We start from the raw sequence: 144,179 nt of genomic DNA on the forward strand, positions 1-144,179 counted from the left end.
TGGGTTCCGCTCCGTACTAACACTATGGAAGGAAAGGCTAAGTGGGCGACCTTGAGGCATCTGTTTTTTTTTTTTTTTTCTTTTTTTGGTTTGCCATGATCCTCTCTAGTTTGGTGTTATCCAAGTAGTACGTTGCTCTAGGATTATGGATACCAAGAATGCAAGTTGCCTTCTTTAGTTATACCTGAGCTGCAATAATTTCAGCTCGTTTAAATTTCTCATATTGAATTAGGATGCTCTAATATTATGAATATGGCTGAAACAAAAGTAATGATGAACAAGTATGCCACAGAAAGGGAAATAATGACCGAAGGAGCAGTAATTGAAAAGGTGGAGTCGTATACTTATCTGGGACAAGTTATTAGCTGTAATAATGATAAATGGCTGGAAGTCAAGAGAAGAATAAATTTTGGATGGATAGCATTCAGGAAATATAGTCACATACTGAAGAGCAATATCCCAGTTTGTCTGAAACGTAAAATAATGAACCAATGTATACTCCCCACCATGACTTATGGAAGTGAAACTTGGGCACTCACCAAAAGAATGGAAGAGAAGCTGAGAACTACACAGCGAAGAATGGAACGAATCATATTGAGAATCAGACTGTTAGATAAGAAGAGAAACACATGGATTAGGCAGCAAACTCAAGTAAAGGACATTCTTATCAAAACTAAAGAACTAAAATGGTCTTGGGCAGGATACATAGCTCGAAGACATGACAGATGGACTAAAAAAATAACAGAATGGTATCCAAGAGGAGCTAGAAGAAAACCTGGAAGACAAAGACGGAGATGGATAGATGAAATTCACGAGTTTATGGGTAGTAAATGGATGGCCAGTGCTCAAAACAGAAGGAACTGGAAAGTTGCTGGAGAGGCCTTCATCCTTCAGTGGATTGAAAATGGCTGATGATGATGATGATGAATATTAACCACTATACCCACCTTTGTATCATCAATAAATTAAATATTATCTTGAAATGCCTATGCCATTCTGTATAATTGTCAAACAACAGAAATAACAAAGGAGCCAACACCAAATTTCGGGGATTTCACACGTGACATAGTATTAGAAAGCTACAATGAACATGGATGGGGATTCCACCTTCGAGTTAAAGACTGCCTTTTGTTTTATGGCAAAGAGCTCACTATTCTCTACAACAAGTTCATCCAACAATCTGAAATACACTGGTGTTCAAAACTTAAGGACCAATTTCTAAAGGTTATTTCTAAAGTGTTCAATAGCCTTTAGAAATAGTGTTCAATTTCAACACTATTTCTAAAGGTTACAACCACAAAATCAAACGAAACAGCAGCCTGTGGCGATTTGCATAACTGTGGCCGCTCAGTAGAAAGCTGGTGTACATGCAAAAATTTGAATCGTGATGAGAGGGCTCACATAAACAGATAAAAGCAGCAGTTTAGCAGTTACGTGCAAATTACCGAATGGTGAGCACGAGGAGTGTGGCTGCAGAGTTCGGTATCGCCCGTAGCATCGTCTCACGTGCGTGGTCGGCCTTCACAACAACAGGTGCAGCTGTTCGAAGGACCCGTGGTGGTCGTCCACGAAAAACAACGCCCAATTATGACCGCTATATACTTCTACAGGCCAAGGGGGACCGACACCAGACAGCGGGATCCATTGCAAACCAGCTGCACAGGAAGCAGGATAACGCGGTTTACTGTGGCCAGGCAACTCCACAATGGTGGATTGTTTCCACGACGGCCATTACGCTGGCCCCTTTAACAACTGCCCATCGGAGACACCGTTTACAGTGGTGCATCGAACACAAGGACTGGACAGCAGTTAATCTGGCGAGAGATTGGCACAAGGTATCACCCCGCAAACATCACTGAAAGGGATCGATATGGCGGTCGAGGTGTTCTCGTCTGGGGGAGGCGTTATCTCGGACGGACGTACACAACTCCAGATACTGGAAGGCGGTACTGTAACTGGTACACGCTACTGTACTGAGGTAATCCTTCCTCATGTGCGTCTGTTTCGAGGTGCCATTGGCCCCGAGTTCGTGTTTATGGACGATAACGCTACACCCCATCGCACCAGCTGAAGATGGCGCGCTGACAGAGGAATGGACGATGTTACCGCAAGAACTTATCAACAACATTGTTCTAAGTATGGACAAGCGGTGCAAAGCCTGCATCGACATTAGGGGTGGCCATATTTCCTACTGAGGACCACCTCTTCCCTTTGTTCCATCTTTGGCAGTGATGCATCTGTATCATGGCAGCCAGTTCTATGTTGCCATTTTTGAATAAAGTCCCTCTGTACCGTTTTTTCCGTTGTTGTGTCGGTGTTGTTTCCTGCATCATTTTTGTACCACACGTGGTTCCTCTGGTATGCTTTTCCCATGTCCAGGCCACTCCTATGAGAAGCTACAGGTGTAAACCTAACTGGTCCTTAAGTTTTGCACATTACTGTATCTTCTAGCTGACCTTGTAATCACTTGACACCAGTTGTTAAAGAACTAGCCTTGACTTTCGGCCAATTTCGATTGCGTCCTCGTTTTTAAAATGCCTAGAAAATTTTTTTTTTCAGGACGTTGCCAGATAAATTTTAGCTCACAGCTGTGGGAATGATTAATTCCAATTCTATGACGAAGAGAGAATGTACAACTACCTCTCTTCAAGCTCTTACCTAAAAACATCTGCATCCGTGTTACTTAGAGTTCTACACACTGTATTCTCATTGACTGAAGGTAGCTTTTGATTCAGTCCAAACTGATCCTCTGCTCCTATCATGGAAGAGATTTTACCTTTTCTAAGGAAATTTTTGAAATTACACGAATCTGCTAACACAGAGATTTTTCTTCATCAAAACAGGTAAAAATCATCATCAACGAATCCGTTGATGTTAGTATACTTCAATAAGGCTCGCTGTCAGCTTTACTCTTCACGGATACTGTCCATATTTTTCTTGCCTATTTGGGGATAACATATGTATGGTCAAGAAAAAATCACAAATCACTCTAATGGTTGAAATATTGACACCTTAAACTTGCATCTTGTCTACTTATGGAAGTATGTTAATTTCTTTAGGTTCTTACAAATCCAAACAACTCCAACTATCTCATATTCCTTCCAGCAGGATTGGGTGATGGATTCTTTAAATCCATGCGAGGCTGTGCACCCCAGCCCGGCATGGATTTAAAGAATCAACTTTTGAATTGACTTGAAGAATCCACCTTGATCTACTGCAAATCGGTCAAATTCCCGAGACTGCTGCTTGACTCCAGCCTTTCGTGCAAAGAATATTCCGGTGCCTAAATTCCAAGAACTTTTTGGTGTTCAAAACAAGGCCTGTGTAGAACTCATAACAAGCAGCTTATCATGAAGTACAAATATCCCTTTTTCTCAGTGCTCATATATATGCTATCTAACCTCGCGGGTAGTATAGTAGAAATATTCGCCGTCCTCATCCCACTGGGTGGGTTGAAAAGACTTGAGTTCAAATCCAGTCGATGATTTGAGGAATGCTTGGGATTTTTCCACAACGTGGCTAAGTTAGTTGGTCTCAGGCGAGAGTATCATGGTTTTTCTTCCGGAAACTCTGGGTTTTTGTCCAGCAAACAGGTTAATCAACCACAGAACATCAGCAATTAAAAGGCATAATATATATACATATGTATGAGGCGCAATATCGTCTCGGTCTCTGATGCGCCTAAACAACAATTGTATGCAATATGAATATGGTCTGCAGCTCCACAGAGCTGTGTAAAGAAAATATGGGGATTAGAATTCTGAGTCTTGAAATGGACAAACGGTGGTCTTCTTTCTATACATCACCTCTAAAAACAGGCGCTTTCTGTGCACAAAATCAAAAAAAAAAACTTAAAATGGTAGATATACCATCGAGCTCTGGAATACGGTAGATTTCTGCAAGAGACTTAGATGCCAGAGGTTTACTACAGTAAGTCGTCCAGAGATTTTATTTAAAAGACACTTTCTTAATTCAGTTCTTCACACTATTAATGAGATACAAAGAGACCTAACATGATGCCTAAAGAGACCTAAAGAGACAAAGAGACCTAATATGATGCTATGTACTAACTTGTTCAATTAGGAATATAATAATTAATTCTCTGCAAAATGGTGGTCAAGACTGTTACTGTAGTTTTAACTGTTAATGTTAGAGTTTCTTAGTTGTCATCTTAGACTGCAAATATATCCTTTGCGAAGTTATGTGTGTGTTAGGGAATCCAATAAAGTTCCGTTATGTGTATTATACTAATTTTAATTCACTTGTAATTAGTTTGTGAGATTCCTCTGGATGTGTTGTAATAGGAATCATGTATTTTATGTCTGCCTTTGTTTCATAATAGAATATTCTTGGGCTTGTAACAATACTTTTCGAGAAATTTGAACAAATATAAAGTGGTATCGTTTAAGGACTCCGGTAAAAGTATAATTTTATATGATTATAATATTTAAAACCAACTCGTAGCCAGAATAAATTCTGTTTTGTCTTTCAGAAACAGTAAATTCTGTTTCTGATTTAGGCGATACTTTTATAAATCGTTCGTCATTCATGTTGATATTATATTAAATTGATCATGTAAGAAAATTGAATTCATAAAACAATTGTAATCTGACCTAAATTTTATTTATCACGGTAATGTTACCCCATTTGGAATTCTCTTTCCCTGTTTGATTCTTACGCTCACATATTGTAAAGAACAAATCAGAAAAGACAGATAATTTAAATACTTATTGAGAGCAGGTGACATAACTGAACTAAAAAGCAATAGTAATATTATTTACTAGATAAAACTGGAAAACTCTATGCATCAGAAGGTTTAAAGTTAATTTATAAAATTATAAGTAAAAATCAGTGAACTTAAATTGTATATTGTCAAATTTATTCTTGTACATTTTGTATTACTAAAATTCTTTTATTTATACACCGATGAACCAAAATATTATGACCGGTGAGTCGTTATGAAAAATGGAGCAACTGCAGGTGAACTACAGCGCGTGCGCGAGTCGGGACAGTATAAAAAACACCTGATACTGAGCTCCGTTAATCAGATTAGATCCGTTAATCCGTTAATCAGATCAGTTAAGCGAGTTTGACAAAGGCCAAATTGTAATGGGCTAACATCTGATGCGTATGTGCTTGGCACACCCAGGGTTCTAAGCTGGATATCATCGTTCTTCTCTTTTTTTTTTTTTTTTTTTGGCTGGTGCAGCATAAGCCTCAGGCTTTATTGCGCCATATGGCTAATAATAATAATAATAATAATGGCCAGACGACTGGGCCAGAGCATCTCCCCCCCCAAAAACCAAACTAATATTTTTAGGCCACCCGAATAATGAAATTTATCTGCCGTGTTGTGTATCTTATATCTGTTAATTGCGTGTGTTCTATGGTCGATTTGTTTGTTTTGCTGGACGAAAAAATCACAGTTTCTGGGGGAAAAAACCTTGCCATCTATACCTGAGACCGACTAACTCAGCCACGGAGTGAAAAAAGTCCATTAAAGTTCCTCGCGTCATCGACGGGATTTGAACCCGGGCCTTTTCCACCCGGTGTGGGGAGGACGGTGACGGTATCAATCTAATATCATAATTTGTTTTTTATTTTATTTTTTTTTTTTACCTAAACACAATTGCTGACCATGTACACACTTTCATGGCAACGGTTTTCCTCCCCTGGAGGTGCCGTCTTTCAGCAGGATAATGCACCATGTCACACTGCCCAGATTGTTCGAGACTGGTTCGCGGAACATGAGGAAGACTTCCAGTATTGCCCTGGCCTCCAAATTCCCCAGACATCAATCCTATCGAGCATCTGTGGTTTGTATTGGAACAGCAACTCCGATCTCAACCACGGACCTTACAGGAGTTAAGGGATCTGCTGGTTACGTGTTGGTACCAGATACCACAAGACACCTTTAGAAATCTTGTAGCGTCCATGCCTCGCCGGGTACGAGCTTTTTGGCTTCACGTGAAGGACCAACATCATATTAGGTAGGTGGTCATAATGTTTTGGCTCATCGGTGTATGTATTTTTCTTTATTATTATTTTATTATCAAACGCGTTTCTGCAAAAGTATTTTCTTTCAGAGTTTGAGTGAATTTATCTACTGCGTGATTCTGAAAATTTTATATAGTAAATAGTGGCATCTGTATCTATATGTAAGACATTTGTTTAAATAAGGTTGTACTCTGTAAAGTGGTTGGCTAATATAGTGCATGAAAATTATTATTATTGCAATGTGATTGAAGTTACGATTGTTAGCAGGATACGCGGAATATGGAGCATTACGTTATTGCAAAAAATCTTTGAGGTGCAAAAATCATTCGTGTATCATATTGCCAGAAATGAAAGAAATATAAATTCAGTGAATGCATTTTAATAACTTATAATTTTTGCGCATTAACTTTGTGCAGAAGGATCTTGAAAAATGCAGTATTAACTTGATGGTAGTGATCCGCCTAGCTGAAACGTGGATATATTTATGACACCTATATTCTTTGATCTATTGCAAAGTAAAGTTCTTTTCCCGCCGCATACAGACCCATTATGTGCTTCACTTCGTATAATTTCTTAATTTATATTTTCTGCAGCTCTCACTCTAGCTAACACCTTGAACACAGTATGGAAATTGTTAGGATTCGAATCCTGCAAACAGGAAAAATTTTATCGCCTTTCTTAAATCGTGGCCTAGCTAGTCGGTCTCCGGTAAGGGCTGCGTATTTTTATCTCGCGAGACAAGACCGATTTTTCCGTCCAGGCAAATCGACCAAAGAATATTCCCTATTACAGTCACAATATCAATGATGACAGTAGATAATCATTCACAGATGGCTGCTGAACTAAAAGTATTTTGCATCTACATTCACACATGAGGAGTTATTCAAGGGGGAGAGGGCTCATTAAACGAGGGCAGATGTTTATTAAACTCTAACAGGAAGTTAAATGATATTGTAATGACTGAGAGCAAAGTGGAGGAGAAATTGTTGAAGTTAAACATGAGAAAGGCACCTGGGGTGGATGGAAACTATCCAGTTACATTAAAGGATGCAGCAAAGGAGTAAGCAAACCCTTAGCCATAATTATGAGAGCATCCTTGGACTCGGGGGAAGCCCCCACGAACTGGAGATTTGCAAATGTATCTCTAATTTACAAAGGGGGATTAAAGGGTGACACAAGTAATTATAGACCTGATAGTTTGCTTCCGTTCCAGGAAAAATAATAGAGTCAGTGGTTAAAGAAGCATTGCAGGATCATTTAGACAAGGTTGCAGCAATAATTCAGACACAGCATGGGTTTGTCAAGGGGGAAAGTCTTGTCTGACCAATTTGATTCGATACTATGATGTGGTCACAAAGGAAGTGGATGCAAAAAATTATTTTGATATCATATACTTGGATTTCAGGAAAGCTTTTGATACTGTTGCACATGTAAGACTACTGCACAAATTGGAGCAGTATGGCATTAAAGGCAGGTTGCTACAATGGATAAAAGGATGGTTGAAGACAGAGAGTGGTGATCAATGGGTACTGCTCTACGTGGACTAATGTTATTAGTTGTGTCCTCAGGGATCGGTGTTGAACCCATTGTTGTTTTGTATATTTATCAATGATATTGATGAAGGTATATCAAGTTTAATGTCAAAGTTTGCTGATGATGCAGAGGTTGGCAGGGTTGTTAATAACAGTAATGATAGTATGCTGCTGCAACAGGATCTGCAAAAGTTAGGTAGATGGGCTGAGAAGTGGCAGCTGAAGTTTAACATTGACAAATGAAATGTACAGCATGTGGGTAGCAGTAACCCCAGAGAAATGTACCAAATATGTGCTGTTACACTCAGGGTAGTGGAGAATGAAGAGATCTGGGGATAATTGTGCAGACAGATATGAAGTTTTCTGAACAGTGCAGACAGGCTGCAGAGTAAGTCATTGGGTCTTGTTAATGATATACAGGAATTTTGCAAGCAGGGATAAGGAGCTGATTATCCCTTGTATAAGGCAATGGTGAGGCCACACCTTGAGTACTGCGTGCAGGTCTAGAAGTCTCATTTTAGGAAGGATGTAGAGTTGCTAGAACGAGTATCGAGAAGGCAACAAGGCTGGTGAAGGGAACAAAGGGGTGCTCTTATGAAGAAAGGCTTAAGTCCTGCAAATTGCAGCTTCTGGAGACTAGGCACCTGCGAGCCAATCTGATTGAGGTGTATAAGGCCTTGAATGGATCGAGCTGGCTTAATGCTGATGGGATTCTTCCTCTTGCTCATATTACAAACCTGAGTTGGCATAAACTGAAATTGAGGAAAGACAGTTGTGGAATAGGATGTGCGGAAATTTGCCTTTAGCCAGTGGGTAGTTGATTGCTGGAACAAACTTCCATCTGTCGTTGTCGAAGTTGTTAACTTAAATAAATTCAATGCAGAACTAGACAAACGTTTGGAATGAATGGATCAGTGAAATTTGGAGGTTTTTTTTTTTCTTAGCTGATGCTGTAGGAGCCTGCTTTATTTCATCGTGTGCCTCTACTAATACTAATGTTCAACATAACGCTAATATACTGTCTGCTCACGGCCTCAATTACCTTGACAAAAATACTAAATCCGAACCCCAATCTATATGCTTTTATATATTTAATAAATGTACATCAACAAAGTTCATAATAATATGTTATTGTAATTTTACTGCAAAAATGAACGTCACCCATTTGTTCATTATTTATTGAGGAAACCAGGATAAAATTTCCTGAAGGAGAATTTCCTGGAAAAAACCTTTTGGGACTTTTTTCGTGATGATTTCCCGAAATATTAAATTATTATTAAATACTAGATAATAATAAATAATTACTGTTATTAAATTTATATAATACCGTGAATAAATGATGGACATTTTTCTTTACGAACTTGAAGCAGTTTAACATTTTCCTTGAAAAACAATCTGTGAGATTTAATTAAAAACGTGACCCCATATTTTAGTTAATCGAAAAATGATTTGCCGTATCTAAAGCGATAATGCTTGAATATTTTATTTTATTTTAAAATTTATAAATGCAGTCGATAAGCCTCTTTGTAAAATGTCCATCTCAAGATTATCATGTTGATATCCAACAGTTAATTAAAATATTGACAAATATTAAAATATATTTGTCAATATTTTAATAAACGAAATGTAATGTATTATGATCCATAAGAAATATGCCTAATATTATATGTTCTTGGTGAACAGGAATTCGATTTTTTTTATCCTGCACACAGACATGGCAGCGCAGAATGGAAGTGTCATTAGTACCACATATCTAATAACTTCAGCTGCCAATTCTCGATTATACCCAAGGTTTAAATTAAGGTGTGTATGACTTAATTATTTATTTTCTTCTGCTATATTATATGTCAAGGTTGTCTAATAGAAGTACGCAGTTTGCACGGAAAATCAGGTGCTCCAGGTTTATACCGCAATATTCCAGAACTGTTTGGTTGAGAAAAAATAAACAAACAAACAAACAAACAAAAATTTCCTTTGCACTGGGCGGTGACAAACTTCACGAAGGTCGTCAAAAAGAAACACAAACAAGACGAATGAGAAAAGTAAACTAAAAGGACTGATCTGTGATAGGCAGGCAGTAGATTGTTACCACAGTGTACTTTGTCCTTTAGTTAGTTTAATAATTAGCGTGTTGATAATTGGTTTATTAGGAATTACCCATCCCAGAACATGCTCAAAGATTTAAATAAATTATTTAAAATTACGAAATACAAGCCTGTGTTACATTTATAAGCTACAGATTGTCACTTACACTGAGCCAGCATTAAAATATGACCACTTACCTAACAAGTCTCCCTCCTTCCCTTAGGAAGATCATGATTTGAACGTGGTGTAGATATTAGCAGAGTTTAGAAATGAATTCCCACTGAGTTATTATCTTCCATGCTACCGACAGAACACCCCACAATTGCACCAGAATGTTCTATGGCAGAGCTACGCTTCATGCTGTCCATTTGATATCATTCTCCAGTTTTTCGACGGGCTGAGATTAGAAGATGAGGTATTCTGCATGTTCTGAAAACCCTATCTATACTTGTGTGACCCTGTGACTCCATGAATTGTCCCGTGAAGGATATCATCGTCCATAGAAAACCCGAACACGGACTGGTATGCTTGATCAGGGGGCTACTTGTAAAGAAGGGTGTGCGGAACCTCTTATGATTAGAAACACATATTTAATAGAAATTCTATTAGAATTTTTTAAAAAAATTCAAACTTATAACATTCATTTATAATAGAAGTGATATCGAGCTAGGGTGTCCCAGGGATGCAGTGTCACTCCGGTATTTTTTTAGAGAGCCAGTGGGCAAGCAAGATGTGGCACTTTTTTAAGATATCAACATCATCATCATCATCAGTCATTTTCAGTCCACTGCAGGATGAAGGTTTCTCTAACTACTTTCCAGTTTCTTCTGTTTTGTGCAATGGCCATCTATTTACTGTCCAAAAACTCATGAATTTCATCTATCCATCTCCGCCGTTGTATTCCAGGTTTATTTCTAGCTCCTCTTGGGTACCATTCTGTTATTTTCTTAGTCCATCTGTCATCATGTCTTCGAACTATGTATCCTGCCCAAGACCATTTTAGTTCTTTAGTTTTGATAAGAATGTCCTTTACTTGAGTTTGCTGCCTAATCCATGTATTTCTCTTCTTATCTAACAGTCTGATTCCCAATATAATTCGTTCCATTCTTCGCTGTGTAGTTCTCAGCTTCTCTTCCATTCTTTTGGTGAGTGCCCAAGTTTCACTTCCATAAGTCATGGTGGGGAGTATACATTGGTTCATTATTTTACGTTTCAGACAAACTGGACAAACTATTGCTCTTCAGTATGTGACTATATTTCCTGAATGCTATCCATCCAAAATTTATTCTTCTCTTGACTTCCAGCAATTTATCATTATTACAGATGATGACTTATCCCAGATAAGTATATGACTCCACCTTTTCAATTACTGCTCCTTCAACCATGATGTCCCTTTCTGTGGCATACTTGTTCATCATTACCTTTGTTTTAGCCATATTCATCTTTAGTCCAAAATCCGTACTAACTGTGCATAATTGATTAAGATTTTCCTCTAATTCTTTGGGATCGTGGCTTATGACCACAATGGTTTAGGTACTCTCCATTCACATTGAGTTCTTTCTGCGACCAGTTTAATCTTTTGAAAGCTTCCTCAAGGGCATCAGTAAACAACTTCGGAGATATTGTGTCTCCTTGTCGAACTCCTTTCTCGATTTTAAATTTCCTACTGTCTTTGTCTAGTCTAATAAAGGAGGTAGCGTTCTCGTATATTTTCTTCAAAATCATAATATATGGGGTATCAATGCCTTGTCTTTCCAGTGCCCGAAACATTGCCTTATGCTGTATGGAGTCAAATGCCTTTTCATAATACACAAATGCTAGGCATAATGGTGTTTTATATTCATTTGCTTTCTCCATTAGCTGTGATATTACGTGAAGGTGATCCATAGTTGAGAATCCTGTCCTAAAGCCAGCTTGCTCTTTCGGTTGATTCTCATCAAGTATTCTTTCTAATCTGTTAGTAACGACCCTTGTGAACAACTTGTAGATGTGGGATAACAAGCTAATTGGTCTATAATTTCCAATTTCTGATTTAACTCCTTTCTTATGCAGCAAAACTATGATTGCATTATTCCACTCCTTAGGCGTCACACCTTTTATAATGCATTTTGTGAAGAGCCTTGCCAGTTTTTGTGTCATATCTCTTCCTCCCAATTTTAACAACTGTACAGTAACTTCATAACCCCCTGGGGCTTTCTGATTCTTCATTTTCTTCAACGCATGTTCTACCTCATCAGTAAGGATATCGGGTATGTCGTATGTGTTAATAATTTGCGATCCATCTTCCCCACTGCTGGCACCATTCCCTCGCTCCTTGTATAATTCTCTATAGTAGTCTTCTGCTATTTGAATTATGCCTTCTCTGCTGTTTATAAGTACACCATCGCTATTCTTCAGTTTCAGTATCATTTGTCTTTCTGTATTACTGCTCATGGCTGCTGATTTAAATACTTTGTTTTCCTTTAATGCTTGTTCTACTTTTCTTGTGTTACATCTTCTTATGTCCTCTCTGAGTCTCTTTCTAATTGCTTTGAATAACTCAGTATACTCAATTTTCTCCTTGTTAGTGTTTAACTTGCTCTCCATTTGTTGTGTTCGGTTCATCATGACAAGTGTTTCTTGACTAATTTTTTCTTCTTTGGATTTCTTTTTCCCTATAGGTTTCTTGGGCTTTATCACTTTCATAAAGTTGTAATGTTCCTCTTCGATACCTTGGTCCTGAGCAGTCTGCAGAAGCTCAAACTTGTTCTTAAGTTCCAGTACATACCGCTATTTTAAGATATAGCGGATAACATGACTCGTTTTCTTATTAAGTTTCCTTATGCAGATTTAAAAGAAAAGGGCTGCTTAGGATTTCCTTTCATTATCAAATGAATTTTTAGTTGATTTATCGAAACTTTACTACACATAAAGGTCAGAAAAATACATATTTATCAGAACGTAAGATCATTATCCAATGAGGAAAACCAACATTACCGAGTACTATTAATCCTTCCTGGATGCAATGCAACTCGTAATGCATATTGGCACTGATTCAAAAAGCGCCTCAGACCCTCTTAAGGAACATCCTTTCATGCCTCAGTTAACTATTTTCTTAAAAAACTAATACCTTGTATACCTTGTTTGGACAGGTCAAGAAATGACTTTAAGTTGTTCCAGGCAAACTCAAGAGGAGATTAGTCAGGATACCTAGCAGTTCATGGAAACATACCGTCATTGCAGAAAAACTATCTGACAACCATAGCGGCATGGGGCTGGGCATTGTCGTGTTGGAACAAAAGGTTATTTCTGTTTTGGAGAAATAAAAAAAAAATTGTGTGTGTGACGAGCACGCATATGGGAAGTTAAGTGAAACTTCTTTAGGAGAACATTATCACTTAACTTCCCTATGAGGAGAAGTTTCACTCCAAAAAATACAGGTCTAAGTACAGTTTAAACGTAACATCGATCTGTGAGATTACCTTGAACATAAACCAGTGGTGGTCGGCTCGTCACGCTACAAACTGCTACGATGGCCAAAGATACTTCGAGGTCTGTTCTAAATAGGACTTTTTTTACTGTTAACTTGCATATTTAATAGCCACTTAAGTATTACCCCCCTGATGCGGTTTGCGTATCCTACCAAATATCATGGAACTCATGCACATATTTATTCAATGAAATCAAGTCTGACCCACCTTTGGCTGTAATGAATGCTTCTATACATTGTGGAAGACTTTCTAGTAATTTCTGGTAGTAATCTGATGATATTGTGCCTCGTTCTTCCTCTACGGCATTGATGAGCTCAGTCAACTAAGAGAACCGTCTTGGCCTTGCCCTAATTCTGCATCGCGTTCTATTTCATCTCAAAAATATTCAGTTGGGTTGAGGTCGGTTTCTGCGCTGGCCACTGCAATATTCCGATGTTATTCTCTTCAAACGACGACTTCACAATGCACGCACAGCGACTAGTGAATCTAGCCCATACCACGAGGAAAAAATCTCCATATCTCCCCTCGTCTTCCTCCGGTTTCCACAGATACACAGTCCAGATTAGGCATGCCTTACAACATGGCATTCGACGCACTGTCGAACGTCGTGGTGCAAAACTATTTTGAAATACAGGAATACGTAGAATGATGAAGAATTTTGTCACTTTAAAAGTTTTGTGGATAAACGTAACTGCTGTTACTGGTAAAAGAGAATCCAAGCCCGTGTAGAAAAAGCTGTCCTTCATATGAAACAGTTTATTCAGTCGTCTCTCACTGGGACAGCATTGAATCTTCTCATTACGCATGACGTGGCATCGCCTTCAGTTTACCAATGTTTTACAAGAGTGACTGCACTAATATTTTCCTTGCAGTGCATGATAGCGCAGCTCTGACTTATGAGAGACATCTTCCTCATCCTCACGAGACATCTTCCTGTAATGGCGGTTAAGAGAAGCTTATCGTACAAAGAGCGTGGATGACATGGAAGATATTATGAAACCAATATTTTAAGAACGTTTTTCAAAATATGTTACGAGCAGTGATAGCGAACATGGCAATCAAAAATGCTGGAAGGTATCTTAAGGTTTAAAATTGGTCGCATAAATCTTTATTAAATACCCCATCTCTCAGAGTTTTCTTAAAGAATTTTGCAAAGATTAAAATATTTATAAGCATTTGAAAATAATTATCGACTTATAATAAATCCTGTACAACTTAATGTCTTAAAGGTACAGATGTTCTTCTCTAAAATGGGGAGGGGAAGTCAACCGACCAGTTCTTTTCACTAGACAACGCATTTATTGATACCTTGCAACACTGTTATTGCACCAGACCTGCTGAAGGAAATGTTAAACAAAACAGCGAGGACGGTTTCGCATTGTGATTTAATGAAGGAAATGATGATGATCAGACTGAGTGAGCAGAATAACACACTTATCTTTGAAAGAGGGGATTTCAACCGTCGTAAGTATGGCATATAAAGAGTTTTTGGTTCTTGAGTGTTGTTTAATATGCTACGTTGAGACAAGTACTTTATTCGTGCTATCTCGTGGAATTCACCTGAGGGCTTACGGTAAAGTATCTAACAATTCTCAGTACAAGTGTCACGGGGATAAATGCTGCCAGGGAACTTTCGATAGTTTCAAGTGCCTTTTCCTGGTTTACTATTGCGTGTCCTCGAATTTGCTAGCTGGAAAAACCAGCTAGAAGAGTGACAGCTACTGATCTGAGGGCAGCCGTTTCTGAACATTAGTTGCAACTGTGTGACATTTGAATGCATTTCTGTTACCTATTGAGATGAATAAAATTCCGGAATACCTTTCATTTAGAAGAAGGCGTCTTATTACGTGTATCATTATTTCCGCAAAAGTACTAGCCTCATGGGTAACGAAGTGCGTGGCGTCGTCGCTCTTCTACGATATGGTAAAAGCCCAGTTCGATTCCCATTACCAACCCAAATTGTCTCTCATTCCATCCCGAATGTGGCGCAATGCGCCTACAGCAACAACCAACAACTATACACTATTCAATCGCCAGCGCAGGTTATATGAAACATTCGTCTTGTTCATTGCTCTACTTCAATGCAGATTATTGAAAATTTGAAATAGGTTTATAAAATAACGCTATGCTGCGTTATGTTTTACCATCGACAGTCTGGAAACGACGTGGTCCCTCCAGTGATAGTGACAGCACTCGAGCTTACGCTCTTTAGAAACTATCGGATAAAGTAATTGGATAATATTACCCGTTAGGCGAATCCGACGTCCATTAAAAACTCAAACGCGCCTCTATGACCAGTTCCCAAACTATTTAGTTCCATCATCAGAGAGCAGCTGGCTTTCATTAGCGTCATCGTGTAGATCGGTAAACGAATGTATTGAATCTAAACGGACAGCCAAACAGCTGGCCTGAAGAAGACTTCCAATTAGAAATGTATCTTACGTCACGGATATATTAAAGTCCAAGCATTCTCACTGTCATTGGAGGGAAAACAGTGTCCCCAGATGGTTGTGGGTAAACCATGATGCAGAGTAGCATTGATTTATGAAACTATTTCAATTCAACCTCCTATGTTTCTTGTTTTTTCGCTACTCGCACTTCTTTTGACTCTACGATGGCTTAACTCGTCTTGTGTTGTTCTTGATGTTATTCGGTTTGAGGAGCAACATGGCGACTAAGGCCATGTTGCTCCGTGTATATTGTCTGTGAATTGCGTTTGTCTTGAGGTCGATTTTCTGTTTGTTCGATGAAAACTCAAGTTTCCCGGAAAAAAAACCATGCTACCCTCGCCTGAGACCAACTAACTTAGCCACATTGTGAAAAATACTCATAAAAATTTCTCCCGTTATCGATAGGATTCGAACTCAGGTCTTTTCTACCCGGTGTGGAGAGGACAGCAATCCTACAAACTGTGCTACCCACGAGGACAGCTCGCCATTTATTACGCTGGACGTACATTCTCCACTCTTCTGGTCGTATTTCAATTTCCACCTATACCAATTCTTAATTTTACTTAAATAAGAAAGAAAATAAAAATACAGAAACCCTAAATTTTCGGATGTCGATTTAACAATCTTCCGATTTAAAAGACGAAAAAACATTGACAGGCACCACAGCGTATTTCGAGTGTGCTCAAAACTTTCAATTTAAAGGAAATTCGATAATAATGGACACACCCTTCCTCCCATCAGTCCACAAAATAGAGGGGGTTTGCTCTAATGAAAATTACAATCCAAATATAAGAATAAAATCACATCCAGCTTTTTGCAGTAATTTAAAATTGGAATCCACTCAGTCAAATGAAAATTTATAAAATTTAAAACATACTACATACGTAGAACTAATCTGAATATTCTATAATCACAATCAAGCTTAATAATAAATTTTTCAAAAACATTTCTTTCTCATTCAATCTCTTTTCAGTCAACTCACTAATTTTGAAATGCATGCGTAGGTCGCGTTTGACCAAAGTTTCGTACCAGCTGTTGCTTGTCTTCTAATGATTCTTATCTCCTCGTATGTTGAGCAATTTCATAAGGGCCTGAGTTCGTCAACTAGCAGAGAAAATTGCAGAAAGTTTCATAACAGTGTTCTTGTAAAACACGTGTTAATCACACAGACGTGCTAACCTTGCTGAAAATGGGCTCATTTTGCGGCTTTTGGAGTAAATTATTTTCCATATATTTTTCTTTCTTTCTTTTATAAGATTCTTATTTTTAAAGGATACTGTTTGATGCGGATTATTGTATATCATTGGATAATTATGAACGTATAAAAGGAATGAGAAGCATAAAAATATAGTTTTTTGAATCGAAATAAAACGGACTAAACTGTTTTTAAAATATGTTTATGTATGTTCTAAATATACACTAACACTGAAAGGACAGTAGTAAAGTGCATAAAGCGAACTTTAGAACTAGTCTTGTAGCCGCTTGATGTGCTTGTCCAAGGACAATTTATACGCATGGGCTGAAGTTGTGAAACTTGGCTGAATCACGTGTAAGATTTAAAAAGAAAAAAAAAAAACACAAAACATAACAAAGACGCAAAGATTATCGTGCTTAGGTATGATGAAGTAAACATTCATTTTACCTAATATATACCCTTAAAATTTTGATTGTCATAACAGTTAAAGCACAACAATTTTCGATCAATTTATAAAAAGAAAAAAATATCTAAACTGTCATCACTGATTGCCAATCTACAGAGTGTGACCAAAATAATCGAAACGCCTGATATGAAAGTAGCAATTTTTGTAATGGCTGTAGTCATACAGCCATTACACTGCTCGACGACAGAATTAATAGAACACGTGGTGTAACTCGTGCATCTTGTGTTGTTGTAGTAGCGTTTTAGGAGCATCAGCGACTAAAGACATGTTGCAGACAAGACAGAAGAAGTGGAGGAGTTATGCTCTTAGTTAAGAAGAATATTAAACCTTAGGCAGTAGATCTAGTTGACTTGGGTGACGAGTGCAATGCTGAGCAGTTTGTGTGATATAAACACTGGAAAAACAAAATTGAGAGTAGAGGTATGTTTATAGGCCTAATGACTTTGATGAGTATACCAAACAAGCAAGGAACTAGAGTTGGACAACAAATAAGAATGTCTCATAATGGGGGATTTTAACTTTCCAGACATTGACTGTAATTTGTGGGTTGGTCACTCAAACACTAGCAAGACTTTTCTGGATTTCTTGGTTGACTTTTCTCTCCAGCAGCATTTTAGAGAGGCAACAAGAAGAAGCAATATTCTTGATCTAGTTATCAGTAGTGATTCTTCATGAAGCATGAACCTGTAAGTAAAAGACACACTGGGTGGCAGTGTATACAGTGTAGTAATGTGGAATTTAATTAAAGACATAACTACTGTCAATAGTAAAGGAAAAGGTTTTTTATTTCGTAAGGGTGATCACAGAGGCCTCAGACAGTTTTTAAATTGTGTGCAGTGGGACCAACTGATGACGTTAACAGCAAATTCTGAATGGGAGGTATTCAGAGAAGTAATCAAGGAAGCTACTAGCTTTTCATACCAACAAAGAAGTACTGTTCAAGGCTCAGACCTAAATGAATGTTAGGTGAATTATTGGGACATGTGGAAGAGAAGAAAAATGCATGGGATGCATATAAATTATCAGGTGACACAGAAGCCTACGGTAGATATAAGCTAGTCTGTAATCAAGTCACAAAGGAGGTTAGGCAAGCTAAGGCAGATTATGAGAAGTCTCTGGCAAAGGAAACAGCAAAGACTTCTATGGTTATATTAACAGTAGGAGGAAGGGTTGAATCACATTGAGTCACTTCATGTCTATAGTGTTACTATTGATGATCCTGCTCAGGTTGCGGACAAATTGAATTGGTATTTTGTATCTACATTCACACTTTAGGAATTTTTTAGGGAAGGGGATGCCAGAAGTTTATCAAATTCTGACGAGGAGCTAAATGACTTTGTGATAACTGAAAAGAAAGTAGAGAAGAAATTGTTGACGACAGACGTAAAAAAGGCAGTTGGGACTGATACTGATGTAATCTACTAATTATATTAAGGGAGGCAGCGGAGGAGGTATGTTTTTTTTTTTTTTTTTTTTTTGCTTTTAATAGGGTTTTAGGAGCATCAGCGACTAGGGCAATATTACTCCGTGTATATTGTCTGTAAATTGCGTGTGTTGTATGGTCGATTTTCTGTTTGCTGGACGTAAACCTGAGTTTTCGGGAGAAAAAACCGTGCTACCCTCACCTGATACCGACTAACTCTGTCATGTTGTGATAAAGGCCAATAAAAATTCCTGTCGTCATCAACGGGACTAGAACCCCGTTCTTTTCCACCCGGTGTGGGGGAGTACAGCGATTCTACCAACTGTCCTACCCACGTTAAATGAGAGAAGATAGGATGTAGTTAAATAACCATTTCTCTTCATGGGCTACTAGTGAGGCGCCATAGGGTTTAGTATTAGATCCCTTAGTGTTTCTGATATTTATTAATAACATTGATGATAGTATGACAAATATGAATGCGAACTTTGCTGATGAAAGCGAAATGAAAGTGAACAACGTGGTTATTGACAAGATGAATCAATAACATGGTTCTGCTACTTCAACCAGTTATACATTAGTTCGATGGTCAAAAAATAGGGCAGTTTTTTTGAACAGTGAATTTTGCATTACCAGTTGAGGAACAATATTGGTAATGCAAAGCCTACAATTTGGGCAGTGATAATGCTAGGATAATTTATTGCTTTTATTACTGTGGGCTTTAATAATAGGGGATTTCATGGGATTCTGTCAATGATATATAGGACTCATTATATGTATATAATGAATCCTACATTCAATTTTTTCGCCCTCGTGGGTAGCACATTTGGTATAATCGCCGTCCTCCACACACACACTAGGTGGAAAAGACCCGAGTTCGAGTCCCCTCAATGAACTGAAAATTTTTTATGAGCCTTTTTCACAACGTAGCTGAGTTAGTCGGTCTCAGACGTGGGAATCATGTTTTTTTCTCCCGGAAACTCGGGTTTTTCGTCCAGCAAACAGATAATCGACCACAGAACACACGTAATTTACAGACAGTATACACTGAACAATATGGCCTTAGTCGCTGATGCCTCTAAAACCCTACAAAAAGATACCATTTTGCCACCCGTTATATATATACAGTATAAGCGAGTGACAACAACTGATTGCGGAATTTGAGGCTTTAAAAGGGCTAAGTAAACTAAGCATGAAGAAAAGTAGCTAGAGTGCCATTTCTCTAACAAACACACAAGAGAACTAAATTTAAATTAAGAAAGGACAGTTTCAGGCTCGGTGTAAAAAACAATTCGTATAGCTAAAGAGTAATTAGTAGAAACAAATATCCAACTAATGTGTGGAACGGAAAAGCTTATGTAGTTAAATATAGATTCAATGAATAGTTAGATGAAACATAAAAGAAATAAACACTATATGGTTTTCAGTTACAAATTTATTAAAAATTAGCAGGTAGATCACAGGAAGAGGACCTCTATAATTAGTTACTGTACATTTGTATCCTTCGTCTTCATTTGTGACTCTAAATTGCCTGTATTCTTATGTTCGGTTGTTCTAACTGGCGGATGAAAAACCAGACTTTATGAATAGCAAACCACGTTTGAACCAAACTAGTACTCACTCCAAACCTCTCAAAATAAAGAATGTTATGAGATTCAGATATAACTTCTGTTATGATCCCTAACTGTGGTGCTTTTGGTCTTTACTCCTTCTGAAAGCACTCTTCGCTACAAGATTTTCTAAAATGATATGTTTAAAACTACTACACCTACTTTCTCTTCTCAGACTTGTCTGATGAAGGTCTGAGTGCTTTTGGGTAATGGTTGGAGCCTTGCCAGAAGCGTACTGGACTTTACAGGAAAAAAAACAGATATTGTCCACGAATCTTTCATTATTTCCATTGTATTCTGAAAGCGTTTGTCGGGTAAGGTGTGTTGCAGCATTAAAGACAAGATTAAAATACGATGATACGGGAGAAAGATAAAAACTGTAGATATGAACGAAAAACGTGTTTCAGAGGTAAGGGGAAAAAATGAAATTATTGTTCAGAAACCGGGCGGTGGCTGTTACTTCTTGGGGCAATTTCCATTCGCGAAGGCCATCTGCTAACGTTGACCCCTGATTACGCTGTGTGTAGCTTACGACCAATTCCAAAGTTAGCCTTCGTATCCGACGAAAGTTCTCGCTGCCGAGACGACTACAGTAAGACAATAAACCCCTTGGGTACAAGGTCGATATTAAGTTGGCAAGACGAAAAGCCCGCGATACATAGCTATTAAATCTTAGAATTTTTTCCACTTCACGTAGTGCTGGCCAACTGGACTAATTTAATAGCTGTTTGAGCGACCTACATTGACGCCCGTTAGCACACATGAGTGAGGGTAAAAAATTCTCTATCTTCAACGGCCTTTCTCTTTCACTAACTGCAAACGTCACCGTATCAGCTTTGAGCAGAACTTCAGGGGGTTTCCTGCTTACCAGAGATTAGTCACGAATATAAGGTCAGCATCAGGAGTCCCATTTTTGCCGTCTCTGTTACTATGGTAACGATCGGGTATGTTATCCTCTTAAAATTAATCTCCTCCGAAGTTCAGAATAAATTTGATTTTTATTTATTAATTGTATTAATACATGTTTTTCATTGTAAGGAATTTATAGAAAAAGAGAGACAAGGCTTGATTTAGAAAACAGGATTTTAGAGAATGATCACTTTACAGGGATTGAACTGAGATAACCAAGATTGTTTTCCACATTAATTAGACGTCGGTTGCTCCTCGCAGAATGACCTAGGCATTTTCTGGGTCTTTTTCCTGAAATAATAAAACAAAAAGATATTTATTGTCAATGAAATAAAGTTTAAATTAAAGAGAAACTTCCCCACTAGTCATTAAAAAAAAAACACGTTAACACGAAACAGAATTTTTGGAATGTTATCATAATTAGAATGACACTAATTAGTTAAAAGCTTCATAAATAATTCTTTTAATTGCATCGCTGTTTTAAGTACTTTTTCTAAGTTAAAATATAAGTCGTTGGAAAGGTATAATCGGATAATTATGAACGTGTAATGGTACGTGAGCGGTTGAAAACAATTACAAGTCGTTATATACGCTTGTGTGCCATGTTACGAAACTTGTGTGGAGTCTTCAAGACGTGTATGAAAATTTAGGGCAAGTAACAGGTGTTCTGTCAAGGAACAAATTCTAAACGGTTTGCTCTTTTAATATTGTACTCATGCGCATTAATAAATGTATTATCTATCGATGCCCTTGTTTTGACGTACTTGAGGAAATCCTCTATCTTCTGAATCGAGTTATTTTCAACATACTGTTATGAAAATGGATGGGTGCTGCTTTTTTGATGAAAATAGTGCAAGTTATAGATTTAGTTTCGTACTATATCCGTGACAAATGCACTAACAGTTGACCTCTTTCCAGAGGGGTCGACTGTTAAAATAGTGAAGACATAAGTAGTGATTTGAGATTATTTTATTATTTTTGTTTACATTCCAGACTGAATACGTGTTATAATTACTATCATTATACGTTATTTGACTTCGTTAAATATTACTGTATATTATATTAGTTATTGTGTTGTTATTCAAGTTTCTTAAGACGTTTTGTTTTAAAGTGATGATAGTAATAGTCAAAATAAACATTTTATTTACAATAATATACAATAGTTTTAGTATAATTTTTAAAATTATTTCGGTAACTCCCTGTCTAATTAAAGCATCTTTATTTTAAAACGATACTTTTTTTTAGGCGCGTTGCATGTATACATAATGCATCTGTTGTCTTCACCATGTTCGTCCGTCTGTCCATTCGCATGTAACAACATGATTCCTAATGGGCGGATTGTCATGAAATTTTATATTTGGGTCTCTTAAAAAGATTTGTCGAGTCAATCCGAATTTCATTAAAACTGGCTCATTAGAAATCCGGTAATTATTACTTCTTTATTTTATTTTATATTCTCCTCCTTGTGTAATTACTCGACTCGTAGTGGATGGATTTTTTTCAATTTTTTTTATTTCAGCCTTTTAGAAATATTTGTCCATCCTTTCCAAATTTCATTAAATTGGATTAATAGAAATCCGGAAATTATTATTTTTAATTATTAGTTTGCATAAGTAAAGACTTCTTTAATGAAGTAATTAATGAATTCAATAAATGAAGTAATTCAGAATCATCTAGACAAGGCTGAAATTATACTTCAGATAGAGCATGGGTTGTTTACGGGGAGATATTGTCTGACCAATTTGATTAGATGCTACGACGTGGTCACAAAGGAACTGGATACATAAAATAATTTTAATATCATATAGAGTACTTGAATTTCACGAAGCTTTTGATACTGTTGTACATAAAAGACTGCTGTACAAATAGGAGCAGTGGGGGATTAACGGCCAGTTGCTGCTGTGGATAAAGGGATGGTTCAGTGGGAGAAGAAAGAGAGTAGTAATCAATGAACATTGCTCTTCATGGAGTAATGTTATTAGTGGAGTCCCCCAGGGCTCGGTGTTGGGTCCATTGTTGTTTTCTGTATTTATCAATGTTATTGATGAAGGCATATCAGGCTTAATGTCCAAGTTTGCAGATAATACAAAGGTTGGCATGGTGGTTAATGACAAGAATGATGGTAGGCTACTACAATAGGATCTAGAAAAGTAAGGTAGATGGGCTGAGAAATGGCAACTGGATTTTAACGTTGACAAATGCAAGGCAAAAGACCTGGGGGTAATTGTACAGTTGGATATGAAGTTCCCTGAGCGATGTAGGCAGGTTTTCAAAACAGCTCATGGGGTTTTATCAATGATATACAGAAACCTTGCTAGCAGGGATAAGGAGATGATATGCGGTTGTATAAGCAATTGTCATGCCACAACTTGAGTACTGGATACAGCTTTGGAGGCCTCATTTTAGGAAGGATATTGACTGATGGAATGGTACAGAGAAGGGCAACAAGATTGGTGAGGGGAAGAAAAGGGTGCTCCTACCAAGAAAGGCTTCAGCTCTGAAATTTGCAGGATTTGGAGACTAGGCATCCGTGAGGTGACCTGACTAAGGGATTTATTGCTTTGAATGGATTGAGTAAGCACGATGCTGATGGTATCCTTCCCCTTGCTGAGACTACACACATGAGGGGACACAAATTCAAATTGAAGAAGGACAGTTGCTGAATTGATGTGCGGAAGTTTGCTTTTAGCTAGCAGGTATTTAATTGCTTTAACAAATTTGATTTGTTGTTGTGGAAGTTGATAGCTTAAATAAATTCGCAGAAGAACTAAACAAACTATTGGAGGGAATAAATGAGATGGGAAGTGGCGGATTTTTTTTTTTTTTTTTTTGGCTGATGTCATATAAAGTTGTTTTCTTGCATCATTTGCCTCTACTAATGCTAATGCGAATATTGTTTGTTGCCATGCGTTGATTGGAGGAATGAACGGGCAATATGGCGGATGAGCAGAAGCCAAATATTCTGAATTCGCACGTAAAAGTCGGTTGTTGCTTTTGGCAATTTTTTGTTATAAATTATGTAATGAAAAGTGTGTAATGTAATGAAAATGCAATACAATAAATAAAATCTTCTGAATGACGATAAGTTAACAGAATATTCATTTTAAAGAATTGGTGATTCTAAATTTCACTGGGAAAGAAAATATGTTTTTTTTTTTTTTGTTTTCTGAAATTTTGACTTTTCAAAATAATCGATTCAATTGGCACCGCATTGTGCAAACACAAATAATAGCATTAAAAAAAAAGTCTGTACCACGTACATGTGTCCTGCTACTAGCATCTTTATCGTATTTTACATTTAAGAGTCATCAGCACGACGTTTTAATTTTCAGATATTAATAAAATTCATGGATAATAATACAGTATTTTTGTTAGGGAATCGGCTTCTGTGGCCATAATGTACCTCCAAAAGCTTTTGCATTTTCTACTCTGATCCAAGGCGTAGGCGGGATTCGAACCCACAACTGTTGGGTTCTTAGGTAGGCACTTTACCCACCTGGCTAGCCCGGTCGGCATAATAGAGTATAACAATGTTTTTATCTTATTAATAACAATTACATATCGGTTACTAAAAGTATTGGTCTGTGATGACTAAAGGTGGAATAGGACCAGGGTATGTCTGCCAGGGGCAAAGGTTGATGACGTTGTAGAGCAGATATCATCTTTTAAGGGCACAAAAGGTGATATCATTGTACACGTTGGTGCTAATGACATTAAGAGTAGGAGATCTGCGGATTTACTACGCAAGTACGGGTTAATGTTGAAAAAAAGTAGCGAGTTAGAGTTAAATTTGAAAGTCTGCAATCCTCCCCAGACACGATAGGAGGGAGCAGATGATGAGAGCCTTGTCAATCAGTTCAGCCCTGGAGAGATTGTGCAGGGCTCATGGGGTAGAATTTTTCTCAGCCTGGTCTGTACTTCTTAACAGGAGAGACTGCTTCTACAGGGATGGGATACCCTTAAATAGAAAGGGTGCAAGAATATTTGCTCATGCTATCAAGGCAATGTTAGATGGGTCTGAAAACTGCTAGCTTGGAGGGATTCACAGACTAATAGATTAAAAGCAGCCCGGAAAGCCAGTTGCTGGAGATTTCAGGAACTGCTGGGGTCATGAAACAAGTAAATACACAGGCTGTATAAGGGTAACTAAGAGTAAATACAGGTGCTTGTATACTTGAATGTACACCAATAGTTACTAAATTTGATGAATTTGAAGTGTTGGTCAAGACATACAAGGCGGATATTGTTGGGATATCAGAGACATGGTGTCACACAGATATAAGGGATGCAGAATTGGGATTTGGGGAGTACAATGTGTACAGAAAGGATAGACAGGGTAGGACGAGGAGGAGGAGGGATTATGCTGTTAGTTAAGAAACACATAAAATCTAAGGAAGTGCAATTTTGAGTCTGTTTCGTGTAACATAAGCACTGAGAAAGCAAAAATGAGGGTAGGAGTTTGTTATAGGCTCAATGACTCTGATGAGTACAATGAACAATTATACAAAGAAATAGAGTGGGCCAGTAAATCAGAGTGTCTTATAATGGAGGAGTTTAACTTCCCAGATATAGACTGGAACTTGTGGGTTGGTCACTCGCACACTAGTCAGACTTTTGTGGATTTATTGGATGATTGTTTTCTGCAGCAGCATGTTCGAGAGGCAACAAGAGGAAGTAACTCTCTTGACCTGATTATAGCAGTGATAATTCATGCACTAAGAATTTACAGATAAAGGAACCAATAGGTGGCAGTGATCACAGTGTACTAATTTGGGATTTACTTAAAGATGTAACTACCATTAGGGGTAAAGAAAAGGGTTTTTGCTTTCGTAAAGGCGACTACAGTAGTCTCGGATAGTTTTTTAGGTTCTATACAGTGGGACCAACTGATGATGTTACCAACAGCAAATTCTAAATGGGAAGCATTCAAGGAAGCAATTTGGAAGTCACTAGACTTTTTGTTCCAACTAAGAAATACTGTTCAATGTTTAGGCCAAAATGGATGTCAGATGAATTAAAGAGACTTGTGGCAAAGAAGAAAAATGCATGGGATGCACATAAATTGTCAGGCGACACAGAAGCCTATGGCAGATATAAGGTAGGTAGTCTGTAATCAAGTCCCAAAGGAGGTTAGGCGAGCGAAGGCAGATTATGAAAAATCTTTGGCAAAGGATGCAAAGAAAAACAGCAAACACTTCTTTACTTGTGTAAACTCTAAAAGGAAGGGGATGAATCAGATTAGTCCACTTGATATCAATAGTTTGACTGTAGATGATCATTCTCAGATACCTGCCGAACTAAATGAGTATTTTGCATCTACCTTTGTATTATCACATGAGGAGTTATTCAAGGAGGAGAGGGCCAGATGTTCATCAAACTCTAACAGGGAGTTAAATGATTTTGTAATGACGGAGAGCAAAGTGGAGGAGAAATTGTTGAAGATAAACATAAGAAAGGCACTTGGGGGTGGATGGGATCTATCCGGTTATATTAAAGGAGGTGGCAAAGGAAGTAAGAAAACCCTTAGCCATAATTATTAGAGCACCCTTGGACTCAGGGGAAGTCCCCACGGACTGGAATGTGCAAATGTATGACCAATGCACAAAGGGTGACACGAGTAATTACAGACCTGTTAGTTTGCTTCTGTTCCAGGGAAAATAATGGAGTCATTGGTTAAAGAAGCATTGCAGGATCATCTAGACAAGACAGCAGTAATAATTCAGACACAGCATGATTTTGTCAAGGGGAAGTCTTGTCTGGACAATTTGATTGGATAGTATGATGTGGAACTAGATGCAAAAAATAATTTTGATATCATATATTTGGATTTCAGGAAAGCTTTTGATATTGTTGTACAGGGAAGACTACTGTACAAATTGCAGCAGTATGGCATTAAAGGCAGGCTGCTACAATGGATAAAAGGATGGTTGAGTGGGAGAAGACAGAGGGTGGTAATCAATGGGTGCTGCTCTTCGTGGACTAATGTTATTTGTGGAGTTCCACAGGGTTCGGTGTTGGGTCCAATGTTGTTTTGTATATTTATCAATGATATTGATGAAGGTATATCAGGCTTAGTGTCGAAGTTTGCAGATGATGCAGAGGTTGGCAGGGTTGTTAATAACAGTAATAACAGTATGCTGCTGCAACAGAATCTGGAAAAGTTGGGTAGCTGGGCTGAGAATTGGCAACTGAAGCTTAACCTTGACACATGAAAAGTACTGCATATGGGTAGAAGTAACCCCAGAGAAACGTACCAACTGTGTGGTACTACATTTAGGGGGTGGTAGAAAATGAAACAGACCTGGGGGTAATTGTGCAGTCAGATATGAAGTTTTCTGAGCAATGCAGACAGGCTGCCAGGGCAGGTCATGGGGTTTTGTCAATGATATACAGGAACTTTGCTAGCAGGGAGAAGGAGGTGATTATTCCTCTGTATAAGGCAATGGTCAGGCCACGCCTTGAATACTGCGTACAGGTCTGGAGGCCTCATTTTAGGAAGGATGTAGATTTCTTTGAGCGTGTACAGAGAAAGGCAACAAGATTGGTGAGGGGAATGAAGGGATCCTCTTACCAAGAGAGGCTTAAGTTCTGCAAAATGCAGTGGCTACAGACGGCACCTGCTGGGTGATCTGATTGAGGTGTATAAGGCCTTGAATGGGTTGTGCACGCTGAATTCTGATGGGATCCTTCCACTTGTTCGGATTACGAACCTAAGGGGGCATAAATTCAAATTAAGAAAGCACAAATGTGGAATAGATGTGCGGAAATTTACGTTTAGCCAGCGGGTGGTTAATTGCTGGAACAAACTTCCATCTGTCGTTGTGGAAGTTGATAGGTTAAATAAATTTAAGGAGGAATTGGACAGGCATTTGGAGGGAATGGTGTGATTTTTTTTTTTTTTTTTTTGGCTGATGCTGCATAAGCTCATACACTTGCTTTCTTGCATCACATGCCACTACCACTACTACTACTTGAAACCAGATGCGTTTTCGAATTAACGCATTTCCAAGTTTCCGAAATATCTTAAAACTTTAATATTTCTGTTTGTTTCCAAATTATTACGCAAGATAATTTTCCTCGATCAGTTGCGTTCGTATTTTCCAATATCCTGAAAAAACTATTGCGATTATCAGAGGTTTGAAAGTTTTTCCTCTATTATAGAGGTAAGATGAAGCTCTGTTCAAAATTTCATTAAATTTGGTCTAGTAGAAGATAAATTATTGTTGCCATCATGATTCCAACAATACAAATTACAACAATTTGCCTCTGGCGGAAGATGACGTCACTTCCGTATGACGGTTTTTTTTACAAAAAGTTTGGAATAATGACAGTAAAAACGTTTTTAACGTCAATAACGTACATCAATATTAAAATAAATACGGCAGTGTGAGCAAGGAAAGGTAAAGGTCTTCTGCTACATTACTTTAGTTTAGCATTCGAATACTATAACTGAAACCTTTACAAAAATTATATGCAGCGCCGTACCACAAGTGAAGATAATTTTATCGAAATTCAGGTTCTATTAAATAGTAATAATCTGGTTTGAGAGATTCTTAACGATGCTCGAATGCATTAAGTACTGCGAATAAAACAACCTGGGGAGGGGGGAAATTCTCATAAGATATTTCTAAGAAGAATGTGCGTCTTACAACACTCACCGTAGGCGACTCTTCCCGGTAACTGATGTCGCCACTTCTTAATGGGCCGAAGCTGATAGAAAGCTAATTCGGAGATATTTTCATGGTCACTACGAGCGTTAATTGTATATCAATTGATTTTGTGGAAGGGGGAAGAAGTAGGTGTTGGTAATAAGTTTTCCTGATGAGAAACGACTTTCGTCATCCAGTTAGGCAGGTGCACCAATAAAGTGCTTTCGTAAACTCAACTGACTTGTGATCTGGTTGTCCTTCGTCTTTTTCTTTCCTTTCCACAGTTAGCTTCGAACATTAGTTTTGCACAGTATTGGCATGCGTAGTCTTATGTTTGCTTAGGCCAGTTAGCATATATGTGCCTGTTGTCTTCGTTCTGTTCACGTGTAATAACTCAGCTGCCAGTAGATAGACTTTAATGAAATTTTATATTTGGTTCTTTTAGAAATATCTGTCGAGCCATGATAAACTTCATTAAAATCAGACCAATAGAAATGTGACAATAATTATTTCTTTGTGCGTCCGTCCGTCCGTCCGCCTGTAATAAGTCCCTTTTATAACGATTTCCCGAGATGTCCCAAATTCCATTAAAATCGGAACAATAGAAATCCGGCAATTGCAGGTGAAGTACTGCATGTCGTTTGTTGCTGGTGCGCTGATTGGAAAATTGAGTAATATGGCGGATGAGCAGAAAAGAAATGTTTTGGATTGGCGCATAAACGTCGTTTTTTTTTGTTGTTCTAAATCATGAATTATTACTAGTTACTAACGCGCCATAAATGTAATTCGCAGTGGACATTAACTAACTTGTTTCACTATATACAGTATCTGATTTTTATTTTTGATCAGTTTCTTGAAATATCTGAAGCGCTTATATTACTAAGATAGCGGGACACCATTCAACACTAATACTATTTTAAAAGTTTTTCCTAATGCCTTAGTAGTAACTTCATCTTAGTAGTAACATGGACCCAATTTCAGCGAAGTCCGGACGGTCTGTGTCAGCCAAATCCTCTGCTTGCACCTTCACGATGGTGGAACTTTTAGTAATCCTGGGTATAACCTCCATGCACGAGCACACGTTGGGTGACCACCCAGGTGTGAACCAACGTAAGCAGGGGTCGAGGTGTGGCGCCCACGCCACATGGAAGAATGCCGCCCCTCTGTGTTACCAGGCAATACTAGGTGGTAGATGACTCTCATCAACCGGTGCAATACCACCACTTTGCTTATTGGAGGCTTGAAGTGGTGGAACCCATGTTTAGTCTCCACAGCTAAGTTCCGGTCAACCCTCCCCCATCTCTTCCATCATGCAGTATGACCGAAGACTTTTGAGGTTATGATGAACATCGTGGCGAGATCCAATATTCCTTACATTTCGAGGGTGCAGCTCTAAAACGGTGTTCGCAGGCCGGCCGCTAGTTAGTACACCGGACCGAACCTATTGGTAACTCTCTAGGAGGCTTCCGGATCAGCTAGTGTATAATCTTGCTACCTCTACCCTGCCAGATAGTGACTGGAGGGAGTCCGAGTAGTGTTTATACGGGGGCATTGTCGAGGCCACATTATGTCAAGGATCTCGGTACATTCTTACCATGTGTACGCCATATCCAAAAATTTCATTACTTCATACAGCATGTCCCACCCACTTTTTCTTACTATTGAATACACCATGAATTGTCAAACTAATAGAGCAAGCTCATCTGCGAAAAGATATAAACCTCCCAAGCACTTCCTAATTCATTTCACAAATATACGTGGTCTCAATTCTAATCTCAACGATGTCCATTTCCACTTGCAGCCTGACAAACCCCATGTACCTTTTCTGACAGAATCTCAGTTATCGGTTGATTCAACTACTGCTCATCTTAGTTGCCCAAACTATTTTCTGTATGATTCCTTTCGCCTCAAAGGTGGTACTTGTGCATGTGTCCGTTCCGATATTTCCTGTCAGAGACTTGATAATTTGGAACCTTCTCTAGCTTAAAATCTCTCTCTACCTCATTGTGTCAAATTCATCTGTTGTCTCCACCGTTCTCCCAACTCCATTAATCACTTTGAGCTCTTTGACTTCCTTTCTTTGCTACTTGACTTTCTCCAGTCCAACTTTCCTAGCAGTGAGGTAATGTTCCTTGGTGATTTTAATATTCACAACTCCAGCTGGCTTCCGTTTTCTAGTCACACCGACCCAGCTGGTCGATATGCTGAGGCTTTTGCAATTACCAATGACCTTGCACAGATTGTTCATTTACCTACAAAAATACCGGATAATCCTAACCATACAGCCAACACGCTTGATCTTTTTCTCACAAACAACCCTTCTAAGTACATGGGCGAAGTGAGAGGTCCTTTAAGCACCTCAAATCACTACTTGGTGATTATCTCTTCTCCAATGGAGCCTTTATCTCATGGCTATTCCCAACCTAGCATTGTTTGGCATTACAAGAATGCAAAATGGGATGACCTACGAGATTTCTTTTCTTCTTTTCCTTGGTCGGATTACTGTTTCAAAACTCCCGATGTCAACGTTTGCTCAGATCGTGTCAGTAAAATTATTCTTGCAGGAATGGAATCCTTTATCCCACACTGCACTTTAAAATCTCGTCCTTTATCTAAACCTTGGTTTTTGCAATAAATGTGCTAAGGCTGTTCAAGGGAAGAACATATCCTAATTAGCTCGTTTCTAATTTTTCAGTTTCATTTTCTGCCTACACCAAAGCTCGCAACAATTGTAAAGCAATCATTAATCAGTCCAAACTAGATTTTGAACAGGCTAAGAGTAGAAAACTTGCTTGTTGCCCTAATTAGCCAAGCATTCTAGTTCCTTGCCAAAGCTATTGGCCGCAACTTTTGCCCATCTCTGCTCCCACCTCTGTTCAAACCAGGTGGTTCTGTTGTCACTTCAGCCAAGGATAAAGCTGACCTGCTAGCATCCCATTTTTCTTCCAACTCATGTATTAATGATATTGGTAAAACACCTCCCACCATTCCCAACACCCTCCATTCAGTGCCTCCTGTGGTCTTCCGTCAAAAGGATGTCAGAAGGATTTTGACGAATCTTGTGCTAAGAAAGTTCCAGTTCCCGATGGCATTTCTCCACTTGTTCTCAAAACCTGTGCTCCTGAACTTACTCCTGCTTTGCCGCCTTTTTTTATTCCAAAGATGTTTTTCCTTGTGCTTAGAAATTTGCTCATATACAGCCAGTTCCTAAACAGGGTGACAAATCCCTCCCATCCAATTATCGTCCCATTGTAATTACTTCTACTCTTTCTAAAGTAATGGAGAAATCAATTAACCGCCAACTCTTAAACTACCTTGAAACCTTCGGTCTGATCATCGATCGCGAGTATGGATTCCGTCAGTGTCGATCCACTGGTGATATTCTGGCTTATGTTACCCATTTATGGACAAATTCAATTGAAATGCTAGTGAAACTCAAGCAGTTGCTCTTGACATTTCAAAGGCTTTCGATCGTGTTTGGCATATAGGTCTTCTAAACAAGCTTCCATCTTATGGTTTGCCAACTGTTTTTAGTAATTGGTTATCCAGTTTTCTCTCTGATCGCTCACTGAGGGTGATGGTAGATGGCTCTCTGTCTTCTAACTTCTCCACTAATGCCGGTGTCCCCCAAGGTTCAGTTCTTTCCCCCACTCTTTTCCTCTTGTATATTAATGACCTTCTTCCATTGACTGGAAATCCTATCCATAGTTTTGCCGATGATAGCACATTGCATTGAACTTTCCATTTTGAGAAACCTTGCCCTGCTCAATCAGCTTCAACTTCTCGAAAATCTGCTACCAATTCCTTAAATGCCGATCTTCAGGTAATTCTCCAGTGGGACAAAAACAACTTAGTTGATTTCAACCCTTGTAAAACTCAGTCTTGTCTTATATCTCGCAAAAAGGATTCTTCTGCTCCTATGCTTATCTTTAGTGACACTCCGATTTCTAGGCAAAATGATATATCTCTTTTGGGGATTACCCTGACTTCTAATCTCTCTTGGCACAAGCACATTACAAATATTGCTTCCTCTGCATCTAAAAAACTTGGTTTTCTCTTTTGCTCTCGGCGTTACTTTTCTTCCAAACAGCTGCTCACTCTGTGTAAATCGCAAATCCACCCTGCCATGGAATATTGTTCCCACATCTGTGGTGGTGTCCCCAAAACCTCTCTCACGCTTCTTGATTCCAGAAGAGGGCAGTTAGATTGATTCATCTCTAACAGAGTCTCTCCACTCGCTGTCTCAGAGACGTACTGTTTCTGCTGCATGCCCCTTCTACAGATTCTTCCATGGGCACTGTTCTTCTGAATTGGTTTCTATAATTCCCGCTCTCTCTTTCAAAACAGTCCGAACACGTGCCGCCAACATCCATTTACTGTACAACTTCAAACCCACAGAACCAACTTTTCATCTTCCTCATTTATTCATTCAACTGCCGTTTTCTGGAACAACCTTCCTTCTTACGTATTTCCGGAAAATTACAATCTACAGAAGTTCAAGTCCAATGTCAACAAATATCTTCTTTCGTCTTCTCAACCTCCAACCCAAGCACGGTACTAAGTACTATAGGTTCTAATACCTCTCGTGTCTGGGGTTTACAAAAAAAAAAAAAAAAAAAAAAAAAAAACAGCTTAAATAACACGGCAAGTAACTGATTTATTTTGCCTGATTGCAAATGGACTAATTTTCTGTAGAGAAATGAACAAAAATCTCAATTGATAACTGAATTGAAAACTGGAAAACGAAAAATAAAACTTTGTTTCCAATATATTTTAATTTGTTCCTCGCTTACCCGCAATTTGATTGAGTAAAACGACAATAGTTGAGATAGATGCGCCTATCGGAGCCACAGACAGGATCGTATATCGAGGTGCACGTGGAAGGACATTCAGGAGCTTCAACACATTTCTCCATTGGTACTACAGAAACTTCTCTCCTACAGTATTAAAAATCAGACAAAGAAAAGTGCATTAATAAATAATGAATGCGTATGGAATTATTGAAAAGAGCATTAAAAATACAGTACTCTTCTCTTTTAAGCTTTAAATAAAGGACTGCGCTTAAAAAATAACCCTTCACTAGTGAATATTTTTCTAGAAAAATTATTATTCATAACGTTAAAAAACTATCATTGCAGGTCCTAATGGAATACCAGTCATGCTGTTTAAATTCTTAGACCATGACAAAGCTTTTAAATCTGTTTATCCCCTTCTAAATTACTGTCATATGGAGTTCTACCACTTTTACGTAACTGTACATTCAGTTATTGAACAACAGGTCAGCAAAAGTTGTTCTCCAAAGGGCTTCATCCCTCACTGTTTTATCTTCTTGCGGAATGCTACAAAGCTCGCATCTGAGTCCTCCACTGCGCCTTATATTTCAATGACATCGCAACAGCGCCTCAAACTTCGATGCGTATGTTTTTCAGTCTTGTCTCAAATTCATCTCATTTATTTGAATTGTTCACTGTGCTACAGTGAACAATTCAAATAAATCTCAAACAAAAACAATGTCCTTAAATACAAGTAAGTGCAAGTTATGCCAGTTTTATTCCAGAAGTTCTATCCCAGTTTTATGCCATTCAGGAAGAGGTCGAGTTGTTAATCACTTCAAGGATCTTGGTGTTACCATGCGACATGTTCTTTATCCATCGGCCCATATAAATATCCTTATTCCCAAAGCTTTTGGGCGTCTTATGTCTCATTAAATACATTACTCTGCATTCAGTAGTGAGGCTGCTATTGTGAACATTTTCAAGCAACAAATTTTATTTATCGTTGTCTATTGTGCAATTATTTGGTCTCCTTCTCCGAAATGTTTAGGATCTACTAGTACGTATTCAAATAAAATTGATTCGTTTCTTCTCTTTCAAGAAACACATCCAGTTCCATCTCAGAGATGCTCTGTGAAAGAGGTTTCGTTTAATTCCTTCTAATTTATCACGTAATCTTGATGTGAAAAAAATCTTGCTATCCATGTCCGAGCCCGACTAACTGATCCACGGAGTGAAAAGAGACCATATAATTCCTAATGTCATTGCTATGATTCGAACCCGGGTCTTTTCCATTCGGTGTCGGGAGGACGGTGATTAAACCACTGTGCTACCGCGAACAAAGTCCATGGTTAGCCGTTTCATCGTTTTCCATCTATCGACTCGCACAAGGCGGGAGATAGTCTAGGTTCACCATGAGCACAGATGAGCCCACCACTGGCCCAGCGATTGCTGCTCTGTCCACTCTAGAAACACCGTCCGAACACTATCCGTCCACTGTGGGAACAGCTTTCTTACAACACTCTGCGAACAGCACACAAGATTCGCAGTTTCTGCAATACCGCTACCCTCCAACTGGTGCCCGAAAAGTATTCCTTTTTCAAAGTCTGCCAGATCACGTCCCTGGTCTAGGTTGATCAAGTACTTAGTATGGTCCACATGCAAAGTGTAGTATCACAGTCGAATTGCCGTCCTCTCCACATTGGGTGGAAAAGACCTGAGTTCGAGTCCCGTCGATGACAAGGAATTTTTACGGGCCTTTTTCCACAACGTGCCTGAGTTAGTCGGCCTCAGGCGAGGACCGCATGGCTTTTTCTCCCGGAAACTCGGCTTTTTGTCCAGCAAACAGAAAAATCGACCACAGAACACACGCAATTTACAGACAGTATACACAGAGCACTATGGTCTTAGTCGTTGATGCTCCTAAACCCCACAACAACACCAAGTAATTAGCCTATCTATTCGAATATTTGCATTTTTTTCATCTCCTGCACAGAAGTCGTTTTACTGTTTACCATTCATGATCAAGCGACTCGTTAAAGGATTATTCAACTTTGATTTTTTCCACCTTTTGTATATATTTCCTTTTTTGTTTCTTTTCAGGAGCTGATGCGTAGATAAATTCTAGTTTCGTTTTTTTTAAAAAAAAGATGTGAACAATTGAATTTGGTTGGGAGGTGGGGGAAAGGTGTGGTTTCACCAGTTCAAAGCGAATGCAGATAGCCTTCGGTGTTTTGTCCTTAATTTAAGTACCGGTTTTCCTCAAAGACCAGAAACTAAATGAAGAGATGGGAGTATTCTCTACGTGAACGTAAACGTCACGCACCTAGAAGGAAATCGTAAACACCGTCAAGGTTTTAATATATATATTTCTCCCTCTTGTTTTATTTTATTATTACTATTATTTTTTAATATTTGATTTGACCTTCTTGAACATAAAGCCATATACATTTGAACATGGCCGAATCTGGTAGGCAGCAACTATCCATCTGTTTTTTTTTTTTTCCCTTTGGTTTAATAACCTACCGATGACCTTGAGAGGGATTAAACTCGATTATCTAGCAAATTACAGCAAAGTAGGTCACTTAATATACCCCTTAGTAAAACAGATGGCCAATTTTAATCGACTTTCAGATCTTTACCGAATAAATCTTATTTCATATTAACAACGCCAAAATTTAAAAGAAAGAAGTTCGGATTAATCTTTGGGACTAAAATTTCTTCCCATCCTTATAGCTGTCTGTTTACACCGCATGTAAAATGTCATGTTACATTGAATTGTAACACCTAAGTCTTTTTCACCTTTAACCACTTTTAGCTCCTCTCCCCACTAGCTTACATGTGACTCCACGATTTCTGTTCCTAAATATATAATTTTACATTTAGAATTATTAAACTTTAATTGCCAGTTTACGGACTACGTATGCAATTGATTGAAGTCTTTTTGAAGCAGCGTAACCTGGCTCTAATTGCCCACCTTCAAATCATCAAGAAACTTGAACATCTTTCCTTGGATGTCCTCACGAATATCATTTATGAAAATAAACATTTATTATTTTAATGCAGAATAATCAATTTGTTATTATATGCTTTGTTATTATATAACAAAGCAAAACCTGTATATTAACAAACAAAAATTAAAAGAAAACAAACATGTGTGTGGGCATCAACCATTTTTGTTTTAAAATGGCTTTATTGGCTTTGGTGTTAATTCTGGAATATAAACAGAAAATTTATAACGGTCAGCTGTTGCTTGCTCTTGTTAAAAGTAGTAGTAGTAGTAATAGTGGCATGTGATGCAAGAAAGAAAGCGTATGAACTTATGCAGCATCAGCCAAAAAAAAATTACACAACCATTCCCTCTAAATGTTTGTCCAGTTCCTCCTTAAATTTATTTAACCTGTCAACTTCCACAACGACAGATGGAAGTTTGTTCCAGCAATTAACCACCCACTGGCTAAACGTAAATTTCCGCACATCTATTCTACATCTGTCTTTTCTTAATTTGAATTAATGCCCCCTTAGGTTCGTAATCTGAACAAGTGGGAGAATCCCACCAGAATTCAGCGCGCTCAATCCATTCAAGGCCTTATACACCTCGATCAGATCACCTCCCAGGTGCCTAGTCTCCAGCCGCTGCAATTTACAGAACTTAAGCCTCTCTTGGTAAGAGGATCCCTTCATTCCCCTCACCAATCTTGTTGCCCTTCTCTGTACACACTCAAGCAAATCCACATCCTTCCTAAAATGAGGCCTCCAGACCTGTACGCAGTACTCAATGTGTGGCCTGACAAGTGCCTTATACAAAGGTATAATCACTTCCTTGTCTCTTCTAGCAAAATTCCTATATATCATTGACAAGATTCCACGACCTGCCGTGGCAACCCGTCTGCACTGCTCAGCGAACTCCATATTTGACTGCACAATTACCACACAGCTGGTACGTTTCTCTTGGGTTATTGCTACCCATATGCAGTACTTTGCATTTGTCAATGTTAAACTTCAGTTGCCACTTCTCAGCCCATCTACCCAACTTTTCCAGATCCTGTTGTAGTGGCACACTGCCATTAACATCATTAATAACCCTGCCAACCTTTGTATCATCTGCAAACTTTGATACTAAGCCCGATATACCTTCATCAATATCATTGATAAATATACAAAACAACAGTGGACCCAACACCGAACCCTGTGGGAATCCACTAATAACATTAGTCCACGAAGAGCAGCACCCATTGATTACCACCCTCTGTCTTCTCCCACTTAACCATCCTTTTATCCATTGTAGCAACTTATCCTTAATACCATTCTGCTCCAATTTGTACAACAGTCTTCCATGCGCAACAGTATCAAAAGCTTTCCTGAAATCCAAATATATGATATCAAAATACTTTTTTGCATCCAGTTCCTTTGTAACCACATCATAATATCCTCTCAAATTGGCCAGACCAGACTTCTCCTTAACAAACCCATGCTGTGTCTGAATTATTGCTGCAGTCTTGTCTAGATGATCCTGCAATGCATCTTTAACCAGTGACTCCATTATTTTACCCGGAACAGAAGTTAAACTAACTGGTCTGTAATTACTCGTGTCACCCTTCGATCCCCCTTTGTAAATTGGGGATACATTTGCACATCTCCAGTCCGTCGGAACCTCCCCTGAGTCCAAGGATGCTCTCATAATTATGGCTAAGGGTTTGCTTAGTTGCTTTGCCGCCTCCTTTAATATAACTGGATAGATCCCATCCACCCCAGGTGCCTTTCTTATGTTTAACTTCAACAATTTCTCGTCCACTTTGCTCTCAGTTATTACAAAATCATCAAGCACCCTGCTACAATTTGATAACCTTCTGCCATTTGCAAACCCTAATAATTCCTCATGTGTGAATGTAGATGCAAAATACTCATTCAGTTTGTATGCTATCTGAGCAGGATCATCAACAGTCGAACCATCGATGTCAAGTGGACCAATCAGATTCATCCCCTTCCTTTTAGAGTTTATATAAGTAAAGAAATCCTTGCTGTTTTTTCTTAGCATCTTTTGCCAAAGATTTCTCGTAATCTACCTTCGCCTGCCTAACCTCCTTTGTGACTTGATTACAGACTAGCTTATATCTGCCATAGGCTTCTGTGTCGCCTGATTCTTTATATGCATCCCATACATTTTTCTTCTCTGCCACGAGTCTCATTAGTTCATTTGAAAAATATTTGAACAATATTTCTTAATAGGTATGAAATTTTTAGTAGCATTCACGATTAATTCCCGGAATGCTTCCCACATAAAATTTACTGTTGGTAACATCGTCAGTTGATCGACTGTGCAGAATTTAAAAACTGTCTGAGACCACTGTAGTCACCTTTACGGAAGCAAAAATCCTTCCCTTTACCCTTGATGTTAGTTACATCTCTAAGTAATTTCCTTATCAGTACAATGTGATCACTGCCACCTAGTGGTTCCTTTATCTGCCAATTCGTAATACACGAATGATCACTGCTGATAACCAGATCAAGAGTATTACTTTCTCTGGTTGCCTCTCGAACATGCTGCTGCAGAAAACAATCATCCAATAAATCCACAAAAGTCTGACTAGTGTGTGAGTGACCGACCCACAAGTTTCAGTCAATATCTGGGAAGTTAAAATCCCCCATTATAAGACATTCCGATTTACTAGCTCGCTCTATTTCTCTGTACTCATCAGAGTCATTAGGCCTATAACACACTCCCACTCTTATTTTTCCTTTCTAAGTGCTTATGTCACACTAAACTGACTGAACAGTGCACTGTTCATCTATATCAACTGGATGCACTTCTTTTTATTTTATGTTTTTATTAATTAACAGCATAATCCATCTTTCCTTCCTATCTTGTCTATCCTTTCTGTACACATTGTACTCCCCATATTCTAATTCTGCATTCCTAATATCTATGTGACACCACCTCTGTGATATCCCAACAATATCCCCCTTTGATGTCTTAACCAACACGTCAAATTCGTCAAATTTATTTACTATACTTCTAGAATTGGTATACATGCACCTATTCCTATTCCTAGTTACCCTGACACATCCCATATACCCACATGTTTCACGATGACTGCCACCAGTCCCTGAAATCCTCAGCACCCCTCGCTCCAGGTCGCTGCTTATTCTAATAGAAGCAATGCAAGAATCACCTTCACCTCTGTCTGCAGCTACTTTTAACCTTTTAGTCTGTGAATCCCCCCCCCCCAGCTAGCAGAATTTTTTCGACCCACCTAACACTGCCTCGATAGCATCAGCAAATATTTTTGCACCCTTTCTATTTAAGTGTATCCCATCCCAATAGAAGCAGTCTCTCCTGTTAACAAGTACAGTCCAGGCTGAAAAAAATTCTACCCCTTGAGCCTTGCACAGTCTTTCCAGGGCCGAATTGATCGACAAGGTTCTCATCATATACTCCCTCCTATCGTGTCTGGGCAGAATTGCAGACACTTTCAAATTCAACCCTAATTCACTGCTTTTTTTCAACATTAACCTGTACTTTTTAAGTAAATCTGCAGATCTCCTACTCTTTAGGGACAGGATAATTTGGAATACTATTAGTAGTAGCAATTGGTAATGAATTTTGATTAAAAGGTGGTGATTAATATAAATATCAGTATAAAGTTTTGCGAACAGCGAGTTTACGCTTAAATTTAACAGTATTGATTTCATTAAAGGAGCAGTTCATATGTGGCATCTCTCGTTAAACTGTAGGAGAAACGCCACATATCACTACGTGGTCTAATACATCCCACATAAATTTAAACGTTATTTACACACTTAATTCATCGTTAATATCAATACTTAAAAAAAAGTTAAAACTAAATAATTTAAGCAAAACATTATAGCAATCGATTTATATGAATACAAATTAAAATATTAAAAATTTCCACATTAAAACTTACCTACTTATCTAGAAATCGACTGTCTGAAAAGCAACACTTCTTGAAGACGGAAATAAAGTTTATAATACTGTAATATACTTTTCAAGGTCTAACTGAAACAATGGGACAACTAATACCACGTCCTGGCTTAAATCAGAGGTAAAATTCCTGTGGAATTATATCTGTACAGGAATCATAAATATAATGCCTGCGACATCCTTCTGCATGTATCTTAAACATTATATTTACAGGGCTGGACAAAATAATGGAACACCAATGATAAGAGTACAGATATCTGCAAATATAGTGTTGGGTCACCATTTACTTTTAAAATAACTTGTGTTCTACGTAGAATAGATTCAAATAAATCTTGAACCGTCTTAAGAGGCATATTGGCCCATTTTTTATGGAGAAACGTTTCAAGGTAATTTAATGTTGAAAGTGGAGGAAATCTGCATCTCATTCTCCTCTTGGAATATTCAAACAGTGACTGACACTTAAGTCTAGCGATTGTGTAGACCACGGAATATGCTTAGTCCTATTTTCATGCTCCTCAAACGAAGATTGGACAAGTCTGGCAGTATGTATTGAAGCATTATCATCCGTCGCTCAGAATTTCAAGGAAATCGGTGAAAATAATTCGCCAATTCAGGGTGATGATAAGACCTAATGCATATCAAGATATTGCTGTCCAAACCATCGTTGATCGTCATCCTCCTCCTCCTCCATGTTTGATGGTTGGCACAAGACAGTGTGAATGATTCGTTTCCTTTGGCATTCGCCAAACGTGCACGCTCCCTGACATGGAAAAAGTGTAAATGATGATTCGACTGAAAATATGACGTGTTTCCAATCATGAAGTGTCCAGTTTTTTGCTCCATACACCATTGTATCCTCTTTCTAGCATTACTATCAGTAACGAGTGGCTTGGCAGTAGTGGATCTACCATAAATTTCAGCTTTATGAAGTTATCACCGAACTGTTTTGATAGAAACGGGAATGGTGAGACTCACATTAAGTTCTGCAGTTATTTTTCAGGTGGGATTCAATTCTTTTCAGTGTGCGTGGAGGTCTCTTTCAGTCAGCTTCGATTTTCAGCCACAATTTGTCCCATCAGATTTTGTTTTTTCGTACTTGGTGAGATTCGGCTTCGCTTTTGATACAGTTTGCTGTTGATACATCAAACAAATCAACAGTTTTAGTCACCCATGCCCCTACTAAACGTGCACCAACAATTTGATCTCTTTAGAATTCAGATATGTCGCTAATTTTCTTCGAGTACCTTTTTTTTTCACCTCTAAAGAAACATTATTAGCTTTTATCGTCTTTCCTTTACAGTATTACCTTCAAGATATAAAAGAAAATCATCACTATGTATTCATAAATACATTATACAGCCATTACCAAAACTACTACTTTCATATCAGGTATTCCCATTATTTTGTTAACCCCCTGTATTTCGCCAGTGAAATGTTTCAGAGGCTCTAACTTGTTCAATCAGCTGTTATAGATCTCAGTTCTCGCGGGCAGCATAGTAATTAAAATCACCGTTTTTCCCACACGTTATGGATAGGTCCGGGTTCAAATACTTTCATTGGGCATAGTGCGTTTGTGGACATTTTCACTCCATGGCTGAGTTAGTCGTGTCAGGCAAGGATGGAAAAGTAAATTCCTTCCAGAAACTCGGATTTTTCTGTCCAGAAAAACAGGAAAACCGGCCAGAGAACACACGCAATTTGGGTAACACATGGTAGATGAGGTTGTTCTCTGCTGATACTAATACGACAAATCTCTTTTACAAAATGGGAATTGTTTCGAAATAATTTTTCGATTTTTAGCCACCAATAATTCATTTTGGTAAAAAAAACCAAAACCCCCCCAAAAATAAATACATAACAGCATCCATTAAAGACCAGTACTTCTCAAAGATGGTAACATAGAAACAAAAAAAGTCTTGTAAGCAACGTACTGCAAACTGAAATTTAACTAAATATCATAAATATTTTTTTTCTTGGTTAGTGGGCCAGTCCTGGTTTCATTCGCTTTCAGGATACACAGTTTTAAAAATGATTGATACAGCGCCGTAGGGTATTTGTATGATAACTCTCATGACATGTGTAATGATGGCCAAAGACTTCGAGAAACCTTGCGTTCTATAAGGAGATGTCCTCACTTCCATACTTTTTATTCCTTTTCCTTTTAGCTGTATGCTGGTTTAACTAAGTTCGTGTTTCCTTTAAAAAGCATAAGGAGGAAAAGCGTTCAGAGTAATCCTTGACAATTTTAAAACCTTGTGAAGATAGATATCCCATGTCTTCTACGTTCGCAGTGGGCAGATCTTAAATTCTTTCCAATACCTCGACCCAAATTATGACAGTGGAAACTATGTTTACTAGCAAGGATTATCTATCTTTTTTTGTACATATTTACAATGCAAATAAAAAACTGATTAAAGAAATATATATTTTTAAAAAAGGTGAAGATACTCTAATATTTTATTAGACGTATTAGACTTTTTCAACACCAGGTATTCTTCAACGTCTTTAATAATCGCTGCTCTTTGGATTAGTTTTAAGAATCTTGGGGGATCGTGCTTTACAAAGGGTAACAAATATTCGTCTCCTTAAAAATTCACCTTTAGGTAATGCTGTGCTTTAAACCAGGCTGTTTTTATCTCTTTTAGATCATATATTTCATCTGTACTGTTACTTACACAGTAATATCGTAAGAAACCTTCTTCTTCTTTGTCTTCGCCTTTTCCCACGTTATATAAATAAATAAATAAATTTTCTGTTTATACTCCGGCACGACAACCAAGTCAGTAGAGTTTACAATAAATCGTCAATACAAATATTTATCGTATTTAGTAGTCACGGGCTTGAATCCCGGTCCACTCAAGGAACGCGTGCTATGCACTCTCGCTCCTGACCACTGGGCTACGTCAGGCCTTCATGGGGTCGGCATTCAATGTTCCCATTTTAACACTTACATTCTCTTCTTCTCCTATAGCTGGACTAACTTCTTTAACCGGAACACATCTATTCTTTGGTTTTGGCATAGTTTTTACGACCGGATGCCCTTCCTAACGTCAACCCTCACCATTTATCCGGGTTTGGGATTTAAGCTGCCGATCTACTAAACTTGATGCAGCCATATAAATGGAGTAGCGCTTAATCAGTGGTGAAGCTTCCTCGTGATGTCACAATTTAATAATTTTACGCATTTATGCCGAATTTCTAGTCACCATTGAACAAGCAGGTGGCACTGCTGTATTTCTTTTATCTCCTGGATACATCCAAATAGCTGGCTCGGTAGAATTACTGTGACCTTGAAAATACCAATAATGTATAACTCAGCAACACGTGGGTATTTTTAAATACAATTTGGTATCCAGAAAACTTCTACGTCAAAGCTATCAGGTAGCACAACTATTCTACTAAGAATTCCCAGTGGCTGATTATAGTTCCTTAAAATTTAATGACCTTGAAATTTCCTATGTTTTCCTATACCCGAGAATAATAATGATAGCCATTTTAAAAAAAGTTCAGAGTCGGAAAAATAAAACCACCTTTAGGTCCCAAATCTTAACCTATCACTCACCCACACTTATTTTATCTAAAATATAACTTCTTTTTGAGCAACACTCCCGAAAACCTTCTTTATTAATCAATTTTAATAGCGCACTAATTTAGCTAGCATACAGCTGGTGCCACCAGCGCCACAATTTGCAAACAATACGTTTGATAATAAATAAGAATTATTATTATTTATATATTATTATTAAGTATATATATTGTTAATTACTTTACCAACTTCATTAAAAATTAATTAATGTTCAATTAAGTAATTTGAAATACACCAGAATATACTCAAAAACTGTTTGAACTAACTTTGACAGCATGGAACCATCAACCAATCTTTGCTTACAAAAAGAAAGAGAAAACAAAGTGTAGGTAAACTAAATACCAGTTCAGAAAATTTAACTGATAATAATTAAATTCTGATTGAACTTTATATTTAGACTGAGATATGCAAAAAAAAAACCTATCACGCAGAAATATTATACTCATAGACGTAATTGTGGCAACTTTACAAAATCTAAAGATTGGTGCCACCTGGTGTAATTCTGTTGTCATCAATAGTCACGTAAAACCACAGTTGACTGATATTAGTGCATTTCAAGGAAGTTAATAATTGTTAAATGCTGTAAGTGACCTAAGTCAGTCTGTCAACTGGACCTAATTATCCTCAAAAACCGGTTTGGTTCTAGTTATAATTATACTAAATAATAAGCGTAATTTCCTTTATTTCTGCAAATCAAAATCAAGTTTTAGACTTTACTTCAAGGTAATAAATGTACTGAAACCATAGGACATTTATAACAGTCATCATTAGGGATCGTGATTTAAAATTTGTGCGAAAGTGTTATGAGCCCTTGCGGATAACACAGTTGATGGAATCGCTGTCCTCTCCACACTGGGTGAAAAAGACTCGAGTTGGGATGACGTCAGGAATTTTTATGGGCCTTTTTCACAACGTGGCTGAGTTAGTTAGTTTCAGGCGTGGGTGGCGTGGTTTTTCCTCCCGGAAATTCAAGTTTTTTGTTCAGCAAACAGGCAAATCGACTGCAGAACACAAAATAAAGCTTTAATAAGATTAGCATATGACACAGTTTAGGGTAACTAGGTGTTTATAAGAAACTTAAATAGCTTGGGATTTTTCGGCTATCTGAATTGCAAAACAAAAGTCGGGATCTTTGCTCTTTTAATGGAGGGACGGTTTTGTCCTTGGGGAAAACTAATGATGGGCATAATATATCATATCGTTCGAGTGATTCATTCGATTATAGCAAATCATTTGATTATTTTATTCAATTATGCCCATCACTAGAGAAAATGATAGGATTTCCATCACATCATTACTTAACATCCTGAAGAACTACTTCAGGATCTCCGATAACCTCTTCACTGTACTCAGATAAAAATAACGGGAAAGATTTCATCCTTTTGGAGTGCGTATAATTACAAAAGAAATATTTGTGTACACAAATCTGGGCTACCTCTCGCGATCAGATCTGTCCTGGTGGATGATGATACTGCTGTGAGGTACAACCATTATTGCTGCGGCTGGAGACGATGCTTTAGTGCATTTCATTAAAATTTCCGTGGGGTTTACGCTCCAGTTCTACCTTCCTTTTTTCTTTCGCGTTTCAGATTTCTTTAAAGGTATGTTGCTACTTCCAGAAACCAGTCCTAGGCATCATTACTTTCAATTTGAAAGCCCCTGTACCAGACAAACCAAATATGTAGTTCTCTCCCTTCATATTACAGTAAACTCTGCAAAATCTGGCACTTTGCAATGCGCAACTGTATAATTGTTTGTGTAACAAACAGATGGCTTCCCAAAAAGGTTAATTGGGCATTTCTTTAAAAGCTGGGACTGCTATAACAGCGTGATTCAGGAAAAACAGGTCTCTCATTACACTGCAGGTAGCTCTACTGACACGCTCTGACAAAACAGCTGTAAAGAAGTTGCTTGATGAGCGGCTTGCGATATACATAATGAAAGTTGAACGTAGTTAAAGCCATCTGTTAAAGGTAGTGCAATACCAGGGTAATTCAACGTATTATCCATTCAGTTTAAATCCTGTTGCCTGCAAAAACAAATGAAAGGACACGATAAAGATTATAAATGTTTATAGATGTAAATAAACCCAGTTGTTGGCGCTTGTTGAAATTTTTTGTCGAACTCCCTACCAATAAAAGGAAAGTATACAGCCGTTATTACTAAATATGCCTTCTCTGTTAGCATTCTTCATTCGGCAGTATAAAATTACACACCTGGAGCGTATCTGAGGTACAGAATTTTCTTAAACCCCTAATGGTGTCGGTTCTTTAGAGTACTTTAAAAACGGTACCTCATAAAGTAGGATTAAGGGTAATTTAGGATTATGCAAAGCAGCTCCACTTTGCAATTAGTGCCAGTTTCTCGTTCTATTAGATTTATAAATTAAAACCTGCATTCAAACGCTACTACGTGCATATCTATAGATATACAATCCGGTAGTAAATGAACTTAATCCTCCATCACCGAATGAACCTACTGGGCCTACATTGCTGATCGAATGAAGCGACTTAGTTCAACTATTTATTATCAGCAAGCTAAATCTGAGTGCCAGTTACGAAAAATGAAACAAAGTCCATTGACTGCTTTATCTATATCTTAAACATCGAGGGTTTTTTACCTCCTTTTTGCTTTCAACGATATTCTTGCATGCAGTTTAAGTTGATTCAAGGACCGTAAGAATTATTGACTAGGCATGACGAAAATTTCCAAACGTTTCTAACGACAACGGAAATAATTTTTAAGACTTACGATATACTGTTTTTGAAGCAGTTTGTTTTACAGACTTCTGATCGTTTCTTCGAAGATTTAAGAATCAGTCAATAATTCTTAAAGGGCATTGTTTGTAAATACAGCGGTGCGCTTTGAGAATCTTAAGAAAAAAGGAAAAACAAAAGAAAACGAATAACGAGTTTGAAGGAGGAATCGTGTTAAGTTAATTAGAGGTGTTGAAATTGAGTTTATGAAGCATGTACGGTTATAAGAGATACCTTTTTTACTGATTCCGAAAGGCCATTATACGTAAAACGCACACCCACTATTTATTGTTCATTACTGGAAAATCCTGTAATATAAGGTCACTTCCTAGTCTAGTATCAAGGTCTACCAGTTGTTTGTTGACACCTTCCTGCCACCATATTACCAGTATTCTACTACAATAACCACGAATAAGAATATAGTTGGAGTCAGTAATTACAGCCCGGCAGTTGCTGTGGTTTTTCAGTTAAAGGGATTAAACAAATTTTCAAAACAATCACATTATTTCCTGCTGTACATTTTGATCGCTGTATTTCTTAATCTTTCGATAAAATAAAGTTAGCTACAGTAGTTTGAACATCAATAACAACATCAATAGTTTGAACATCAATAATAACAATAAGAACATCAATCAACTTAAACACTTAATAAATACTTAATGTCAAATGTCTTATTATTATTATTATTTTATTTATTTTTTTTTTGCCTTTATTGTTCTTTATTGATTCAATACAGTTCGATGTCAAAAAAAACTGAAGTGAATTGTAAGTTGCTATTAAATAAAAATATGATTATCTGTTTAATATCATTATTGTAAATATCTAGAAAATTTGTATAAAATTGTACGCTGTATATTCAAAATATTTGTACACTCTCCTAGCCCCCTTTCCGTACAGGGGGTGAACTTTGTGTAAATAATAATAATAATAATAATGTCTTAATGAAGTGTTATTAATAGATTCTGTAAAAAGCAACGCAGATGTATGACAAATTCAAAGTTATGACAACATTATAAGGAACGTGGTGAATTTCTATAAAAAAACAATTTTAACTTTAGAAACATAAAACAGAAATATCGTAGAAGGGGGTGGAATTCTGTGATTTCTCTTTCTCTAGTGAACCATGGTTGCTAATTTCCTCCCAATGGATCATCTTGCAAAACAACACGTTGAATCCAGAGGTAGTGCCAAGAGGCCAACGATTTTTATAAATAAGCTGAGATTGTCTTAAAACTGATTAGCAATATGCTGTTATTGAACCATGTGAAACATGCCCTTATCCCTTTAATATCGAGCAAAGGGACCACTTCCGTGATGGGCCGAAATTTGAAGCTGCTATGGTAATATCATTGGGTGGAGGGGGGTAACTACACTGCTCGTAAAAATTAATAGAACATAAAATTTGGTATGGGGGGGGAGTACAATAGAATAACGAGGAAATGAGGAGACAGCGAGAAACATCGAACAGATATAAGGGACATTTAGTAGCAGAATATGGTATAAGAATGGTATAAAAATTACCAAAGTAATTTACTATTACCATGAATTTCAAATGCCGTCGACGACGCGAGGAACTTTAATGGGTGCTTTTCACTCCGTGGATGAGTTAGCCGGTCTCAGGCGTAGATGGCAAGGTTTAGGTTTTTTTCGTCCAGCAAAACATCGACCAGAGAACGCACGCAATTTACAGCCATAATACATATACGGGTATGTGTAAGAAATTATGAGTATTCCTAATATAATAATTTGAATTACCATGAATAATTCTTTGGTAATTCATGTTATAAGAATTACCAATAACGTCACATTACAGAAGTCGATACAAGGTGCTCGAAAATATGGTCATATGACCTCAGTACGGTGTATTATCCACTCCAACGGCTAAACAGATCTCACAGCGGCGAACCTTCCCGATAAGGGTGCTTACACGCGGAACGCAGTAACCGCTTAACTGGAACCAGCAGGGATCTGCAGGTGAAGCTTCTCACTGACTACGAACACAATAAAATCAGTTGACCAGTGCAAAATTTTACCTCATCGCATAAAAAGAAGTTGCACTGGTCAACTGCTTTCTCTGTGTTCATAACCAGTGAGAAGCTTCAGCTTTATGTCCCTGCAGGTTTCCGGTAAGTGGCTATCTGAGTTCTACGTGTAAGCACCCTAAGGGTTTATAAGTTTCTGTGGAAACAAATTCCATTCTTCCACCAGCGCACAACTTAGCTCATCAAGTGACCCTGGGGGGTGGCTGTCGGCGTGTAATGCGGTACCCAAGGGCGTCTCACACGTGTTCGATCGGATTTATGTTTGCTGATCGTGATGGCCACTGCAGTTGTTGGATATCTTTAATTTCAAGAGTTTCCTCCAACATTTGAGCCCTGTGTGCAGTGGCGTTGTCATGCATAAACAGAAAATCTGGGCCAACCACACACCTGAAAAGTCGCACAAAAGGTTTGAGGATCTATTCTCGGCACTTCTTCGCAGTTACGGTAACCTTATCAAACACATCAAGAGGAGTTCGGCCGTTGATCATTACTCTGCCCCACACGAGAACATTCCTAGTTGTCTCCAGATGGAATAACATATAGAATATGTTTGTAGGCTAAAATGGAACTCAGAGAACGGAGCTGTACCACTGTGTCTTATGTAGGGCGAGTTACACCACTGTGTCTTATGTAGGGCGAGTTACATCACTATTACACCACTGTGTCTTATGTAGGGCAAGTTACACCACGAGTTACACCACTGTGTCTTATGTAGGGCGAGTTACATCACTATTACACCACGAGTTACATCACTGTGTCTTATGTAGGGCGAGTCCTGAACACAACGTCATGGAACAGGAGCAGTGATTTACGATGTCCAGATTCAGTCTTTCGTTTGTTACCCACCCTCTTCTGTGTGGGTGACAGTGCTGTAGTCGTAAAATTATCACAAGGTATACTCACTGAACATTACGAAAAGCAGACAGTATATTGTGCGTATCAGACTTATTAATCGAATTCCAGATGATATATATATATATATATATATATATATATACTGCATATTTGCTTACTTATATATACGACATATATATTAAACATAATAAAATCAATAATAATAGAGTATTGCCTAAGAATCAAATTCTGATAAATTTACTTTTTAATTTTTAGTAAATATTTTAATATTTGTTTTTTCAACTATAAACAACAAGTTATACGCTTATCTTGTAGAAGTAGTAGTAGTAGTGGCAAGAAAGCAAATGTATGAGCTTATGCAGCATCAGCCAAAAAAAAAAAAAAAAACATCACACCATTCCCTCCAAATGCCTGTCCAGTTCCTCCTTAAATTTATTCAACCTATCAACTTCCACAACGACAGATGGAAGTTTGTTCCAGCAATTAACCACCTGCTGGCTAAAGGCAAATTTCCGCACATCTATTCCACATTTGTGCCTTCTTAATTTGAATTTATGCCTCCTTTGGTTCGTAATCTGAACAAGTGGAAGGATCCCATCAGAATTCAGCGTGCTGAACCCATTCAAGGCCTTATACACCTCAATCCGATCACCGCGCAGGTGCCTAGTCTCCAGCCACTGCAATTCGCAGAACTTAAGCCTCTCTTGATAAGAGGATCCCTTCATTCCCCTCACCAATCTTGTTGCCCTTCTCTGTACACACTCAAGCAAATCTACATCCTTCCTAAAATGAGCCCTCCAGACCTGTACGCAGTACTCAAGGCGTGGCCTGACCATTGCCTTATACAGAGGGATAATCACCTCCTTTTCCCTGCTAGCAAAATTCCTATATATCATTGACAAAACCCCATGACCTGCCCTGGCAGCCTGTCTGCATTGCTCAGAAAACTTCATATCTGCCGGCACAATTACTCCCAGGTTTTTTTCATTTTCTACCACCTTAAGTGTAGTACCACACAGTTGGTACGTTTCTCTGGGATTACTCTACCCATATGCAGCACTTTGCATTTGTCAAGGTTAAACTTCAGTTGCCACTTCTTAGCCCATCTGCCCAAATTATCTAGATCCTGTTGCACTGCCATTACTGTCATTAACAACCCTGCCAACCTTTGTATCATCTGCAAACTTCGACACTAAGCCTGATATACCTTCATCAATATCATTGATAAATATAAAAAACAACAGTGGACCTAACACCGAACCCTGTGGGACTCCACTAATAACATTAGTCCAAGAAGAGCAGCACCCATTGATTACCACCCTCTGTCTTCTCCCACTTAACTATCCTTTTATCCATTGTAGCAACTTACCCTTAATACCCATCTGCTCCAATTTGTACAATAGTCTTCCATGCGCAACAGTGTCAAAAGCTTTCCTGAAATCCAAATATATGATAACAAAATTATTTTTGCATCCAGTTCCTTTGTAACCACATCATAATATCCTATCAAATTTGTCAGACAAGACTTTCCCTTAACAAACCCATGCTGTGTCTCAATTATTGCTGCAGTCTTGTCTAGATGATCCTGCAATGCATCTTTAACCAGCGACTCCATTATTTTACCCGGAACAGAAGTTAAACTAAGTGGTCTGTAATTACCCGTGTCACCCTTCGATCCCCCTTTGTGAATTGGGGATACATTTGCACATCTCCAGTCCGTGGGAACCTCACCTGAGTCCAAGGATGCTCTCATAATTATGGCTAAGGGTTTGCTTAGTTGCTTTTCCGCCTCCTCTAATATAACTGGATAGATCCCATCCACCCCAGGTGCTTTTCTTACGTTTAACTTCAACAGTTTTTCTTCCACTTTGCTCTCAGTTATTACAAAATCATTAAGTATCCTGCTACAATTTGATAACTTTCTGCCATTTTCAAACCTTAATAATTCCTCACGTGTGAATGTAGATGCAAAATACTCATTCCGTTTGTTTGCTATCTGAGCAGGATCATCAACAGTCGAACCATCGATGTCAAGTGGACCGATCAGATTCATCCCCTTCCTTTTAGAGTTTATATAAGTAAAGAAATCCTTGCTGTTTTTCTTAGCATCTTTTGCCAAGGATTTCTCGTAATCTGCCTTCCCTCCTTTGTGACCTGATTACAGACTAGCTTATATCTGCCATAGGCTTCTGAGTCGCTTGATGATTTATATGCATCCCATGCATTTTTATTCTCTGTCAAAGAGTCTCATTAGTTCATTCGATAACCGTTTAGGCCTAAACCTTGAACAATATTTCTAATATTTCTTAATAGGTATGAAACGTTTAGTAGCTTCCACGATTAATTCCTTGAATGCTTCCCACTTAGAATTTACTTTTGGTACATCATCAGTTGATTCCACTGTACAGAATCAGTTGATTCCACTGTCTTGTCTTCCTTCATGGATTAGGCGATCCGCCTGTTCTAATCTCGAAGAGGTCTGCCCATCTTTTCTTTGGTCTTCCTCTTTCTCTTTTTCCTTTTGCTCTATATGTATAAGCTAATTTAGGGAATTTATTATCTTCCATTCTTTCTACATGTTCTTTCCATCTTTGTCTATATTCTATAATTTTTCCATTAATTGAGTAAATCTTTAATTCGTTTCTAATATTTACGATTGCTATTTTATCTAATTTTGTACATCCTTTAACATATCTTAAAAATTTCATTTCTGCAGCTTGTATTCTATTAATGTCTCTTTGTTTTGGTATCCATGTTTCAGAAACGTAAAGAAGTGTTGGTTACTTTGCCATTACTTTGTAAAATTTCAATTGGGTTTCTTTGCTTGTTTTCTTATCCAGAGTTCTTTTTATTGTTCTACATATATTTTGAAATTTCGCTAATTTCTAGTTCATATCTTCTTCGACATCAAATGTCGTTATATGAAGTTATACGCTATTCACCAGAAAAAAATCCAGAGTGTATATGGCGTATACCCTCCACTAGCTCTTGTGTGGTGGGTAAGGAGGAATGCAATAACAACTCATAAATGAAACAGACCGCAATTGAGGGAACCCGATGACAGGTTTATCAAGTGGAAATCTGCTGTACTCCAATGGAAACAGTGAAAAGAGCGAAGGTGGAATTGGCTTTCTGGTCCATAAAGATATAAAAAAACAACATTTTGGAATTTAAAAGTACATCACCAAGGGTGTCAAGACTAATATTCAAGATTTCTAAGAGGTACAAGCTAAAGGTTATAATGATTTATGCACCAACATCGAGCCATGATGATGAAGAGGTTGAAGAAATGTACACCGAAATTGAGAGTCTTCTAGATGAGCAGAAAACCCACTACACTATTATTATGGGGGACTTCAATGCTACGGTTGGAAAGAGACAAAACAGCGCAGAAAGGGGAACTATAGGAAATTTTGGAATTGGTGAAAGAAATGAAAGACTTGTGGAATTTGCAGAATCTCGAGGATTGTCAGTAATGAACAATTTTTTCAAGAAAAGGGTGAGCAGAAATTGGACATGGAAGAGTCCAAATGGATTAACAACTAATGAAATCGGTTTCATCCTCACTAATAGAAGATACTTCGTATATGATGTTATTGTCCTGAATAAGGTTGGAAGTGATCACAGAATGATAAGATGTACACTTGATATAGATGTAGGAAAAGAAAGAAAAAAACTGACTCGAGTAAATAATACGGTGTTTGAGATAACAGAGGAGGAGAAAAAGCACTATGTATTGGAACTTAAGAACAAGTTTCAGCTTCTGCAGACTGCTCAGGATCAAGATATCGACGAGGAATATTACAACTTTCTGAAAGTGATAAAGCCCAAAAAACCTATAGGGAAACAGAAATCCAAAGAAGAAAAAATTAGTCAAGAAACACTTGTCATGATGAACCAAAGACGACAAATGAAAAGCAAGAAAAACACTGACAGGGAGAAAATTGAGTATACTGAGTTATGCAAAGCCATTAGAAAGAGACTCAGAGAGGACATAAGAAGATTTAACACAAGAAAAGTAGAACAAGCATTAAGGGAAAACAAAGGAATCAGCAGCCATGAGCAGTAATACAGAAAGACAAATGATACTGAAACTGAAGAATAGCGATGGTGTACTTATAAATAGCAGAGAAAGCATAATTCAAATAGAAGAAAAGGCATAATTCAAATACAAGAAGACTACTATAGAGAATTATACAAGGAGCGAGGGAATGATGCCAAAAGTGGGGAAGATGGATCGCAAATTAGTAACAAGTATGACATACCCGATATTCTTCCTGATGAGGTAGAAGATGCGTTGAAGAAAATGAAGAATCGGAAAGCCCCGGGGGAAGACGTAGTTACTGGAGAGCTGTTAAAATTGGGAGGAAGAGACATAACACAAAAACTGGCAACGCTCTTCACAAAGTGCATTTGAAAAGGTGTGACGCCTAAGCAGTGGAATAATGCAATCATAGTTTTGCTGCATAAGAAAGGAGATAAATCAGAAATCGGAAATTATAGACCAATTAGCTTGTTATCCCACATCTACAAGTTGTTCACAAGGGTCCTCCTTACTAACAGATTAGAAAGAATACTTGATGAGAATCAACCGAAAGAGCAAGTTGGCTTTAGGACAGGATTCTCAACTATGGATCACCTTCACGTAATATCACAGCTAATGGAGAAAGCAAATGAATATAAAACACCATTATGCCTGGCATTTGTGGATTATGAAAAGGCATTTGACTCCATACAGCATAAGGCAATGTTTCGTGCACTGAAAAGACAAGGCACAGATACCCCATATATTATGATTTTGAAGAAAATATATGAGAACGCTACCTCCTTTATTAGACTAGACAAAGACAGTAGCAAATTTAAAATCGAGAAAAGAGTTCGACAAGGAGACGCAATATCTCCGAAGCTGTTTACTGCTGCCCTTGAGGAAGCTTTCAAAAGATTAGACTGGTCGCAGAAAGGAGTCAATGTGAACGGAGAGTACCTAAACCATTTACGATTTGCAGATGACATTGTCGTCATAAGCCACGATCCCAAAGAATTAGAGGAAAATCTTAATCAGTTATGCACAGTTAGTACGGATTTTGGACTAAAGATGAATATGGCTAAAACAAAAGTAATGATGAACAAGTATGCCACGGAAAGGGAAATAATGATTGAAGGAGCAGTAATTGAAAAGGTGGAGTCATATACTTATCTGGGACAAGTTATTAGCTGTAATAATGATAAATGGCTGGAAGTCAAGAGAAGAATAAATTTTGGATGGATAGCATTCGGGAAATACAGTCACATACTGAAGAGCAATGTCCCAGTTTGTCTGAAACGTAAAATAATGAACCAATGTATGCTCCCCACCATGACTTATGGAAGTGAAACTTGGGCACTCACCAAAAGAATGGAAGAGAAGCTAAGAACTACACAGCGAAGAATGGAACGAATTATATTGGGAATCAGACTGTTACATAAGAAGAGAAACACATGGATTAGGCAGCAAACTCAAGTAAAGGACATTCTTATCAAAACTAAAGAACTAAAATGGTCTTGGGCAGGACACATAGCTCGTAGACATGATGACAGACGGACTAAGAAAATAACAGGATGGTACCCAAGAGGAGCTAAGAGAAAACCTGGAAGACAACGACGGAGATGGACAGATGAAATTCATGAATTTTTGGGTAGTAAATGGGTGGCCATTGGACAAAACAGAAAACTGGAAAGTTGCTGGAGAGGCCTTCATCCTGCAGTGGATTGAAAATGGCTGATGATAATGATGATGACAGGTATATGATTGAATAAAATCCTCGAATCTTCTAAGAATGGGATGCTCTGAGAAGACAAATTTCGTGTCATCGACCCTTTACCCTCCCCTCCGCAGCTTTACTGGAATTACGAACTTCAGGTTTTGAACAGTCTCAGTAATAGAATGAGAGTGTATGAAAGACCACTGTAAGTGTTATCCTAATCTCAGGGATAATTGCGCTACTTGATATGAGTCTGAGACCTCCTCTGCTGTATATAATTTTCAAATATTCATGAGCTAATCTGCATATTTAATAAATGACTTGCTTTTCCCATAATTCCACACAAGAAACGTTTGTGTCATAACAGAAAGTACTTCCACAACTAATTGCTTTGACTTGTATTGCTTATTTTGCAAACTATTGGACTAGCTGACAGATTGGTGTCATTGCATCATGTTTGTGCGTAGTGAACTATTGAAATAGATAGACTGGCATCGTTTTAATTATATCTGATATTGTGAAAACCTTCACAACAAGTTGCCATGATATTTCACTATCTCGAATAAGTAATGCTTCACTAATGTAGAAAGATAATGTTACAATAGTGACAACCCAGGTTGTCACTATTGTAACACCCGGGTACCTACCCACTTTGCTCTCGTGTAGAATGTTATTGGCTATGCTGTTGTTTTAATAAAATTATACAATTTCCAGGCAGACTAACTATTTGAATATTTCATCCTGGATTGTGAGGCAGTGGATATCATAGTGCGTGGGTCGGATCTAAGTTGGATTCATGTGCAAGCTGAAGTTAAAAGCATTTCCCATTGATAAATTCCAAACAGTTTATCAGCATGAGCTTCTTCTTCTTCTTCTTATTATTATTCATGCATTTGTCAGGTGTTTCGACATCTTCTTCAGGTTTCCATGTTCAATTTAAACTTTGGGGGCGGACACTTTGCAGCCAATTCTCTTGCTTTTTGAAAAGGTTCGAGTGACATACGACCCCCTGCCCACTCATTGAGTTTTCTTTGTCTTCCATTTGCTCTTCTTCTCTCCTGTCTTCCTTTCATGATTCGAGCTGGACTCATAAACCATGGAAAAATAAAGTGAAAAGAAGTTAGGCAGACTTCCAACAGCTACGCACTGGTATCATTAAGAGAAGACACCTTAAATATCTTCTCTTAAAATAATTAAACTTAATAATAATTATTATTATTAAACTTAACATAAGTTCTTAAAATATTAATTAAAACTTCTTAAAATATCAACTGCTAGTGATGGATAGTTTTAAAACTGTACTTTTGGTTATTAATAATACTTAAAAATACGGGAGTTTTCTATCGAATTTTGTTTTGTGGGGAATGCAACCAGCAGATCCTTTAACTCCTGTAAAGTCCGTAGTTGAGACGTCGCAGATCGGAGTTGCTGTTCCAACACAAACCACAATATTCAATGGGATTGATGTCTGGGGAACTTGGAGGCCAAGGTTGTGGGCGAAATTTAATTTGGACATATTTAAATTTAGGTGTGTGGGGCAAACGCTTGCTTTAAGATAGAAGGGGGAGGAGACTGAAGACTGGGGGGTGAAAGGCAAAAGAATGAGGTCGATAGAGAAGAAGACCTCAAGTGACAGAAAAAAGGACGAGGGAAAAAAAAGGAAGAGGAAGAAGGGGAAAAAATAAAATAAAATAAAAATGAATAGAAAAAAAAAGAAGAGAGGAAAAAAAAGAAGATGGAAAAAAATTATCTATATAATAATAGATAAATAAAAGACAGAAGGGGGAAAAACGCTCTTGTAGTGCATTTATATACAAATATATAAAAAAAGAAAGAAACAAAGAAAGAGAGGTTTAGTTGGAGTTAGTTTGTTGATGGTTTGCAATCAGTGACTTCCGCCGCGCAAAGACGACTGCGGAGAAGACTTGGAAGGCAGCGAGGTTAGTTGAGGTGATGATAAGTTGATGGACCTGGTTTGGGGAGAAATCAGGGTTCTTGCTCTTGAGGCGGCCTCTGTATTCTTGATACTGGACACATTCAAATATTAAGTGGTGCCAATTTCCGCTCTGTCCACAGTAGCATAAGTTAGTATTTATAAGCCCAAATTGATGAAGTTTTCCTTTAACTGATCCATGCCCAGTTATAAGGAACGAGTATTCAAGACTGAGGGAGAACCAGATCCTATTCTTTTTTGGGCATCACAAAGGTCACATCTGGTAGAAAATTTCTGGTCACCACCCACACAGCTGAGGTGTCCCATCTGATCTTCCACACGTTGAATGTCAGCGGGGCATGCCTACCAGAAGGAAGGCAAGGGGTGGCGAGGAGAGGAGGAAACGGCAGGGCCGTCTCCTTTCCCCGCCAGGGTATGAGTAGAAACGGCCACTTAAAAGGAGCCGGCACAGATTGTCAATCCCAATCTTTAGCTATCTCCCTCGTTTTCTTCCTTCCTTTTTTTTTTTTTTTTTAACTTGGTCTCTGTCAGGAAGCTCAGGCGACCCTGGCAGAGTCCAGCCAGAGTATTATGGGCAGCCTGGCTCACCTCCCAGTGGTGGTCTGCGGTTAAGAAGCCAGTGGCATAACAACAGAACATAGCACTATTCTGACACAAACCAGACATTACACTTTTTCTTGCTTTTACAGAAATTCTCTACTTTTTCACAAAATACCATGGCGCAGATGAGGGAAACCACCGGTGGCGCATTCCGCAAAACACTATGCCAATATGGCGTCTGTGCAGCGAGGCTGCAAGCTGATCAGGGCAGCATTTGGTGTCAAGTGGCCTTCTCTAAGAGGTCCCCTAGTGGACACTTTGCCAGTACGGTCGAGTAAATTAGTGCTCCGTTATTTGAGTTAAATTGAGTTAATTATTTTGCGTTTCTCGGATTAAATTCTGGTGTACTACAATCCATATGAGAAGGTGAGTCTTTTGGTGTCTTTTTCATGCTGAACTTCTAAGGCGTTGAACAGAAATGGAGATTTTAAAATTTTCGCATCATGTCGTTTTGCTCTACGACGTGCACTATGGCGACGCCCTATAGGTTCGGCCGTTGCTCTTCAGATTCTAATTAAGTATAAATTAGAGGTGCTTCAGAGGAAATAACTAGAACCATTTTAAATCTTCTAATAGAACTGCAATGCCTTTTTAAATTATGTATCCTGTGAGTTTATCATTTTGTACTTGTCCAGTTTTTTTTTTTTTTTTTTCCCGGGAGCTGCTAACTGCTTAGAAAATACAACCACGTGGAGGTGGCCATTCCTTCTTCCCTAGTTGAAGAACAAAGGGGTTAGTCTGCAGTGCTTCTGTCACGTGACTCAGTTCCCATTGGCTGACAGTTCGGAGGTTGAAGTAGAGTTGGGTAAATTATTTTAGTAATCAAACTGAACCCAATCTAATGATGATATCACGATATGGAATTAATAGTTGATTTTTATTAATATTGTAGTATTGGCATCTATTAATAATGATTTTTGATCTTTAATCGGGTGCTAATTAGTGCTAGTTTGTACATGACGTCATACTCCACTGAACTCGTATTACAGTGACGTGTCTTCTAACAGAATACTGAATTAACTATGGTAGATTATGACGCCCCCTTCTGAAAGTAATTGGAACTAATAAATACCAGAAGTAAATTTTTAGCCTAAAATAAATTATCTGGAAACCGATACTAAAATTGGTAGGCTGTGCTACCTTATCGGATTTTCATCCAAACCAGCACAAACACAACCTATGAGTTCTCGAGAAGAGTCCAGCTCCTCAGCTCCAGAGGATGTTCCTCAGGATGCGGGAGATGGGGCTGAGGCTTCGGGCCCCCTCCTCCCAAGGGCGCCAGTAACAACTGCTTCCAGGAAGAAGAAAAAGAAAACTAAAAAGAAATCCAAGTACCGGGAGCCTCGCTCTCCCCCTCTGCTTCCCCTTGATGATAACAGTAAGTCTCCTTGTGCCGAGCCCCCAGATTCCGACCCAGACCCGCTGATGTCATCAAAATTAGAATTTAGCATGTCGACACCAGTTGCCAATTCAACTACTAAAAATCCAGCTTCAGATTCTTCTCATCCACAAGCCTCACCACCACTTCTGAAACTGGCCACTAAGGCTTCTTCTGCATCTCCAGCAGCCTTCCAACTTGCTGCAGTTCAACCGATATTGCCAACCCCAAAAGCAGCTTCCGCATTACTCTTAGCAAGCGATGCTACCCCGGTTCCTGCAGTAACTAGCAATACAGCCTCTACTGCCCAACAAAGCTATTCAGCTGCAGCCACTCCTGCTACTCTAACTGCGGCTGCTCTGACACAATCGGCCCTTGATCAAACTATAGCGGCTGGAATTCAAACCTCCAGGAAGCTGGCAATTCCATCTACATTAGTCCCAACTCTGACTGTCAACACTGATAATACTTCATCTCTATCCCTGCATCAGGTAGTAGCAATGCTACACAAAAAACTGGTTGCGTTCCTAAACCAAGACTCCAATAGGATTACAAAGTCAGCTAGCAATACGGTACAAGAGCTTTGGAATAATTTGGAGACTGTCTCCACAGCTCTCCTAATAGACAATGAGAAACTAAAAGCAGTTAATGCTGAACTCAAGTCCAAAATCCAGCTATTAGAAAAAGTGGTTGATACAGTCTCCAAGTTCTCACCAAATCTCTCAGAGAGTTCTGAACAAGACATGAGCCCTCCTTTGGAAATTCCGCTGGCACGCACCTATGTTGCTGCAGTGAAAACACAGCCCTCCGGAACCAGACCAGAACCAACCTCCAACCTACGGATAAATAGATCAGAAATGCAGAGCCCACAACATGTCCTACTACTGAGAGCCACTGAAGATTCTGAGTTAAAAACAAGTAGCGCGGTAAAGGACCTTGTTCAAAACACGCTGAAGAATGAATTTAAATCAATCAAAGTCAAGTCACTGCGCCCTGTAAGAAACAGAGGAGTTATTATTGAAACTGCCTCAAAACAGGACCTGGAAAACATCTCTACAGCGAGTTCATTTCAAACTGCTGGGGTTACAGCTGGTCCTCCAAAGATGAGTAACCCATCAGTGATCATCTATACTATCCCCAATTCAATGACCAACGACGAGTTGGCAGAAGACATGTACCACAAAAACCTGGTGGACTATGGAGTCACCTTGGATGAAATAAAGAAAGGAGTAACATTCAGATTCTCCACAAGTGCGAAAGGCAGCTCTACTGCCCATAGAGTCATAACACTAGATCCCTATCTTTACAAAAAAGTTATATCGCTCAACAGAATTTTTCTGGGCTATAGTTCCCACAAGTTCAGGCAATTCACTGTGGTAACCAAGTGCTTCCTTTGCCTGGGCTATGGGCACACTTCTGTCCACTGCACCCACACTTCTCCAACGTGCGGACACTGTGCCCGAAGCGGACACGTTCATGCTGAATGTCCATACCGAGACGAACTTCCAAGCTGCATCAACTGCAAACGGAGAAAGAAAGACCATCAACACTCAGTTAGAGAGGTAAATTGCCCAGAGTATCAACGAGCTCTAGAAACTGCACGGCAAAGGACCACTAATGGATAAGAACCTAATTTCTCAACAACAGCTTACCAGACCTGCCCCGGCAGCATTATCCTCAGCAGCCAGTAATAGTCAGAACTCCAGCCAAATTAAATTACGCATCATGCAGATAAACGCTCACCATTCCCGCACAGTTGCGGATGAAATAAGACAGGCAGCCGAGACTCACCAAATCGACATAATTGCAATACAGGAACCATACACCATCAAAGTCCCAGCAGAAAACACACACAAGATAGTGGGCTATTCAATGCAGACAAGACTCATATAGCCAGCTAGCACTGACCCTAAGACCTGCATAGTTGTACTCAATAAGCAAACTGATGTCCTTATAATTCACGGGCTCTGCACAAAGTTTGCTACTTGCATCCAGGTTAGGTTCTTTTCAATCACACTATATATCATCTCCCTTTACTGTCCGCCTTCCAGGGATATAGATGACTTCCTAAGATATATTGAGTTTGCCATTGACCTTCTTAACTCTAACAGTATACTAATAACAGCAGATGTTAATGCCAAATCCCCATTGTGGTTCTCAACTTCCTTGGATGCACCTGGGCGACTTCTAGAGGAATTAATTCTGAACAGAAATTTAACCATCCATAACCTACCCAACAATCTTCCGACATATTGTAGCACCACTGGACAATCTAATATTGATGTCACACTAACCACCAATGACTTACGGACATGCATCTGGGATTGGGTCACAATACCGGACTGGACGATAAGTGACCATCGGGTCATCTATTTTCACATTGGGACCAGGCGCCTGCCGACAACTACTAAGGAAAGAGTGACAGAATTAGTAAGGTTTTCCCTAAGAACAGTCGACTGGGATGCCTTCGACTTCTCCATCAATAGAGACTTTCCAACACATGACCCTCTCCAATATGAAGAAGCAACACCAGAAGAATACAGTGAAGTAATACAAACAGCAATTACCAGAGCTTCGTATAGAGCAACAAGGAAGAAAGTTCCATGCAACAGACCTTGTGCATGGTGGAACACGGAACTTATGACACTAAGGAGGGAAGTCCACCGCGCACAAAAGCAGTATCAGAACCGACGAAACTGGCCAGCAGCAGACGTCGAAAGGCTACACAGGGAATACTTGAATAAAAAGAATACATACACCAAGGCAATAGCAACTAGAAAGCGAGAAACCTGGGCTACATTCGTCCTAGAATCTGGAAATTCAAACCCCTGGGGGTTACTGTATAAAATCACAAGGGGAAAAACTTTCACAACAGATATCTCTGGCACTGTCCAGGCTGATCAAAATGAAACCACCAACTGGACTGACTCTGTCAGTGCCATCATAAATAAGCTCTTCCCAGACGACAACCCTCAGAATGACTTGCCAGAACACAAAAGTATCCGGAAGAAGAATGCCGAATATATAACACAGACCCAAGCTGAACCCTTCACCGGTCTGGAATTGAATCAGGTCCTCAAAAAAAGTAAATACGAAAAAGTGCCCGGGACTGGATTTAATTGAATATGCCTTCATCATTAGATTTCACAAATTAAAGCCAGAACATCTTCTATTATTGTACAATAAATGCCTCCAAAAATCAAAGTTCCCCCAGCCCTGGAAGGTTGCACTTCTCCGCCTAATACCAAAACCAAATAAACCAATAACAAACCCTCGTTCATACAGACCAATTGCCCTGCTGGCAAACCTGGGCAAGACCTTGGAAAGACTAATGGCCATCCGAATCACGAATCTCTTTCACTCCAAAGGTATGATTTCACCAGCCCAATATGGATTCACCCAGGGCAGATCATGTGAAGATGCCCTCTCTGATTTGATCCTGCATCTGGAAACTTCGCAATCCAAGTATGAACTCGCTCTGTTTATTGACTTCGAGGGGGCCTTCGATAATGTATGGTGGGAAAGTGCACTGGAACGTCTTCGCACAGCAGAATGTCCAAACAATCTTTACTGGCTGTTCAGAAGCTACTTCTCACAACGTACAATAGTAGTTAAGTCAAAATATCACCAAGTCCTTAAACCCATCCACCGTGGGTGTCCCCAGGGCTCTGTCCTGGGGCCCTTGGTATGGAATATGGTGCTCCAGAGCTGGCTCAGTAACAATTTTGAAAAAACGAAAATCATAGCATTCGCCGACGACCTCACCATCGTGGTCGCTGGTCATTCCAGAGCAGCCCTCGAATCCACAGCACAGCGAGTACTCAACCATCTCTCTAGCTGGACAACAATCAACAAATTGCAAATCAACCCTGCCAAAACTAAGATGATGGTGTTTAAAAACCGACTCGACTTACGAAGGCCTCCCCAGGTCAAAATCAACGGAACCCAGCTAACCTTCGTAGAACAGACAAAAGTCCTGGGAGTAGTAATAGACAACCGTCTGTCTTTCTTCCCCCATCTACAGCATCTGAGTTCCAAGACCAAAAAGTTCTCCGCCGCAATTATACGGATCTCAAGAAGTGAGTGGGGACTATCAAAACGAACCCTTCTTCTTTATTATAAAGCTGTCTTTCTCCCAATAGTAACCTATGCTGCCGGGGTCTGGTTTCACAGAGTTCCCATCATTAAGATGAAAGAAAAGCTAAACTCTATACAAAGAGCTATGTTGCTGGCGACCCATCGAATCTGCCGTACAGTCTCTACAGCAGCTCTCCAAGTTATAGCAGGCACCCTCCCTCTCGACCTTTACACAATCTACAAAGGGCTCTGCTATCGAATTAAAAAGGGTATTCCGGCAACGATCCTGGATATAGAACTCTCACTAACTACGGATATAAAGCAGGAGAAATCTCGATGTCTCAATAAACTCTTCAATGTATGGCAGACCAGATGGGATTCTTCTACTGTAGGGGTTGTAACTCGGAGTTTTCTTCCGGAGGTAACCTTTGCAACCACTAAAAATAACGCCCGATGGTTCTCCCTCAGCCTCGAATCATCCTTTCTCATTACCGGACATGGTTCTCTAAATGAGAAACTGCATACACTGGGACTCATCGACACTCCCTACTGCTTTTGCGGACAAAGTGAAAGTTGGAAACACTTGCTTCTAGAGTGTGTACATTACAACGATATCAGAAACCACCAGCAGATCTGCATCAACTGATATGTACCCAAAACAACCTCGAAGCCTTCCAGACCTTTGCAGCTGAGGTATTTGCCTGGAGGAGGACACTGATCGTCAGTCACCGACATGGAAATGCCGATCATTAATAATTCCACTGCCAACTGAAAGTCATCCCTTCTACTGACTATTTTTTTTTTTCCTAACCTCCGTTCTGCATTGTTTCCGGGTCCTTCCCTGGAACTAGGAGCAGCTTTGGCTCACCTTTTCTTCTTTCCCACTATGTGCAAGATAGATAACCACTCTCCCATTTTTTTTTCTTTTTTTTTTTTTTCTTTTTTTCTTTTTCATTCTCTCTCTGCTGGCACCCGATTTACATCTTTCTCTTCACTGTAGCCAGGGTGTGGGATTAAAATTATTTATTTATTCCTTAATTATTTTTATTTTTTATTTATTTTTATTTTATTATTATTATTATTTTTTTTTTTTATTTATTCTTTTTTATTTTTCCTCAAACCTGCGTTCTGCACTGTTTCCGGGTCCTGCCCTGGAACTAGGAGCAGCCTTGGCTCACCTTTTCTTCTTTCTCCCTCTGTGCAGGATAGTTAACCACTCTCACATTTTTTTTTTTTTTTTTCTTTTTCTCTTACTCTCTCTCTGCTGGCACCCCGACTTACATCTTCCTCTTCACTGTGGGATTAAAATTATTTAATTATTCTGTAATTATTATTATTTATTTATTTTATTATTATTTATTTTTTATTTATTATTATTTTTTTTTTTTCATTTACTTAGCTTCATTTTTTTTTTTTTTTTTTTTTTTTTACTCGTGCTCTGTTCTGACAACTGGGATGTGGACTATCATTGGTGCCAGACAGCTCTCCCTTTTTTAAATTTTATTTATTTTATTTTTTATTATTATTATTTTTATTTTTATTTATTTTTTTTTTTATCATTATTTATTATTTATTTATTTATTTAATATATTTTATTTTTCACCACGGGGAACTATTATAATTATTTATTTGTTTATGATTATTTATTTTTTTTTTTATTATTTTTTTTTTTATTTTTTTTTATTTTTTTTTTTGCACCACGGGAAATACATTTTGTCTCTGTTTTTAGTTTATTTAATTTTTATTTTATTTCTTTTTTTTCCCCCTCTCTGGAGTGGGCCCCCAGAGAAATCTGGCCCACCTTTTGGCAACATCAGGTGGTTCAGAGTCTCGTATCGAGACAGTACGTGCTCCATTGGGACTGGCCCACCTTCCCGTGGTGTGGACGAGTACCCAGAATCATCTATCCAGGTGATTGATGCTTCTGGGTAGCCAAGAGGTCAGAACAGAACAACAGAACACACACACAATACACACAAACCGACGTCACACACATCTGGCCCATTTGTAGTGATACTGTTCTTCACAGAGATACGAGGCGGAGTTGAACTCGCGTTCTAGGAGCCGCCCTTTACAAAAACACATGTCCACATGTCCACATGTTCTCTAAGAGGTCCGTCCAGGAACAAGGTGACGACCTGCTGCTACAGTTTAGTTCACCACTAATATTCTCCAGTCCAGTTCAGTCTTAGTCATCATTTGTCCGTTTCCATTGTTTGGTCATTCTTGGGAAGAGGTCAGTTCACGGTTAGCGACACCACTCAACACCGATCTGAAAGCCGGTATTCAGTGGTGTCGCTCCTGGGATCTGAGCCCGTGCGGTTGTTTCGTCATCGTGTGTGTCCGTTTTGATTGTCACGGATCCTTTTTACTCGGTCAAGTTGGTAAGGTGTCAATATTTGATAGTGGAATTCGTGGGAGCAGTCCCATTCAGTGAGATGTCTGGGCTTCTTGTTCTTTCTGGACCAGTTGACAAGGTGAACAGCTCACGTGCAAGCACGAGAGAGCCTTGTAGTGCTCCTCGTGATATAATATGAGGTTCTACCTGTCTTTCGGGTTGAAGCATATTTTGGTGATGAAGCAGCATCTTATGTCATCAAAGAGGGGACATTCCTGCAGTAGGTGAGACCACATTTGGTTTTCTCCGCAGTGGCATAGTGGAGATTCCCTGATGCCAAACACCGACAACTTGGCGTTAAAGGAGCCATGCCCCGTTAAAAGAAAGGTGGTGTAGAGCCCCGGTGAGAATTAGATTGGCTGCTGAGGGTACACGTGAGTAATGTTCGAGATGAATTTCGAGCTATGTGTCCCTTAGGAGAGTCCATCCATCGGGACTGCCAGTTCTGCTGAAGGTGTGTGGTTAGGCGTTTTTTTCTCCGTGTTGCTGTTCTTGGTCGGGTCTGTGGTAAAGTCAATGCTACATGTCATGCTTTTCCTCTTTGATAATTGGTATAGCATGCCACAGCGGACAATTTCCAGGTCCAAAGGTAACAATCCCACAAGGGCCTGCAGTGCGTGGGAGCTGACTGTGCAGCATGCTCTGGAAATGGTGAATAGAACACTGTACTGTATTGTTTCCATTTTTATTTTATTGACAGCGGTGGTTGCTTTTGTATATCAGATCCCTGCTGCGTGAGAGATGGCTGGGATAAAGAACGTCTTATAGAAGAGGGACAAGGTTCTTTTCCTTAAGCCCCAGCCCTTTTGCGTGACTGTTGCAATAAGGGCTGAGTAGTTCTTAATCTTTTTTTTTGTAGGTAAGCAAGATGTGGGGTAAAAGATAAATTTTTGTCGAGGATGATCCCTAGGTATTTTAGCTCCGTTGTTAATTTTATTGTGGTTCTTTCTATTTTAATCTGAAGTAGCCGCCTGATATCAAGGGAACCTTTTAAAAGTATTGACGATGTTTTAGTTGGTGATATCGTTAAGTGGTTATTACTTGCCCGCTCTTGCAAGGTGCCAATGGTCCAGTTGGCAGTGGCCTCAAGTTGTGCATGGCTATTCCCCCCTCTGCCATCAGGACCAGGTCATCTGCGAAGGATTGTGCGTCTGCTCCATTTAGACCCTGTCTGAGAAAGTCATCCAACACCAGGTTCCAGAGGAGAGGAGGCCCTAGGACTCATCCCTGTGGGCAACCCCAGAAGAGTGATCGGGTGAGTCGGCTGTAGGATGTATATTCCGAGATCCTTCGGTCCGAGAGGATAGGTTTGGATGCAATGGTACAAGTTGCTGGGAATATTTGCCTTCTCGAGTCTGTCGAGGACACTTGGCCACCAGAGTGAGTCAAATGCCCTGGCGAAGTCGATGGAAATAATCAGGAAGTATTTGCTATTGCTGTTAGTGGTTGCATTTATTATATGTTTTCGGGCGCCCACAGTAGGGCATCCTCGTCGGAAACCAAATTGTTTGGGAGATAGGAGGCCTGCTTGTGTGTAATGGGCTTGAATTCTGTTGTGTAAAAGGTATTCATACAATTTGCTTAGAACCGGTAGTAGGGCTATAGGTCTTTATGACTCCTGGAGTTCCTGTGGTTTTGTCGGATTCCTCAGTATAAGCCTGATCGTGCAGATCTCCAATCATAGGGGAAATATTGTGCAGATAGGCAATGGTTGTACAAGTTCAGGATGGTGTCAGGGATATATTCAATGGCTTTCTTAATAATTTCTGGCTCCAGGTAGTCTTTGCCAGATGTTCTCTTATTTCTTATTTTTGTGGATGCCAGATGGAGATCCTCGAACGTGAACGGATCTTCCCGATGCGCTGGGATGTAAGAGGCATTTTCATCACAGAGGTGTTGCTGAGGTGTGTGGTTGGAGGGGAGTTTCTGGAAGGTAATATTGAGGATGTTATCTATTGTTTGTTGCCAGGTTTTGGTGTATCTGCCATCAGGTGTTTTTGTAGAGGATACCACTTCTCCTTTGGGTAATTTGTTGGTTACAACTTTGTATAGAACCACCCAAGCATACTACTCATTTCCTGTAGTTGAGACTAGTGTCTCCCATGAACGTTTCTTCTGTGTTCTTATCAGGGCTGTGTATTCGTTTCTGACCTCACGGTATTGATGTCTAAGGATTTCTAACTCTGCCGCCGGCCAGGATCTTCTCGCTCGCTAGAATCCCTTATGCTGCGTATTTACTTCCATCCGTAATCTCTGCAACTCCGGGCACCACCATGAGACCGCGCCTGGTGATGGTTTCGTCCTTTTGATGGCTGTGTTAGCAGTCTCTGTGATTAGGTTTCTATTGTACGTTGGTGCTGCTCTGGGATGAGAGTTATGCAGTTGAAGGTTTCAGCAGAGCATGCCAGTATCTCTTGGAACTGTTCCCAGTTCGCCTTGGCTATGGCAAATCTGTTGAGAATTATTCTGCGTGTGGGTGGTCTATTGAGGGGACGGTGCATTTGGAATTTGATTACTCTATGATCAGAGGTAGTCCAGTCCTCTCTGACCTTCCATGAGGATATGTATCCAGCAGTAGAGCGGGTGGCCAACTTATATCCATTGTCGCCTCTCCGAGTGTACTTGAGAAGGTAGATAGATTGTTTGGCTGGTTTAATACCGTTAAAGAGCTATTGGTCAACAATTCTTCCAAGCGCTGTATGTTCGCGGTTCTGCGTCGATCAGGGATTGTACTATGCCAAGCTGGTGACCTGCAGTTTATATCAGCGCAGAGAAGTATTTTTGCATTAGGGAGCTCGTGGAGGACGTTTTGCAAGTATTGTATTGCCGGGAGGATGTCTTGCCAGGTCGGCAGTATAGCGATACTGTATAGATTTCTCCTAGTGTGGATATGATTTGAGCGCAGACAGCCAAATCACTGAAGAGGTGTGTTATTGTGGTTACTGTGAGGTCAGAATTGCACACGATTAGTTCTGCCCAGGGGGTATTACCGGTGTGTTGGACTATTTTGTACGTGGAGGGATAACTTGCATAGGATTCCTGGAGGAAAAGGACGTCGAGCCTGTCCTCGTCTACCTTTTTCTTTAATTGTGCAGTGACGGCTTTTGCCCTTTGGGCATTATGTTGGAATTTTTATTTTTATGCGAAGTTCCCATAGTCTGTTCTAGATTGTTGGTTACTCTTGACTTTTAGATATACGGGGCAGCTATTGTCTCTAACGGAACGGTCTGCAGGTAGCTTAAGGGCTTTTCGGTTTGCACACACTGATGGAGCCGTTTTGGTGGGGCAGGAGCTGTAGTTATGCCTACTTCCGCGCAGTACCCACAGGTTGGAGAGGTTTGCGGTTGGGTGCACGCTTGTATGGCCAAATCGGCAACATCTAAAACACTTTGGAACAGTCACATGCTCTCTATAGCGATGGCTACCCCACTTGATGTAAATTCTTGCCTGCTGGGTTAAGTTAATACCTTCCAGGCCCTGGGGCTAGTTCAACCACCCAGTTTGTTGAATTGTTACCTCTGGACTTTGCCTGGTATTTGGGTGTTGTAAGTTTCGATGGGACCGTATCCGAGAATGCTCGCTGCAGGTGTCTTTGATATATTTCGCTCTCGATGATGACACCGACATTGCTGGTCTTCCTTATCGATTTTATTCTAGTGTTTTTGAATTCATCGCTAAGGTTAGTTATTACGGTATTCTTTACTTCTTGACTTGTGTGAAGGATCTCAGTATTAGTAGGCTTCAGAATGACCAGGTTAGATCTTTGTAGTAAGGGCCCTTTTTTTTGCCAGGGGCGGCAAGGATTGGTTGTCGCTCCGATGTGACTGTGGTCCTCAGTGCTTGGGCATATGTGGGGGAGCGCTGTGGCATTTAGTTTGCCCCACATTCCATGTATGCCTGGAGCTTTGCATTAGCTCTCTCACTTTTGAGGTAGGTTTCCATTAAGAGTGTATCCAATTTATTCCACAAGTTCACGACTTCTGCCCTCAGTCCTGTGGTCACTCTATTAGTTTGTTCCTTGAATAGAGTTTCCAGGGAAACTTTGAGAAACAGTGACTTTTCATGGACTGTGCCCTCTGGCAGGGTGGGATCGAGGGGAGGACCCTTGTGGTTTATCCTCGATGGCGTCCCTTTGGCTTGTTTGGTTTTCACTTGCATCCTTTGTTTCAGTTTGGGAGTGCATCTTCCTTTTCTTGCGTTTCGCTCTCTGGGGGGGTGCCACGGGACAGGGTTCTAACGCCTCTGCTTGGTGGTCTATGATGACGGGGTCATCATTTTGGGTCAGCTGAAGTGCGTCTGTGGGTTTGTCGGAATTTCTGTCCATTTTGTGAATTTCGGATTATCGACCCTTTTCGGATAATCGGGGTTTACGAGGTACCGCGTGAAAGGGCTCATGGAGGTGAGCAAGAGACAACCTTCGTCAAGTCTCTAAGTGAATTTGGAGCTGAATAATCCTTCAGCAAAGATTTTGGGTTATCCCCTCTGTCACTTGGGGGGTGGAGGAACAGCCAGTTGCCAAAATAGTCTCAGAGAGAGAGAGAGAGAGAGAGACAGAGAGAGACGGGCCTAATTTCTTCTATGGTTTATTTTGGCGCTGAACACAATGGCAACAGTTATTTCCCCTTGAGAGCAATGGTCTCCAATCGCATCTACTTCCGACGAAAGTTTGTGGAGAACGGGGAGGGTTGTTACAGCACACATGGTTGTAATTAAAGTTATGATTATTTAAGCACTTTACAGTCATTAGAAGTTGGAGCTCTTCCTGCCCAGGTTTAACACTGATGGAGGCACCCTCCCCAGTCAAGTGCAGGGTATTTACGTGGCAACTACTTTATATTGGGGCCTCTCTATATCATTGCTGCCAGCCACATGGTGACCACCGTGGTCTCGCAAACAAAGGATAAAACGCAAATAACTTGCTACAACCCCGACTAAAAATTAAAAAACTTCTTACCGAGGGAGTCCACTGGTCGTTATTTTTAAATGAGGACACATTTTTAGACAAGAAGTATAGTTAAAACACATATTTAGAGCAAAATTCTGCAGAGCGTTAAACTACACGTCCCCTCGTAACGGCGGCCATATTGGCTCTCTAATCTGATATTTAGGTACGTGGTAGACGTCAGAGTGCCCGGCACATGGATGACTGGATCCAAGGTATCCCAGCAGAACATCGCCCAAAGCATGACACCGACGCCTCCGGCTTGTTTCTCACTGTGCATCCAGGCTGAATCACTTCCCCAGGTAAACAATGCACACGTACCCGGCCGTCCACATGATGCAACAGGAAACGTGATTTATCGGACCAGACGACCTTCTTCCAATCACTCAATGTCCAGTTTCGATGCTAGCATGCTCACTGTTGGCCCTGTCGCCGGTGAACCGTGGTTAGCATGGGCACTCGGAGCGGCCTGCGGCTACGCAGCCCCATTTTCAGCAGGGTTCGATGTACTGTGTGTTGTGACAAGTCGCCCTTCTGTTGCTACGTGCCATCCGGGAGAGCCTTCGATCATTCGTGGTCATCCAACACCTCGCCAGCAGTTCATGGGTTTTCCCTCCTCGGACCACTTTCGGTAGGTACTAACCACGTCTTACAGTGAACATCCTACCAGCCGTGCCGTTTCGGATATACTCTGACCCAGCTGTCTGGCCATTATAATTTGGCAGTAGCGTAGCTATCCTTTTTCGGGCCCGGAGGCAAAGAAAATGTTCTTAATGAAAATTGCAAAAACAAGAAACATCAAAAGACGCCGGGCACCTAAAATCCCGAAGGTAATTGCCTTGCCTGCCTTCATAGTAGCTACGCCACTGCAATTTGGCCTTTGTCAAACTCGCTTAAAAGTCCGTTGCCTTTCCCACCTGAAGAACAAGAGTAACACTGATTAACGGAGCTCAGTATCATAATGTTTTAGCTCATCGGTGAATACAAGTCGGGCCTCTGTTTAATGAACTTCTTTATAGCGAAATTTTCTATTTAGCGATATTTTTTGAATTCCCCTTGTCAATTACATTTAAAATTGTTTCTGTAGAACGAAGAAAATTTCTTTATTACGAACGGATTATGAGAGACTTAGTTAATTTTGTAGACATAGTAAATCTTATCAACATGAGCATAAGCCTCAGGCTTCCTTGCACCATGTAGCTCATAATAATGTCTTCATCAAACATCCGCAGTGAAAGCTCTTGTATTCCGAAGCTATCAAATTCGTACACCATTTCAATTACAGTCTGATGGGATGATCAAATACAAAATGAAAATATTGAAATAATTTCACAAAATATTACAGATAAAATACTAGAAATGACTAGAGAAGCTAAATAGTTTGCTATAATCACCGAAGACGAAAATGACGTTGATCTTAATGAGTCCAAAATTGATGGTTTAGCATTATCTGAAAAACTTATTAGAGTACTTCAAATTTATATTAAAGACAACATTACTCCATTTGAAGTTTTACGATATATTTTTAAAAATGATTTTACAGATACTTTTCCAAATGTAGTATTTACATTAAGTATTTTTCTAACTTTACCAATTTCAATTTCCTTAGGTGAACTGAGTTTTTCAAAATTACAATTAATCAAAAATTATTTACGATGACAATGTCTCAACAACGAATCTCTAATTTGGATGCAGGGGATAACTTTGATATTATATATTTGGATCTTAGAAAGGCTTTTGATATTGTTGCACATGAAAAACTGCTGCACAAATTGGAGCAGTGTGGCATTGGAGGCAAATTGCTGCTATGGATAAAGGTTGAGTGGGAGAAGACAGAGAGTGGTAATCCATGGACACTGCTCTTCGTGCACTATTATTATTATTTCAAGGTTCGTTGGCCCTCTTCGGTGGGCGGGTAGGTACCCTGGTGTTGCCGTATTGTGAAGTTATAATTCATAACTGGGTTGTCACTATCAGAGTACCTACCCGATCAAAGAAGGGAAGGCCAACGAACCTTGAAAAGGTGCCGTCTGGGTGGTGGTATCCTCCAAGAATAAGTAACATTAGTCTTCTCCATTAGTGAAGTGCTACTTATTCGAGGTACTGCAATTCATTGCGAATGTTTTCACAACATGAGATATAATTTAAACGATGCCATTTTCTCTCTATTTAGGAAGTTCACCACGTACAAACATGCAGTATCACTGACCCATCCGCTTGTGAAACTTCCACCTAATTTGAGAATTAAGCCCAAAAAATTGCCTTATCCCAACTATTAGACTTGACTTTTTTTCATCCTGATGAGTCAGACAATGGATATCAGACTGCGTTGGTCGGATCTAAGTTGGATTCCTGCAGGGTTGATAAATACAAAAACGTTTATTAGCACGCCATCTTTCTTGTTCACACGTTCCTTACTTTCTTGACTCGTACAACAACTGCAGCAACACAAATGTCCAACCAAAAGCAACACAAATTCACCGCGTTTATTCAACTGGCTGGTAGGATTAAGAGACAATATCTCTGCTCAATAATTCGGTGTACCAATATTAAAACTAATTTTTGTAATATATCGAAAGCAGGAATATTTACAAGTTCCTTAAAATAATAATTATTCTTAACATAAAATTATTAAGGATTTAGTTAAGACATATTTAAATATCAAGTGCTAGAGTTGTATAATTTTGAAACTCTACTTTGTACACTTAATATTACTGAAACTTATGAGGTTTTTTTGAAAAGAACGGATTACACTGTTTTTTTGGGGGGATGCAAACAAAAGTGGTTGTAGCACGAAATTCGCCTTTTTACTATTTTAAATGTTTTTTTTTTTTTTACTCTATGTGTTAAAAATGCTATTGGGATTAAATACTATTTCCGGTGTGGATATGACTTAATTTTCTTATACTACATGTAAGAAAATTAAGTCATATCCATATTTCAATTAAATTTTAACATGGAATCTGATGTTTTCACATCATTTAAAAGGATGAATCTGAACTACAATTCATATGATAAAGCAGAAAACATTTGTTTAATGTCAAATGTCTTAATGAAGTGTTATTAAGATTTCTCTTTATGTGAAATTCAAAGTAGATGTTAGGAATATTCAGACTGATGGATCCTTCCAGTGAATTGGCCGGAAAATGTCAATAAAGTTATGACAACATTATAGGAATGCTGTGCATTTTTTTTTTGTAGACAACATTAAACGGAGTGTTCAAGCCAAATTCATGGTCTGTTGACGGTTACGTTAGAAACATAAACGGGAAATAAAGAATAGAATCTTCCAATCTCCATCCCATTACGTGATTTAACGCTCCCCCCCTGTCTACACTTAACATCACGAAGAAGAATCTGATGAAAGTAATAAATAATAAATTAAATTTCCTCTTTATACTCCTGGAGGATAACACGGTCAGAGGATTTCACAGCTGGTTTGGTTAAGAGCAGGTCTATATATTGTAATGTATTATTTTCCCCACTTAAGAATTTTCCCGCATAAAACGTTCGTGATAAAGAATACACGGTGTATAATTATTATGATGTTTTCCACATAATACGTTTTGTAAATATAGAAAATCTTTATTTTTAATATTAAACAAATATATAAACATTTTGGTAATCGAACAAGTTAGTGCCAAGCATAATTTTAATTCGTAGAAAATCACCGAAGTAGGTGAAATGGCATCGTTTTTGATATACAGCATTTCATATTGTGAATGCTTTCACAACGAGTTGCCCTGATATTGCACTACCTCAATAAGCAACGCTTTGCTAATGGAGAATACTAATGTTACATTATTCTCTTAATCTCATGACTTATTATAATTAAGAAAAGACATTAATTACTTGTTTTCGCCGAGAATCCACTGGCGAAGAATTGCCTGTTCGAGGATCCAGTGTCGAAGCGTTGTTAATTCAAGGTAGTTCAATATCATGGCAACTCGTTGTGAAGGCATTCACATTGAGATATCACCACAAGGATGCCTTTTTGACCTACTTGATTCGATAATTTACTACGGATCACACTCCATAGGGGTCGGAATTAAATTGGATCCTTATACCAAACTATTTCTTTAATCATTCTCCACTGTATTTAATAAAAAAATTTCGACGGAAAAGAATTTATAACTCAAAATTTCGAAGACTAATAGAGAGCGTTGTAAGGAGTATAGAACACGGGCAATGCGACCAACGAAACCACCTCCATTAAGTACAAAGGAGAGATCTAAGCTATTTCGATAGCGGAAGAAATTACAGCGTGCAGTGGAGTTGAACAAAGAAGAAGCCAGAGAAGATCCATCCACATCTTCAGAGGCTTTCATCACGACAGAAATGTTAGCAGTGAATTTGGAAGAAGGTGTCATAGAAGTTGATACTGCAAATGAAAACGATGAAGAGTCCTCGAAGTCCTGTCGTAAAAGAAAAGCGAATAAGCCAAAACCGAATGCCAGATGTACTCCATCAAATAGTTCAACACGTATCGGGCGAAATACACAGCCCGAGTAGCAACGGGATTTTGAGAAACACCGAAGCAACCATGCACAGTTTAAACGTACATTCCTGGACAATGATTTCGGTTCAGGCTGTTCCGTGTGTGATCGGCTTGGTTCAAGAACGATGTGAAGATTGTAGCAGCTCGATATTACGCGCCTCTTCAAATAGCGTATGTCGGCCTGTAACAGCTGTCGTGGCTCCCTCAAGAACAGTGATTCCAGCTCAACCGAAGTCAAATGATTTTAAATATCATCCGATGCCGCAGCACTTTCCAAAACTAGATTTGGTAACGGACCGTCTCATATCTCCTAGGCTCCCATTCGTGCAGATTCGTCGCCTGCAGCATTCATACGGTCAATACGGGATCCTAAGTCAAGTGATAAATGCTCGCCTAAAGAAGTTTCACTTAACTTCCGCTATGCGTACTCTGTACTCACACACATAATTTCTGTTTTATCTTCCATTTGCTGTTTTGCCATAAAATGCCTTCAAAGAACAAGGTAGGCAGTCGTTCGACATCTACACGTGTTGAAATGGCTGGTAGCATAAAGAGAAGACCTCTCTGCTCATTAACTCGGTGTAAAAATATTAAAACTAATATTTGTAAACATATCGAAATGCTCTGGGATTGCAGAAGGCGCAATCGCACTCCGCAATCGCTGAGAATTTCTGGTCAGCTCAACATGACCTGAATCCCAGCCGCGACAGCGAGGTGATCGACCAATCTCGGCACTTCTATCACCGCCTATGGCTAGAGTCCCTAAACATATCTAGCTGTCACAAAGTTTTAAATGGCAGTAGAAGTGCAAGACTACACCCAATTTTGGACTCTGTAATGTTAAAGCACGGCAAACGCTGGCTGTCATCTCGCAACTGGGTTGTCATCATTGCAACACCAGGGTACCAGCCAACCCACTGATGAGGAACAATATGCTCCGAAACGGTGCCGTATAGGTGATGGTTTTCGCTGAGAAAGGTTTCTCCTATGGTGAAGCGTTACTTATTCGAGATAGTGCAATATCATGGCAATTCGTTGTGAAGGTATTCACAATATGAGATATACAGTACTTAATGATGCCAATTTATAACCACTTCAGTAGTTGGCTATGTACAGAAATGATGCAATTGTACTAACTTGTATTAATTTATTAAAAATAATAATGATAATTAACATAAAGTTATTAAAATGTTTATTAAAACTTTTTAAAATATAAGGTGCTAGTGATTTTAAAACTGTTGTTTTGACTATCTACTTATTATTATTTAAAGTACTGGGTTTTCTAGAAAATAGCGTGTTAGACCGGTTTTGTTTTGGGGGGGGGGGGGGTGTAAGCAAACAAAAGTGGTTCTAGCACGAATTTCGCCTTTTTACTACTTTAAATGGATTTTTTTCTTGCCTCTGTGCTTTAAAAATGCCATTGCGATTAAATACTATTTTACCGATGAATTTTAAAAATTTTAATTTAATAGTTCACATGATGACATCTGATGTTTTCACACCATTTAAAAGGATTAATCATATGATAAAGCAGAACCAGACACACTTCGTTAACTTTCTCTTAATGAAATGTTCAATCTTTCTCTTAACGAAATGTTTTAATAAAGTGTTATTAAGATTACTCTTTCTGTAAACTTCAACGCAAATAGAATATTAAGACTCGTGGATGGTCAGATTCGGATGAATTGGCCCGAAAATGTCAGGATAGTTTCAAATCGACGGTGATATTTACCGTATCAAAATGACAATTTCAAAGTTATGGCAACATTATAGGAACGCTGTACATTTTTAAAAAGCTTTTTGTAGACAACATTAGACGGCGTGGTCAAGCAAAATTCCTGGTCTGCTAACGGTTACGTCACAAACATCAGAAAATAAAGAATAGCATTCCCCCATCTCCATCTCATTACGTGATTTGACCCCCCTGTCTACACTTAACGTCAGACGGCTCCTTGCACAGCACAATGGCTCTTACGATCCATTATTGTCTTCAGAAGTGTTCCACAGGATTGCGTTTTGTCAGCTGCACTGTTTGCAGCTGCTTTGGAACATATGCTGGCAAATTTACAAAACGTGATATCGTACGCAGATGATCTGAAGCTCTTCATTCATTAAGATCAGCCAAAAAAAGCGCTCTCAGTCCTAAGAGCTACAACAAAACCAATCTCTGAGATAAGCATCTTTCTTCAATACATTAGGCTCCAGCTAAATGCCGAAAAATCTGTCCGGATGACATCTGCAAAGAGGAGAACAATAAACCCAATGCATGTCTCTATAAATGGGCATCAAATCAAACTTGTCAACTCCCACAGGGACCTCGATTTGGTATGGGAATCAAACCTGTATTTTCTGGAACACTTCAAGGAAGAAAAAACACATTCCTCGCAGCCCTTTGGGTTGCTCGATAGGAACTGTTTGGTTACGGCTAAAACAAGCTAACAACTAGATTTGTCCAAACTTGTATTGTACCAGTCGTTCTCTACACATTGGAAATCTGGACCTCCGCCCCTCCAATAGCAGGTCTTAGGTTTTACAGCAGTTCTTGGGCCTTGAGTACTGGCTTCTGCGATTTCTCAATAGGACTTCGGGATAACCACTTACTATCTGTAGGACTTGCTACATTCGCTTCATGGAATGACTCCCTTGGAAAGAAATCATCACCACTCGTAAATATAATTTCCCTGCTGGCTTATTTCCGGCAGACTAGAGGCTCCTAAAATCGATAGCCTCATTATCCTGCCCAAGGATAACAGAAGATTAACTAACCGCCGAACACCTGTGATCGGACTTGCTGTTAGCCAAACCAGTGATATCTGGTTTTGATGATATACAGTATCTCATATTGGGAATGCCTTCACAACGAGTTGCCCTGATATTGCACTACCTGAATAAGCAACGCTTCGCCAATAGCGAATACTAATGTTACAATATTCTTTTAATCTCATTACTTATTCTCATTAAGAGAATAAGTAACATTAATTACTTATTCTAGCCGAGAATTCACTGGCGAAGAGTTGCCTGTTCGAGGATCCACCGTCGAAGTGTTGCTTATTCAAGGTAGTTCAATATCATGGCAACTCGTTGTGAAGACATTCACATTGAGATATCATCAAAAGGGTGTCATGTCATGCTTTGGTCGGTGATTTACTACGAATATCACAATGGATATCACACTCCGTGGGGGTCGGAATTAAATTGGATTCTTGTAACAAGCTGAAATTAAAAGTATATCCGATTGATAAAATCAAAAATCAGCAGAAACTTTTTTTTTTTTTTTTTTTTTCGTTCATGCGTTTGGGAGGTGTTTCGAGATATTCTTCTTCAGGTTCCATAATCAATTTGAACTTTGGAGACCGACAGTTTCCAGCCAATTCTGACTTTCTTCTTCCTGAAAAAGTTCGGTGACATAAGACCAGTCTAATCTTGATTTTTTTTTTAAGTGAAACTTCTTTAGTGAAACACGCTCCAGGCAGTTTTCAGATGGGTGTAACTTGCGTTGTGGATTGACAAAAAACACAACGAAAATGCTACCGTTGATATAAGTAAACGCATTACAAGCAACCTGAACAGCCAACTATCGTACAAGGTTAAATGCCCGGTTTTCCAGTACTCACCGAAATTAAGCTGCGTTAGTAATTGGGAGAGCGAACACCCGATTTTAATTATTTATTTTTTTTTTTGCCTTTCTTTTTTTTCTTTTGTTAACCTGTGAAAAATATTCTTCCGATTTTCACGTATCGTTTAATTTTGTTAATTGGTAAGGTAATAAAGTGTAAATCTGTGCTTTATATCTTTACTTTATAGCCTATGGATAATATTCCTCCTATGTTCGCTTAATAGAATCGCCGTTAATAGAATTAAAATTCAATCCCTAAACCCGATCACAATGACCTTTTACTTCATCTTACTTCACATCACTTTACGATGGAGTGTTCATCGTAAAGTCATTTGATCGTACAGGGAACCACTGTAGTGAGCGTTGTAAGGCATATACAAAAATCGCCAAGAAAATGCGACACGAAATGATTCATCCGCCCCCTCCCACCATTGTACCACTCCATACCAGGCACGAGCGATGCATGACCCAATCAGTACACATACAGATTGCGCCGTGCTATTTCTTTAATCATTCTCCACCGTATTTAATAAAAAAATTTCGACAAAAAGAATTTATAATTCAACATTATAAATTCTTTTTGTCGAAGACAAAATAGTGAGCGTTGCAATGCAACCACCGAAACCACCTCCATTAAAGACAAAGGAGAGATGTAAGCTATTTCGATAGCGGAAGAAATTTACAGCGTGCACTGGAGTTGAACAAAGAAGCCGGAGAAGACCCATCCACATCTTCAGAGCCCTACATCTTCCCAGACATGTTAGAAGTGAATTTAGAAGGAGTCATGAAAGTTGACACTGTAAATGAACAAGATGAAGAGTCCTCGAAGTCAAGTCGTAAAAAAAAAGGCAAAAATCCAAAACCGACTGCCAGAAGTACTCCATCAAATCGTTCAACACCTAATACACAACCGGATCAGCAACAGGATTTTAAGAAACACCGAAGCATCCACGCGCTGTTTAAACGTACATTCCTGGATAATGATTTCGGTTCGGGCTGTTCCGTGTGTGATCGGCTTTGGTTCAAGAACGATGTGAAGATTGTAGCAACTCAACATCACGCTCTTCTTCAAACAGCATTTCCAACTAAGGTTGTAATGAAACGTTGGCCTGTAACAGCTGTCGTGGCTCTCTCAAGAACAGTGATTCCAGCTCAATCGAAGTCAAATGATTTTAAATATCATCCGCTGTCACAGCACTTGCCGAAACTAGATTTGGTAACGGAACGTCTCATATCTCCGAGACTCGCATTCATGCAGATTCGTCGCTTGCAGTATCCATACGGTCAATATGGGATCCTAGATCAAGTGATAAATGTTCGCCTAAAGACGTTTCACTTAACTTCCGCTATGCGTGCTCTGCACCCACACACAATTTTTGTTTAATCTTCCATTTGCTGTTTTGCCATAAAATTCCTGCAAAGAACAAGGTAGGCAGTCCTTCGACATCTACACCTGTTGAAATGGCTGGTAGCATTAAGGGAAGACATCTCTGCTCATTAACTCGGTGTAAAAATATTAAAACTGGTATTTGTAACAAATCGAAATGCTCTGCGATTGCAGAGGGCACAATCACAGAGCATTTCTGGTCAGCTCAATATGACCTAAATCGCAGCCGCGACAGCGAGGTGATCGATCAATCTCGGCACTTCTATCACCGCCTATAGCTAGAGTCCCTAAACATGAAGCTGTCACAGAGTTTTAAATCGCAGTAGAAATGCAAGACTTCACCCGATTTTGGAGTCTGTAGTTTTAAACCAACAACACTATTAAAATTCATTTAGTTACCGTATCCACTGGTTACAGCGTACTGGTTGTATTCTTCTTTGGAAACCAATGCCACAGGCCCACTCTGTTTTATTTGTTCAAAAACAAGTTTGTTAATTTATTTAAAATAATAATTATAATTAACATAAAGTTATTTTTGATTATTTACTATTACTTAAAGATAGTTGTCTATAATACAGCGTGTTAAACTGTTTTTTTTTTTTTTTTTTTTTGGAGGGGGGTGATGCAAACAAAAGTGGTTGTAGCACGAAATTCACCTTTTTACTATTTTAAATTCATTTTTTTTTTTTTTTTGCCTCTGTGAGTTAAAAATGCCATTGTGATTAAATACTATTTTACCGTTGGATTTTAAAACTTTTTACGTAATTTTTTACATATCTGATGTCTTCACACCATTTCAAAGAATGAATCTGGACCTCAAATCATATGATAAAGCAGAACCATTAATATTTCTCAAATGTTCAATGTTATATGTTTCAACAGAAATAATTAACATTTCTCTTTCTGTAAACTTCAACGCAAATGTTTGGAATATTGAGACTCATGGATGGACAGATTCCGGTGAATTGGGCCCAAGATATCAGGATAGTTTGAAATCAACGGTGATATTTAATGTATTAAAATGATAATTTCAAAGTTATGACAACATTATAGGAACGCGCTGCTCGATATAAGGGTATCTATAAGATTCTGTGGCAACAAATACCATTCTTACACCAGAGCAGACCTTAGATCACCCAGTGACTGAAGAGTTGTCTGTTGGCGTAGAATGCGACTCCTAAAGCCACCCTACACATGCTCGATCAGATGTATATCTGATGATCGTGATGGCCACTGCAGTCGTTGGATATCTTCAGTTTAAAGATATTCCTTCACCACTTGAGCTCTATGCGCAGTGGCATTGCCGTGCATGAAAAGAAAATCTGGGCCAGCCGCACACCTGAAAAGTCGCTCAAAGGGTGCGAGGATCTGTTCTCGATACCCTTATCAAACACATGAACGGGGATGCGCCTCCACCGTGTGTCCCTTTTTCTGATGTTGGAAGGATAGCACCGCATTCCTCGTTATCTCCAGATATAATTATATCTAGAATCCGTTTGTAGGTTAAAACGAGACTCAGACACCACGTTTTCTACGGTTCTGTTAATATTGTCGAGCAGTGTATTAGTTATAGTAGGCACGACTAGACTATCTAACCAAAACTATGAACTAGTCTGTATCATTCATTTGCCCACGATATTTATCATTTCTTAAGAAAAGTGAGCGGATTAACAGTTTTCATTGAAATTTTGGAACTACACTTGTTGACAAAAGTTAAGGTACAGCTGAGGTTACAGAGTTGTGTTTTATGTAATGTGACTCCTGAACGTGTCGTCATGACCCACGAGCGGTGATTTATGATGTTTACAATGTCCAGATTCAGTCTGTAGTTTGACTGAAGACCTATCATCTTCTGGATGGATGGGAGGAGTAGAAATGCAAAAGCAACTGAAATGAAACAGATCGCAATGGACGGAGGCCTGACGACAGGTATATGAATGAATAAAATCTTTGAATCTTATAAGTAGGGGATGGCCCGAGGGAAAGAAAGTTCGTGTCATCAATTCCCCCCCCCCACGAGAACATTACGAATTTCAAGTTTTGAACATTCTCAGTAAGAGTATGAGAGTATACTGTATAAGCCTGTTGTATGTTCTACTCGACTCTCGAGGATAATTGCACTATTTCACATGAGTCTGCGACCACCTCTGCTGGATATCATTTTCAGATATTCATGAGCGAAACTGCATATGTAATAAATGGCATGCTTTTCCCATAATTCAACACAGTAAACTTTTGCGTCATAATAGAAAGCACTTCCAAGACGATTTATTTCATTGACTTCTATTATTTCTTTTGCAGACTAGCGGACAGGTTATCGCTATTGCATCATGTTTCTACGAAGCAAACTACGGAAATAGATAAACTGGCGTCATTTTAATTATATCTGATATTGTGAAAACCTTCACAACGAGTTGCCATGATATTGCACTTCCTCCAATAAATAGCGCTTCACCAATGGACAAGACTATTGTTACTTTTTCTCGGCAGATACAATACCAACACACGGACAGCACCGTTTCAAGGCTCGTTGGCCCCTCTTCGGTGGGCGGGTAGATATCCTGGTGTTGCCATATTGTGGAGTTAGACTTCATAACTGGGTTGTCACAATTGCAACACTTGGGTACCTACCCGCCCATCGAGGAGCGGCCAATGAGGCTTGAAACGGTGGTATGTGGGTGGTGGTATCCGCCGAGAATAAGTGATTCTCGATGGATACCACCTAGTACTTCCATTGGTAAAGCGTTACTTATTCGAGATAGTGCAATATCAATGGCAACTCGTTGTGAAGGTTTTCACATCATGAGCTTAACCCCACTCAAAAAAGACAACCAGATAAGGCTGCCTGTACTTGTGATGCTCTCCACCAGAAATGTCGACTGGCAATCATTTGAATGTTCTATTAAAGGAGACTTCCCAGAAACTGAGCCAAATCTATATGAATCCACGTAAGCCAGCCGTCCGGGCTAGCCGGGTGGGTAAAGTGCCTGCCTGACAACCCAAAGGTCGCGGGTTCGAATCCCGTCTCGGGCTTGAATCAAAGTAGATGCAAAAACTTTGGGAGATGCATTATGGCCACAGAAGCCGATGCACTAACAACTAACAAAAAAAAAAAAAAAAAAAAACGTAAGCCAATGAACTGGTAACTGCTCTTCAGCAAGCAATCCTCAAAGCATCCTATAAATCTGCCAAAAACAAAATATTCCGACCTGTTGTCTCCACTTGGTGGACCAATGATCTCAATAGACTTCGAAGATTGGCACTGCGGGCGCGTCTCTACTACCAGCGGCAATGGCACTGGCCGCCCCCAGAAGTTGAGAGACTCTACAGTGACTACATCTAAAAGAAAAACGACTATACTAAAGCCATAGTAGCCAGGAAGAAAGCAACTTGGATGAGCTTTGTTAAGGAAATTTGGAACTCCAACCCCTAGGGCTTAGTATATAAAATCACGAGAGATAAAAACCTTCACCTCTAAAATTTTCAACACTGTACAGGCTAACTCCCAGGAAACCTCCAACTATATATAGGTCGGATGATTCAGCCAACCTAATCCTTGATAGGTTGTTTCCTTCAGACGACGTTGCTGAGGATCTTCCAGAGCATACAGCAATCAGAAGAACAACCAGCTACGCCATGGAAAGCACCATGTATCCTTTCACTTTGGAAGAGTTGACCGCAGTATTACAGAAAATAAACCCCAACAAATGCCCTGGCCTAGACCTGATAGAGTACACCTTCATCTTCTGTCTGTTTAAACCTAAGGTCGCTATACCTCCTTCTGTTGTACAATAAATGCCTTCAGAAAGGTTTCTTTCCCAAGGTCTGTAAAACTGCTCTTCTGCTCCTGATAAAGAAACCACATAAGCCACCTTCAGACCATCGCTTCTTCCGTCCCATTGCACTCTTGGCAAATCTTGGGAAAATCCTCGAACGTCTTATGGTCCTAAGAGTCTCGGCGCTTTTCCAGGCGAAAAATCTAATCTCTCTACATCAATATGGCTTCACACCAGGACGATCCTGTGAAGAGGCACTTTTCGACCTGGTGTTATATATAGGAAACTCCGAGGCCAGGTCTGAATTGGCAATTTTTGTCGAATTTGTGGGAGCATTCGACACTGTCTGGTGGGAAAGCGCTTTGCAGCGCCTCTGGTCTGCCTCCTGTTCCCATCAACTATATAAATTTTTCCTCGCTACTTCTCTAAAAGAACTGTTATCCTAAAATCCAAGTATCAACATGTCCTGAGGCCTGTCTCTCGGGGATTCCCCAGGGATCGGTTTTGGGGCCTGTGGTGTTGAATATGGTTCTACACGACTGGCTCTCCCCCTCCTTTGAGAACAGCAAAGTTGTAGCCTATGCCCATGACCTTACCATCGTTGTGTCTGGAAAATCTAGGAGAGTCATTGAACATAACGCCAATCTGGTCCTGTCCGATCTCTCCTCCTGGACAGCCTTGAACAAACTCCGCATTAACCCAAGTAAAACCAAAATGACGTTCTTTAAGCACAAGCTAGACCTCAGGCGTCCACCACAGGTTAAAATCTCTGGAATCCGGCTACCCATAGTTACTGAAGCTACCATTCTAGGAGCGGTAATTGACCACAAACTGAGCTTCCTGCCCCACCTCACCCATCTCAGATCAAAAGTCAAGAAGCTCTCTGGCTCCATTATTCGTATCTACAGGAATGACTGGGGCCTTTCCAGGAGGACGCTTCGTCTCTACTATAAAGCAGTCTTCCTGCCGATCGTCACATATGCAGCCGGCGCCTGGTTTCACCGAGTTGGCTTGGTCAAGGTGAGAGACAGATTGAGTTCCATCCAATGTACAATGATACGGGCTACCCTTAAAGTTTGCAGAACAGTATCTACAGCAGCCATCCAGGTCATAACTCTTCCTCTGGATGTGTATGCCGTCTATAGAGAACTTCTATAGAGAACTAGTATTTAGAATTAAAAACAACATCCCCACTAAGTTCCTTGACATCGAGCTTGATCTTGCCGCCGACCCAAAAGTTGAGAAAGCCAGATGCTACAATGAGTTAGTGAACATCTGGCAGACCCTCTGGAATACATCCCAGGCTGGGATGGTATTCAGAGGATTCCTTCCTGATGTCACCTTTACATCCTCTAATTCTGTCCAATCCTGGCTTTCCCTTACCATGGAGATTTCCGTCCTAGTTACAGGACACGGCTCTCTTAATGAAAATCTGCACCAACAAGGCCTCTGCACAGGAAAACCGGAGGCACCTCCTTTTCTGTACGAAGATTTGAGGCAAGGTTTAGTGAACACCATCCCACTACTGGGACTGGCCCACATTCCCGTGGTTTGGACGAGTACCCAGAATCATCTATCCAGGTGATTGATTTTCTAGAATACAGTGTTGGACCGTTTTTTTTTGGGGAATGCAAACAAAAGTGGATGTATCATGGAATTCGCCTTTTTACTATTTTAAATGTTTTTTTTTTTTTTTTTTTTGCTTCTGTATGTTATTACTTATTTTTTTTACATGAAATATGATGTGAATTCCGAATCATACGATAAAGCTGTTGTTGTTGTTATTTGGTTTTTAGGAGCATTAGCAACTAAGGCCATATTGCTCCGGGGATATGCGGTGGTCATTTCCATACGATAAAGCAGTACAGAAAACATTTAATTAAGATTTGAACTGGGATTGTGTTTCGTGCATTCTACTTCTCGCTACCAGTGCGCCTTTGGGAACGTGATGCCTTCATAACTAACTCTTCCTGTCTTTCTGAATGTAGTGCGATTTGTACTGTTCGCATGACCTTCCTTTTAGCGGCATAGTTCTCAGTATTGCCAACCTGCGCTTTCGTTTCGTATGCAGGTCAAGTGCTGTAACCTGTCACTGTTAAAATGAATTATCATTTTTAATTAAACACATGTTTCCTTTAAAGTTCCCGTGTTCTAGCCTTGTTTATATGAGCATTAGATATATGGTGACTACTATTATATTTAAAATACTAAAAGTAATACGTATGAAAACCAAATTTATTATTTAACTCAGGCTAAATATTTCTGATATTGCATTTTGCTGAACGTTATTAAAAACAGATATTTTCGTCAAATAGTAAATCTGCAGAACACGGTGCCCTTTTGAAAATCACGTGCCTAACCTGCTATGGATAGCGTTAGTTAGGGTGTTTATCCCACCCTTTCCGCCTGTTTTAAAATCGGGAACTCGTTTTCCTATTTTAAAACAGCTGGAAGAGGGGGAATAAACACCCTAAGACCATGGCAGGCTGAAGGTGCACCAATGTCTAGAGTATAGCGCAGATTTCAAGTAAAGTGTGGATTTTTCATTCCTTAAACAAACCAGCCTTGGAACCGTTGTTTGATCCTAAGATATATGAAGCAGTGCAGTTAAATTTCAATATGGGAAAATGATAAATAATAATAATAAACCTCTCTGCAGGCGATTAATTATTAATTTTTTTTTACTTGCTACCAGTTTTCGCAGTGAATTTTATTAATGTAATACAAGTAGACAAACCAGTCACGATAATAAATAAGAGAAATTTAATTTATCATTTTTATAAACTCTTTAAGTGAACAGAATACACGTTTTTCTGAATTTTACAGCCATGAATAACGCAAGAGGCCCTGACTCAATTTCGTTCCCGTTGTTAAAACTTCAAAAACACAGTAACTGCTACTAGAAACAGTTGCTGAACTGTTTCTGGTGGCACGGTTTTGCGTTCATGCGTATGCATTCGCGGTCGCGCGTGGCGCGTTCTGCATGATTTGGAAATGCAAGCTCTGTTAATAATTACTTTAATCGTTCAAAATGCAGTATTAAATTCCTTTACGTAATTTCAATTAACTAATGCGCTAAAATGAATAAAAATTTCTGAATCCCTATCGCTTTAAGTAAGCAGTAATATCTATCAATGATTTCTACGAGCTATATTCTGCATAATTAATGATTAAATTAGAAGTCTATAGCTGGCAACAGCATTCACTAAACTTTAGAATGGCCAGATTAGATTAGGCCGTTGGCTGACAGATTTGGTTTTAATTCCATGGATGAATGAACCTTGTAGGTTCCATGACGAATCGTGTACAAAAACGAATTACAATTAGCAAATGCGACACCGATGTACAGCCTCTTTGATCTGAGTGAAAATGATGAATTAGTCAATGCTCCCCGGGGGTTGAAGTATCCCAATACACGTTGGATATACACTATCCAATATGTAATTGGATAGTGTGTTAAATTAAGTGTACATAACCAAGGGTTATAGCCTATTTACTCTTGCCTAAAAATATCATGATTCATATCGGTTGATATCGTGTTCTCTGTTGCCATAGTTACCACGGTACAAGGTTGAGTGATGAATAATCGAATAATCTTGTAATCACAGTAGCACCCCACTGTAATAAGGTGTCTAGGAGAATTTTGTTCATGGACAGATTTACAAGTTGTGCAGACTGAAAAAACTCGAAAATATTCCAGATGGGTACCCTCCCTCCTATGCTCAGCGAATTACAGCCCTGATTGAAGAGTCCTTTAAAAATCCTTCAATCATATACAGGATTTCAACCAGACCTCTCCAAACCAATGATAAGTGGCGAAATCACTACACGACTATCCTTCAAGAGTGCATTCAAAGCACTGAACTTTGCTTAAAACCTTCTGATTTCAATGTCATTTATTTATTTAATTCTTTAAATTTTTTAGGCACGTTAGCATATATGAATAATGCGCTTATTGTCTTCACTACGTCCATCCGTGTGTTTGGACGCATGCAACGACTCGACTCACAGTGAGTGGATTATCATGAAATTTCATATTTGGGTCTCAAAAAAGACATGTCGAGCAATTCTAAATTTCATTAAAATTGAACTAATAGAAATCCGGCAGTTATTATTTCTTTCTTTTTCCGTCCTCATGCAATAAACTAGATTCCAATTGGAAGGATTTTCATGAAATTTTATATTTAGGCATTTTACGAAGATCTGTATAGCTATCTTAAATTTCATTAAAATTTAAAAGGATTTGTCGAGCTATCCCAAATTTCATTCAAATAAGACCAAAAGAAATCGGGCAATTATTATTTCTTTGTCCGTCCATCCACATGTAAAAAGGAGGGGGGAATAGTTTCGGGGGTTTTCTCAAGTTTCGCACTGGAATAAATGGTCCAATCACTGCGAACCAGTGGGGGGGGGAGCTAGGTCATCTCTTCACTCCTTGTCGCAAAGAACCATGGGTAAGCACCATAAAGTGAATTTCAACCGGCTGTCCACGCACTGTATATTGTAGCTCAAGCAGTGGATGTCATGCGCTGAGTGAAAGAATAAATTGTAAATGTGGCGGATGCGCGGAAACGCAATGTTCCAACGCATCCGACTGAAATGTAACGCACTGCGTACAATAAATAACTTTTTACAGTAATATTTAAGAGCCTTATTCAAATAAAGAACTTAACTCACCCGCATGTATATAATCTGAGGAAGCAGTCATTCATATACACTTCGCCATCAGATCCGCACACAGGGTCATAAATCTCTTGACATTGTGGAGGGCATTGGTCCAAGTTTCGAAATTCTGCAAAAGAAATGTAACCACATTTGGAAATACTTCAATAACGACGGCGTTATAGACGATAATTTCTTATCTTAATATTTTTTTTTAAACACAAATCTTATTTGCTTAGATTTCTACTGTTTTTGAATCCTTTTGTTATTTGTAATAATATATCTTAAATTAATAATAAATATTAAATTCCAGCAGTAATTTTTTCGGCGTTTCATTCGCAGACAGACAGACAAACCGGCTGAAAACGCATGTAATTTACAGACAGGATACGTCTGACACTTCTTGGCCTCACATTTCATAGAACTATTCCAAGCATTCTCAAACCCACTTGACAGCAGAAAAAGTTCGTAGCAGCCATTAATAATAATCAGTGCAGCATTTCAAAATATGCAGACATTACAATGTGTCCAGAACTTTTAAAAATAGAACAATATTTCTTATTCATTCTTTCTCTCAATGCCCGCGCAGGCAGATTTTACTCTAATACAGAATCAATGGAATGAAAGAATAAATTGTATAGAAGCTGGAGGTCAGTCTTTTAAAGACTGATTCCAATGTTGCATTGTGTACATGATCTGATTTTGTTTTGATCTTGATCCCTCTTTCTAGTCTGATATTTCTTATAGATGGATTTATAAGTTAGTCAGCCCATATAATTTCTTGTCCCATGAGGACCCCAACAAAATCATATATTCGTAATAGGTTCATAATAATTATATGTTAACAATGATCGTTGTATGGAGTTATGGTTATAAGAGAAATTCATATTAACGACTGTCCACCATAATTTAAACGATATATTTATAGAATACATTTAATGTTTCTTACAGATCGAAAAATATCTCTAAATATTTTTCGATCTGTAAGAGACTATATTTTTATCAATTCCTATTAATATCTATAAATATTAATAGGCATTAATAAAAATATTAATATTTATTATTAATTGACCAATTGAAATACCGGATATGTTTTTTAAATAAATTGGTATCCCATATTTCATTCATTCTGAGCAAACTTTTTTACTATTAATCCACCTGTCAGTAATAGTGATGCGATAACGAATAACTTCATAAGAAGTTCTCGGTTATCGCATCCAATTCCTTGTAACAAAATTTCGTAATTTGAAAAACAAGGATAGCAGAGGACACGTTATCAAGATTTTTAAAAAACCTTTTTCGTAATATTTATATACGTTCTTGTTAACCACAGCGTCATATGAAGAATGTGAAAGGAATATTTATTATTTGATTTCCGAGTAATTGAAATTCAAGAGATGGACACGGATAGTTAATACTGGGACACTCGACAACCTCGTGGATTGTCTGTGATGACTGAATACTAATGAGATGAATGATAACCACATCTTGTTCAGAGACCTGTTTAAAAACAGTATTTTCATACGAAGCGATTTGTTAATTGGCGATCAATGATTACAATTCTTTATTGACCAATTTCTGAGAGACTTAGCGAACTGAGAAGCAAAATCTGATTGCTGTGGTGGTAAATAGGTTATCAACAACCCTCTCTTTTCTCCTGGGCGTGACAGCTTCACTGTTTATATATTGCAATGAAAAAGAGTAATATTTCAAGGATAGCTTCAGTGCCCTTTCTTCTTAAAAACAGAACATGATGTCACAATACTGCGTGAACTAAATAATATTACTGGAAATTTTATGTGATTTTCAAAATTAATTTAGACATCTTTTTCATTTTTATATGTGAAAGTAAAAATAATAATTGGGCAAGTCAAATAGCTCTCATACGGTTAGTAAGAACTTTTATCGGTTATGTTTTATGTTCCTTTTCGAAGGAAAGTGTAGGGCAGATTTCAAATTTGTACAGTCCATAGATGTTTAGAAGAAGAGCGAAAAGGATGGAGGAACATAGCAGAGAGGCAAGCCTGGACCTTCGCGGTCATGGTGTCACCTTAGAATATTCGTTTCTTATCCTTTTATAGTAATGTAATAAGAAGAAACTTACTTAATTAAATAATTAATTATTTACATAATTAAAGTAACCTTTATATAATTTAATTAGCGTGTTGTAAATAGAGACTGATTACGAAATTCCTTATCTTGAGCTCTGCCATCCTCATTAAAACAAGAATCATGAAAAATAATCATGACGCCCTCCGTATGTTTTGGAATTCTGCGAGACACAGGTACAAGATTACGATTAGTGCAGGTTACTCAATCTCAAACAAAGAAAAATTCGGACTGAGCTTAGAATTAGTAATAGACTGATTATAGAAGAACTTGATCTGGTACTAATAGCACCACTGGTTGTTGTTGTTAGGTTTTAGGAGCATCAGCAGCTAAGGTCACATTGCTCCATGTATATTGTCCATAAATTGCGTGTTATAAGGTCGATTTTCTGTTTGTTGGACGAAAAACCTGAATTTCCGGGAGAAAAAACCATGCTATCCTCGCCTGAGACTACTAACTCAGCCATGTGGTGAAAAAGGCCCATACAAATTGCTTCCGTCATCGACGGGACTCGAACTTAAGTCTTTTCCACGGTGTGGGAAGGACGACGATCCTACAAACTGTGCTACCCACGAAGGCTAACCATATGGTAGACAAATTAAAAGAGAGAGTGACATAGTACATACAGTCATATTTATGGACTCCACAGCATTCCGAAGGCAACTAAAAGTATTAAAAAAAAAAACCTTCTAGCCACTGGAAACACACCATGAAAACAACTGCTGTGAAAAATATGGTCATAATATTTGAAGTAATCCTATCTTAGTACAGTTCTGACTGATGACTGTTTATCTCTAACCACTCTTAAAATATAAAAAATTACCATTTCATGCAAAACAAAAATAAAAAAAAATCAAATTGTTAATTCTTCAAAATAATGTCTACCTTTCACATACGTTAATATTTATTATTATAATAAATCTAGGGATTTGTAAATAAAGGTGAATGAAGGTACAGAAGAAAATTGTCTTTATGGAATCTATATATTTTTTTGGTAATAATGGTAATTTTTTCTTTAATAACAAGACATTTAAAGGGAAAAATTTACCTCTCGCTTTGGTCATGCAGAGTGACAGCTCTTGTGACTCTAACATTTTGCTACAGAAAAAAAAAATTGCTATAAATATTGTTTTAAAAAAATCAGGTTAAAAAAAAAGAGTCATTAATATTTTTATTAGCGTTTATGTTATGGCCGTATTAGTTGTAAGATTCAAAATGAAAGAAATTAGAAGTTTCACAATTAAAACTTTACTAAAGTCACATTACCACTGAAAAGAATGGGGAGAAATGACGTTTTCTGCCGGAAATACTTACCCACAGTTGTTACTGTGGAAGACGCACAGATTGGTGTAAATTTTCCCATCTGGACCACACACTGGATCATATATGAGCAGACAGTTGTCAGGACATAATGGGTGTTTTCCTCTACACGTTTCCCAGTCGCCCACGGTGACTTGCGTTCTGTAGCACATACGTAATAAAACGTCAAACGAACACAACAGAATATACGTCAAACCAACACAACACAAAACACGTCAAACCAATATAAAATACATCAGAAACTTCAACATATATACCGAGACACAATCAGTCATTTCACACTCACTCCAATGGCATGAATTAACATTAGTTACATATTCTTCACCTAGCGTCTATAACTATCATTTTAGAAAAAAATAAAAGGTGTTTAAAAATTTAAAAATGTTAATAAAATATTTAAAAAGCAATTATTAATAATTATTAAAGTTACTATATGAAATAATAATAATAATATAAAATTCCAATAAAAATAAAAATATAAATTTATTATTATTAAAATTTTAATGATATTTCTGAATAAGATTAGTTCATGAATATATTAATAATTAGTTGCTGTAAATGTGTAATTTCTAATGTTAATCCTCGAGACATCGTCAACATGTGTCATCTGTCAGTGGCTATAAATTTATATTTTATAATTGGTTTTTAATCATTTATTGTGTTAGAATTGTGGAATAATATTTTTCAGCGTGCGAAGTTGATTTTAGAAAAGGCTGCATTCTGGTTGGGGGAAGCTGTTATGGGTACATTTTATATAATGTTGTGAATGCTGGGATAATTGCTACATTTCGTATTCTCTACTGTTGTTTGTTTTAAGATGACCCTCTAAAACTGTAGGTTATAATTTCAGTTTGTTTATGCAGAGATTATCTCTCTAAGAATGGATTTGAATTTTGGTCAGTTAAAATAAGGCATATAAAGGAGATGCCTCATTATTATTATTATTATTATGAAACTTTTTCCTCCTTTATGGGATTTTTGATGCCCCGTGACGGGTACTGGTACCAAGTGCATGGGGTGGCCGGTTGTGTCCTGTTACTATTATTGTTATTATTACTGTTGATAGAGGAACTCTTTTACTATCCGACGAGCTTTCTGGAGCACCATGTAAGTGTACTCTGAGAGATCTATTACTATTAGGTTCTTATGGAGGCGCTTTGGCACCATGCCAGTGGTTGACACGGTGATTAGGATGGTCATTACTTGTTCCTTTTACCACGTATATTTGACCTCCTGTCTTAGGCCTGAGTACTTCTAGACCTTTTCCTCGTATATTTTCTGAACGTTGCTGGTGTTGGGCACCGTTATGTCGATCAGGTAAGTAGCAATTTCCTTCTTGTCGATGAGGTCATGTCTGGTCTGTTGCGCGGGATCGTCTTGTCCACTAAGATGGCACGGTCCCAGTATAATCTGTGAGTAGAGATCTCTAGTACAGCCTGAGGCTCGTACTTTGATGTATTATCCTGGCAACCTCGTCGTGTTTGTAAGTGTACTCCGTCTGCGTGATCACCCTGCATCCTGCTATGATGTACTGGATTGTTTCTGGGGCGGTTGCATCGTCAACATGTGTCATCTGTTTCTCCGGGATCCTTGGTGATGTATTTTCTGTAGTTCCTGGTGTTGATTACCTGGTCTTGAATGGTGAGCATGAATCCTTCTGTCTCGAGGAAGAGCCTTCCGTTCATGAGCCAGGCATTGGAAGCCATCTTATCTATGTGGTCTTGCTGGAGGTCATTGTAGTTTCTGCCGTGGAGTGTCTTCTTCGCCCATCTTTCTGTCTTTGTTTCTTCTATGTGAGTGTGGTCCCCTTGTTGAGATTGAGCGTTGTGTGCCGTTTCATTATCTTTCTTATGGCTTGGTACATTGGTGCAGTGTTTTCCTGGAAGTAATCCCGCAGGTTTTTAATCGTCTCCTGCTCTTGTACAGTGAGGTCTGTCAAGTATCTCCCTCCTTTTTTATGGGCTATGGTCAGTCTCTCGAAGGCTGACTTCGGGTGACGTTGGCACCTCTTGGTCATCATTATCCTGGTCGATCTCATAATCTTCTACAGCTCGGTGTTGGTCCAATCTATGATCCCAAAGGAGTACTTTTGTAGGCTTCTTAGTCTCTGATGATATTTCTCAGTCAAGTGGATCTTTATCTCGTGTTCTAACTGGTGGGCCTGCATCATCCTCAGGTATTTGTATGTATCTGTATCTCCTTCTGTGATGGGTTCAATCTATTCACCGGTCTTCAGCTGGTAGTTTCGTCCAACTGGATGTCCTTGATGCAATCCATGGGCCTTGCTTTCGTCTAGGTCAAATTGCATCCTGATGTCAGTGCTGGTTATTATTATTATTATTATTATTATTATTATTATTATTATTCACAATAAGCAATGCTCTTATTATTATTATATATTATTTATCCCTGATTGGGGCTTCCATCTCGTGACGGGTATTACTACCAAGTACACATGGTGGTTGTTGTTATTATTATTATTATTATTATTATTATTATTATTGAAATGCGCCCCTTTATTTAAATTCGGAAGCTGTAGAGGATATGTTTTTTTTTTTTTATCTGATATTAAAACCAGTTAAAAGATCAACCTCAAATACATCAATATTTTTGTTAAACATTATCAGGAGAACAGACAAAGAATTATAGTTTACTCGGCATTCCAGTTGTCAAGGTGTGATTTATAAACCCGAATACTAGTGTTTTTTTATAATTTTGAGATTTGAAGTATTCAAAATAATAACGCGCCTTCTCAGATTCATACAGTTGCACTGAGCTTTCAGGCAAGTAAGCAACATTGGAAAAAGGGATTGTGTGTCAGTGACAATGGTGTTAGAAAATTCTGTGGAGTGACGACTGGAAATTGTTCCAATCCAGTCGAGTCTTCTCTATTTCCATCAATACAGTGCATGCGTTGTTTGATTCTCTTATGTACACAAACGCGAATGGGACCAAGATATGTAGAATCATAATCCTCTTGATATGGTAAACCACACTAGTTTGTATAACAGTAAAACAGCAAACGTGGTTATTAGACCTTTAGCTATAATAATGAGAACATTCTTGGATTCAGGAGAAGTTCCTAACGACTGGATATGTGCAAATGTCTCTTCTAGTTACAAAGGTGGTACATAGGTTAAAGTGACTAATTACAGTCCTGTAAGGTTACCTTCTGGGCAAGGAAAAATTAGCCAGTTGTTAGAGAAGTAATGCAAGATCATTTCGATAGGCAAGAAGCAATCAGAGCACGGATTTGTTCAGCAGAGATCATGCCTAACCTATCTCACTAGCTATTGGGAGGTTGTCACAAAGTAATTGGATGCAAAGAATAATTTTGACAACATATAATCAGATTTTAGTAAGGCTCTTGATGTTCCAATTATTATATAAATAAAAAAAAAGGATTAGGATCAAGTTTCTGCAATAAATGATTGAGTGGCAGGCGATAGAAAGTGGTTATTAATGACCACTGCTTTTCATGGACTAATGTTATTAGGGGAGTTCTGAGGTTCGGTTTCGACTCAGCTTATTTTTGATATTGATGAATGTATATCAGTTGTAATGTCTAAGCTTTGACTATAGAAAGGTGGATAGGGTAGTTAATGAGAGTAATATGGGTAAGATACTCCAACAAGACCTTGATAAATTAGTCAGTTGAGCTGGATACTGATAATTGAAGTTTGACATTGATAAATGCAAGGTGCTTGGTTTTGGTAGCAGTAATCACGTAAATTCGGGAGGTAATTGTACAATACGACATGAAGCTGACCGAGAAGTGCAGATGAGCTCCTAGGGCAGCTCATGGTCTTTGTCAATAATATACGCAGAAACTTTGTCAACAGGAACAAATATGTGAATGTCCTTTTGTATAAAGCAAGGGTTGGCCAAATCTGGAATACTGCAAATCTGCTTAAAAGGGTCAGAGAAGAACCATAAGATTAGTCAGGTGCACATAAGGGCATTCCGAGGAAGAAAGACTTCATTTCTGTTAATTACAGCGTCTGCAAATCAGGCATCTGCGTGTAGACCTAACCGAAGTGTTTTTGCATTTGAAAGGGTTGGGTAAACCCTTGATGGTATCTTTACTCTTTTTCTTACAAACATAAGGGAAGATAAATTTTAATTGAGAAAGGATTGTTGCAGAATATACGTACTACCAGAGTAACTGATTGTTGGAAGAGACCACCTAGTTTTGTGATGGTGGATAGCTCGAATAAATTTAAAGAAGGACTGCAAAAATTATTAGAGGAGAATGGGCAAATGAAATGGTAACTTCATTTTGTTTTTTTGGCTAATGTTGTATAAGCTAGCTTCCTTGCATCATTTTGCCAATACTTTTACTAAGGCATGTTAGTTTATTCAAGTAGCAAGTTAGATCAGAGCTTAGAGTTTCAAAAACGACAATTTCTTTTAGGGACACCAGTATCCTATAATACTGGTGTCCCTAAAAGTTCATTTAGGATCCTGTACCATTCGTTTTCATGCATAAACAAACAATATCCTTTGAATAAAGTACAGATTGATGGTTATTGAGAAATTTTTCATTTATTTTTCTGCATTATGAGCATTATACTTGTCTATACAGGGTGTTTCATAACACGTACTTTTAGGATCGATTCAGGACCTAATTTGTGTTGCAGAAATTATCCGGAAGAAACGCCTGTTGATCTCTGATTAAGCAAAGCACATTACAACAGGGTAGGTAGTTAAAAATTCGATTACTATTCATGTGTGTATGTTCTGAATTTATTATGAAACGGTATATTACTGTTCCCAATCGTAACTTCAAACCGTAAAATTAGTTCTAAGCGAGGGAAAAAGACTTATAATGATGGCTTCATATGAAATGGCGTGACCAATTTAATTTTAATAATACTCATGAATGGAATCCACGTGCCATCATCAAGTAAAGACACCAGCAACAGTTTAGTGTTAATACATCGGCAGAAATTCTTGCTGATTGCTTGATCAGTCCTTGTTTTGCTGGATGATTAATCACAGAATCCTGTTCCAATTTTTTAAGGAATAATTTTAGATGAATTTCCTCATGTTGTCCGACTTCGTATGTGGTTATTTGGATCGAGTTGCCCCTTGTTTAAACCATTATGATATGAAGAAATTTTTCTCCGAATAATATATTTAAATATAACTGGTTATATGACAGTTAAATAGCCTATATTTATTTAATTTTAACTAATAGAATAGTCTTATTTTAAATTATGCTTGAAGTACTGATCTTAATGCAAATATGTGTAACTTAACTGGTAATAATTTTATTTTATTTATTTATAACAAGATTTGAGACATCTGATTCGACGATTAATTTCAAAGCTCAAAATAAAGTCCATCGCAGCAAATTATAAAAAAGCCAGATGCCATTTTTAAACCAAGGCGTCAACAGTCTGTGGCTCATTTTCATTAAAAAGTAATAAAATAAATCTTCTAGTCAGTTATTCATATAACGATTATAAAATAAAAACATACGTATTTAAAAAATTTATTTCAATATCTATTATAAGTTTGTAATTTTTAATTAAATCAATTTAAATTTTTCATTAAATTAATTAAGGTTAAAATTATATTTTATAATTTACTTATAAATATAGCTTTAAATTTATGCCTATACTGAATAAGGAGAATAAGACTTACCCGCAGTTTGCCTTTCGTAGGAGACACTCATTGTCATAAGGTATTCCGTCAGTGCCGCATACAGGGGTGTCATCGTTTTCCAGACATTTGACAGGGCAATCGTAAACTTCTGAACCAGTTTCGAATTTCACGTTATCTTCTTTTCCAGAACTGACAGAACTTAGTTTAAAAGTTTTAGTGCTTTCTGTTGTATATCCTTTTGATTCCTGACTTTCCACATTTTCATCTCCAGGACGTAAAGTGGTGTTAATGGACGAATCATCTAATGGTTGAGGATGAGTACTGAGTGTCTTTTCTGGTGTCTCTACATTTAACGTATCGTTCGAATTTGGTTCTGAGTTAATGGAGCGTAGAGAAGCAATGATTTGTGTCTGTTCAGCATTTTCATTTTTTCCTTGTTCATTCACAGGCACTATAAAACAAAAAGGATAACAACACTTGAGGAATAATACGTACCTTTTGTATACTCATAAGTTTCTCGTGTATTAAACTATAACAGTTTTTCACCCAAATTTACAGAAATTTTAATGCTCTGGAACCCCTCTAATTTTGTAATGCAATTTTAATTCTATATATACATCTATGCTATTTTAATTATGTTAATGAAATTGCAATTATAAAATATATGTTTATTTAATAAGAAAGAACTCTAATAAAAAAACTTTTTTATTGTTTTCTTTACAAAAAAAAAAAAAACGTCATATATTACATAAAACAAAGTAGACTTTTGAGACAGCCATTCTCTGATTTACAGTTGTTTTAAAATATATTTTAAAAAATAATTTCTTTATTATTTAATGAAATAAAAAAATATATATTTATATCTGGGAAACAACGCATATTAATGATTTTATTAATGGCTATCCGGTTATCTTCTAAGTTTCACTACACTGCCATCTATTAATAAAACTACGAACTACACCAGAGAATAGGCCATTTTATTAACCAATGTTTCTGAAAACGGTGATGTTACAATAACGCATTTTTCAACTTTTTAAATCCACTGATAGCCTTTTAAACTACTATTAGCCGATTTATATGTCACATTTTATGAAAATTTAAAGACTCCACCATTTCTAATATGTGTGGGGGAGGAAATTAACTTACAATTTTAATATTCTCTCCCTCTCTATTTCCATCAAAGAACAGACAAAATTAAACATCTTGTTTTTGTATAGCAGAAAAGAGTTATAGCTGCTGTGTGATTTGTGATAATACAAAGAAATACCTTTCAATTAAGGTACTATGTGTTTTATCGGATCATAATTCTCGGTGGCGCCCTCTAGTACCAGCTGATCAAAATACTGTATTTTCTAACCTTCTCACAACTATAATTTTGGTTAGGCTAAGCTAAATTGTAAACCAAGTATTATTAACGATAATTTATAGTGCGGAATAAATGGATTAACGATGTCAAGAGAAAGAAAAGGGATGTTGGCTGTGTGCGGCAGTGATAATAACGAAGATCAAAACATATAACAGGGTCATCCCTGTTGATCAGCCTTCGTATCAATCCACTATGATCAGAAACTGAATAATTGTTATTTGGAGAAGATGCAGCAATTAATGCAAAATATTAATTTTTAGGAGAATATCAAAACTGAATCTAAATTATTCGGATTGTTTGAATTGTCTGTAGCTTTTCTGTAACTTAACCTTTAAATTTAAGTTAGACATGAATTAGCTCACTTCTATAAATTATATAAATTCATTAATTTATATAAGTTAGTGTTCAAATGTAAAACTTAAATATATATATATTTTAATTCGGGTTTGGTCATAAAATTGATGCTTGTTGAGTTATAATTCCAAAAATATAATTTATACAAAAGTTATTTCAATCTCATACTGGATTTACATAAAACAATGCCGGTTTTTCAAATTAAAATATTTATTGAACGCAGTGAGATAAGACAACAAAACAAATAAGAGGAGCTATAAATACGTAAAATGATCTGGAGAACTTCGAGTTTCTTGCAAAATGCCCCAATCTGATATTGTGAAGCAAGCCCTACAAGTTTTTCCATCTTACACTATGAATAAACAGCAATTCCCCGAAGACAAAAAGTATACGGCCATTTCGATTTTTATTGGTGTTTTATCAGTGGGTATCCAGGAATCCATTCAGGCATGGCTGGCGAGCCAATAATGATTTATTTAGACAATATGAGAGATTCGAATTCGTATCCCTCATACTGTAGAAATCTATTTCTTCTTTGGAACATTGGAAGCAGTACTGTTTATTCTTAGTGTAAGAGCGAGGCAACTCGTAGTGATTTTCTTCACAATATGAGAGTGAAAACTTAATTTGCTTTCGTGGTAATATATAGAAATTATTTTTGTACGTTAAAATTGCACTTATAATACAAACAACAAATTGTGACTTACAAATAACAGTAATTTCTATCTTTTGGAGGAGGAGGGAATGTATTAGGTATTCACTGGTAGACTCAAAACTCAAATTCAACAGTTATGCCTTTTTTGGTTTCTGACATGTAAAATATTGTTTCATCAGAATATACGACTTTGCTTAATAAATAAGAGATTAACCTTTTAGTAAGGAGATTGGCTTGAAAGTAGTGCAATATCAATGCAACTCGTTGCTTTTTTTTTTTCTGCTTTGATCCTAAAGAATAGTATAATAGACTGTCTGTGGTAAAGAAATGACCCAGGTATTCTGTAGACATCAGTAGTCTTACAGCAGATGTTTCTGAAAGATTCTTTACTATTTATTTGTTATTATTTCAAAAAAATCAAGACGAAAACACCGAAGGGGTTATTCACTCGGTATAGGAGTTAGCCACATTCATATTTCGTGCAATTCACAGCGTGTCAAATTTGAAATAATTTTTTTTTTGTTTTAAAAATGAAAATATTGTAAAATGGAAGTAAATAATATTTTCTAAAATGTTGCATATTTTCAAATGATTTTAAGCAATTTGCACATAAATTACGCAGAAATATATGATCGTGCGCGCGTTTAAAGTTTCTCGCCTTTAACGGCTTTTATAACCGAAAAATTAAAGAAACTAACGGCTTCATTTTTATATTATATGTCAACAATGTTTTTTTTTTTTATCTTCAGTAGAATTAATATATTTTATTTTATAAAATATATTAATTAATATATTACTTATTCTTGGCGGATACAACCACCCAGACGGCACCATTTCGAATCTTATTGGCTTCTCATCGGTAGTGGGTAGGTTCCGTGTTGTTGCAATAGTGACAACCCAGTTATGAAGTTGTCACTATTGCAACAACAGGGTACCTACCCACCCACCGAGTGGCATGATCATAGATGCTCGTGCATACACAAGCAGTGTAGGATGGATTTTATCCATGTATCGAAGCATACAGTAACTGGGGTCTTCACTGTTGGACAAAACCAGCAATGTGAACAGGTCTGGCCTGTTCTCATTGCTGGTTTTACGCAAAAATTCAAAATGCAACATCGCAGACAATCAAGGCCGGGATGAGATATTTCTGCGTGTGAAGTAGCTATGTTCTCACCTGCAATAATGCACTGTAATAAACTCGATTTTTGCATTTTATATTTATTTTTGAACTAAATGTTTATGAATCTGAATTCGGTTTAATTGGGGAAAGACACTAGTTTAAACGGGTTTGGCTGGGTAATAAACTGGGAAAATAATCCAACGGCTGTGGAGTGGTGAATGGAAGAGTCGTGTACTAGAAGTGTGAGCAGCTTTCAAAAAAAAAAAAAAGTTTTGCGAACGAAACTAGGTCATAGACTGCGAGAGACAATGGCGCGGTTATGCAGTTTCACAAATCTCAGAATCACGGACAAAACAGAATTAAATAACATTGAAAAATGGCGCTTTTAGAAACCTAAATATCACGTGGAAATCCTGGCACAATGGGGGACAGGAACAGAAATAGGTCAAACGAGGTCAGAGGTTGAAACTTGAAAGAAACAGTTCACATTACGGAATGAATTGTTTGTTAAAGGAGTAAGGGAAAGTGATGAGAAGAGGGTAGAGGGAGGGAGGGGAGAAGGAAGAGTCCATACCGTCTGTTTCACATGCATTGGAGGCTCAAGTGTACGCATAAACATTGATGCGTGCTGAACAGTACGGTTGTACATCGCAAAGGAAAAGGAATCCTTCATATATGATTGAAAACCCAAGGAACGGAGTTTCATAGGAGATGCATAGGGTAACATAACCTCCCCATTTCTGTTAATTAAAATAAAATGAAAAAAAAAAAAAAACAGAAATTTACTTTGGAATTAAACAGATAAAGAGAAATGAGAACATTGGAATGAATTTAATAAATGCTAACAAATTTTTATAACATAATGATTGCGTTTTATGCATTTCTTCATAACATTCATTCAAAATCGCGTGCTAATATTAATATTTGCTTAATATTAAAATAAAAAATAATAATAAGAAAAGATACTTTGCTCGCTTTTTTTTTTTTTGATAAAACTCTTGTCACTGCTCTGTTCTCTTAATTATTAATATAGTATACGTGAATTAATTATTATACAGTAGTGAGTTGTTTTCAAATAAATTTATTCTAACAACAGAAATAGAAAGTAGAATATAGGTGTTCAAACCAAAGGAGACAAATTATCCTAAAAGTTAATATAAAATTTTTAAATATGTTTGTTTTGATTTCAAGAAGAAAGTTGATATCAATCAAGGTAATTAAGTACTCCCAAGATCATGAAAACGATAATAATGGATGAATGATAAAACTCGGTCACTTCAATTTATCTAAGAGTGCTGGAGTCGAAATTATGAATGTTTTTCGAATACAATTATGCAGACTTTACGACACATTAACTGATGCGGCTGTTAAGTACCCAAGAAACAAGATACCTTCACTTACCACAAAGATATGCAGGCATCCAAAATGCGAGGAGGACGAATAGACAAACCCTTGCCATACCACTGTCACTATCCCCTGCCTGTTTGGTCGACTGCAGCGTTTAGAATAAGTTGATGGCCACTTAAGCAAGATGTCTCTATCACCTGACGGGTTCACTTTTATCAGGTGACCCCTACGGGAGATTTAGCTCCACTGGAATGCCAAGACGGCGTGAGAATGCTGCCGAAACTAGAACTATTTAAGTCATGGTAGGAGTGCCTGCAATAGAGGGAAAAAAATAAAAACGAAAGAAAGACAAAAAACCCTACGCTACGATACCGCTCTGGATGTTTACTTTGAAAGTGAAGTTGCACCTGGTGACAGAACGTTTACGACAAGGAGCCCGTCAAGGTCCCAATATCAAAATGGGCGGGATTCACTCTCGTAGCAGCGGTCGTAGGTTGCTATTGTCGCCGCCGGTTCAGTAAAATTGCGGGATCCACCTAGCTATTACGTAACTTATTCCCCTTAAGCGGTTTTCCAGGAGAATGTATTGCGCCCGTCTAGAGATAACCTTGAGAGGAGTTGGAATTGTGTCTTGTTTCCAGATCAAATTGTGATGCATATACAACAATTACGGAATTTTCAGCGAGTTGGGCTGGGCTGCTTCGCTTTCACTTCATTCCACTGAGTAATCGGGGACTTAAACGTACTCTTCTCAGGCATCAACATGATATTCTGACTAAAAATGTTCTACAAAGATTTTTTTTAAATATCTCGCGAATACTTGGCAATATTTGAGTTTTGAGAAAAGTGTAATGAACTCGCCTCGGCATTGGAATTATTCATGGGGAGTTGGGGAGGGTTGCTAATAGCTGAATCCACCTTGGAGAGAGTCATGTATCCGGCTGGCAATTTTCTGTAATTGTCTCATAATTTACCCTCCCCTTAAAAAAGAATCTGGCTACTTAACATAATAATGCTTTTCAGACATCGGCTACTACTTTGCCTTGGTTTTCATGAAGTCAAAGCTATAGTAGAAGCCTTGGGCATATAAGAAACTCCACTGCAGTGATAGTTTATTCTTCTGACTTTTCTAAAGCGACAAGTTTAATTTGTTGAAAATCAAGTTCAGTACATTGTCTGTAAGCCACTAAAAACTAGAAATAATATTTGTACTTTCAAAAGAAACTCATAAAATAAAGATTTTTGTCAAATATTTGGTGTCGGTCAAGTTTTGGTGATCACTTTTGTCAGAATCATTATTAAGCCTACTTTTCTGTGCATGTTTTCTTTTGCTTCCTTGGCTAATAAATTATTGGCGATTTTTGTGAAAAGTTGTGTATATTAGTGACACACCAAATCGTATCACCCCGAAATATAATATTATATTCTTGTTATGATTATTTTATATAGAGTATTAGCATCTAAGGCCATATTGTGCTGTTAATATTGTGTACTTAATTTTCCTACTAATGTTATCCCCACAAAAAAGCGAAAAGAGTGGTCACGAAATAAAAAGAGGCCAAATGAAAACCGATTGATGACAGAGGATGGGAAAAAGGAATCAGTCAAACCAGGAGATGATTGCAGAGACAAAAACAGTAGATGCAAATCGCAAACCTTCCCTTAAAAATATCTGTTCTACAAACCAGTACAATCGCTAATATTCATCTCATTCTGTGAATCTGATAGGAAATAACTATTTCGCAATAAAAATAGCTAAAATAGAAGTTAAAATCAGAACAGCGAAACACAATTTGTCAGGCTTTTTTTTCCATTGAGAAAGTTTTTTGTTGAACGAGGAGCTTATTAAATCGAAAAATTTAGGAGCTAAATTAAAAATACTTTTTATCTGTTGGTAAAGATCGACGCAGCAGTATGATTCGAACCACAGAAAGAACTTCCTTTATCCCTTCCAAGGTGAAAGAGAACAATTTTAAAGTTAAAAATAATGCAATATGATTTCATGTTTAATAGTCGGAACGAATAGTCTATCTACCATATCGAGAAGTAAATTTTTTTATTAGAAAATACAGATAAGATTTGAAAGGAATAAGGTGCATTTAATTTATTAAATACTGAACACCTGAAACACCAAGCATCTCAAATAATAGACAAACGTTATTTGAAATAGTGCAATACCAGAGAAACTCGTTGTAGAGGAGTAGAATAATCTGGTTAAGGATTGCATTCAAGATTAACTATATTTGATCTGGTGGACATGCCGGGGTTTAAATAGACCTGGAACTCTGAGATTAATTAAAAAAAAAGAAAAGGAAGACTTCTCAACGAGTACACGCTCTAACCCAGTTCGAGCACTGGGTGACACCACTAATAAAGTGCAAAGTTAGAAATATGATACATTTCGTTAATTCAATTTCATTTAATTTTTAGATTACGAAGCACTCCCCACCTTTACAACGATTTGCCTCAGTACTGAAGCAGGCGAAGTGAAGACTATAAAGTTGTGCACTCTGGAAGTAGTGGGGGTGAGGAGGGTGTGGCAATAATTATGACAAGAAGATTCATGAAAGCAGTGGTAGATGTGGAATCGTTGGGACATAGACTTATCATGGTCAGATTTGGGGAAAATCCATTCGACATAGTAATTATACAAGTTTATATGCCAACTTCAAATACTGCTGACGAATTAGTTGAGAAAACAGTTGGAAGAATTAATACTGAAAACCAGATCAAGAGACAACGTGATAATTATGGGGGATTGGAATGCAATTGTTGGAGAGGGAAGGAAAGAAAAGACTGTGGGGAACTTTGGTCTGGGATTGAGAAACAGAAGAAATCAACGCTTACTGGAGTTTTATACGGAAGAGAGGCTAATGGTAGCAAATACGTGGTTTAAGATACCACTCCGCAGAAGATATACATGGAAGAATCCAGGCGACTTCCATTGATTAATCTTAGTTAAATAGAGGTACTGTAATCAAGTGAAGAAAGCAATGTCTTATCCGGGAGCGGATGGAGATTCAGACCACTCACTCGCGAAGATGAACGTGGAAATAAATTTGAAGCGCCTGAATAAAAGGAAATCATTCGTGAGATGAAACGTTGAGAAATTTAGACAGGAGAGTGCAAAAATGCGTTTCAAGATCTGACCAATGCTATCGCTGATGAGGAGACTACGAACGATCTAGAGAAAAACTGGTCTTTAATCAAGGAGATGACTTGTTAAGCTGCATCGGTGGCTGTGGGTAAGAGAGAAAAAATTAGGAGGAAGCCTTGGATCACAGATATTTTATTGCAGAAAATGTATGAGAGGAGCAGACTGAAAGGCCAAAAGAAATGATGATGATCAAATGAACTATCATAGATTTAAGAATGAAATTGATAGGGAACGTAGGAAGGCTAAAGAACAGTGGTGGGCAGAGAACTGTCAAGAGTTTGAAACGCTCGAACAACACGGTCGGGTGCACTTGGAGCGTAGAAAAATCAAAGAGTTATCGAGAAAGAGTAGTGGAATCCAAACGAGAGCAATGCTTGATAAAAAGGGAATGACAGTGCTGAGCTCATCTCCCAAGCCAATGAAACGCAGCATAAGTATACCCTAGCCATGTCTGCGCGGGTAGCACAGTGGTATTGTCACCGTCCTCCCCACACCGGGTGTGGGGAGGACGGTGGTTAATGTATTTAGGTTAATGGAGGACGGGTTAATGTATTTAATTACGGGCAACCCTAAAATAATAATTTAAAATACTATTAAAATGTGAACATTTTTATATCGTAAAATATTCTCACAAATAGCCACACATTACTTTTGCCAGTCACTATATGTGTAGAGTAATAAGGCCGTGTTGAAAGTTGTTTTGTCCGATTCTATTCTTAGGAAAGCAGTAATCGAATTTCCATCTCACTCCCATAGTTCGGTCAATCCACTACATGAAGCCGACATTCGATAGGATCAGCTAAGTAGTGCTGCGCTTGCATTACTCAGATATACAGTGGCAAAATCTGTGGGGGCCAGTGAGTAAATCGGAATGAGGAAGGTATTCTTGAGAGAAATTCGAACTGATTACTGCGAATTGACTCTTGTCGGAAAATGATGGACAGAGGTAAATAGACTTTGTATGAAGAGAATACCTTGGTATAACCCGGAAGTATCATCGTATATCAATTAATAATTTACTCCTTTCTCACGGTAGATTTCTCAAATTAAACGTGTCTAATTACTAGGACAGGTGATCCTAGATTTGCTTTTCCCCACAGGAATAAGCTCCTAACCAATCAAGAAAGGGGCCATCCAAAGGGGAAAGGGATGTATATATTGGGACTATGGGAAAACCGAGGGTCTTTTGGTGGGATGAAGATGGAAACAGAGTTAAAAACGTCCATGATGAGATATAGCGAAGAAGAAGTCGTACCTGGCAAGTCGCGAGGAAAGTTTTTGGGTAAGTTCGTCCTTTAGTTTAGCGACCGGTTATCTGGAATTACTGAACGACCACAGCTACTATTATATTCCCCGCCTAATATCACATACTAGCCTCTCTCCTCCCAGCTAAATTCACATATGTATTTTCTATATTAAGGCCAGAATGTGTCATCTATTGTACCAACTACTGGATACTGCGTTTCCAGTAACGGTAAACATAACTATATGTCAATCTTACACATTCACCTATAAATTCGAATAGCTGGATGCTCTTCTACTTATTGTATATTAACGACGATTGTTTACCGAAACTACATGAAGAATGTCGACAGTATGGCAGAAAGGTGCCATGTTACTACTATCCATTAACTAGAAAATGTAAATCTATCCTGAGTAAAGCTAACACTTACAACATAATATAATTCTAATTCCCTGTTTTACTTATTAATGCTTTTACTGTAAATAAATACACAAGTCCATGTATGTATAATAAACTATACCTTGTTTGTTGATCTATCTTTCTTCAGGACTATTCCGAAATACACACTTTTTGATAGCATATATATATATTTAAATAGACTATCATTAAAGGTGGGCTCAAAGGCCAATACACAAAGGGCCTTAGAGTTAATCATCACAACGCAATTCTCGTTGCTGCATTCTTGCCCAACGTCCATCTGGGTGAGTTTTAGAGCACAGAATCTTGTCCTAATTTAACGCTAGACGCTCATATAAAATCCTAGTCTTTCTGGTTTCTCATTTTAGTGCTGGAAACCTGCCTGGGAGTCTTGATATCCGTATTAAACGCTGCCCAGCAGGCGCCCTACATTATTACAGAAAACACTTCGGAACAACTGGTGCCGTGACCAGGATTTATTGTGTTTTTGCGGGATGAAAAACCACTCTTTGATCAATGCTTATGATCAATTCTAAGAGCTCTAAACTGAGGAGAGTGACAATAACAGACACTAGAAATAGGGGATGAAATAAAGGGGAGTACTGAAGTAGTCAAAAAAAAAAAAAAAAAAAACAATTTTTTTTTTGACAGCCTGGGTAATAGTCAGACATTTTATCTAATATTATTTTCCCTTTCAGCTGTACAAACAACACAGACGTCTGAAAGTACACTCATACTAGTTAACAATTAGCAACTAGTAACCTTTTGAATTATTTATTTTCAAAAAAAAAAAAAAAAGGGGGAGTAATATTTTTTTTCCCTTGTACAGTTGCTATATGTTGGAACACCTATTATTTTAGTAGTGTGATTATTAACCTTATAATTTCTTTTAGCTCAACGGAAAGGTAAGTGACACTATTTTGGGGGTTTCACAAAATACAGATAGACTCGCCCTAGTTTAGAATCAAAAATATAAATAGGGTCACTTGATTTTACCCAGATATCAGATATTTAAAATGGAAGGTCAGAGTCCCCAGACTTCACAGATTACAGAAGTAGACCTATCAGCCCCCTTGTTTGAGATGCAACAGACACAACCATCCCCTCCTGATCCAGTTAGGTCCCATTTGGCTAATATTGCAGGCTACATTGGTTTAGTGCCTACTTTTTTTGGAAAAGTTGATGAGGGCCCCTGAGTACAAATGTTTTTTGAGACCTTAGAGAGCGTTGGAGAGTTAGCCCTCTGGCGGGACATTGAATTATTACTAGTCTGTAAGGCAAAAGTTCGCTCCGTTGCAGCCGAATTTTTGGCTCAATCAACCGATTTACGCAAAGAGAAAAATTATAGTGTATTTAAAAAAGCCTTTTTGGCACAATTTGAGAAAACAGAACCATTAGTAACCAGCCTTCACCAATTCGCAACAGCTATACAGGGGGTGGCAGAGCCAATTGCCAGCTACAGTGCGAGAGTGAAAAACTTAGCACTCTTAGCGTTTAAAACTCAAAATGATTCTCCAGAATCTTTAAATATACTTGATCAGGCTATGTTGGCCCAATTTCTCAGGGGGATTTCTAATAAAATTAAACGAACGGTGCTTACCCAGAACCCCCTAACGTTTTCAGAAGCGGTTACAATAGCAAAAAGGGAGGAAACCAATAATGAAATCATAGAAACAAGAAATAGGCCAATTAATGCTATTTTGAGTCAAACTAACAATGATGAAGTCGGGAATCAACACAAAAATTATTTTGAAAACATTATTAGACCCATACAAGAACAAATACAGAACATCCAACAAACATTAAATGCATTGACAATTAACAATCCCACTCATAATAATTCAGAAAACCGAGTCACACCTGTTAATGAAATAGACCGCTATCAAAATTGCAAGACAGTAGCCTATGCACCCCCCCTTATCAGTACTTGTGAAGGGTTTAGTTCACAATATCCACAGCCAAACAGGCAAGGAGACACCGTGGCCTTCACCGCGCAGGTCAGAGGACCTTACTGGAGACGTTCTCCTGCTACACACCATGCTGAGAGGCATCTATTACCAAATACTGCCTGTGGAGCAAGACAAAGGGAGAATCGTTCTACACATCGCGGCCAACAGAGCACCTATCGCCCGACGCCAATTTCTTCTCCTTATCGGTACACAAATCGCGGAGCGAACGAATACACTGCATTACCAAAATTTAGGACGCCCCATGTTAATAGGCAAAGTTACAATTTTGATGGGTATAGAGGCAATAATGCAAATGGAAGGTATTATAACGGTCAGAATAGCAGAAATATGAACTCATATCCACGGGAAAGAAGGGGCATATTTAGAAATGAGTTTAATTTTGATCGAACATCCCCTAAAGCGGTTTTAGGTAGGCCAATTAATCAGGTAGGCAGTGGAAGTTGTAGACAAGGTGCAGAGAGATCTTTTTGACTAAAACAAAGGTCAGGACTAGATAAAAGAGACTGTCAAGGTCATAGAACCGTTTTACCATGTCAAGATTACTATAGAACCCACAAACTTGGTACCCAACATAAAGTAGTGCAACACGGGGTCTATATTTTGGACAATGACGCCAAATTACCGATAATATCCAGATTTGTTCAAAATGTTCCAGCTAAATTTTTAGTCGATACAGGAGCAAGTGTCTCCCTTTTGAGTACCGATCTATATAATAAAATCAAGCATGAGAAATTATTAAACCCAAGGTCACCAGATTTGACCGTAAGAGGAGTATCAGGTTACATTGTTCCTATCAATATGGAAATTACAGCTAATCTTAAATTGGATAATGCGACCTTTCAGGATAATGTTTTGGTGGCTAATGGGAATTTTAAGGGGCATTATGACGTTATTTTGGGGTTGAATGTTTTGAGACGATTTTCCTTCATAGTTGACTTAGGCAAAAAAATGATCCGATCAATTCCATTGAATATTTGTTTAAGAGAAGTAGGTGTTAGGGAACAAGTCATGAGTTCTAAACCCGTGGTAGCTAAGCTCACATGTAAACATGTGCTACCCCCTGCGTCAGAGAGGGTAGTGACAGCATATTGTAACCAACTTGCTGTTTCCACTGAACAATTGGTGCTAACAGAACCTAATTTTAACCTAAGTAGTGAAGACTTAGCTGTCAGGTGTTCAATCAACAAAGTACAGTCCGATGGATTGATATCAGTCTTGGTGGCAAATTTGTCGGCTGAGCCTTTACATCTTCCAAAGGGGATGGGCATTGCTAGTTTGGAAAGGGTTGAAAATAATCCAGTTACTTTTGCAGGTAAGGAAGTAGAAGAAAATAAGGCATCTCCTGTGACTTTAAAAGATTTTGATCTTGATCATTTGACTGGTGATCAGAAACATAAACTATCGGACTTGTTGTATGAATATAGAGATGTTTTTGCCAAGTGTCCAGCTCAGCTAGGAAATTCAAAGGTATTTAAACATAGAATTAAATTGACGGACAGTATACCAGTTAGGCAATCAGCTTATAGGGTTCCTTTCAAGTTGAAAGATGAAGTCCGGAAGCAGGTAAACGATCTTTTGGAATCAAATATTATCGAACCCAGCAATTCACCTTACTCTGCCCCGATAGTTTTAGTAAAGAAGAAGGATGGCACATATCGGCTCTGCATAGATTTTCGCAAGCTGAATGCTAAGACTGTTTCGGATTCGTACCCAATCCCGGATTTAAATCAAATTCTTCAGCTTCTAGGGAAAGCGCGCTACTTTACTTCGCTTGATTTGCAGAGCGGATTCCACCAAATTGAAGTTCACCCCGCCGATCGTCACAAAACTGCCTTCACCACTGGTGAATCCTTATATCAGTTCCGAAAAATGGCGTTCGGATTAAAGAATGTGCCATGTTCGTTTGTGCGAGCAATGACCTTGACCTTACAAAATTTGCATAAAGACTCCATTTTTGCTTACATGGACGATTTGATTGTCGCCTCATCCGACTTCGATTCACATCTCCTGAAATTGCGAAAAGTCTTTCAGCGTCTCAGAGAATGTGATCTGAAATTGAAACCTAAGAAGTGTGAGTTTCTGAAGGAGCAATTGAAATATTTAGGTCATTTAGTCAGCGGTGACGGTATTCGTCCGGATCCGGCCAACGTCACTGCAATCCGAGATTGTAAAATTCCGAGGACAATCAAACAAGTCCGATCGTTTCTTCGAATGGCGGGATTTTATAGGAAATTTATTCCAGATTATGCTGAAATCGCCCGTCCATTGACCCAGCTGACCAAAAAGGAAACGCCATTTGTTTGGGATTGCTCTACGCAGCAGGCTTTTGACCAGCTGAAAACTATTTTGACCACTCCTCCATTATTGGTTTACCCTGATTTCACTAAATCTTTCGTTCTTTCGGCTGATGCCTCGTCCTATGCAATTGCCGCATGTTTAGAATCGCAAGTAGATGAAAATTCAAGACAACCAGTTGCCTATGCTTCAAGATTATTGAAGAAATCCGAAGTAAATTTAGTACAACAGAAAAGGAAGCATTGGCTATTATCTTTGCAGTTATGCAATTTAGACCTTTTCTAGTGGGCAATCACTTTACGCTCATAACGGACCACCAACCATTGAGCTTTCTGCTCAATTTGAAAAATCCTTCGCCCCGCTTAGCGAGATGGAGCATGCTGTTACAAGAGTATGACTATAAAATTGTGTATCGTCCGGGTAAAGTGCATTCAAATGCAGATTTCCTCTCGCGACCTGTGTTAGAAGCAGAGGAAAAACCAAAAAGATCAAAGGTAACAAGAACAACTGAGTTAGTCGCTCCCATATCGGCTGATGTAACCATAGAATCACTGGTTATGCCTCAGCAACAAACCAGAACTCTGATTAAAACTCTGCAAAGAGAAGATCCAATTTTGCAGAAGTTAATCGAACAGTTGGAGGGAATACCCCAAGCATCAGTGAAAACCCCAGATTCCTTCTACTTATCTAAAGAGGGAATACTATATCACTACACTTTATCTGACCCTGGAGCGACAAGAGAAGAGCCAACGGAACAACTAGTAGTGCCCGTTGGCCTGAAGTCAGAAGTGTTGAAGGCATGCCACGACAATTCTTTAAGTGGAGGCCATTTTGCGCTACAGAAGACATTGGAGAAACTCAGGAAAAATTTTTTTTGGATTGGGATGTTTTCGGAAGTGAAGAACTATATTGAGACATGTCCATCATGTATGCAACGTAAAGGTTATAACCCTAAAGCCAAAGCAGCTCTGATGAGAGTTCCCGTTGAAAATTCACCTTGGGTGCGAGTGTCATTAGACATTCTAGGACCTCTCCCTATGTCCTTGAGAGGACATAAATATCTATTGTTAGCAGTAGATAATTTCACGCGTTATGTTGAAGCAGTTCCACTCAAAACTCAGAAGGCAGATGAAGTAGCCACAGCATTTATAAACAATGTGATAGCGAGACATGGAATTCCTAAATACATACTCACAGATCGAGGTACTAATTTCATGTCCTCATTATTGCGACAAGTATGTGAAAAATTGAACATTCACCAAATTCATACCTCTCCGTTTCATGCGCAGTGCAATGCTAAGGCGGAACGGTTAAACCGTACCTTAGCGAACATATTATCTCACGTCATAAATCAGACCCAGTCAGATTGGGATGAGATGATACCATTGGCTGTCACTGTATATCATGCTGCCACTCACAGTTCTACTCAAGAAACACCCAATTTCTTAATTTATGGAAGAGATCTAGTGTTACCATCAGATTTATGGCACGCTAAAGCGAGACAGTCATACTCATCCCTGGAGAATTATTCAGAAGAGATGTGTGCACGACTCCGTAGAACCTACGAAATTGTTTCGGAACATTTGGAGGAAGCTGTCCAGAAACAAGAGCAACGTAGAGCAGTAGTAGCTGTTGACAAAAACATTCGTGTGGGAAATCTAGTTTATCTTTTTACACCTAAGGTGAAGGTGGGAACAACCAAGAAACTAGCTCGCCTGAGTACAGGCCCGTACCGTGTAATCAATCAGACCTCTCCAGTCAATTTTGAAATACAGAATTTATACGTCCCAAAGGACAGACAGTTAGTGCATGTAGATAGATTGACAAAATTAATTGATAGGAAAGTTTTTCCTGATCTCAGAATGGAGGAATCAGAAGACAGTGAATTATCAGATCAAACATGTACTGAAACAATACCTAAAGAAACCTGGATCTTTGATGATCCCCTTGTGGAAGAGTGTGATTGTATGCCCCCTGTAGACCCACTACCAGTGACAACCCAGCTAACTAGAAGAGCTGCAACTATTCCAGTGTCAATCCCTTTAAACCTCCTCCCCAATAAGGATCAAAATGAGCAAACAAAGACAAAACAACCTGAAGCATTAGTGGAAGCTGCCCATAAACCAACCCCGGCACATGGGTATAACTTGCGCAGTCGTGATCATGTGACCCACACTCCACATATAGTAACTATCAAACCTCCAACCCAAAAGGAAGTGTTAGTTCCTGAATCAGTTCCGGAGGGAAGAGAAAGAGCAGAACCAAATAATCCACCCAGTGAGCAGGAAAATATTAATCAAAACGAACAGCCAAGTGGTGTCGATAGAGCACTACAGTGGATGTTAGGTCCGCTTGCATCAAGGTTAGACCCACAACATGAAGACAAAGGACTTGATTTGGTGGGTCTTATTAGAGATGCATGGAAAGATTGAAAAAAAGAGAGAGAGATTTTTTTTTTTGTTATTTTTGTTGTTGTTAGTGGGACGCAGTAAAGACGCACCTGAGTAATTTTTTTTTCCTCCCTTTATAGTTTGGTTTTCGTGTCCTATAACAAGTGTGACGCCCAATATGAGTTATTTGCTGAGAATGATCATCCTAGGAACTTTTCTCCTGTTTTGTCAAGCTGAAGTTGAAATTTGTCAAGTCAAACATGGAGTGTACAAGTGTGAGATGACCAAACCATCTTTGTCTCTACGAAAATCACTTCCCCAGAATAGTTGTTCAATAATGAACTGCGGAAATTGCCTCAAGCAATGGGTATCTCGAATTCTCCTTAAAAACGGCACTTTGGTCCCACCAGCCCATTTTATATTAAAACAGTCCCTGAAAGAGAATGGCACTTCAGTTATTTATGAGTGTCAAAGAAATGGAGAGAGTTGTGAGTGTAGCAAGGAAAGATGCAAGGGAAGTATTGAGTATTGTTTCGAAACTGAGTGCAATCAGCAAGCGTCATGTGTATGTCAGAGACAACCAGCTGAAACATATTGGCTAGTGGAGTGGGGCTCGCAGACTGTCAGGGATCCGCCAGTGATTTCCTATAAAGTCTGTTTGACACCGCCCGTTGAACATGTGCATCGAATTAGGCACACACGACATGTGTTGTCTGATGAGCAAGCTCATTTTGAAGAGCAAGGATTAGACGTCAAGTTTACAGACCCGGTTTTCTCTACATTAGAAAAGGGTACCTTAATAATAAGAAGGTTTGGCCATGAACGAACTTTTGTAATAGATAAAGAACCATTTCAGGCAGAAGTTCCTCGCGAGTTTATGTTAACCCCAGGACCATTAAAATTTCTTTTTGTTTCCCAACAAGGGAAAATAATGCAAGGAACAATACATTTGGCCGGAAGAGATGAATGTAAAAAGATGACTTGTATTTTTTGTTGGGAATTCATAAACAATAGACATTGCTTCCCACCTATTGTATCTTATTTAATATACCTAGTTTTGGGTATTCTAGCAGCAATCATTATTTGGTACTCTAAGCTCATCATCGAATCTATAGTGCAAACAGTCAGGGGATTTTTCATGTTGATTAGTGTCATGTGGAAAATGTTTCGAATTGTTTGGCGCCTAACAAGTATGGCAGGCCTAACCACCGGAGCAACTATTAGAACAACCACAGGAAGGGTACAAGAATATTTGGAAGAACATATCCCCATGGAGCCGAGACGACTTTTGCAGGCTGCACCCCTGCAAATCATTGTATACCTATCAGCCCTTATACTTATAGTTGGGTCAACATGTACCAATCACCAGATCTTACATGCCAAAATAAAAGAATGTCAAGCAGACTTATCTCAACCTTGTAAAATCACCACTAAAGCCCGTGTGACTTTGTTAAATTTGGAATACAAACAGTGCTTATGGTTCGTTTCTGACGCAGAACAAACTCTTTTCCAATTGCAGTTAACCTTTAAACAAGTGCAGTGTCATTGGCAGACAAAACGAATGTACTACACTTTCCCCACAGAATTACATCTCATAAGTCAAGTGGCATGCCCCCAGAATGCCTTCTGTGCTTGGGGCCAACATTGTGTGGGTGACTACCTTTTTGAGGGTATCACCAAAGAATCCTTGAGTTGGCCAGGAATTACTAACTGCATCGCAGGAGACAGCGGTTCAAACTGTCTCATCATTGATAGTCAGTCCTGTTTACACTATCGAGTATGGTTAGTTCCAGACTTTACAAGGGTGTACGAAGTCCGCAAAATTGAAGGAGTTTCTTGTCGTTACATAGTTGAAGTTCAGACACGTGCTAATGAGACCATTGAAACTATTTCTCTAAAGAATTTTGCAATTACACGAAATAATATTGAGATTCAAGTCTTGGGAACCTTTGATCAGCCCACCGATATCCTTGAACATCATGTGATTTTGAGGGTAGGTGATAATAGTGAGGCTTATTTAGACCAAGCAGCTTTAGTGTCCAGGCCAAAATACGGAGAAATCGGTGATGTACAAGCAAATTACAGTGTTTCAAAACAGTTCATTTTTGATGACCGGATGATTCAATGTCAGTTTTATGAAGAGAAGATAAGATGTCAAAAAAGTGAATCTTACTTGGAACAAATGGTGGCAAACAAAATCAATAAACTTCCAAAAATTCAAGTTTTTCACCAGTTAGAAATCGAGCCCTCAGGTCGGCTCACATCAACAATGATACAATCAGTCCCATTGACCCTGGATCTGTCATTTTTTGAGTTTGATTTTTATCTGGAAACACATACAGTGTGCCCCAAATTTGTGGAAGACATTACTAGACCAATTGGATGTTTTACATGTGACACACTAGCTACTCTTACTTTTCAAGCATTTTCGACATGCCTAGCTGGAACTGTCTCAGTAAACTTCCAAAACATATTAGTGGCCACAAGATCAGTTAAATTAACCCAAGAAACAACCACTTACACTATCCAGTTCAAGACAGATACTAAATGTCACAAAGAAAATTTGTGCTTAATTGCTCGAACTATCACAGCCTGTAAAGACATAGAGTTTTGTTTGGAAGACCCAACGCTACAAATAAGTCACCCTAACTTTTCACAAGTATCCTATATATCTAGTTTTGCACCAGGGCAATCACCTTGGTCAGTATGGTTTCATCAATTAGTTGGTGGAGGATTTACCTCCTGGATCAAAATACCAATTTTGCTCTTATCTATAGCCTTGTTGAGTATATTTGTGGTTTCTTCATGTTTGGCATGCTTTCGCAAATAAACCAAATGATCCATTTTTCTTGAAGACGAGTGAAAGGGAAGCAAAACAGTGATAATTATGACAGAGAGTGAGAATAAGAAGAATAAATGGGAAGTATAACTGAGAAGCGTAATTGCTATAAGATCTTCTGCCCTCCCTCTCTCTCTCTCTCTCCATGGACTTATGCATAAAAGGAGAAAGAAACAAGAGTAAATGAAGCAAATCTTTTGAGTGAAAGAGAAGAGGAAGAGTGGATGATGGGATTTGTACCCTACTTACTGTAAGTATTTTATTGTTCTCAGCCACTTCAATCGGGAAGAATATCAGGAGGGTATTGTTCGCCCTATGGTCCTTCCTGGGTGTATACAGTCGATGGCTGTACAAAAGCGTAACACGTGCTGTCACTACATCGGAAGTTACCCGGCAAGTGCCCTCTGGGGCTGAACTAATTCTTACCCCAGAAAGATTTTCTAAAAGACGACGGGTGTGCGGGGCATTCCGCACCCAGCACATAAACAGAATGCCAGTTATGAGACGCCCTCCTCCCCAGCAGTACCAGGTTCCTTTCAACCAGCGGATGGTAATAGATTTCCTGTCCTCGGACGAGATAGAGGCTACACTCTTCGCGGAGGAAATCGCCTGCATCACCTGGGACAACCAGTTTATTACTTCTTCCCTAAAACCAGGGGCCCTCACCTCACCACATTTTGGATCTTGGTTGTCGCACATAACGAGAGAATACCACACGATCCTTACCATGGGGGAAGCGAAGGCACAGCGCCTTGAAGAGCTCCTTCCCTTTAGAACCGTGGTCAATATTAGGATTCTCACTACTTTTAAGAAGGGATCACTGCCAACGGTGAGGGACCATTCCGTTAGATGTCCATGGAATCACCCCACCGAGCGCTGTGCCGTGTACACGGCTGATTTATACACTCAGTGGCTCGAGGGTAAGGGGTTGATTAAGGCGAGACTGTCTCCTCCCATAACGGAATGGTGGGAGTAATAAAATTTACAGCCCAGGGTGTCAGGAAATTACTATGTAAGAAATATTAGAGCTAAAAAAAAAAAAAAAAAAAATTTTAGCATTATGTAATCATTAAAACCCACTTATAATTATATGTAAATGTAACCTACAGCGTATTTACACCATTAATTAACCAGATATATATTATCCTATTAACTAAAATTATCACTATATATACTTTGTATGATAAATATTTTTTTTAACTTCATTGTTATAATAAGATAAGACAATGTAAACGTCTAAATCATTGTAATCCCACAAATATGTAATTTTGAGTATAAATAGATTCCTAAATTTTACTATTGTAAGTTACTCTGGGCATTTATAGTAGTAAATCTTTATGTATTTTGAAGAGTAACTAGTTCATTTTATGTGTAACCAAAATGTTTATCAACGTGAGTGTATAATAACCACGTGTGTTTAAGGTATAAGCTGACTATATAATAACGGTCAGGAACAAAATTCATATCCAATGCTAAATATATATATGTATATCTATACAAATCATTGAATAATATTGTATGTATAACGTATTACTTGGTATTGAAGCATGTTTAATGCTAAAGGTATATGATACTTTGTAAATGTCTTTAAAGCCAAGAGCAGATACTAATTGTTGTTTATCTCTGTTTCATATCATGTTACATTGGAGAGAAGAGTTTGACGGAGCAGCTACATGCAGCCAGTCCTAGAAGAGAAAATTACCTTAGTGCCCTTTGGACTGTCAGTCTAGTGTTTCTCCAGGAGCTCAAAGCATGGTTTCCCCAAGATTGACAGTCATCAATGAGAGAACACTTTTACAACGTAGTCAATAAAGAACAGTGCGCGATACAAGAGACATTTTAATGTTTTATACAACCTATAGACATTTGTTATTTCATAAACAGAACATTACAGAACATATTAGTGTTTTTGTATCAGTGATCTTGCAGAAAGAAATCTGTGACGACCAAGGTAGGTTGAAGAGACAAAAGAAGGGAGGAACTGTTCTGTTCAAAGTAGCAAGATAACTTTATTGTCCACAGGAACCCAAATGACTCTTGGAAAATTGTTATGTTATTATCTTTCGATATTGTATTATATATATTAGATTAGGGTAGTTCAATTTGTTAGAGGAGACAGGTTGGTTCTTTCCCCCCCATCCAAAAAGCTCCATGCAAACGTTTTTTTTTCATTAGAAAAGCATCTCAAACCCTAAAATTTTGAGCAAGAGGTCATTTCTTTCCCCCCTGCTCGAAAATTTTCGGCGTAGACGGGAGGTGTATTAAAATGTGAACATTTTTATATCGTAAAATATTCTCACAAATAGCCACACATTACTTTTGCCAGTCACTATATGTGTAGAGTAATAAGGCCGTGTTGAAAGTTGTTTTGTCCGATTCTATTCTTAGGAAAGCAGTAATCGAATTTCCATCTCACTCCCATAGTTCGGTCAATCCACTACATGAAGCCGACATTCGATAGGATCAGCTAAGTAGTGCTGCGCTTGCATTACTCAGATATACAGTGGCAAAATCTGTGGGGGCCAGTGAGTAAATCGGAATGAGGAAGGTATTCTTGAGAGAAATTCGAACTGATTACTGCGAATTGACTCTTGTCGGAAAATGATGGACAGAGGTAAATAGACTTTGTATGAAGAGAATACCTTGGTATAACCCGGAAGTTATCATCGTATATCAATTAATAATTTACTCCTTTCTCACGGTAGATTTCTCAAATTAAACGTGTCTAATTACTAGGACAGGTGATCCTAGATTTGCTTTTCCCCACAGGAATAAGCTCCTAACCAATCAAGAAAGGGGCCATCCAAAGGGGAAAGGGATGTATATATTGGGACTATGGGAAAACCGAGGGTCTTTTGGTGGGATGAAGATGGAAACAGAGTTAAAAACGTCCATGATGAGATATAGCGAAGAAGAAGTCGTACCTGGCAAGTCGCGAGGAAAGTTTTTGGGTAAGTTCGTCCTTTAGTTTAGCGACCGGTTATCTGGAATTACTGAACGACCACAGCTACTATTATATTCCCCGCCTAATATCACATACTAGCCTCTCTCCTCCCAGCTAAATTCACATATGTATTTTCTATATTAAGGCCAGAATGTGTCATCTATTGTACCAACTACTGGATACTGCGTTTCCAGTAACGGTAAACATAACTATATGTCAATCTTACACATTCACCTATAAATTCGAATAGCTGGATGCTCTTCTACTTATTGTATATTAACGACGATTGTTTACCGAAACTACATGAAGAATGTCGACAGTATGGCAGAAAGGTGCCATGTTACTACTATCCATTAACTAGAAAATGTAAATCTATCCTGAGTAAAGCTAACACTTACAACATAATATAATTCTAATTCCCTGTTTTACTTATTAATGCTTTTACTGTAAATAAATACACAAGTCCATGTATGTATAATAAACTATACCTTGTTTGTTGATCTATCTTTCTTCAGGACTATTCCGAAATACACACTTTTTGATAGCATATATATATATTTAAATAGACTATCATTAAAGGTGGGCTCAAAGGCCAATACACAAAGGGCCTTAGAGTTAATCATCACAACGCAATTCTCGTTGCTGCATTCTTGCCCAACGTCCATCTGGGTGAGTTTTAGAGCACAGAATCTTGTCCTAATTTAACGCTAGACGCTCATATAAAATCCTAGTCTTTCTGGTTTCTCATTTTAGTGCTGGAAACCTGCCTGGGAGTCTTGATATCCGTATTAAACGCTGCCCAGCAGGCGCCCTACATTATTACAGAAAACACTTCGGAACAATACCCTAGCCATTATGGTGGATTTCGCCGGCACCTTCAACCAGCTGTGGTGGCCCAGCATTATTAGGAGGCTGCAGCTGGCTGGAGTTTCCTACAATCTCTATGATAGTATAAAATCCTACCTCAACAACAGATCCGTCCAAATTGTAACCAAATATCAAAGAGTCTCCAGATGTGTTACCCTGGGTTGCCCCCAGGGCTCTGTTCTGGGACCATTCCTGTGGTCAATTGTACTGGACGATTTCCTGGAGATGGATCTCGGCGGGATCTTGCCCCTGGCCTTCGCTGATGACCTTGCTCTTGTAATATACTCTGACACAAGAGATGGACTGGAATTGAAAGCAAATCGAGCTCTCGGGCGGCTACAGAATTGAGCCTCACTGCACCAACTATCTATCTCGGGTGAAAAAACGAAGTCCATCCTGTTGAAAGGGAAACTTCAAATCCGCAGACCCCCAGTCATGAAGATAAACAACATACCAATCAGATTATATACTGAAGTTAAATACCTAGGCCTCCACATAGATGCAATCCTCACCCTTCATCCTCACCTGAAGTACTTTGCCATTAAAATAAGAACGTATGCAGCCATGATCAGAAGAATAAGCCGGGCTGACTGGGGTCTGAAGCACAAGGCCCTCTCTCTAATCTACAAAGCGGTATTCGTACCGATTGTCTGCTATGGGGCCTCCATATGATACACTAGAGCAACACTTGAGCGGAACAGGCGTAAACTCGATTCAGTTCAGCGATTTATGTTTCTGTTTGTTACCAGGGCGTTTCGCACAGTCAGCACGCCTGCGCTCCAAGTCATCGCAGGATTCATGCCCCTCTACCTGGAAGTACTGAAAAGAGGCCTCTACCAGCTCCACAAGAAAGGTATTCCCACCCAACTACTGGATCTGCATCTGGACCTCACAAATGACCATAAGCAAGATAAAAGGCGTGTAGCCAGCTGCAGCGTGTATGGCAGGAGTCCTGGAATGCAACAAATAAAGAGGAAATAACTAAGAAGTTCTTCCCCACAATCGCCCTTACCTATCCCAAGCTTCCTCCCTGGTATTCACCTGGACTGCAGGCAACCTTTCTGCTTACTGGGCACGGCCCATTCCAGCAAAAGTTAACAGCGCTCGGTGTCGAAACCAATCCTTACTGCAACTGTGGAAATGAGGAGTCCTGGGTCCACGTCATGTACGAGTGCCCCTCATATGATGATTACCACCTACGACTCTTCACTGAGATACAGTCCAACCCCTGCCAACAAGAGCACATCCTCATAAACGATTAAACATCTTATGCAGCCTTCACACGATTTGCAGAGGCAGTTATTAACACCAGATGGGTTTATCACACCCATGACAGGCCTGACCGGAACATTCCACCACCATTGCAAACCTCAGCAGGGGTAGAATAAATGGCGACCCTGGCAGAGACCAGCCAGAGTATAACGGGCAGCCTGGCTCACCTCTCAGTAGTGGTGGCGGGCAACGTAGGATCCCACTAGGGGCCCTGCGGCCAAGCAGCCAGAGACACAACAACAGAACTAAACACAGTATTTCATAAACCAGACACTACACTTTTTTCTGGCCTTTGCAGGTGTTCTACATTCCATCACAGAGTACATACGGGGGCAGATGTGGGAAACCACCGGTGGCGCCTGACCCAAAATACTATGGCACTATGAACTTCGAAGAACGAAGGGAAAGATGGAGAAGATATGTTGAAGAATTTTATGACTATTCAAGCACATACACATGGAAGAATACGGTACTAGAAGAACATGAAAACATGGAGGGGGAAATATCTAAAGATAAATTCAACACAGCCTTAAAGTCCCTTAGCAATAACAAAGCACCAGGAATTGACAACATATCTGCAGATCTTTTAAAATACAGTGGAGAAAATCTGAAGAAAGCTTTATTTGAACTGATAAAGATGATGTACAGGGATGAGCGTTGACCGGAGGAATTCTGCACATCAATCATAATGCACATACCCAAGAAGATGATACCAACAGTATGTCAAGACTACAGAACTATAAATTTTATTATTATCCATGCATCCAAGAATCTGCTGAAAGTTATCAAAGTTCGTATGGATAGCCATGTTGAACAATTTCTGGATGACACAGTGCGGTTTTCGGAGAGGCAGATCGACGAGAGATGCTATTGGAACGTTGAGAGTGTTGGGAGAGAAAATGTATAACATATGAAGAAACCTCTGTGTGTTTTGTACATTGAGAGAAGGCGTTTTATAGAGTAATCTGAAGAGAACTGTTCCCATTGCTTGAGAAAATCGGATGCAAGAAGATTATTGGACTGATCTACGACGTTCAATGCTTTTGCCGAAGTGATAATAAAGAAGGCACTTCGGAATAAGAAGTGGGGGGGGGGGGGTTAAAATAGGTGAAAAGTACGTACAGGCTATTAAGGTTGAAGACGATCAGGCTATACCAGCAGGTTGCCCTGTTACTCTGCAAAATGACTAAATAGGAAAGCGCTGATGTATGGAATGAAGATAAACGTGATGGAAATAAAGGCAGTGATGATGGGTAAAAGGTTAATTCCCTTCCGAATTGAGATCGATGGAGTAAGAACAGAACAGGTAGAGCACTTTAGGTATCTCGGGCAGTTATTTGCACAGGATACTTCATGTCAAACTGAGATTCAATCCAGAATTGCAATGGAAAAACAATCTTTCAAGAATAAACTGTCGTTGATTACACAGAAGAAGATGTCACAAGAATTTAGGAAGAAGATAATAATGACACATATCTGGTCAGTGCCACTATATACAGCAGTGACATGGATTCTAACAGAGAGACAAAAAGAGATTTTGGACCTTCGAGAAGCTGGACAGGTTGGAAAAAATCACATGGACTGAAAAAGTGTCAAATGTGGAAGTATTAAGACGTGTCCAAGAACAAAGGAAAATTCTAGGTAGAATAAGATTAACTAGACTCAAATGGGTGGGCCACGTGATTCGACATGATGGTTTGTATCTGGATGCAATGGAGGGGACTATGGAGAGGAAAACGCCCTAGGGGTGGACTAAAAAAGACCTTCATCGGGACGTTGCTGGATCACGCAGGACTTCTAGGTCACAATTACAATAAGACACAGCAACAACCCACTAAGTAATTCTGACCTGTCCACAACCATCAGAACTAAACGTGGTCGACGTACCCAATTATGGATATCGATGAAAACAATTGCAATATGTCACTTCCATTATATCAAAATGCTTATGTTAAAAAGCTTTTAGGGCTGAAAGCCTGCGGAAAATTCACTAATCGAACAAGTTAGTGGGTAGTATCATTTTAGTTCGTAGTAAATCACCGAAGTAGGTGAAATGGCATCGTTTTTATTACATCTCATATTGTGAGCGCTTTCACAACGAGTTTCATTAACTCAAATAAGCAACGCTTCGTCAGTGGAGAAGACTAATGTTACTTATCATCTTTGCGGATACCACCACCCTGGATTGGTGTGGTAGTATACACTGAGAATAAGTAAAATAATACATTTCAATACAGAGTTGAAGTTGGGAATTAAGAAACCAAATCTAATACAGAAAAAAACTTCTTATGCGAGAATTTCTTATCTGGATTCTGCTGTATTTGTAAACAGATATCAGTCGGCCAATAAATCAGAGCTCTTCAATCCCATTCGGCAGGAGAACAATAATAAATGCTTATGTCCTCCGAAGATCTGTATCAGTTTGCTCTGAGTAGGTAAAGATTAATTTATGAAAAAAAGTTTATAGTATTTTATTATTCATATATAAAAAAATAAAGGTTTTTTTTTTTAAATTTTTACTTATAAAATACAAATTTATTAAAGTACACCTTTGAATTATATTATTATTTAAATTATAACTATATTTGTGAAAGTGTTTTCGAAGTTAAAATTTTTCCAAATCGGTTTCAGTTGGAAAAGATCTGCATTCGGTCGGTTTTTGTTAATGATTCGACCATTGCAAGCAATATCGAGCAATGTAGATTGCTTTATCTTCCAAATAAAATAAAACGCTGAGATTAAGCAAATCTTTTATCAGATATCATTACAATTATGGGCGATCTCTTCTTTCCGATTGCACATTTGTCAGCCTTTTCGAGAACTTTACATTTTAGACAGTCTATTAGCAACTGCACCCCTCGGGGTACTTAAAAAGGCATTATTGTATGGATAAAGTGCAAGTATGTCGAGAAACTAACGAGAGATCATAAAATTTAAATCAGAAGCGAAGGCCTCCTTAAATCAGTTGCTGGAAGCAGCGAGGGGAAACAAACAAAAAACCAAGATTTATCTTCAGCGAGATTGCATTCCACTTCTGTCTATTAAATTTGATTTAATACCAGTTAAAATGCTCTCGTTACTGATTCAGTTCAAGATATACTGCATCGGTTGTATGTAAATAGCCACTGGTAACCGTTTATTCTCTGGGCTTAAGCTGAAAGAAAGAGGGAGACTATAAATCGAAAGGCAAAAGTTAGTTCAATTCGCCGAGGAAGAATCGAAGGTGCTTCAGACGAAATATACGGGTGGTGTTAAAGTGAGGGCAAATTGGGCACCAGACCGTTTTTAACAGATGCGTTCTTCAGTTATATGAGCTTATCATCATTTTGCAATGTCATTTCGGTGTTTTGAACAGATGCATTCGTGTTCAGAATCAAAGAAATGGTACAATAAGAAAACAATGGAAAGATGGAGGAAAAAGAAGAAGGTGTAATAAACCGCATAAAGACAAGTCATCACCATTTTTTTAATGGTTTTTTTAATGTGATTTTTTCCAACTTGCGACAGATACTGGTATCAGGTGCGTGGGGTGGTTGTTATGTCCGGTTACTGTTAATCGTCGAGGAACTCTCTTACCGTTCTAGAGGTGTTAAGGATCATCTGGAGCTCCAAGCGGCTTTCTGGAGTTCCAAGTAGGTGTTCTCTGCGAGGCCTACTTCTGCCAGGCTCTTTGACACCATGTTGGTGGTTGATTGGGATGGTCGTTGCTTGTTCCATATGCCACATCTCTTTGACTTCCAGTCTAAGGAGTAGAGACAAGATCTTGAAAACTTGGGATGTCAGTAACCCTGGTAAGCCTTGAGCTAGAAACAGAGGATATTGTTGATGATATGCGAAGTCGTCGTAGGGAGAGGTTTATGACGGTGCATAGCACAAATATGGAGGTGGTTAACGGGTTATCCATAGTCCTGTCTATTAAATCGAAAAAATCACATGGACTGAAAAAGTGTCAAATGTGGAAGTATTAAGACGTGTCCAAGAACAAAGGAAAATTAATTTTAATTAATTTTAATTTCGGTTTACTGATGATATCGGATTTGAAAACCACATTGGAGAAGCATAAAAGTGAGATCGCTTGTAGGCACTGCTGGATGTATCTTAAGACTATTTCCGCGCTGAGTACCGCCTTCAGCTCTTTTTTGAATTACCCACATCGCAGAGTACGTTTTTGTTGTCACCGTCGAAAAATGACTGAAAATAGAGGCCCTCATCCCATGTCGAGCTGAGGTCTGTGTGGTGCTTAACTTTCTTAATTTGCGATACCTTTGAAGAGAATAAACATTGAAATTGTTGTAGTTAAAATAATAAATGATTTAAAAAATATTTCTCGTTTCTTTTTAGCTGCACCTTGTACGTCTGCGTATGATGTGAAATCTCCATTCCTTGTAAAGAAAGGTTCAAATGCAGCAGTGAACCACAGACCTAACAGGACTCCTCCCTGCAGTACTCCTCGACTTATAACGTCCAAAAGGAAAGATTTATGGCTGATAATCAGCTGCTCGAGCATAAGAATGATGATTTTTAACAAGCTTCCTGTAACCAAGTATTTTTACAGAATGTGTGTGTGTGTGAGAGCACGATTGAGAGCTTATCATATATCAAAACAGATGAAGTCCAGCTACGGCTGAGAGCTGTTTGTATTTTAATTATAAGGTATTCTTTTGTTATTTGTATAGTTTACAGGGTCTTCTGGACTGGATGATAAAGACGTTTAGGTTTAGGGTTCTTGGGTTTGATGGCACTTGGACGAAAAAGTCAAAGATACCCATCCTCGAAATAGCCTTCCCTCCACGTGGAATTCCTTGTTACATTTGGGTGTTATTCTTCTAGAGCGGTTTATTCTGTTGAGTACTACCTGTCTGAATATTTACCATTTACATTTAAGAAAAGTAACCTGCTCTTTCTTGTAGATGTTTTAGCTTAAGGTGGTAGATGACTTTCATCAACCGGTGAAATACCACCACTTTGCTTATTGGAGGCTTGAAGTGGTGAAACCCATGTTTAGTCTCTAGAGCAAAGTTTCCGGCATCCCCCCTCCCCCCATACTTCTCCTTCTGCCCATGCACGGTACTAAGTGCTATAGGTTTTGATACCTTTCGTGTTTGGGGTTTTCATAAAAAAAAAAAAAAAAAAAAGTTAACCAAGTTATTACGCTTTTTCTGTTTTTTGGGAAGAATTTTTGTTTTCTGCTGAATGCTTCACTGACTCCAGCTTTGAACTATGAATTAGACTTTTCACATATTTGTATTTGCTTGGCAGCAAATATGAAGCATTTGTACAAATATGTACAAATACAAACCCAAGGTATCTGGTTCTTTAACCCAAACTTCAAGTTTGGATTAACCCAAAGAAACAGCCATCAAGTTCTCAGTGATTGAAGACGTAATTGCCTTTGGATTTGCAGACGGTGGGATTAAGGTAAGGAACTTTATATCATCAGCGTATATTAGAGAATAATCACAGGGACGCATGAACGGAATTAGAATGGCTGAGAAAAGGAGGCCAGACAGGACGCCTCCCTGTGGGACTCCATGGTTGATTTTCCTTGTAAAGTGGGTCTTCTTCATTGTGAGGTGGACACTTCTACTCCTCAATAAAGCGGCGAAGAAAGCTAGTAGATCTCCCTTTATCTTGAAAAAGAATTGCAGAAGGCTGAGAAGGGCTGTGATGTCTAACCAGTCAAAAGCATCTTCAATATCGGCGTGCATAATAGCTAATTCGGATTTAGTTTCGAAGGCCTGAAGAATTGATTTCTGTGCTGCCATGAGGTTTGTTATGGTGGATCCATTCGCGACTGCGAAGTGGAACTGTTTCGGTTTCTGTGGCATCAGCTGTTTGTGCAATGCTGGAAGGAGTACCTTTTCAAGGAGTTTGAGGAGGGTGGAAGAAGTTGAGATTTGTCTGAAATCTTTTGGGCTTGTTGGCGCTTGAACCTTAGGCAGTGGACTCACAGAGTATTCATTCCATTGAGCAGGAAAAACTCGTGTGGAAAGAACCGAGTTGTAGATTGAGAGCAATGCATCTAGGATCTAGGGGCTAAGGCACTTAATTATGAAATGAGGTATTTTATCTCGGCCTGCTGTACTGGATGGATGTAGGGAGTTTATAGCATTTATCAGTTGCTGTCTTGTAATGAGACGTGCGCAAATTTCAGGTTGGAATCTTTGCGAAGATGGCAACACCGCCACCTCTGGATTGAGATCTTGATGTGAAGAACGATGAATATCCAGCGGCCGGAGCACAGGCAATTTACTCCTGGTCAGGCTCGAGCCATGTTTCTAATAGACAAATTACATCCACGTTGTTGGACAACAAGAGTTGTTCGAGGGTTCCAAGTTTATTTCGGAGGCTCTGGACATTTTGGTAGAAAACTCTAAGGGTGAATTGAAAAGGAATTTTTAGAAATGCTGATCTGTTTGTTGATGCTTTTGGATACCTCAATAGATTGGGCCTAGTGGAAATTATACTGTGAATTGATAGTGATTGAAAAGCAAGATTATGAGGTATCACATCAGCACGATTATAAGCAGTAGCTGGGGCAAGAAAGTGACTGGAGCTAGACATGTGATGCAGTGGTTTTCGACAGTCGACAGACACTAGTGCAGTTTCACAATTAGTTAGTCATGCAGGGGGGAAGCAGTGTCATCCTTCGGTTTTGCTCACAAGATGAAGTTGAAGTGGTTGGTTTTGAGTCTTTCGATTCATAAAAAGGCCTGATTATTGTGCCAACTGGTCACACTGATGTGATGCAACAAATCTGTAACCCGACTTTGGCAAACTATTTTAAAGGAAGAGTAATTCGGCGTTTTCTTGAGTAACTTTGCTGATACTTTGGTATGCAGTTCTTTACTCACTACCTCCTCAATATCCACAGCAGTTGTCAGTGGCCCCAGTCGGGAAAAAAAAAAGGCTTCTGTGATGGGATGTGGGAGACTTGCTCATTGGTCTCAGAATACTATAACCAGAAACTTGTAAGAAACTAAATTTCTTTTTCTAAGTTTAAAAAGACGCCAGTTGTATATTATTACCAACAATCAATATTATATTAGACATTTTCCATCGATCTAATAGTTAATATATGTTTATTTACATTTTTTTGTATATTCAAAATTACTGCGGTACTATAATTTCTCAAGGCTGTCTTAACTCTGGAAATGTTCAAAACAACTGTTTAAAATCTAATTCATATACCCCACCATAGATGGCAGCACATGTTGGCGCATTAGCTCCACCCCTTGTCTCAACTCTAAATTTCTTAGCAATAAACTTTCTGCGTTCGTGATCGGTGCCTGTCACGCGCGTGTATCAAAGGGTTCCACCGTCACATAGAATGTTAAATAATTTTAAGAGCGCTTTTAGGTGCAAATATGCAAATATTTAATCTTTACGCTTATTAAATAAACATGACGATGCCTCGTAGAACAATAAATATTACAGGACGATTTTAGTTCGTGACATACCACTCCCCCAAGCGGCCTATAATTAATTCTCTTCTATGCACGCCTTCACCTATTGTTAAATTAGTTCTGTTTATTAAATGAGACCCGGAATACATAAAACACTCACAATGACAGCTTTATCCTTTCGATTTATTTATTTATTTTTTTTAATATTTTCCTGGCAAAGATTATTGAAACTTACGAGGTTTTAACCGTTCCACGCTACTTAAATTAATATTTCCTTTCGGCATCATGAATAGATTGGTAGATTAAACACTCAGGAATTTCCTTTGCTGCTTTAGCGCATATCAACAAGCAAACAATTTCTCATAAAACGATAGACTATTCATTACGCCACTAACGTTTCTCAGGCAAGCAGATGCAAAAGTTATTTAACCCCAGTGGCTAATCCAAAATTCAGTGGACCAGCTGCAATATATTGACATCCACGTGGGCTCACCAACATCGTTGCTGTGTATTCGGACGCCAAGCTCCTATTTAACCCATCAACGATAATTGGCTTTCAAATAAGGCTTCTATTAAAAATCTGGGAGTACCTACTTTGTGATTTAATTAGGGTTTGAATTATTTTGGAATACATTTTTCTGCGCTATCAAATTAGTATCACTTTTATTTATATGAAACTCCAGTAGATGGCGCAATCTGTACGTTTTACATAGTGGTATATAGTATTGCCAAAAGATGTTTTCAATTATGATTATGTTTCTTCCTTCCATAAATTTGTATATTTCACCGTTAACATTTGGTTAAAATATTACAGAGGTTCTATCCACTGATGAATCTGTGATGTACTACACTGGTGTGCAAAATTTAAGGACCAGTCAGGTTTTCACCTGTAGCTTCTCATAGGAGTGGCCTGGATATGGGAAAAGCACACCAAAGGAACCTCGTGAGGTACAGAAATGATGAAGGAAACGACACCAACACAACAACGGAAACAAAACGGTACACGGGGGCCTTTATTCAAAAAATGGCAACAGAGCACTGGCTGCCATGATACAGATGCGTCACTGCCAAAGATGGAACAAGGGAAGAGGTGGTCCTCAGTAGGAGATATGACCACCCCTAATGTCGATGCAGGCTTTTCACCGCCTGTCCATACTTAGAACAACGTTGTTGATAAGTTCTTGCGGTAACATCGTCCATTCCTCTGTCAGCGCCATCTTCAGGTGGTGAACATTTTCCGGTGGGTGTGGACGTGCCACTAGGCGTCTCCTCAGAGCGTGCCATATGTGTTCGATGCGATTTAGATCATGGGAACGGGCAGACCAATCCATACGAACAATGTTCCCACTTTCCAAAAGCATATCGACAGCTGCAGTGCGATGGGGTGTGGCGTTATTATCCATAAACACGAATTCGTGGCCAATGGCACTTCGGAACAGATTCACATGGGGAAGGATTACCTCAGTACAGTAGTGTGCACCGGTTACAGTATCGCCTTCCAGTATCTGGAGTTGTGTACGTCCATCCAAGATAACGCCTCCCCACACGAGAACACCTCAACCGCTATATCGATCCCTTTCAGTGATGCTTGCAGGGTGATACCGTGTGCCAACCTCTCGCCAGATTAGCTGACGTCCAGAATCGCTGCTGAAACTGAATCTACTCTCATCAGTAAAGATTACCTTAAGTAAAGAGTTTGTGGTTGTAACCTTTAGAAATAGTGTTGGTCCTTAAGTTTTGCACACCAGTATACTAAAAGTATTCTTACTGGTTTTCTGCATATAGGCGGGGATGGATCAATTAGCTTTATATGCAGGCTGCTGGTGTCACTAACATCGAAGAATGAACTTGATTTTGTTTTCCAGTGGGGAAAATTGAGAGAATCTTTAATCAACTGTTGTAGGATTTACTTGGAGTTTAAGCTGTTTTATGATAGCCCTGAACTGCCAGGTCTCAGCTTGGCAGTTACATTATAGTTCTGAAGGGTATCAAGGGGTTCCAATAATATTTCCGATTAAGTTTTGATGAGAAATTAATTCCTTCGATGTTGAGTTAACACCTGCCTAATAGGGTGTTGGGCCACCGTTCGCACGGATAACAGCCAATATTCGTCTAGGCATCGACTACACTAGATGTCTGAAGATGTCCGTAGGGATCTGTAGCCATGCTGCCTGCAAGGATTTCGATGGTGTCGGAATAGATAATGGTTGGGTGAAATACGCATCATTTGCTGCTCCAAACGTCCCACAGGTATTTCCATTGGATTGTGATCAGCAGAATTTTGAGGTTAATCAAGATTGGTGATATCTGCACTGTGTTACTCGAACAACATGTGCACACTCAGTGGAAGCCCAATGACACGGCGAATTATCCATTTCTGTTGGAAAATGCAACATGGCAGGGTGCATATGGTCTCCTAAGAGCTACCGGTAGATCGTACCGGTGAGTATCGTCATCGTCCTCTCCGCACCGGATGGAAAAGGATCGAGTTTGAATCCCATCGACAATGTAACGAACTTCTATGGGCTTTTTTTTTTAACTCAGTGGCTGAGTTAGTCGGTCTTAGGCGTAGATAACAAGGTTTTTTTTCAGGAAAAACTGAGGTTTTTCGTCCAGCAATGCAGTCATATAGACCAGAGAACACACGCAATTTACAGACAATACACATGGGTAGATGAAATAACTTTCCGCGTGACCCTAATGAAATAGTTATAGTTAAACAAAACTATTAAAAATTAAACTATTATATTAGGGTCACCTAGAAAGTCACTTCAACTATCATGTGTATTGTGTCTGTAAATTGCGTGCATTTTCTGGTCGATTTGCCTGCTTTGCTGGACGAAAAACCCTAATTTTTTCAGCATTACTGAAAAACATTAGACATCATTTTAATGCCTAAATATTTTTGTCTTTTAGGTTCAGGACTAATTTTGGTTGTGCAGGACGACGTTCAGGAGAAAATAGAATCAAGTGGGGTTTGGCCATTTTGTTTTAAAATGACCAATAATATGCAAAAAGATTTTCTAGAGAATTTTACTGTTCTTCAATGTTCACAAAGAGAATGGAAAATGCTTTTGGAAACAGAAGGCCTACAGGATAATTATAAATCTGGAAGATTACGAACAGGATGTTTAGGAAGCGGAATGATCGTAAATGTGAAATGAACGGATGACCATGACTGAACATTACAAAATCAACCGCACCTCCATTTTATCTTACAAAGAACTAAATAGGAACTCACGTTGTCACAACACTAAGACAAGGACAGTAGCAAAGCTTCTGGATAGCCAGTCATGTTATTCAAGCCTCGTTAATCAATATATTTTGGTGCACATTTCCTGAATGGTCTTCTAGGAATCTTTGATTCAGTCTTCCGCATGTGATACTCAACCAAAAAGTTTCCTTAAGATCGAATACTGGATTCCGAATGCTACACCAGACACTCGGAAAATTTGCAATTTCAATATATACTACCTTTAATCGTACGCAGTTGGAATTAATCTCAATCAGAAATTAATATCGCTACCCTGTAGAAATTACTTAGCACAGATGGACTTCAGAATGGTAACGCACACGGAAGTGTAAGACCCTGCAATTCAACTCTGATCAGATCAGGTCTCTAGAGGATCTTCCATATATTATAGTACATCCTATGAACGCACTCAGCATAGGATGAACAACTATGTATCAAACTGCTATTGGTCACCGAAGGCATAAGCTAATGGTCCCAGCCAGCAGCTTCGTAAGGAGAAGTTGATATCTTTCTGGCTCTCGCCCACACACATGCACTGCAAAGATAATCTTAATTGTACCCAAAATTCATACCATTTTTCTGACGCTCGTGTTTTTTTTATAAGATATATCGGCTTTTGCTTTTGATTATTTACGTATCTCATATATTTACGACAGTTTCTAAAACAACTTTGTTTAAAATGGTACATCCACTTACATTAATATAATTAATATTGATACCTACGTCATTAATATTAACATTAATTAATTAAAATTATTTAAAATAATTTATCAATGATGCCATAAGCAACTTGATTACAGGTAACCGGAGGATATTCATTAAAACGGCTTTAAATTAATTAAATCAGTGTTAATTTAAGTAATTTGGATGCACTAATTTAATTACAAATTCATTAAACTTTGATTAGTGACCAAATTCCTTCGGGCCACACGTGAAAACAAAAAAATAATAAATTAATGTACAGCATTAAAAGAAAGCACATTAATTGAAAACGAAGCACTCACAGCGCCATCTAACGAAAATAAATAATTAATAAACATATGTTATTCATTTTATCCAGTGGAAGGTTTCAGTTGATAAATAATACGAACATATGGGCTTTCTAGTTGCTACATTCATCGCCACCACCGAGATAAACATTGGTATACACCCCAGGAAGAAAATTCATGCACACAAACTTCACTATCTCGGTAATTGTCCCCAACCTGTGCCATTAATGAAGATTAATTACTTGTGAAAACACTTTTCCAGAAAGTGGCACGACCCTACAGTCTCCCGGAAACGTGGAATGCGGCTATCAACCCATTAATGGGTGACCTTTAAAGCTTCTATCACATCGTCATTAGCTGTGAGGAAACTCTTCTTCCATTACATACATTTTATATTGTAATCTAGCTATAAATGGAGTTCCCATAGGAAAGTATTAAAACAGCATTACTCTACAGCTTTTCATTTCCTATTGCAATCTTTTTTTGCAGCCTCTACTAAGGTCACTTAATGAATGTTAAAGCTGCATATAAGGAAGAGAACATTCAGTGAATAACTAGAGCAATTAGCGTTTTCCCGATAATCACTTCTTTCTAGGCAATTCATTTGAATTTCCCTTGTAGGTTTTGGACGGACGGTGGTAATCAAAGTTTCCACTCTGTTAGCTTTAGATGTGCACTTCTAGCAGTTAATGCAAACATTTCAACTAGAAATAAATTTAGATCTCACAGTTGCATTATATTTTCATTATTGATTGTTGAAAGTAGCATTACGAAGAAGCTTCACCACTTTCATACAAGATGGCGCTGCATTCCGATATCAATCCTGCTCGAGATAAAATAATATTTATTAAATGAAAAAAAAAAAAAAAAAAAAAAGAATATTTCAGTAAATTCATATGAAGTGTAACAACAGAGGCTATTAAAATTAACAATTCATTTAGAATAAACCGAAAGGCTAAAATCATAAGCAAGCAAATTAAAATAAAAGCAACATTGTAAAAGTAATCTTTGTGACTCGTGATGATTTCATTTGGTTGGTAACATTTTTTTTTTTTTTTTTGTAGCGTTTATTGTATTCAGTAATACAGTAATAAGCTAAAACATTATGACCACCTACCTAATAAGGTAGGTGGTCATAATGTTTTAGCAGGTTAACCCGGAGAAAGGCGTGTTGGGCCGCCTTTCTCCGGGTTAACCTGCACCATAAGTGGCATCGACTCCACAAGGCTGCGAAAGGTGTCCTCGGATAGGCAATGGAACGAGCACTAGCGAAGCTGCGTTTCACCACATTGCACAAATGTTCGGTGGGAATGATATCGGAGAAATTTGCCGGCCAAGAAAGCACACGAAATGCTTGCCGTGATCCTCGAATCATTTCAGCACAATGTTTGTAATAAGGGGCATTGTCTTGTTGAAAAAAGTGCAGTGCCATTTGGATACACGATCGCCATGTAGCGCCAAACTTGATTCGTAACAATACCGAAGTGTGTATATTATATTAAGGTCACCCGTAATTTCTTACATAACACTGTATTTGTGTCCGTAAATGGCGTGTGTTCTCTGGTAAATTTGTCTGTTTTGCTGGACGAAAAAAAAACCTTGCTTGCTACGCCTGAGACCGGCTAACTCAGCCACGAAGTGGAAAAAGCCCATTAAAGTTCCTCGCCGGATTCGAACCCGGGTCTTTTCCATCCGGTGTGGCGAAGACGGTGACGATACCACTGTGCTACCCGAGCAGACGCCGAAGTAGGTAGGGCGCCTCCGTAGCCAGGTGGGAAGGAGCAGCAGTGCGTAGCACACGCTTCTTGATTAGACCGGGGTTCGCGCCAGTGATCACCAAATACAGAGGATGTGGAAAGGTCAGGAAATGACCACCGCATATCCCCGGAGCAATATGGCCTTAGTTGCTAATGCTCCTAAAAACCAAATAACAAACAAACAAAGTAGTAGATGACACTTGGCGATGATAGCGTGTTCAGTGGGGATTTTTTTTTTTATTATTTTTTTATTATTTTAGGGTTACCCGTAATTAAATACATTAACCCGTATTTGTGTCTGTAAATTGCGTGTGTTCTATGGTTGATTTGCCTGTTTTGCTGGACGAAAAAACCCCAGTTACTGGGGAGAAAAACCTTGCTATCTACGCCTGATACCAACTAACTCAGCCACGGAGTGAAAAAAGTCCATTAAAGTTCCTCGCGTCATCGACGGGTTCGAACCCAGGCCTTTTCCACCCGGTGTGGGAGGACGGTGACGATACCACTGTGCTATCCGCGCAGACGTGTTCAGTAGGGATGAGGAGGGACCTCCTCATCCCCACTGAACTATTATAATTTTTATTATAATATTTATTCTAACAATTGTTTGCTTTCATATTTAAAACAGATAAGTGGATTACCTTATAATATGTCTAAGATTAAATGCAGTTATAATATTTTTTGCTTTATTTATTTATGCTTTTTTCGGAAAATTTAACAAGTGGAATATTTTGAATTTAATTTTAAAGCGTAAGTTTACCAGCTACCAATTCTAGCACTGTTTGTAACTTATTTATGTTTCCCAGCCAACAGATGAAACCACAAACCCTGAAAATTATTATTTTCCTCTTTTATGGGCCATAAAGCAAAATGTCTGCGTATGAATGTCCTATTCCCATAAAATGATGCCGCAGCAAACCGTAAAGTTATGACCCTTTGTTGTATGGGTGAAAGATAGAAAGTTCCACTCTTTATGGTGGTGACAAACAAGATAATTTCTGTTGAATGTGAAGTAAATAATATAGAATTTTTCAGCGCCATCTTCGTATATTGAAATATTATTATTAAAAATAAATATATTATCTTCTAAGCATAATAATTTTAGATAAATACACATTTGCTTAACACCCTAACGAACCTCAATAAGTTTCAGAACAAATCACGCTACAATCCAACTTTTGTTGATCTAACGAGAACTTGGGGCGCCCCCTGTCGGCCAATATCTCAGATTCTCTTAAAATATACTATTTCAAGGACATTTTGAAGGCCTGCAGTCGCCCGATATTGTTAATGCAAATAACAATAAATCATGGTGACTTGAACTCGACTAAATTCCATCGAACAACAAAGGGATCCAAATGACCAGTCACTTGTTCTGCTATATACCATATGTGGCTTCTATTCAGTAACCAAGCGTGTCCTTTATCATATTTACATAACCGATAACCGATTTTCTGTTGTCTTTGGTAACTTTGTTTACCGAAATCACGCGCATAACAAATAATACTTCTCTGTTGCTAAGACACACAACGCTTAATGTGTTCTCTAAGTGGCCGTTGTAAGACACCCAGCAGTATGTCTGATGTTTGCGCCAACTGCACACAGCAGGAGTAATATCACATCGCCATTAGCTCTGGCGTTTGGGACAATAAACTAACCTCATGCTGCGCTGGTCCATATTGTTTGCTAAGAGCACGCAAGCAAGTTCTATGGTGCCACAAACTCCTTAGCTTTTCAGTTAACCAGATTTAATATGGCTACATCTGGGCAAGATTAAAGTTACATATTTATTTAAATTTTAGTGGTAAGTGTTAGAGACTACCGAGTCTTTATTGAAGCTCTTAATTTCTGTTGGACACCCCTTTGCTTTGATCCCACTGGACAGCGCTAAACAAAAACGACAAAAATGGCGAAAACTGTAATTTAGCGCCCCCTGCCGAAAAGAAATACGATAACTAGATTACAAAATAAGTAATATTTGTTTCATTAATAATATCTTAGAAATATAAAGAAGTTTAAAATAAATTTCAACTTAATAATCGATAAACAAAAAGGACAAGAAATTTCGGTTTTTAAAAATTAAGTTAAAGTATAAAGCCAATTAAAAAATACATGTATTCAGTTATTTTAAAAGAGCCGTTGGAAGATATTAAAACTAGAGATTCTTCAGAAGGCGCCATGTTTCAAAGGTAGGTGAATGAATATCAAAGTGACTTCAGAACTATTAATAATAACGCAGTGTTCGCAAGAATAGTCTTCGACACTCTTCTTTTTTTATTTTGCCTCCACATTTGCTTGTTACTAACTGATTCAATCGGCAATCTTTCAGCTAATGGTTTCCGCTATGTCCTTAACCCGTAACGCCATCAGCGCCACCATTTGTGTTCTGTTACAAACAATTAGTGCATTGGCGTCGACTACAAATGGAATCTTTTTCGCTCGTATGACCATAGTACAAGATTAATGACGGAAAGGGTTGTTTCCTACAGAGAGTCATGGAGTGAAGCCACACCTGCCACTGACAGCACAAACAAATTGCCACCGACCAAAGTTGCATGTCACGAGGTGGTTCGTTCAGTGACAAAGCACAAAGAACGGGACAAAGGTTGTCAGAGTGTAGAAGGGGCAAGAATACCAACAGAGTCGTGTGTCGCATAGATTTTCCTTGTCTAATTAGGTGTGAATTTATTTCAGGAAGAACAAAGATCTGTTCTGTTGCATATTATTCGCTTAAGTAATGATGATCATGAGAAAAGGCCAATAAGGTGGGAAGCAAAAAGTTTCCCAAGGTGCAGTTGGTACATTAGAATATTTTTGTTCTTGTCCTCGGATCAGGCTGTCTGGAGAAGTGATGGGCATAATCGAGAAGTCATAATCGATCATTCGATTGTACTTATTATGATTAGAAAGATTGATTTTGTTTTGGGAAATCATTCGATGATTTCATTCAATAAGGAAAGTCATTTGATTATTTCATTGGAACGATATAATAATTATTTCCTTCGATTATTCATTAGAATGATATCTAATGAATACTATTTTACTTTGTGCTAATCACTCGATTATGCCCATCGTGGGGATACAGAAGTGCATGCACTTTGGGTAACCGTGGTTCAAGTTCTCGTGACTACTAAATACAGCGATTTTCTTGCGTTCTCTCTATATTTTGTGAACTTTTCTGACCTCATGCGGTCGTTTCGTAGCATAAACAGAATATTATTTTTTTTAAGACGGCCATAGCCGAGTGGTCAAGCAATGGTGTATAAGTACTGTTCGGGCTCACATGAGTGCCAAATACAGTGCTGCTTATTGTATTCTCTCTATCCTGTGAACTCCTCTGATCCTTTGGTCTGAACCGGTAGCACAATGGTTATAATCACTGTCTTCTCCACACCTGCTGGAGAGGGCATGCTTTCGAAATCTGTCAATAACGTGATGAACTTTTCTGGGCTTTTTTCACTCCATGGCTGAGTTAGTCGGTCTCTGGCGTGAACAAAAAGGTCCTTCCAACCATTCCTTCAAAAACCCGGGTTTTTCGTTCAGCAAAACAGGCAAATGGGCAGAGCCAGGGTCTCAACTGGGGTATCTCGAGCGGTACTGAGATTTACCTCGGGCATTGCATCCAAAATGGCGGATTTTCATGTGTTTAGCTTTTAGTAAAATATTTATCAGCTAACTGCGAAATTTTGCTGATTTTGCTATGCCCACCATAGTGCCGAAGTGAAATCACGTGATTTCTCCATTAATCACTTCTCAATTCATGACCATTCACCAAGTTCATCTACGAGCAAATTTGTCCCAGATAAGAACAAAAAAAAAACAAAAAAACCAGGCAATATGAAAATGAATATTTGAAATATGGCTTCTATTATTGATGAGCAGAATCAAAACCCCTCCGTGTTTAACCCGAAATCATCGAGACTTGGACAGTAAGTCCATCGCTTATTTCGAAGAGAGAAAGTATTGCATCAAAAAAAAGACTTTGTTGGTGAAATCTATATTTGTGGGTCATAAAAAGGAATTATTAGAAGCCTCACTGAAAGTGAGCTATCGCATTGCTTGTCAAGGAGAGGCTCACACTATTGGTGAAAGTTTGATAATGCCATGCGCTATTGATCTGTGAGAGACAACATTCGGACCCAACGAATCAGCAAAAATAATACAGGTATCGCTCTCTAATGCCACTATAAAAAGAAGACCATTACTTTGCTCAGATGATCTTCTCTTGAACTCATTCGTAGACTTAAGTTGTCGCCTTATTTCACCTTGCAACTCGATGAGAGCACTGATGTCAGTAGCCTAGCTGTGCTGTTAGTATTTGTTCGATACCTGTATAATAGTGAGCTGTGCGAAGACATTCTTATCTGTGACGATTTGAAAACCACTACAACAGGAGCTGATATTTTTGAAAAAATCGACAATTGTTTTGTGCTCATGAACTCGACTGGAAGAAGAGTATTGACGTCTATACTGAATGTGCCAAGACTATGCTGGGTCTCGTTTCAGGTGTTGTTATGAGAACCAAGGCATTCGCACACCCTTCCTCTTCAAGTAGTCACTGTGCACTCCCGGGAAAATTTAGCTGTGAAAAACATTTCTGCAAAACTGAAAGATATTTTTAAGACACTAATAGAAATCGTCAATTATGTGAAATCTAGTGGTTAAATACGAGGCTTTTCCAGCAGGTTTGCGACTCAATGGGTGGCGACTACGGCAGCTTACTTTTTTTACACAGAAGCACGTTGGCTGAGTCGAGAAGGCATGGTATATAAGTCCAGGAGGTACCCCGGCCAAAAAGGTTGAGAATCACTGGACTAGAGCACACACCCAATTTATGAACATAATACGCAGGGGTATATAAGTTCGGACTTGGGTGGCCCTAAGAAGAAAGTGACCCTTTGGAACATAAACAGAACATTTATTTATTAAAATTTAGCAAAGAAATATAGACTTATAAAAATCATGAGATTTAGCCACACCGTAGTGTTTTAGTGCGAGCATGGGCCTTTGGCTTTTTTAGTTTACTGTTGGCTATCATTCGACTGACAACCACCATTCATGCAATGCTACCATTAACTTGCAGTGGTTCTACACTAGTTGTTAGTCCCGAAAACAACAAACATTTGTCTTAAAACTTCGTAAACCGAGTTTATTTGCAGAGGGAAGAAAGTCCCTTTGAAGCTAGTTTTCCTGTCGGCTTGCGCTCAAGACGCTGACGGTTGAAAATCTGTCAATGTCTTGAATTTAGTTTTATGGAACTACCTTGTCACAAGTTCTTAGAGGAATAAGAATGTTTTAAATGCTAAAACGGATCTGTGGAAGTAATAGCATTACGAAAGAAAAACAAAACAAAACAGTACACATCAAAGTGCCATAAACTAAAGGAAGAAACAGTGAAATAATTTTACATGGGATTCATTTTGTTTTACTCTGTGGGTATCAACAATGCTTATTTTTGCTTTTAAGGAATACAAAACTGCTACCCTGAATAATTTTTCCAATGCTAATTCTAATTCCTTACATAAATAAACTTTATTAAACGTATAAATCAAATTTTCATAGGAATTCCGAATGTACGTATTTCATGTTACTGTGGTGGTGGGTGTGTTGCGTCTTAAGCTAAAGAAACTAAGCGGCTGTCAGGCGTCGTGTATATATATCTGCGTGGGTGGCAGAGTGATTATAATCACCATCCTCTCACACCGAGTGGAAAATGCCAGAATTCGAATCCCGCCAACGAAGCGAGGAATTTTTATGGGTGTTTCTTACAACGTGGCTGAGTTAGTAAGTCTTAAGTGAGAATTGATTGGTTTATTCTCCTAGAACCTCGTGCATCTGAAGAAACCCTCCAAGCATTTGATTGCTGTCAAGGGCTGGATGTAACTTTTCTTTACCTGGTTAAATAAATAAATAAAATCTATCCTATTTGAGACACAATACACTAACGCCTCATAACCTCAGTTGCTTTGGATTTTAATATACACCTAACACACCCAGTGCAATATATTGGGTCTATAACTGCGTACATTTTTCAGTCGGTTTGTTTTTTTAATGGATGATGGCTTTCATTCTACGGACTTAATCTAATTAAATCCTAATACATTATATTTGTAGTTTGACTTTATTTTATTTTTATTTATTGATATTATTAGGGGCAAAAAATGCAAGAAAGCAAGCTCATACAGCATCAGTAAAAAAAAAAAATCCAGTTCACCTTTCCATCCCTTCCAATAGATTGCTAGTTCTTCCTAGAATTTATTCAAACTATGCACTTCCACAACAATGGATGGAAACCATCTGCAACCATCTTTCCTTAATTTTAATTTACGTCCGTTCATGTGTATGGTCTAAGCAAGAGGAAGAATCCATCCTATCAGCATTGAGTTTGCTTAATCCATTCAAAGCCTTAAACACCCCAATCAGATCACTTCGTGTGTGCCTAATCTCCAGATGCTGAAATTTGCGCCATCGTGGGTAGCATAGTTGGTAGAATCGCCGTCCTCCCCACGCTGGGTGGAAAAGACTTGAGTTCGAGTCCCGTCAATGACTAGAAGAATTTTTATGGGCCTTTTTCACAACGTGGCTGAGTTACTCGGTTTCAGAGGAGGGTAGCATGGTTTTTCTCCCGAAAACTCGGGTTTTTCGTCCAGAAAACAGAAAATCAACCACAGAACACATGCAATTTACAGATAGTACAGACGGAGCAATATGGCCTTAGTTACTGATGCTCCTAAAACCCCACTACAACAACAACAGCTGCAATTTGCAGAACTGAAGTCTTTCTTGATAAGAGTACCCCCTTTGTTCCCCTCACCAGTCTCGTTGTCCTTCTCAGTACCCGTTTAAGCATTCTACATTTTTCCTAAAATGAAGCCTCCAGTTCAGTATGCAGTACTCAAGATATATACAAATACTTTAAGCAGCACTCACAACAGTGTTTTTTAAACCAAAATTCTAGGGAAAGACCAGATTTCTACTAATAAATGAGGTAAATTTAACATCCGAGATGACCAGGTTTTTACTACGCCTTCCAACCTTCTATATAACGATCCAATTCTGATTGTAAATTGGTTAAAAGCTATATATATATAAAAGATTTTGGCTTTGTAAGTGATCGGGTAACAACTTTATTTCTTTCTCTTTTAAGTACCACCTCATGAATGTATCATCGATTAAATGTTTTTGTGCATTTTTTCTCTTAATATCGTACCTAAACTCGGTGACTCCCCCTAGATGGTAACATTAGTGGCTATCTTCCAAACACAACAAACTGTCAGAGCTGTTATTCGCGGAGAAACCCTTAATCTTTTCACCTTGCGCCGAGGGCACAAAAACGAAATATAAAGACAGGGTCGTACATCAACAATAAGTACATATCTGACAACAGGACATTCTCTCGTTACAGATACCTCATGGGTGAAGTACATTAATGGTATCATTTGTTTTTATCCTAAAAATGGAGACAATCATTCAATTTCTCTACCTCCATCAATAGCAGTATATATATAGGGATGGAGAGAGCGAGAGAAAGAGTGCCAAAGAACCCAAACATACAGAAATGCCTCGAGAAAAATAAGAGTAAAAGGTAAAGATTGCGTTTCACATTTCATCCGCATATCACCGACTGCTTGGTTTTTGGTATTGATTTTTTTTTTTTCTTTTACTCAATTTCGAACCGCCAAAGGGAAAATTACGGTCTGTCGTGAGTCCAAACGGGACGACTAGAGCAGAAGACGATATCTATTCATATTTCAAGGGAAAAATCTTTTCCTTTTTTGCAGCACATCAGAACAAGTTGTTTTTCTGGTACACAGGCCCGAGACATTGGCCTATCTTGAAGAATTTCAGTGGTATCAGATATCTCGCACACCTCCAAGTCATGTCACAGCAATCAAAGCTCACGACTTCGCTGGGAAATAAAAAGTTGAAGGAGTGAGCGAGAAATTTCTTTTAAGAGATCGATGAATTAAAAGGACACGATACTTTTATTTTGTTTACGCTCTGCCAATAGTTTCCAACAAACTGTGTAACTTTAATTATGTGTAGCCAGCGAAAAATGTTTCTTTTATTAGAGTCCAACGTACAGAGGTCTTTCTAAATAGGCGTCTGAATTCTTTTTAGAAGAAAGAGCGAAAACAAGCTCCAAATATAACTAAATGAAGGAATTTAAATTAAAAATGGACATTGGAAAGCTCCAAACATTAGAGATTGTCAGGAGGAGGAATATTTGGTCATTCACTCGTACGGTGGAGGGGATTTGTTACCCGCTACATGGGCGAAAATGATGACTAAATGTCTCTTTGTTTAATCTTGTTTCTGTCCAAACGTTGTTTACAATAATTGTAGAAGTTCACAGTAAAAACAGCCCTTTTAAATTGTTAAACTTTACACCTGAACAATAAAACTTTCTGGCTTTTCTGCTGTTATCTGAAACATCAATGTTCACATGAGAACCCCCTTCATCTTCTTCTAAGTTTAACCTATTGCATAAGTCCTTACTTTCCGATTTCAAATAAGGTTAGAAATTTCTGAGGTCTCCAAATTTCCTTGCATTGTTCTTAATGCCTTCTTTGTGGAGGAGCCGAAGTTCTATCTCTTTAGGCAACTTGACTTTACATCTTAGAGTTTGTAAAAATTTCATAATCATCTTCTGCACCACTGTTGTTGTCTGAAACATTAATGTCCATACGCGAACCACCTTCATCTTCTCCTAAGTTTAACCTATTGCAG

General features: G+C 38.6%; 1 protein-coding gene across 1 annotated transcript; it reads right to left on the reverse strand.

Annotated features, from left to right (window-relative positions):
* Positions 1-21,268: 21,268 nt before the first annotated feature.
* Positions 21,269-103,063, reverse strand: LOC150076124 (uncharacterized). The gene is made up of 7 exons (XM_090387101.1): positions 102,705-103,063; positions 97,845-98,256; positions 92,190-92,336; positions 91,924-91,973; positions 88,782-88,896; positions 33,577-33,720; positions 21,269-21,425 (listed from the first exon to the last, which is right to left on the reverse strand). Exons 1-7 carry the CDS (start codon positions 102,760-102,762, stop codon positions 21,368-21,370), a joined length of 984 nt encoding a protein of 327 aa, XP_090243227.1. The 5' UTR covers positions 102,763-103,063; the 3' UTR covers positions 21,269-21,367.
* Between the last annotated feature and the right edge of the window lie 41,116 nt (positions 103,064-144,179).

This window comes from Mastigoproctus giganteus, chromosome 13 (genome assembly GCF_048544385.1).
Source record: "Mastigoproctus giganteus isolate SK-2022 chromosome 13, ASM4854438v1, whole genome shotgun sequence".
NCBI lineage: Eukaryota > Metazoa > Arthropoda > Arachnida > Uropygi > Thelyphonidae > Mastigoproctus > Mastigoproctus giganteus.

What these genes read in the sequence shown, in the direction of transcription:
- LOC150076124 (XM_090387101.1), bottom strand. Translation starts at nt 102,762, where the DNA reads ATGGCAAGGGTTTGTCTATTCGTCCTCCTCGCATTTTGGATGCCTGCA. An exon ending in TTCCACAGTAACAACTGTGG is followed by an intron (nt 91,974 to 92,189) that starts GTAAGTATTTCC and finishes TTTTTTCTGTAG; the next exon opens with CAAAATGTTAGAGTCACAAG. An exon ending in TTTACTCAATCAAATTGCGG is followed by an intron (nt 21,426 to 33,576) that starts GTAAGCGAGGAA and finishes TTATTATTTCAG; the next exon opens with GAAAAAGACCCAGAAAATGC.